Here is a 112,430-nt window from a genome sequence, read left to right as displayed (position 1 = left end):
TTGCAAGTTTCCCTTTTGAAAAGGAACAAAGTTTCTTTTGTAGAAATTTGTAGAAATTCCTTCCTTTCAATGTGATTGTGTCATTTTGGCAAATCCATCCTTTGGTCCTGAAGTGGCCTTAATATGTGAAACTTTCTCTAGAACTTAGAACTACTCATTTTTATTTCCTGTGACCATAGACTCTAAGTATTAAACTTTCTTAAAGATTGAGTTGTGCATTACAAATACTATTTATTCATAATTGATTAAAAAGACAAAAATAAAATTATATGTGTGTACATATATATGTGTGTGTGTGTGTGTATATATATATATATATATATATATATATATATTTTTTTTTTTTTTTAAACAGGATCTCACTCTGTCACCCAGGCTACAGTGCAATGGCGCCATCATAATTCACTACAACTTCAAACTCCTGGGCTCAAGCGATCCTCCTGCCTCAACCTCCCGAGTAGCTGGGACTACAGGTGTGTGTCATCATGCCCAGCTAATGTTTTTTAAATTTTTTTGTAGAGACTGGGTCTCACTGTGTTGCTCAGACTAGTCTTGAAACTCCTGGCCTCAAGTGATCCTCCCACCTCGGCCTCCCAAAACGCTAGGATGACAGGTGTGAGCCACTGCACCTGGCCTAAAATTATATATTTTGATGAAAATTAAACAGTAAAATTTACTTAAATGCATTTCTCAATGAGATTTATGGAGTTTAAAAAAATTCATTCATGGATGAATGTTACTTATAGCTACAATAAAATAGCCTTCTACAAAAATGCATATATAGAAGAAGAGAGAAACTGTGTTTACATAAATAAATAGAGATAGAAAGAATTTTGTTATAGCAAGGCTATTTGGTTATTTGAACTTTTTCTAAAGTCATATATTAAGAATTACATAGTGATCTATCACAAAAAAATGTTTTGCAAGGTCTAGCAGCTGACTACTTAATTATTTCCTGCTATTTTGTTAGAAACCATTCAAACTGCCAAAGGATTTGTTACCCAGTTATTCCAGTCATTCATTCTCTCAGTTTTGGGGAAGTATACTAAAGTCTTTACCAAAATGTATCAAATTATTATTAATGAAACCTGTTACTCCTTCACTCTAGAGGAAACTTCTTTCAGGTTCAGAAAGGACTGTGAAAATTAAAATATTGTTAGGTGTCAATAACTTTTCTAATAAAATATATTTTGATAAATATTTTTAAATCTTCTCATGTACTTAGCCCAAATAAGAAATTTGTCTTGCACTTTCCTTAAGAGGAGAAAATTTCCTGTAGTAATACAACTCCCAGAGTACCTTTCACCAAAGCAGTTCCCAAAGGGGTGTGTCTTGAGGTTCAAAACTGTTGAAAGTCCCGGAGTTGAATTACACAACCATACTCTGAGACAATGACGGGATTTTTCTTTCAAATTTCTACTTCCTGAAACTGAGGCTGTTTATGGGAAACAGTACATTTCAGAGAATTTATACTATAATTAACTTTTTTCAGAGTTAGATTTGCTGGTCTTACAGTGTTTTTCCTCTTCTTCGAGATAAAAGTGAGTATCAGTCTTTATATGACAGAACGCAGTAGATGGTCTAATGTAAGAGGAAGTGTTTTCTTTAATCGTAGATTGCAGATCCATGTTTGCCCTGTTCCCACCTCCTGATCTTGTCTATATTTAAATAATTTTAAAGCTCTAAGAAGAAATTCCCCAGTAAAGGGAGGGGGCGGGGGGGATGGGGTAGGCGGAGAGTGGGAGAGAGGAGGGAAGGGGCTACCTACAACTGCAAACCTCAGTTATTACGAAGAGGAGAAAATGAACAAGTTTTTTATAAGGTTTTAATAACAGAGTTCTTAAGTCACTGAGCTTCTGGTCTACTCACTGAATCGAGATGTTTGATTAAAGCATTAAAGGGTTGTTGGGATTATTTATTTGAAAAATAATATTCCTAGGGCTTTTGCCTAGAATATAAGGTATTCATAATAGAAACTAGCACTTTTATGGCAGTGATAGTAGAAACTAGCACTTTATGATGCCATCAGTAATTTTGCCAGGAAACAGGGCACTAGAATTACTCATCACAAGTGCGCAGAATTGACAGGAATTCTGGGCAAGGAGACAGAGACATTGTTTACAGAGGAAGCATCCAGAAAAATTAAATTCCTTTGTGTGTCTGTTTAGAAGAGTCCTTTCATTAAGAAAGTTTAGTGTTTGAAATTAGGGCTCTAGATTACCTTGGAAAGCCACAAATTAAAACCTTTAACATTGTTTGGGATTTGCAGATGGGTGAGGGTACAAACAGAGGCAGGCTCAGAAAAGGGGACTTTGTGCCACAATGTGATGGCATCTCTGTTCCTAATACTTGCTTCTGTCTCTCCCTAAGCCTTTTGTTTTGTTTTGACTTAGTGCTGCTAATACTCTTATAAGAGATCTCTGATGGTGAGGGTTCTCTTCTTTAAGGCAGAACTATTTCAAAAGTCTAAGGAGAAATTTGAAACCCTCTTCCCTCTTTAAGGCAGGGAGGAAACCAAAAGAAATTTGTCCCCAGAGAAGCACTTTGGACAGGATCTGGTCTCCCTTGATGTAACATTCCTCCTCCTTGTATAGCTAAAGTGATGGAGAGCAGTTATAACTTCTCCACTCCCATTTGGAGCTCAGGAGCACGGGCTTCCTGTTTATTCCCCTACCTGGACGTTTATGACATAATGCAAGAAATAAACAGTAGAGATTATTCCTTGTTCAGTTTACTCTCTAATTATAACAAATTTCTCTGTATTTAATGTCTTTTTCTTAACTAGAAAGTTCTTATAAATCAGGAATGGATTGAAATCTAACGAGCACAAACTTTGGGTAAGTTTTCTTTTGAAACTTTTGAATTATTTTTTCCTAATTACATAGCTATACATAGCCACTGTAAGAAATATGAAAAGAAGGAGAAAATAATGGAGAAGTGCCACTTAGAGGCAAACACTCATTGTTTTATTTTTCCTGATTATGCTTCATCAATTTTGCTAAATTATAATAAAGTACACATAACATCAAATAGGCCATCTTAACCATTTTTATGTGTACCTTTTAATGGTACTAAGTACGTTCACATTGCTGTGCTACCATCACCATATTTCATCCACAGAACTCTGTTTATCTCACATAATTGAATTTCTATACCTATTCCCTTTCCCCCCTCTCCTGACCCCTGGCAACCACCATTCTATTATCCTTGTTTATGAATTTGACTGCTTTGGGCACTTCATAGAGGTGTATCATATAGTATTTGTCCTTTTCTTCACTTAGTGTAATGTCCTTAGGCTCATCCATAGTATAGCATGTGCCATAATTTCCTTCTTTACTGGGCTGAATAATGTTCCATTGTATGTATATACCAATTTTGTTTATCTGTCCACCCATCAGTGGCCATCTGGGTTGCTTCTACCTTTTTGCTATTGCATATAATGTTGCTGTGAACATGGGTATACAAGTATTTCTTAGAGTCCCTGCTTTCAATTCTTTTGGGTATATACTAAGAAGTAGAATTGCTGGGTTATATGGTAATTCTATTTTTAATTTTTTGAGGGACTGCTCTACTGTTTTCCATTGCAGTGGCACCATTTATATTCCCACTAATAGTGCACTAGAATTCTAATTCTAATTTAGAACTGGAATTCTAAATTAGAACTAGAATTCTAGTTCTAATTTCCAGTTCTAATTTCTAATTCCAACTTGTTATTTTCTGTTGTTTGTGGGGTTTTTTTCGTGGTAGCCATCTTAATAGGTAGGAGGTAGTATCTCATTGTGGTTTTCATTTGCAATCCTGTAAGTGATGATAAGGACCTTTTCATGTGCTTATTGGCCATTGTGTATATTCTTTGGAGAAATGTCTATTCAAGTCCTTTGTCCTTTTTAAAAATCAACTTGTTTGGTTTTCTGTTGTTGAATAGTAGGTGTTTATATATTCTAGATATTAATTCCTCATCAGATATATGATTTGCAAATATTTTTTCTCATTCCATAGGCTTTCTTTTCACTCTGCTGATTGTGCTCTTGGATGCCCAGCTTTTCATTTTGATGTGATCCAATTTATCCATTCTTTCTTTTGTGACCTGTGCTTTTAGTGTCATATCCAAAAAGTCATTGCCAAATCCAATGTCATGAAGCTTTCTTCCTGTGTATTATTCTAATAGTTTTATAGTTTTATTCTTACATTTAGATTTTTGATCCATTTATTTTTATTTTTATTTTTAGAGACAGGGTCTCACTGTGTTGCCTAGGTTGGTCTCAAACTCCTGGCCTCTAGCAATATTCCTGCCTTGGCCTTCGGATCCCTTGGCTGGGATTACAGGTGTGAGCCACTGCACTTGGCCGCTTTGATTCATTTTGAGTTAAATTTTGTATAAAAGGTAAGGGTCCAGCTTCATTCTTTTGCATGTGGATATCCAGTTTTCCTAGTACCGTTTTCTGAAAAGACTGTCCTTTCCTCACTGGGTGATCTTGGCACTCTTGTTGAAAATCATTTGACCCATATATGATAGTTTATTTCTGTGCTCTTTATTCTATGCCATTGGTCTATGTGTCTGTCTTTATGACAGAACCACTGTTTTGATTATTATAACTATGTAGTAAGTGTTGAAATCAGGAACTGTAAGTCCTCCAACTTTCTTCTTTTTCAAGATTGTTTTAGCTATTTAGGGTCTCTTGAGATTCTATGTGAAACTTAGGACAGATTTTTCTATTTAAGTAAAAATATGTCAGTGGTTTTCAATGATTTTTTTAAAGAGTTACTATCATGCTGTATGAATAATTTTAATACTTTTCTTTTTCTTACTTAATATTATATATGTATACCATTGCAAAATAAAAATGACTTCTTATATTCAAACACTTCATAAATATTCTTTCAATGACTACATAAAGGAAACCTACAAATGGAAGTAGAATTGAAAGCTTTGAAAATATTATGTCTCAAACCACAAGTACTTAGATACTGTAGTCATAAAAATGAGAAGACTCTGATTCAAGAGATTTCAGAGTGTTAGGATGCAATATTTATGCTAAGTGCATACAGGAAAGGATAAAAACCCAATTGTATTAGTTTAAAATACTTTTTTAAAGTATAAAATTATATTACTTTTGACTAACTACAACTCTGGAATTCGTTTATTTACTCAACAAACATTTACTGAGTCTCTATGGTTTTTGAAATGCTAGGAACCTAGATATAAATTAAATAGGGTTTTTACTCCCAGGGGAAGAGAATAAATACTAAAATATAATGAAAGTCTAATAAGTGTCATGAACTTTTACCTCCTTATGTAATCTGTGCATCAGCCCTGTGAGGGAAGTAGTATTAGCCCCATTCAGAGATGAGGGAACCTAAACTCGTTTCAGAAAAGCTGCGCTACGTATTGAAGGCGACACAGAGAGTGAGTGTTGGGCTAGGTGACAAGCCCAGGGTTCTCTAAATGCCCTCAAAGCTCACACTCCTTTCACTCCCCAAGGTTGCTTTTGGCATTTATGACCTAACACAGGAGACAGGAGTGTATATAACTAACTGTAACGTCAACAAAATACTTCGATAGCAATGAATTCTGTTGGATTCAAGTCAAGAAAGGCTTTAGAGAAGTGGTATTATAACCTAAGAGTTGAAAACTGAGGGTGTCATTAGATGAAAATGGGGAAGAGCATTCATTCATTCATTCACTCGCGCACCTGCCTTGGGCTTCGGCAGTGTGCTAGTTACAGCATCGGACGCTGAGACACGAAAAAGCGTGAGTGAGACACTGGCCACCTGTGGGAGTCACAGTGTACTGAGACACTTAAGTAACTGGCCGATGACAGAGCGCGTGCCAGACTCTGCCAGGGATTGAAAACAGGGCACTGGGGACACTCTTCCAGCGTACTAAGGGCAAGTTCACAGTGGCAGAAGCTACACCGAGGGTAGGTAGTGCCGGGCATGGCAGATTGGACCCTCCCTGCCAAGCTCAGGAGTTTGGGTTTCACTCTGTAGGCTACAACAAGCCAGCTGGAGTTTCTAAATAGGAAAGTGACACAGTCAATTAAGCTTTTTAAGAAGCTCTCTGGCAGCTGGTGAATATAGAGTATGGAAACTGAGAAAGGGACAGGTGGCAGGAAGAGCAGTCTGGGGGCTAGGGGTCCAAGCTGAAGATGGAGGTAGCCTGCCAGAAGAAGCAGGAGGCTGTGTGTATGAGGTAAGGTTGGCACACTTTCTGGTCTATAGGATGGGTGCTGAAATTAAGGAAGGAGACAGGAGAACAACATGAACAAAGGCTTTGAACATGTGTGTGTTCAGAACCACTGCATTGTTTGCAAGTGAAAAATCCCAAGGAGCATTTAAGAAATAGGTAAGGCTCTTTTGAATTGTCAGTATTTCTCTTAAATATTTAGCCATTCTAAAATACTTTAAGAACTTGATCGCTATTTTTCCTTGCAGCTTAAAACATACCCTGCGATGCTGTTTAACACTTTTGTCTATTTTATGTTTAATTACTTTTTAAATTTAGAGAGATTCCCAGGTATAAATATAATTTGAACCCTAGCACTGATTAAATCTATGACGTTTTGTCGGTGCATTTTAGCAAATTCTAAATTTAATTTAGAGCCTATATATTATACAGGCACAAAAGCAAACTGGTACCATCTTTTCATTTTTATAATATAAACTTTTTAGTGCATATTTGTTATACATGTGCTATATATAATTACCATGTAATTTGCTGTAAATTTTTAGAATATAATTTTTGTGTTTCCAATGCTGAAAAATTCAAAAAAGATCATTGGTTGGGTTAATAATATGCATTGCTGTTTTAATGTTTCAAAAAAATTTCCCATTTCCCCAGGTCATTACTAAGTCTTGTAATTTATGCAGACCTTTTTTGTTCTGTAGAGTGTCATGTTTGTTGTCATCAATAAGTAAAGATAAAATCTAGTTAAAAGTGATATTGCTGGCCAGGCGTGGTGGCTCACACCTGTAATCCTAGCACTCTGGGAGGCCGAGGAGGGCAGATTGCTCGAGGTCGGGAGTTTGAAACAAGCCTGAGTTAGACCCCATCTCTACTAAAAATAGAAAGAAATTAATTGACCAACTAAAAATATATATACAGAAAATTAGCCGGGCATGGTGGTGCATGCCTGTAGTCCCAGCTACTCGAGAGGCTGAGGCAGGAGGATGGCTTGAGCCCAGGATTTTGAGGTTGCTGTGAGCTAGGCTGACGCCACAGCGCTCACTCTAGCCAGGGCAACAAAGTGAGACTCTGTCTCAAACAAACAAAAAAAAGTGATATTGCTTATAAACGTGCTACTAAGTGCCACCAGAAGAGGGCAGCAGTGAAGTGCTAGAAAGAAGAACTAATTTATAGGCTCTGAAATAGCAGAAAAGCATTAAGACTGAGAGTGATGTGAATGACAGAAACATTGGGTTTGCTGGCATCCTAATTAACATCCAGAATTGACTTATTTTCTGAACCAGAAACTATGACATAAACATTGTCACAGAACTTTCAGAAAACCTGATGACGAATGTACTTGTAATGCAATCAAGTATCAGTAATAGATTTGTGAAAATTTATGGTAAGATTGATGAAGATTGGCACACTAGGAGAAATTCTGAAAATTTTACATCAGTCTGAAGAAAAAAAGATTAGAAGATGAATTAAAATGAAGCATGTTGTTTCTTGCCACTTGAAGAGCGTAGACAGAGAATTTGATAGTTTGAAGACAATAAAAGGTATCTTATCTTTTTTGAACATTAGAAATGTTCAAAGCAGGCTGAAATGAAAATGATATTTGCAGCTTATCAACAGTAAGCAGTGCATAGAATTAAGCAAGTCAGAGAGGCTGCCCAAATTCAGCCTGTATCTGCTTTATCAACATTTAACAACAACAAATATTTTTTGAGCACCTAGTATGTGCTGGAAATTATTCAAGGTACTGAAGCTATAGAAGACAAACACATCCTCTGCCCTCTTGGAGTTTATATTATAGTGGGGAAGACAGATTTTAAACAAAAGTGCACAATTAATTTATTAATTATAATGAAGAAAAACAAAAAAATGGAAAACTATCTACCACAGGGTCCCAAATCAATTAGTTCGGGCTCAACTCAAAAATTGAAAAATTAAATAAAATTGAAAATAGGATTCAAAAACAACTTGTCTTAAGTCCTTAATACCCATTTATATTATTTATTTCCTTTAACAGTCAATAAAGTAGATAAGGTAAAATATACAGATTCATGACAATAACCTTGCTAAAGAGTATTCGAGTAGTTGCTGTGCAGCGATACAGCACTTGGCCGACTTAAAGTGCTGTCAAATGCCCCGCACCTCCCTGACCACCTGAACTTGCTTTAACTCTATGTCCATCAGCCCAGCCACAGCCACAGCTGAGAACCTGGACTTCCTGCCGCCCCAGTCATGTTCTGCAAGGTCCTTCTGCACCTTTGCTCTTGCTGTGTTTCCATCCCAGCCCATCTGTCTGGTGTCCTCTCTGACACCACCCTGCTCCCCAGACCCTGCCTCTTGCATTTCCACTTGCTCAAGACCTTCCCATCTTTCCGTGTCATATCTGATCTTCTAAACAAAGCCTTACATAACTAAACCTTCTTTTCCTGAACAGTTGGTCATTCTTCACCAAGTCTTTGCTTGGAATTCAACTCTATCTGATCACATTCCATCTTTTATTTGAGATATATTTGTATCTGTCACCTCGAGTAAACTCTGAGCCCTTAAGGTTCTGGAACTATGTCTTATTCATTCTGATATAACCCTATAGACGCTGGCCCAGGAAATTTGAGTTGATTTGCATTGTTGGGAGAAAATGGGAACAAATCTTAATTTTTAAGAATTTGTATTCAAATTTGTATATTTGAATTTTTAATAATTTGTATTCTTAAAAATTTAATTTTTAAGAATTTTCTATTATAAGAATTTGTATTTGTATAAGAGCATGGGATTATTATATGCAGGCTACAGAATTTAGAGAATGTAGAAAGTTAAAGGAACAAATTTATGTCAAATAAAATTGACACCTTTGCCTTTGCCCTATCTCAGTTAGGATGGATATTTAAGGAGTTACATAAAATCGTACTCTGTGAGGGGCTCATTTAGGGTTGATGAAATTCTTGGAAATCAAGATTAAGTTTGCCAGGGTCTGGAATTTGGTTTTACTCTCTTTACAAGATAATAAGCTAGACTGCTACTGTTTCATGGATTCTAGCGGAAGACACGAGACTCCTGGGTCAGAGACAAAGGACTTCACTACTCGTAGCACAGCAAGCAACATGAGCATCATGTCGACACCAGTTCCTCCTGTCCTCCTAGTCCCCCTGGAGTGCTAGTGAGTGGCCCACTGGATACTGTGCGTGCAGGGAGTGGGTCTGTGTTGCCGCTAAGGAACATGGAGCTTAGGAAATTCACTGCTTTCATTAAAGAGTCTGCTCTTTGTCCCAGAGGGAGACATTGCCTCATCCCTCAAGGCTGCTGCAAATACAATCCTAATGAACGGCCAGGGCAAGGAGAGGTTGGGTCTGGCATTGTGGACGTGTGCCTCAGGGTGTCACCTTCCAGGGACACCCGGGCTGGTGGGCAGATGGCCTCCCCCACGGTGCTCTGTGCCAGTAAGAGTTGTGGTTATCCTGCACATCAGGGCGACTCAAGAAATATTTGTTGAATCACATTGATTGATTAATGAGAAGGAGAACCACTGAAGAACCAAAAAAGGGCAAATAGAGTGAACCATTTGAGGGAAAAGTTCCAAATTTCAGACCCGATAAGGAGGGAAATTCAGAAGGGTGATGAAAGTTAAGATGCCGCAGGCAACATGACTTTACAACAAAACGTCTGAGACTCACCAAAAGCGAATCAAGGCCTCACTGCACAAAATAATCACTGATTAAGTTCAAATAACCCAAGGTAATGCCCATATCTCACTGAATTAATATTACAGTATTGCAGCCTTTGTCAGGCGCCAAATTTCACTGAAAGCTTTTAAAAACTTTGGACACTATGCCCATTTTAACAGCCATTATGTTTTCCCCCGAAATGGTAAGTTGACTTACAAATCAAAGTAAATCATGCTAATAAACCTAATAAACTTGGTCAGCATTAAACACTCCCTTAGGAATTTATAGCTAAACAAACCCACTATCATATCCTCTCAAGATTCCACTGAAGGGAAGGAATCAACCTAAAATAGTTTGTCAGAGGATTAGAAGTGGGGTACTCGCGACGTATTTAGGATATTCAAGGTACAAGTCCAGACTTGTGAGTAGAGTTCACTTTTACACTGATGATTATAAGTTCTGTTTCTCCAGAGCACGTTAGCCCCCTGACTGTAAAACTAAGGGTGCAGTCACACAAAATTGTATTGCATGGTTCTGCTTTTAGCATGCCCATGCCCCTTTGTTCTGGATGACTTCCAGTCTGTCTTCCATCTGCTGCTCTCAAAATTGGAGACCGATTCCCTCCAGGGCTCACAAATGTTTCAAGCCACCTTAAATAATTTGAGATTTTAAGCAACTATGAGTTTTTCAGGTGCTCCAAGGATTGTTTTTAAGATCTTCAATCCCCCTCCACTCCCCTGTCCTTTCTTCCCTCTCTCCGAGTGTCACCTGGGCTTCCCCAAGGCTGCAGGTGAGAAGTTTGAGCAAAGCCTTCACCCAGACTCAAGCCAGCATTTTCAGATGGGCCACAGGTCCCAGAACCCTTTCCTGCCTCAGGGTGAGTTCCTCCCCGCCTTCCTGAGACTCTTTCCCTTTCTTTCTGTTTATAGAAACCTTCATTATCCCTTTTTCTTTGCAAGTCTCTGCAGTAGAGATGATCCTCATCTCTTCCACCAGTTCCTCCTACCAGCCTCCCACTTTCACACAATTTATCCTTCCCTGACTGCTGAGATTGTCCCCTGCAAATCTGCCCTTTATCGGCCCATTTGTTGCTATGCCTGATTAAACTGGGGGTGCAAGCCATGTGTTGTGCTAAGATTTTATCTTTGAACTAAAGATGCCGCAACTGAGTTAGTTTCTGTTGAGGGCTTGAGTCCGGAGATCTGGTAAGGCCAGGACAAATGGGTCAGATAAAGATAGTCTGCAGAAAGGAAAAAGCAGACCTTGTCTTTTTTGTTTACCTCTGTGCTTTCACCACCTAGCATGGCAGCGGATCACATCTGCTTTGTGGAATGAAAGAAGCAGACTGGGGAGGGGGGAGGAGAGAGAGACAGAGAGGCTTCCAACAACAGCTTAACAGCTTCCCATTTCCTGGTTCTAATCCCACATGAAGACTACCTGCATTTCCTGTACTTATTCCCATGAGATAAACCTCTGTCCATTCCATAAATTCCTCTCTATGCCAAAACTAGTTTGGGTGTGTTCTGTTCCTTGCTACCAAGTTACAACTAAGAACATCTTAATTCATGGGTCCCCATCATCAGTCTTGAAAGTCTCCTAGTCCCCAGAGAGGTAGGGGTCCTCGTGTAAACCAGAAATCTTGGTGCCCTGTCCAGAAATGACTGAATTCCAGAAGTGGGCATGCTTCCACTTTGCCTAAGTGAACCTCACTTTTTTGGGACAGGGAAAAGAGTAGAAACCCAAATTCAACTGAAAATAAAGGAATGATCATCTCCAAAAGTAAAGCTTGATGATCTTCTTAAAAGGCAAACCCTAAAGAGAGATATGACAGAAATTCTAATAACTCGGGGACTCTTTGGCAGAGAGGGCCTTGTTAGCCCCTGAACACATAAACCCATGCATCGTTAATTGAACATGGATTCATGTAAGTCCATCAGGAAGATCAGGTCTGATCAGCAGGCACTGGCCAGCTTACGCTCCAGGAAGGGGAGGAGCAGGCCAGTTTCACCTGGACTTCTGGAATGCCATGGCCTAACTGGTGGTCAGGCTTCTTTGCAGTTTCTGTCTGTGCTCTCAGTTATTGTGCAGCAGACAGCGGAGAAGGGTCCTTCTTTCCTGCTCACTAAAGCAGTAGGGAGGCACCCCCTGCCCAGGGGGGCACATACAAACCTCAAAGTGACAGGAGGAGTGTAGTCGACAAAGCCACAGGTTGTCATTCTAGGATTGAAAAATAGGACGATAAAACATGTGGAGGCAGCATGTGGATCTGTGCAGAGCATAGATTTGAAGTGAGACGGATCTAGGTTCCAACGCCAACCACCCCACAACCTACTAGCTAGCTCCATGTCCTTGGACAAACTGCCTAACCTCTTGTAGCCTCAGCGTTCTCATCTGTGCAGTGAGGATAACAATACTTCATAAATTTGCTATAAGTACTAAATTAGATGATACCTGTTGATAATATCTTCATCCAATAATACCAAGTTAAGTACTCAGTAAATGGTATTATCAGGAGTGTTCGTGCTTTTGTACTAAAAACATTCATGATAGCATATGTCTATGTTCACCAGAAGAGGATGAATCCAAAAAAAAAAAAAAAAAATGGTACTGCTCACATGCCATCTTCTGAAGACCTTAAAAGCGATTTGTTGACCGTGTGACCTGTAGGTGGCGAACTTGGACAGGGAGAATTCGAAGTAATGCCCATCTAGAGAAGAGAGCTGTGGTTTTTGTTTTGTTGAAGAGAGGACTAAGTAAAATCAATACGTTCATAAACTCTATTCATGACACCAAGCCCAAAAGACTCTTTGCTGACACCCTGGCTTTCTTCTGAAGGGACTGTCCCTCTGTCCGCTGAAGTGAGTCCACCCCAGGCAGGCACGCGCACTGTCGGGGCGGGAAAGCATTGGCTTCTGGCAAAAACGTTTTGGCTGCCTGTTCACTCTGGCTGCTAGTCACTGATACAAGAGAAAGGAGTATCGAGTAGGAAACATAAATAGCTTTCTTGGAAGTCTCTAGAGAGGTACAGAAATGTTACTCTATCAGAATATGCATATGTAACACTATTTAATTATCTGAACGCGTGCTACATGTCCAAAGTATCCAATCCTCGTCTTTTGATCTGATAAATAATTATAACCTTCCTTGCTAGCTTGTTGCCTCTGTTGAGTGTTTGTTCTTCGCCCTCCCCAAGGCAATCCTTTAGGGACCAATTACCGTCTTTTATTGGCATCTTTCCGCTTGCTGATGGAGATTTCTAGCATGCCACACTGGACATTCAGGACTCCTAAGGGAGCTCTTTAGTACTTTTATAAAATCTGTATACCCTACTTGAGAAATATTGCTTTTTTCCTGAAAATTCTACTTTGGAGTACTAGTTTTTTTCGTCCCAACTACATATATGTTGGATGTGTGGGAAAACTAGTGTGATTTTCCAAAACTGTGCCTGCTCATGTAACGGCCTGAGAGGTTTTGTTGGTTCTTTCAGCTGTGAAAGAGCCCAGCAACTCACACATCGTGACAGATTGATGACCTTTTGCTGCATTATAAAGCAGGGTCACTGTCCCCAGAGAGCCTCTCAGTTTGTGGGTCAGGTGAAGGGACATCGCTAGGCTTCCACAGTGCCTCTGCACTGTCATTTATCACAAGGATGTAATTATTATCTACACATTGACATCACCACAAATGTGCGTGCTGGAGTCTAGAAACGGTGCTGCATTCATCTCTTTATCCGTGCCATTGTGTCTGGCATATAGTGGGTACTTACGAAAATGTCGATTGCATGAAAGGATAAATATATATGTGCTTGGGAAGAACAAGAAGGCAAGAAGAAGGAAAGAGCAATTTAGGAAACCAAAAGAGGTAGCTAAGCCAACCACTTACCGGGAATTGTACCTATTTTACACAAATATTACTCCTAAAGACTAGAAAAAGAGAAAAGATGAGTAGATCCTGTCCAGCCCAATCTATTTATTTTTTACCAATCAAACCCTCAAGAGGCTGTCTTATAACTAAAATGCTAGTTTACTGTTTCCAGTGAAGAACACATCTTTGCAGAGAGTACAAAGTTTATGTTCACATATTGCATTGCTCTTGCCCAAATCCATGCATCTCACATCTCATTTTAAAACAAAGAAAGTTCTTATCTCACAGCATGAGACAATTTTGGACTTCGGGCGGTTTCTAAAAGCCATGAGGTTGCAGTTGACCTAATATACAGTAAATATAAAAGTTTCCAGAAAATGATGAAACCATAAGAGAGTGGCTTGGATATTAAGACATCCATTAGTGAAAGGCAGACTTCAGGGGGTGGGAGTGAGGAACAGTCAGAAATTGACTCTGGAAGACAAATAAGAGAAGCAGCATCTTACCCCAAAGTGTCGCTCATGAGGAGGACAATGGGGCATCCGCCATAAAATAAAAGTTACGGTCAAGGACACGAGGACATGCACAGTACTGGGGGACAGGACTGTCATGTCGGTACACAGTAAGCACTCAATAAATACTGGCTGAATGAACAGGCCATTGTGTGGCCAAACTGCTATGCGCAGCCTTGAATTGCTTCCCTAAAGGCACGGTTTATGTATTTACTTATGTATTTACTTAAGTGCATATAAAAAGGAATCGAAGCAACATGCACTGTTCAAGTGAACATAAACCAGTGTAGAAAAAGTTAAAATGAGAAACCATTTAGAATACAAGCAGAAATTAAGGCAATCGCTACCAACAGAGCCTATATAAAGCAAATAGGTGACAAAAAGGGAAAAAAGAAATGGGTTAATGTACAAACATATGCATGACCCACAAGCAAGCAAATATAAATATTGGCAATAGTCCCTATTTTTGGAACTGGTTATGAGGCTAGATTTACAATCTACTAAATCTAGTTCTCTCAGTAAGGAGGGGGAGAGTAGTGTGAGTGATTCCACTCCTTCTTTCCTTTGATGCCTGGACTCACGTGACCTGTCCTTGGGTGAAACAACACCATGTATAGGTTATTGGCATGTACCGTTTTCTCTAGACCAGCACCTCCGCCTCATAAAACTTCCTCCAGCTGGCTCTAAAACCGAGTCTCCAATACACTATTGCACGGCTCTCTAAGGCCAGCTGCTCCTGGGGTGTGGTCCCAATGAATCCTGCGGGAAATGGCCCACAGCATCCTCGGCCAGAAGCAACGTGAATGACTGTGGGTGAATTAGGCTTCCATGAGCAGTCACAGAAGGTATTGCTAACAGCAGGAAAGCAGGGGAGTAAAATCTATATCCAGAACAAATATCCATTCTAGGAAGAAGAACTGCTGCAAGTCCACATGAAAGGAGTCAGTGCAGTCAGTCAACAGGAGGCCACCCATGCCACCCCAGTCCCGCAGGCTTAGAGCTTCGCGGGGACTAGCCATGGGTCTCTGCTGCTGCCATTGTAAACATGCCATGGTGGCAGCAGTCACATCTGCACTGGTAGGGTGAGTTCGTGTGGTTAGACCCATGCATGGCTGCCATCTGTGTCACCATGGCCACTTTGTTCTTGAGCTTATTGAGGAACAATGAGGGTGGGGAAATGAATCTGCACTATGAGTATCTTTCCTTCTAGGTGAAGCATACAATTAGATGCACTGCTCAAAGTTCTGCTTGCTGGGAAGATGTATCTTCCCACTTGTCCTTCTTGGCCAACGGTGAGGACAGCTCTATTGCTGCATCAGCTTACACACAGCGGTGGATTATGCATAATCATCAGTAAATCAGTCTTAAACATCTTCTTCCCTGGCCATAGAGAAATTCCCTTTAGGCTACATACGTGGGTCTAAGGAGAGGTGGCATTGTAGCAAGATTAGCAGGAGAGTTTGAGCCTCTTTCTTATGAAACTTTCTCGTGCCCTTAGAACTTGCTTAAGTCTAACCTTGTGCCACTTTAACTTGAGGAAGGAGAGTTGCTGTGCACAGCTCAATCTTAAAATAAGTCAATCAGATAGCATCTAATTCAGATGGGCGGCTCAGATCCATAAACGGTTCATTTCCCATGACCAGATATTCACTGTCTGCCAAGACCCCATAACAAACAGTAGGTGCTGTTTCTCAAGGAAAATAGCTACTTGCCAAAAAACATGGCTTTGCTCTCAATTCCTATGATTCTTTCATTCGGAAGTTCTACTGGCCCAGTAGAGTATCCTGATCTGCTGCAGATATGTGCATGTTCGATTTTTTGAGTCACAAGGTCTAAGTGGCAAGAGAGACTTATTTCTTAAATTGAACTAGCTAAAGAATATTCTTTTGTTTGGGGCCTTCCTCAGTCACATACGTGCCTTACTAAGGCGTCTTGTGTATTTGCTACTTTCTGCTCAGAAGATCCATTGACTTGTCCTATGAAATGGTGACATGAACAATGTCCCTGAATACAAAATTATGGCAGTTCTGGGGGAGGACAGGCAGGCAGAAACTACCTTTGTAGGTATGAATTTTAATGTTTAAAAAAATGCTTTAATCATAAGCAAGTTCCTCAATCTCTTTGAGTCATTTGCCTCTTTTGTACATAGGGACGACCAAAAATTAATGAATGAAACATAGCTGAATGTAATTTTTAACTCTTTCAGAGGTGTGATTTTTTTTTATTTTCTGTACATATATTTTATTAGAGATTCCAATATATGTTTTCAAAACAGAGGTATGCAAGAGGAAAATGGTCATCTAGGGAATGACAACCCTTTGAGCAAATAGCTGGCTGAAACTTCAGGATACTTTTTTTTTGTACATATATACCCATCTCCTTCTCCCCCCTCCCACCTGCCCCACACCCGACAAATGTTTGTTTTTCTTTTTTTCTTAACATTTTAGGTACATTTTATAAGAGGTGTAATTTATATACCATAAAATATACCCATTTTAAGTGTACGATTAAATGCTATTTGGTAAATTTACTGAGTTGTGCAACTATTGTCAAAATGCAGTTTTAGAACATTTTAATCACCCGAATAAAATCCCTCATGCTCATTTACACTTAATCTTTGTTCCCACTCCCAGCCGTCATACCCCCACAATCAATCTCCTTTCTGTCTCCATTGATTTGCCTTTTCCTTATTTATTTTATAAATGGAACCACAAAATATGTGCTTTTGTGTATCTGGCTTATGTCACTTAGCTTTTTTGGTTTTTTTTTTTTTTTTTTTTTTGAGACATAGTCTCCCTCTTGTTGCTCAGGCTAATGTGCAGTTGGTGTCACCATAGCTCACAGCAACCTCCAACTCCTGGGCTCAAGCAATCCTCCTGCCTCAGCCTCCCAAGTAGCTGGGACTACAGGTGTGCACCACCACATCTGGTTAATTTTTCTTATTTTTTGTAGAGATGGGGTCTTCCTAGGTGGCACAGGCTTGTCTCGAACTCCTGGCCTCAAGGGATTCTTTCACCTCTATCTCCCAAACTGCTGGGATTATAGGTGGATTATAGGCCACTTTACTGGCCTTTTTAAACAACTAGCTTTTTGATTTATTCACTTTGTTATCAATCATTTTTCAAAATTATGTTTATTCATTCCCCCTGACTTCCTAAAGCTTAGGTTTTCTCTACTTCTTTGAGATAAGAGTATGGTTGTACTTCTTCGTTTTTATTATTAAAGATTATAAACTTGTAAATTTTCATATGAATATCATTTTGATTGCATCCCTTAAGTTTGGAAAGTGACAATAAGATGATTTCTGAGTGCTACTGAAATTTCCAAGTTGCTTAGTTATAAAATTTTATTTTTTTATTAATAACTTAGAGCTTTTATGCATTGTGATCGAATAGTTTTTTTCTTTTTTTGAGGATTCGTAAAGTTTCTCTTAAGCCTGCTATATTATTAATTTTCATAAATGTTCAATAGTAATGTACATTTAAGTATATATTTATTTTGGATAAAAGCTGAAAGTTGCATTTTTAAAATCATTTTCATTAATAAACTATTGAATGTCATTTTTTTATTCTTATGTTCGAATCAGTGTTTTTTTCCTAGAAAAACTGTTTTTTGAGTAAAATATCTTAATTGATTGCCAAACTTTCTACTTCTTTTCCTACCTTGTTTAAATTAGAAGTCTGGGAAGAAGGCAATACTAAACAGACAATGAGGAAAAAGCATAAGGGAGAATAGGAAAAGAGAAAGCAGAAAGAGATGCTTTAATGACTGTCAAAGCAGTAGGCATAGGAGGAGGGCCACCCCTCGGAAAGATATTTGCTAGTGTCTGCATGGCTGCCAATAAAGTCCTTCAGAGTATGTTGTACCTTGGAAGTGAGTGTCATGTAAGAACAGGCAGAGAGTTAGTTACATTTATCATAAATGAGACTTCAGCTTGCATTGAGGTATTGCCAACATTCAAGGGGAGACAGCATGAAAACTCATAGCAAAGTTTCCATTAAATTTCTGAAAGTGCCCAAGTGGCCCAGAGGAACAGAAAGATGGCTCTAGCTGGCCACCTGCCTCATGGTCAGACATATATTGCCTGCCATGTAGCAGGCAAACCTATTTAGCCCCAACCTGCAAGTTCTTTCCACCACGCCATGAAGCCTGTCTAGCGTACGTGAGTGAAGGAAATGGCCAAATTAAACAAGGAGCACTACTGTGAAATGTACTTTAACCTGTACGCATCTTCAAAGATATTTGAAATTACCTACAATGAATGATGCAGATGTGTCTAGAACTACTAAACCAAGGATTCAAAAATATGGAGCAAGTAACGAAGGCTTGGGTTAGATAGTTTGCTCGAGATTATCTAAGTGAAGGACTCCCTTGGCACTGAGCACAAAATCTGGCTCTGAGTTTCCTAGGAGTAAAGGCAAAAAGGGATAATATGATGAGGGTTAGGTGTTCAAAATCAAATAAAAAGAAACATACTTGGTTGGCATAAAAATATAAGTGTCTCTTGCTTTGAAATCATAGGAGAATTTATGATGTGGGCCTTTAAGTAATCAGGCTTTAAGTAAAATAACAGTAAACAGTATAACGGATATCTTCAATAGCAATTTTTACATAATAATTATTTTCAAAATTACAAATGACTTATTAACCAATTATTTGTATATAAATTAGTTACCATAAAACCAGAAAAACAAAATCAGTCTTGTTGACAATAAAAATATAATTTTTTTTCCTTAAAATTTTTCCTTAAAAAAATAATTTAAGCATTATTAAGGGAATTTCATCAGTAAAATAGTGGACTTCACTAATTTTTCTTTGTTTTTAACTAAAAATCTATGTATATCTAAATTTCCTGCAATGTTGTGCCCTTTTTAGCTTGCTATTTTTGGTTGAAGCTGGATTGCTGCATTATCCACCTGCTGCTTAGTTGGATGTCCTCAGCTGAGTCACCTCTGTGGGAAAGTGACTGTCTAGGAATGGCGGCATCTAAATGTTCAATGCTGTCTTGTAAAACCGCCACATCCTGCGTCCCTGCCCTGAGTACCCAGGATGAGGTTACCTACACAGAAGCTGGGGTGAGCACTCGATCCTAATCAAAGGGCCCCAAATACTTGGATATAGTTCATTTTAATCTCGGTTGAAAAGGTTGTGGACAGACACTTAGGAAAAAGTGAAAGCAGCATAAGATCTCCTCTTCCCGTGCAGCCCAGCTTCCAGAATGGCAGCTTGGATTTCGGCCTCCTTGTAATTCTCCTTGATGAAAACAGAAGGGTCTCACAGCACAGAAAGCAGCGGTTTATGAGGCTGGGTACAGACAGACACACAAGAGAACTCTGTTCAGTCTTCAAAGTGAGGCAGAGATGGCACGACTGCTGCTGTGGCCACATGTAATATAGCCTGTAGCTCTTTAAAGAGGATTAGCTTTAGTGAGCTGGGAGCATTCAATGCTGGGTTTCACGTAGAGCAGAATATGCTAATGAAATGCAAATGTCTATGGCAAACATTGCGTAATATCGAAAACCCTCAAAACTGAGCTTTGTGTCTTGCACAGTGGGAAACCAAACTTTATCATATCAGAAGAAAAAGTAAAAAAAGAAGCAACCTCATACTTCTCATACTTCTCTGTCTTGCATATCTGCTTCTAAAAAAAAATGAAATTAAACACACATACATATTTATACTTAAACTAAATTAAGAAACACTGATTTCACTCATTCAAAAATATCTAACTAGATCTATACCCAGGAGTAGATGTGAAATAATTCATCTTTGTAAGAAAAAAATACATACATGTATTTTTTTAAAACAAATACTATTATTAGGAGTACAAAAGGCTTACAATGGGGTTTTCCTCCCATTTCACCTTAAAATTCCCTATTTGTGATTTTTCACAATGTCCTTCAGTTCAATGTTGGAAAATGCTGTGTCTTCATCCTAATTTTCCATATAGTATTTTTACTACTTCCTAGGAAGTTAATGCGAGATTGGATCAGTTTCTTAAAACTGCACATGGGCTTATCTAATATCAAAGCTATTTTCCTTTTTAGCATTAGAATTTCAAAATGTATTTGGCATCGGAAAGGTGAACTCTTTATAAGGTGTGTGATCTGCAATCCATGGAACAGTGTGTAGTATCTTCGGATCCCTGCACGCAGTTCCCAGAGACCGAAAGCTCCCGAAAGATTTTATCTCAATTGCTGGAAAAAGATCCCAGCAAACACATGGAACTGAGTGGCCCTGGCTTGGTTTCCAACTCGTGATCTTTCATTAGTTACTAGTATTGCACCACACCCAACCAAGTAGCTTAGGTTCTCTTGGTTTTTGTTGGTCGGTGGGGTGTGTGTGTTTTATATCTCAGTTTTGAAGGGTTTGTCTCTGTAGACACGGAGGGATGGCGATACATATTCATGAAAGAGGGCTCTTTCCAGCCCCTGTTAAGGCTGACAAAGCCTGAGCTGTTCACACAGCAAGCTGCCTGCGATTGTGTGTGGGGCTGCACGGCCAGATTAGTGCCAACAGCAAGCCCACTCCTCTGCTCCTCAGGCCTGGCCTTCCTGACAATTTCCCCAATTGTCGCCTGTGACAAGGCTGTCATTAGGTGATGGCTTCTTTTGGCCATTTTCAGATAAAGATAATTTCCTTAACTTCCATTTTATTTGACAACAAGCAGTGTGGGAGAGAAAGGAAGTGCCTCAGTCGTTTATGGATTAGGGTTTTGTCACTTCAAAGGCATCTTTGATCTAAAAATATGTGCTGTACCAAATTCATTATGTCTTTTTTTAAAGAGCTTTTAAATTTATTGATCTTCTCCTCAATTCTTCTCCTTTTACGTCTAATAATGATGTGTGAGATGGCAGTGTTGGGAAAAGCCTAAGGAGGAGTGTGGGTGAGACGCAGCCAACTGGCCACTTCTAAGGTCATTACAAGCACGGAACAACAGGTGCTTTTGTTCAGCGCCCATGCTGCTCTTCTGAGCCCTGTGCGAACAAAGGCCTCTCTGCTGAGTATGACTCAACACAGTGATAATGACATCGGTGCCGACAGAATAAGACAAAATCACATCTGCGATTGCAGCTCGATATAAAAAGAGCTTCCTAGTTTATACAGAAATCGTGCCTATAATTGTTTTCACCCTCACGTGGAGTCCGCAGGTTGTCAAGCCGGCGTGCGTACCGTGGAGAAAGCAAGGCACCTCTCTGTCGACCACCAGTTTGACTTTCTCTAGAAGCAATCCGACATCGTCCTGGGGCTCAGCTTGCTCCAGTGCTTATAACTGGGTTGTTTAAAATCATACAGAGCACAAGACAGAAAAAGAATCCATATGGGAAAATTCTCTTTTAAAAAGTAGCAAGTTGAGTATTTACGGCCTAAACAGCAGGTTCTCTTGCTGAGAAAGTCCACTTGCCCTTTTTGCCCTCCTTTTTTTTTTGTTGCTATCATAAACGATGGTTATGTGGAATTACTGCGTTTTAAACAACACCTAGGACAAAGGGGTAAATAGTTCACATCCAAACTATCTTGATTAACCATTGTCTTCCAAAACTTCATGTTTAATAACCAATTTGAGACAGAACAAGAGACCCCCTTCCATTCCTGCAATTAGGAAAAGGAGGTTAAGCAAACACCTTTATTTCATTTTTGGGGGGTCTAAATGTATTATTCTATTTGCTTCTGGACAGTCTAGTTTATGATTTAGAAATGTCTAGGTGCTTTCAATATTTAGTAAGCTCATTTTAGCAAATCATAATTGCAAAATCTTATATATATAAGGAAACATACATTTTTTTTTTTTTTTTTTTTTGAGACAGAGTCTCACTTTGTTGCCCAGGCTAGAGTGAGTGCCGTGGCATCAGCCTTGCTCACAGCAACCTCAAACTCCTGGGCTCAGCAATCCTACTGCCTCAGCCTCCCGAGTAGCTAGGACTATAGGCATGTGCCACCATGCCCGGCTAATTTTCTTTTTGTATATATATTTGTAATTGGTCAATTAATTTCTTTCTATTTTTGGTAGAGATGGGGTCTCGCTCAGGCTGGTTTCGAACTCCTGACCTTGAGCAATCCGCCCGCCTCAGCCTCCCAGAGTGCTAGGAAATATACAATTTTTAAAGCATGACCTTTTAGGCTCCTAAAACCAATGACAATTGCTTCTTTCGAAAAACTCGTTTTCTGAATTTTCAAAAACCGGTATAACATAATGCCTTTCATTTTGTAGGACTAGTTTAGAGATTTGGGACTCTATCCTTGGACCTTCAATACACAGTCAAGGCTGGGGGAGGTGGCCCACACCTGTAATCCTAGCACTCTGGGAGGCCGAGGTGGGTGGATCACTTGAGGTCAGGAGTTCGAAACCAGCCTGAGTAAGAGCAAGACCCTGTCTCTACTAAAAATAGAAAGAAATTAATTGGCCAACTAAAAATATGCATAAAAAAAAATTAGCCAGGCATGGTGGCACATGACTGTAGTCCCAGCTACTCAGGAGGCTGAGGCAGGAGGATCACTTGACCCTAGGAGTTTGAGGTTGCTGTGAGCTAGGCTGATGCCATGGCACTCTCGCCTGGGCAACAGAGTGAGACTCTGTCTCAAAAAACAAACAAACAAGAAAACACAGTCAAATCAGGATAAAAACAGCCCTCACAATGATGTCAGATGCATTTTCCATACGAGATGTAGTTCCATCTTTACTGAGCAGTGGATACTATTGTTAGCTCAACTTTACGTATGAGGAAAGTGAGGCACAAAGAATTTAAGTGACTTGCCCATGGTGTCATGTCCAGTGGTGGTAGAGCCAGCATTCAGACTCTGGTTCTTTTGACCCAATGCTTTGGCTCTTACTGCTGGGGCCTGGAGGACACAGGGCCTGGGGTGCCTGCCTAGGCCTGTCCTAGGTGCCGATCAGGTCAACAGCAGTTCTGTCTCTCCTCACATCCCTTCAGACTCCCAGTCCCGGTCCTTGCCCTGCACATTCCACACAAAGTGCAGAGAGCGCAGAGGAGGAGAGGTGCCAGGGAGAACCTTATCTTCTGCCTTGGTTTCTCCAGTTTTCCTTCTGCCTGCCCGTTGAACAAAGACAGGGGGACTGACATGCTGAAATCTGGTAAGTTCAGACAGTAGAGTTCGTGTCCTTTCTGGGAATCCTCTGTCACTTCATTAAAGACCCCTGATGTCATTTCTCTTGATTTTGTTTTAACCAGGAAACCCTGATTTCGATTTCCTTGTGAAATCAGTACATGCCACTTTGAAGGAGGAAAGAAGCAGATCTGGGGGAAGCATGTTTCGGGGAAAGATGTCTGTTTTGTCGTGGAGTTCACCTGCTCTGTGACATGTGACTGCGCCGCAGAAACTGGCAGACAGCAACACACCAGCCTTTCTTTAGCAGAGACAAAAGTAAACAGGCGTCTCAAGGAGACTGCGCTGAAATATGATATCAGCTGCAAGAGAGGGCCACCTCCTCCGGTCAAATGAGAAAAATCATATTATCCTCAGCGTGGTATACAAATAGCTTGTAAGCCACATTCTCCATTTGAATGATGACAATGAAGTGCTAACCTCGCCGCTGAGGGCCAGCCTGATCCCATCTCCAAACACAAACACTTCTGCCCGGCCTGGGCTGTGGCCTGCCAGCCCCCACCGCTCCCCCTGTTAATTGGCTGAGACCACCAGAATTTGGAGGACACAGATGTCACTGATAGTTTTCCTAGGGAGCACATTCAGGCCCATCTGTTGCAGCCTGCAAGGCTGTTCATATATCCACAAGGCCTTCATTTAATTCTTGTCAGAAAGTAATGTAAATCCAGTTTACCTCAGAGGTCGAAGGCGAGATTTATGCCAATGAACCCCCCGCAATTTACACACACTGTCGTTGTATAGGATGAAAAGAAAGCCTTTCATGTCGGTGCATATTAACAAGAAAGCCTGCCTTCCGAGAGAGGCTTTTTGATGGAGGTTTCTCCTGATTTTAATACAGCCCCTGCCAGTTGGTATACCCAGTGTTCGGAAAAAAAAAGGAAAAGAAATCTAATCTTCAAACCAAAGTTTCTTCTTTTAGAAGAGGTAAAAGAGAGAGGGAAATCCTAGCGAGTGGCACGGCCTCATCTTTAATTATCTGTTATGAGACCAAACTCCCCCGAGCTTGGAGAAGATAGAGTGTGACAGGAGAGCATGTTCCGACCTGAACTACTGCGGGCGGAAGTCCGGGGAGAACTCGATTGTGAGCGATTATCTTTCCAATGTGAAAACATTGGGGCTGGACCAGTTGAATTCACCTTCTTTTCCAGTTAGCTCTTTCTGGTATCATTAGAGGAAATTAATTAATTATTGATTAACTCTCTTTGGACCAGGCTAGGTAGAAATTGATGCATCAATAAAGTAGAAGAGTACTTATGAGACATATTCATACATTTTTATGGAATTATTTTATTGGAAGTGTAAGAGCATTTATAAGGACTTGCATTCATCCTGTCTTTCAATGTATGGATACATTTTGAAAGATTCAGGACTGTGTCAGTAGACTGGAAGGCAAGTGTTTTAAAAAACACCCTTGAGGTCAGAGTCTTCTTGAAATTCTGAATATACCCCTGATTAAGCACGTGACCCTGGGCAAGTTACTTAACCTCTTTGACCCTCAACTTTCTCATCTCTAAAGTGGGGATCATAAAGTCTACATCGTAAGATTTTATGTCTGAGTTGAGTAGCATAGCACCTAAAGTACAAAAAGTATTTAACCAGTGGCAATTTTCCTTCTCCACCCTCCCTGCCTTTTGGAGGTAGCTGTGTTGGCAAAGTGTACATTAAAAAAATATTAGTTAACTTAGTTCAGGAATGCTAAGCATTCAAACCATCAGATGATTTTTTCGTGTTTAAAACATTTTTAAAGACAGATGAAGTTGGAGATTTTCTTGCCCACAGTCTGGAATTTTTGTTTTCAGGTGGTTAACTGTTTAATTCTGTAGAAAGCAGGATAGAAGCGCGGTAGTTTTGGTAAAAGCAGGCATGGCTGCCTTGCTCGTTCACAATTATAGACAGTGTTCACAGGGGGCGTGCTGCCCGTGTCTTTATGGACAGTGCTCATTTCCCCGTGCTAATGGCTTTCGAGTATACGATATGCTTATTTTTGCACCACATTTAACTTTTCGTTTGTATTTTGCTTAAGATAATATTATAATTCAGTTGTGTTTTCTAAGCACATACTAACAGGACAAGGCAGCAGAGTAGGAGGTAAGTGCAATGAGGCCCTGATTAAAAATACAATGTGCTGTTGGTAACACATTAAGCAGATACTCCCAATGTGCACAGTCTGGTAATTACTTGGATTTGGAATTGGATGAAGCAGTAGCTTCATTTTGCAGAGTGGTGGTCACATTAAGGAGGTTAAAGCCCAACTTTGTTGTCTGTCTGAACTAGGGGCTACCAGATTTAAAATAACTTCAGAATGGTCAATTGCTGCTTCTCGGAGTTCAACAAGACCACTTTTTTCACCTGCAGTCCTCAAAACAGAATTCTTAAAAGCTTTTATTATTAAAATTTCATATATGCACAGAAGTAGAGGGGGCAGTATAAGAAGCTTTTTATTACTTTTATTTAGCCTCAACATTTAACAATCCATAACCAATCTTGCCGAATTTATACCCACACTTTCTCCTCATCTTCATGCCCCAAATCATTTTGAAACAAATCTCAGACTTCATATAATTTCACCTCTAAATATATCAGAATATATCCCTAAAAGATGTGAACTTTTTTTAAAAAACATAACCATAGTACTATTGTCTCACCTTAAAAGTTAACACCCACTTCTTAATATCACTTATTATATTATATGATATACATCATCAGTCAGGAAACAAGGGCCTTTTTTATTAAAAAAAAAAAGGGGGGGGGACTTGTTTGACTCTCATGTTACAAATTAGTTATTTTGCTTCCATGATACTATGGTTTCATGAAGACTCTTTAGCAATGACTTTTATAGTGAATTGCTATGGTTGGCATGTTTTATGATATGTGGTAATATCATTTAGAATGAGAATTTGTCATCTTATTGAAAACCAAAAATTACATAATTATTATGCTCCTATCCCACCTTCATTCATTCATTTGGATCAGTGTTTTCCAAACTTGTTGGCTTCAATGACATTTTATGTGGCTGGCCACCATGAAGGAAATGAAATGGCTCAGGGGCCATACTGCTTACTTTCTAAGCTTCCTACCAGTAAAAAGAATATCTGACTTAAAGTAATTAAAATGTTTATTATAATGGGAAAAATCCTCTGTGCTCATAAATAATGACCCCACTTCTCAGTGGACTATATTGGGGCCTCCTGGGATGAGATGTATTTGCTTCCTGCCACCATTAATCTGTAAATGCAGTCACCACTTAGACCTCATCAGTCCTCTCCTTCCCCTTCATTGATCCCTCTGGAATTAGATTGTAGCTTGAATAAGGTCAAAATTAGGATACTTTTCCCCCAGGAAAAATACAGCAGTTGTTATTTCAGTGCTTTAACATTTAAGAATCAAGCTTAAGAGTAGTTTCTTTAGATAGACTAGAACATACATTTCTATCATAGAATCCACAATCTACTAAAATAGTGCTTACTGTTTTTCAGTGTGGTTGTTAGTTTCTTCTGCACAAAAACCAGGACACAGAGTGGTCTCTTGTGAAACCACAGTAGATTGGATGTTTAAAAGCTTGCATCTAACTCCTGGCACATAATCCTAGTGAGTTGCTGTTAGAACGTGGATAAATCACTGAACTTTTAACTTTCTTTATTGTCAAATGGGGACCATATTCCTTACCACTTTCCTCACTGTCATCTTATAAAAGTAAGATAATAGACCCAGGGCTTCTATTTTGTTTATCAGGATCCATCCAATAATCATTGCCTTTTCTTCAAAATAGTGTCAGAAAGGATGGAATGAATTCTCCAACTTGTCTAAATTGAAGAAAACTCATCCTTTGAGTCAGTCAGAATGTTGCTTTGGGAGTTTTCACAAGTCCAATTACATACTTGTTTCCTTTCTCCAGTGAGGTTGTCTTTGAGGGTCGGAAATGTTTATTCTGTTTCTCTGATAACTTTCAGAAGTACCAAGTACAGTAGGCAAAGGACACTCAATAAATGCTTAACTACCATGCAGGGGTTTGCGAATGCTGAACATCTCATTTTATATTTTAAACTTCTACATTAGCTATTAAAGCCAAACGTTAAGGAAAAAGTAGGAAACAAACAGTTATTTTTTTGCCAGCAGCGGATTGTGTAAAAGCTAATGTGTTTTCACTTGCCTATTTTGATTTACTCATTTTAAAAAATTTTCTGTATCACTGTTAGTCCTATACTGGCAAATATGCCTTCATTAGCTAAAAGCAAAGAATAGAATGAACACCAAGTCTCACATCGCCATCCTCCTTATTAGAGAAAGGAGAAAATGAGAGTTCTTCCGCTTGAAGAGCTACCAAAGAAAGTAAGTGGAGTGGCTCAAAAACAATAGTTTTCCCCCAAATCAGGTGATTGACGCTGTGAGCACATTTGCTCCGTGACTGAGCAGTGGTTTACTAAGTAACAGAACTCTTACAGAAAGTGTAGAATCCTGCACTTCCAAAACTGTGCTCGATTTCCAGGTCAGCCTGATGAAATGAGGCCTAACCACGGCGGGCTGTGCAGGGAGCAGAAGTAGGCCTGGTTTTCTCATCTGAGGACTCGCTGTGTCGAGGACTCCAGGCCTTTGTACGCACTGAGGTGCTTTGGGACCGAGTCAAGAGGTGAGGGAACAAAAAATGAAACGTGTTCTCTTTTGTTTGTGGACACTTTTTTTTTTTTTTTTTTTTTTTGAGACAGAGTCTCACTTTGTTGCCCAGGCTAGAGTGCCGTGGCGTCAGCCTGGCTCACAGCAACCTCAAACTCCTGGGCTCAAGCAATCCTACTGCCTCAGCCTCCCGAGTAGCTGGGACTACAGGCATGCGCCACCATGCCCGGCTAATTTTTTTGTATATATATTTTTAGTTGGTCAATTAATTTATTTCTATTTTTGGTAGAGACGGGGTCTCGCTCAGGCTGGTTTCGAACTCCTGACCTTGAGCAATCCTCCCGCCTCGGCCTCCCAAAGTGCTAGGATTACAGGTGTGAGCCACCACGCCCGGCCTGTGGACACTTTTTGTTTGTTTGTTCTCCTTAAGATGGCGCAGGAGCGGTAAAACCCTGCTTCACGCCGCGTCCTACAGGGTCCCTTGCCGCTGGGCTGTCCTTGGTAGTCACTGTGGTGAAGTAGTGTGGTGTGTGAGTCTTTGCCCCGCCGACGACGCTAGCTTTCGCCTGGCCCTCAAGGTGCGCGGGCGGACACGCGAGCCTTCTCCCTCCCCGTCGCCTGGGGCTTCAGGTGCTGTTTGCTCGCCGGCCAGCAGGAGGCGCCCCGCCCAGCCCGGTCGGGCGCCGTGAGGCCCACACAGCCACAGGGGGACTTCTATGATGTCGCCCCAAGTGCGGCTGCCACCCCCAGGCCGGAGGCCCACCCCCGGGCCCGAGGCCCACCCCCAGCAGAGGCCCAGGCCCAGGCCCGAGGCCCACCCCCAGCAGAGGCCCAGGCCCAGGCCCGAGGCCCACCCCCAGGCCCGAGGCCCACCCCCAGCAGAGGCCCACCCCCAGGCCCGAGGCCCACCCCCAGCAGAGGCCCAGGCCCAGGCCCGAGGCCCACCCCCAGCAGAGGCCCACCCCCAGGCCCGAGGCCCACCCCCAGGCCCGAGGCCCACCCCCAGCAGAGGCCCACCCCCAGGCCCGAGGCCCACCCCCAGGCCCGAGGCCCACCCCCAGCAGAGGCCCACCCCCCAGGCCCGAGGCCCACCCCCCAGGCCCGAGGCCCACCCCCAGCTGAGGCCCACCCCCAGCAGAGGCCCAGGCCCAGGCCCGAGGCCCACCTTCCAGGCCCGAGGCCCACCCCCAGCAGAGGCCCAGGCCCAGGCCCGAGGCCCACCCCCCAGGCCCGAGGCCCACCCCCCAGGCCCGAGGCCCACCCCCCAGGCCCGAGGCCCACCCTCCAGGCCCGAGGCCCAGCCCCAGCAGAGGCCCAGGCCCAGGCGCCCTTGACATTTTAAGTATAAAATAAATAAAGAGCTTTGCGTGTCTCAGAGCGAAGGGGAAGCCGAGGTGCTTCTGTCTGATCTGTAATCCGGGGGCGCTTTCCTGGCCGTCCCCCACTTCAGGGCGCGCTTTGCTGACACTCAGACTCAGGCCAACAGCCGATTACACTGAGTCGCCGGGTTTAGGTTTGTTGGGGTTTATTTTTAAGCAAATAAAATTCACACATTTCTCCCTGAAAATGTCTAACTCTTCACAATATTTCAATTCCCTCACAGAATTTCTATCCCTTAATTGAATGTAGGTCTGGAGAATTCTTTAGGGGATAATCGCATCCTTTAGAGGGCTTTATGCTGCTGAAACACCAAGAACTCGGTAGACTTTGCATAGCCAAGCAATTTTCTTTCTCGAAAACATAAATGGTAACGAAGTCAACAAGAAAACCAAATCCAAACAGGGTCAACTCAGGAGAAATTGAATGACCCTTTAAAAAATAAAATTTCATTTCTTAAAAATGTTGTTGATAGCAATAATTGATAGCTCTGTGAAGCACTTATTGCATGCCGGGCAATGCTTTTTTGTATTTTACATGTATTAATTCAATTGGTCTTTATCCAGCTCTGTGAGATTCATCCTATTGCTACCTCTTTTTACAGATAAGGAAACTGAAACAGAATTTGCCTAAAGCTGCTCAGCTAGCAAGTAGCAGAGCGGAAATTTAAACCTAGGAAGCCTCATTGCAAAGTACATGTGCTTAACTTGGCTGCCTGTTGATGACTAAGACAGTGAAAATACAATTCTTCCTTTCAACAGCTTTATTGTCCTGCTCCTGTAATTCCAGCGCCCCCTGTTCCCTTCTCTCCAAGACAGACTGCTCCTTTGTGGGCACCCTAGCTTCAAAATCTACATAGTTCTATGCAAAATAAATTAGCTATCCTGGCTGTGGGAATTATATAGATTTAAAAATACTCCATTGCAAAATTAACCTTAATCTCCACCTTTACTGGCCTTGTAAGAACTATGCAATGCTTCACAGCCCTGGCACTTTGTTTTTGTTTTGTTTTTTTTTTTGTTTTTTGTTTTTGTTTTGAGACAGAGTCTCACTTTGTTGCTCAGGCTAGAGTGAGTGCCATGGTGTCAGCCTAGCTCACAGCAACCTCCAACTCCTGGGCTCAAGCAATCCTACTGCCTTAGCCTGCCGAGTAGCTGGGACTACAGGCATGCACCACCTGTAGTGGCATGCACCAACTAATATATATATGTATATATGTATATATATATATATATATATATTAGTTGACCAATTAATTTCTTTCTCTTTATAGTAGAGATGGGGTCTCACTCTTGCTCAGGCTGGTTTCGAACTCCTGACCTCGAGCAATCCACCCGCCTCGGCCTCCCTGAGTGCTAGGATTACAGGCGTGATCCACCACACCCGGCCTAGCCCTGGCACTTTGATATTACAGTATGCCTCATGCTATGTCCATATATCTATCACGCCACCATCTGACTTCTACTCCATCCCTGGAAACATGCAGTGTTGCCATTCTGACTTTGTTGCTATAAACAGAGCATTGCCGTTGCTTCCCCCATGGCAGTGCAGACTAAATAAATAGTCAAGGCTACTCCATTTCTTCTTTTTAAAGTGAACTGTTTCTCTTCCATCAAAATTACTCTTACTGGGTTTTTCTCCAGAACTCCAATCCCATTTAATGGCTGTGTGTTTTCAGGACAAGTCAAGATCCCGAACACTTGTCCTGATCTTCTTGGCTTGGTGGCTTTTGGAAGTCATCAACCTCCTCCCACCCCCTCTTCGCTTCTGTGGCTCCAATTCTTTGCCTAGAGTTTCAGTGAATAATACCTGCCTCCCAGTGAGGATGCCTCTAATTGAAGGCCCTTCAAAGTTTACAAAATCTTTTTTTCTGCTCTATGAATGCCTCCTAGCATCATGGTGGCTCTGGATTCAGGAACATACGGAGTTAGTATGTGAGTGCTCTTCTCTCATTTAGGGTGAGAAATGCAAAAAAAAAAAAAAAAGAAAAGAAAACGAAAAAAACCACAGCTCTCCTGGAAGTACCATTTTTGAAGCAATCAGCGCAGGAGCCTGGAGCCAGGACCAGATGGCAGGCTTGACTCACCTTGACCTGAGATGTCGCTCTTCCAGCCGTGGGGGCCAGGCTAATAGTTCATCAGATGTCACCGTGTCTGATGGAGTGGGTAACTGTAGCCGGAGAGTATGAGCAGCAGCCCCTGCCATGATGGCCTTTTCTTTCTCCTCTTCTTTCTTCCTGAGGCCGGCAGGTAACCCATTCATGACCCGGAACACTCTCATTGCACTTTCTTGCGAAGTCAAGTTTGGTAAACACATTCAGCTGCAGGGAACTAGAGAGGGCGAGACACAAGGGCAAGAGACACAGAAGGAAGAGACCGCTGGACAGTTTTGGCGTCCAATTTTCCATTTTAATACGGTGTGGTCCTCAGGCTGGAACTGTTGACACGAAAGAGACATAGCAAAGGACACCATTTTCACTTATGTCACCTCACATCCTTTTCAGAATTTGCTAAATCTATTTTGCTTTTTTAAAAATCAGAACACGTTTTTTCTTTCTTTTTCTATGTAAATTTAAAAAAAAAGATTAGTTGAATTTCTTGGCAATCCAGTGTTTGTCAAACTAATGCTTCAAACTCATCAATAGCCTGTGATTTCAGGAGCCTGTGCTTGCTCCTGGCCCCAACACAAATGAGAATCTCCATCCACGGGTCTCTGCTCATATGCTTCCCCCACTAGAATTCTTTTCCTCATTTCTCCCTCCAGCTACTCCAAATCCTACCCTCTCTAGAATTCCCAGTGCAAGGGCCCCTTCCTGCTCTGAAAGGCTATATCTCTTCTCATCTCTCAAAGGAGTCACTGATTCCAACTGTAAGGGCAGTAACTAATATTTATCATCTACCTAATGCTCTTAGGCTTGGGTTTCCAATTTACTCTTTTTAACCTTTTCATTAAATGTTGACTAGCTATCAAGAAACTATAAGATAGACATAATATACACAGAACACAATGTATTCCCATAAAGCAGTCGATCTTAATAAAAGAACACACCGCTCACTTTGAAATTTCTATGCTTTCTTCCTTCCCATCCTCCTCCCTCTCTCCTGAAAAAATCCATGACTCTGAATTTTCAATTCGTAATTCCCTTACTTTTCTTTGTAATTTTACCATATGCAGTCATTCCCTAGTATCCATGCAGAATCGATTCCAGGATCCCTCAGGATACCAAAATCTGAGGATGCTCAAGTCTCTGATACAAAATTGTGTAGCATTTGCATACAGCCTGTGCACATTCTCAGGTACACTTTAAATCATCTCTAGATGACTTGTAGTACCCAATACAGTGGAAATGCTGTGTAAATAGTTGTTATACTGGATTGGTTTTTTATTTGTATTGTTTTTATTATTCAATTGCTATTTTTATTTATTTAGTTTTAAATATTTGATCTGTGGCTGGTTGAATCCATAAACGTGGAAATACAGATATGGAGAGCAGACTGTGTATTTGTGTCCCGTAACAATATATTGTTTGGCTAGAATGTTTGTATATTTTATGCATGTATTCGTCTGGGACTGCTTTTTATATTTCTAAGATTTACCCATGTTATTACATGTGACTGTAATTCATTCATTTGATTGCTTATTCTACCCTAGTGTATAAATGTCCTTCAATTTTCTAATCCACTCTCCCCTTGATGGACATGTGGGTTGTTTCCTTTTGTTTGTTTGCTATTATGAACTGTGTCACTATGAACATTCTTATGCATAGCCCCTAGACACAGATCCAAGAATTTCTCTAAACTGGAATATTTACCTAAGGGTGGACACTGGGTCATAGTATGTGTACATCTTTGATTTTACTGGATAATGTCCAACTCTAGGTTCCAATAACTAGTGGACAGGAGCGACCAACAGTGATTATTCTGGACAAGTGTTATTATCCAATTAAATGATTTTTTCCAATCAAGAAGGTGTGAAGGGTTTTTCATTGTGATTTGAACTTGTATTTCCTGATTACTAATGAGGTTGGAAACTTTTCATGTTTATTAGCCATTCATGTTTCCTCTTGTGTAAAGTGTCTGTTCAAGTCTTTTGCTCATTCTTTTCATACTATGTGGTTGGTCCTTTTCTCATTGATTCAGAGAAATTCTTTATATATTCTGGATAGAAATCTTTCGTCAGTTACCAAAGTTACAGATACTTTCTCGGAGTTTTTGATTTGTGTTTTCTCTTTTTTTATGGTGTTACTTCACTAATCAGAAGTTTATCTTTTTAAATTAATTAAATATATGAATCCTTTCCCTTATGATTTACTTTTTTTCACAAACATTTAAAAAATTCTTGCCTAATCAAAGGTGATAAGAATATTTTCTTTTAGATATTCTTTTTTATAAGTTGCCTAGTTTTATCTTTCATATTTAGATCTTTAATCTAACTAGTATTGATATTTTAAAAAATTAGCTCAATGCTATATATTGAGCTCCATAATAAATCAAATTTTCATGTGAGTCTCTTCCTATTTTATTTATAGGGTCAGTTTTTCTAAGTGACAATAACTTGTGTACCATTCAATATAATTTTCTATTAATTATTGACATTTGGTTTAGCACTGTCCTCTATTTCCCTCTTATTTTTCATTGAGTGTCTTGATTATTCTTGAACTTTTTTCTTCCACACAAATTTTAGAATCTACTTGTTCTGTTACACACAAACACACACAGATGCAAACAGAGTTGTTGAGATTTTGATTAGAGTTGTATTAAATTTATAGATTAAGTAGGGGGAAATTGATATCTTAATAATACTGAGTTTTCCAGGCCACAAAGGAGATATGGAATATCTCCTCATGTATTTAGTTTATCTTAAATGTCTTTCAATTAAGTAAGTTTTATAATTTCCTCTCTGAAAGTCTTATACATTTTTATTAGAATTATTCTTAAGTACTTCATATATATTTTTTATTATACCTTGCAAATGTTATGTTATTATAAATGGTATACTTTTATTAAATTACATTTTCTAACCATCTGTTGCAAATTTAAAAGATATTTTGCCTAAGATTAGATGTATTGGTTTGTTGAATTGTTGATAAAATTTTGTTGGTAAAACTATGTATTCCTGGTGTTTTCTTTGTAGGAAGATTTTTCAACTGCTGATTACATTTCTTTAAGATTGTAGGACCACACACGATTTCTATTTCTTCATGATTTTCTTAAGCAAGTTATGTAGGAATTTCTCATTTTGTCAAAATTTTCACATTTATTGGCATACAGTGTTTCTAATATTCTCTCATTAGCTTTTTAAAATCTATAGTTTCTGTAATGTCCCCTCCCCAAATTTATATTCCCACTTCTATTTATTTGTCCTCTTTCCCTCAATCAAGTTTGCCAACAGTTTGTTAATTTCATTGGTCTTTTGAAGGAATCAATATTTTTGATCTACTTATTGAATGCCTTTTATTTCATTAATTCCTACTCTTTATTTCCTTTCTTCTACTTTCCTTTAAATTATTTTTTCTATTCATTTTCTTTGTTATGTGAGCTTGACTCATTAATTTTCCATCATTCTTTTTTACTATAAGTATTTAAGCTATAAATTTCCTTCTACATTCCACTTTGATTAAATTCCACAAGTGTTGATAGGTAGTATTTATCACTCCACTATAATAGTTTCTAAATTCCCTAATAATTACTTCTTTGACCCATGAGTTATTTAGAATTGTGTTTCTTAATTTTCATGTATATGGATTTTTTTTTTTTTTTTTTTTTTTTTGAGACAGAGTCTCGCTTTGTTGCCCAGGCTAGAGTGAGTGCCGTGGCGTCAGCCTAGCTCACAGCAACCTCAAACTCCTGGGCTCGAGTGATCCTTCTGCCTCAGCCTCCCGGGTAGCTGGGACTACAGGCATGCGCCACCATGCCCGGCTAATTTTTTATATATATATCAGTTGGCCAATTAATTTCTTTCTATTTATAGTAGAGACGGGGTCTCGCTCTTGCTCAGGCTGGTTTCGAACTCCTGACCTTGAGCAATCCGCCCGCCTCGGCCTCCCAAGAGCTAGGATTACAGGCGTGAGCCACAGCGCCCGGCCATGTATATGGATTTTTTCCTAGTCATCTTTTTGTTACTGATCACCAACTTTATTGCCTTATGTTACAATACCATCTGTTTATTAATCTTTTGAAATGTGTTGAGATTTGTTTATAGCACAGGAGGTGTTAAATTCTTGTAAATGTTCCAAGTAAGCTTTAAAATAATGTATATTCTTCAATTGTTGGGAATATTGTTTCATAAATATCTGTTAGGTCGAGTTTGTTAATTGTATTGATACAATCTATTATATCATTAATCATTCTTTTGGCCTACTTAGTATATTAGTTTCTGAGAGATATGTTATATCTTCCCACTATGAAAGTATTTGCATATTTTTCTTTATATTTCTTTCCATTTTTGCCTCATATATATTGAAGTTATATTACTAGATGTATACTATGTTATTATACAATTGCTGGTGACCTGAACCATGTATTATTTATTATGAAGTGATCTCTTTATCTCTAGTAATGTTTTTTACCTTAAAGTCTATTTTGTCTAATATTAATATAGCTACCCTAGCTTTCTTTTAGATAGTAATTTTCTAATATATCTTTTTCCATCTTTTCATATTCTTTCTGTATCCTTCTTATATTCTTATGCTTTAGTAAAATTCACATAGCTATTTAATCCAGTCTATCTTATCTTTTAATTGTAGCATTTAGTTTATTTATATTGATTGCAAATACTGATATATTTAAAGTTATTTCAACCATATTCTTTTGTGCTTTATATTTACCACATTTATCCTGACACTCCTTTGTTTATGTTTTCCTTTTTTTCCTGCTTTCTTTTGGGTTATTTTGTTTCTTTTCACTTTTTTTTCCTTCTGCAAGTTTTAAAGTTGTACCTTTTATTTCAACTATTTTAGAGATTATCTTAGAAACTTTATCCCAGTCTAAAGTTAATATCTCCCTTCCTCCTGATCAATGCAAAGATCTTAAAACACTGTAACTTTACTCTCCTCATCACTTATATGATGCTTTTATTTGTATGTGGATTTTTTTCTTTTTTGTGTGTGTGGGTTTTTTAGTTGACAAAATTGGACATAGTTATGGTGCACAATACGGTGTTTGAAATACACATACACTGTGGCACAATTGCAGGAAACAGGGAGTCACAGTGATCACTCTAAAGACAAAAGGTTTGATCCCAAAGAATTCAATGTAATGCAATGACTGTGAACAGTTTCGCTGAGTAGGATTAAGATATTGCAGGTGGAGTGATTCTCCAGGATGGCTCTTCAGTGCCCAAGGGGGGGGGCTGCTTGAGGGAGAGGAAGACTGAGTAGTGCCTGCAAGAGATGTCTTTGGCCTGCTTGCCAGACTTGAGGTTAAAGTCACACAGCCAGCTGGGGCCACCCTTTCCCACTCGGGGCCTGGGGACCACTCATCAATGCTCTACGAAGGCTTCTTCTGCTGCCCCATTGTTTGCTTTTGTTTCCTGTAGCTGCTTGTCCTGTCTCCCAGACCATTCTTCTACCTCCTTCATTGCTTTTTCTTTCCACTTTGCCTCTTGCCTCTGAGAAGTGGTCTCAAGGGCTTCCAAGGGTTTGCTCTTCTCTCCACTTAAGGATACTTTTAGGCTCCAATTGCAATTTTTAATTGACCTAATTAACAATATAATACCTTACTTATCATTTTTTGTGGTGAGAACACTTAAAATGTGCTAATTTAGCAATTTGCAAGCATATAATACATTGTTACTAGTATTAACTGTAATCACCACGTTGTACGCTAGATCTATTGAACTCATTTCTCCTGTCTAATTGAAACTTTGTATCCTGTGACCAGCATCTCCCCAATCCCCACCCTGTTACCCCTCGGCCCCTAGTAACCACCACTTTCCTCTCAGCTTCTATGAGTTCAACTTTTTAAGATTTCATAAGTGAAATCATATGGCATCGGTCCTCCAACTTCATCCACGTTGTTGCAAATGACAAGATTTCCTTCTTTTTTAAGACTAAATAGTATTCCATTGTGTATATACACGGCATTTTCTTTATCCATTCATCCGTTGATGGAAACCTAGGTTGACTCCCATCTTGGCTATTGTGGATGATGCTGCCATGACCATGGGAGTGCAGACATCTCTTCGATACCTTGTTACTGTTGTAGCTTTATAGAATACAATGTTTGTTTAGATTCAGCCAATCATCTACCATTCTTGTTCCTTATTATTTCTCCTTGAATCTCAAGACCTTCACCTGTGATCACTTTCCTTCTGTCTAAAGTGCATAATTTAGAAATTTGTTGAGTAAGGATCTATTGATGCTTATTTTAAAATATCTTTATTTTGAGGGATGTTTTCTCCAGCATAATGAAGATATCTTTTCACTGTCTTCTTGTTTCCATTGTTGCTTTTAGGTAACCAACTATAAATCCATTATTGTTTCTTTGAAGGTAAGCTGCCTTTTTTCTCTAGCTGCTTTAAAGATCTTCCGTGTCTTTGGTGTTCTCTAGTTTCACTATGATATTTCTAGATATGGATAATTATTGGTTTATTCATCTTGCCTGGGGATCATGGTAATTTGATTACAGTTGGCCCTCTGTATTCATAGGTTCCACATTCATGGATTCAACCAAGCTCAGATCGAAAATATTTGAAAAGGAAAAAAATAAAAATTAACTATACAACAATAAAAATAAGACAAATAAAAATATAGTATAACAACTATTTCCATAGCATTTACATCGTATTGATATTATAAATAATCTAGAAGTGATTTAAAGTGTACAAGAGAATATGTAAATACTACACCATTTTATATAAGGGACTTGAGCATCCTCAGATTTTGGTATTTGAACTGGATCCTGGAACCAGCCTCATGTGCCTATGGAGAAATGGCTGCATTTCTTTCTCTTATTCCAAAGGTTCTCAATCATTATCTCTCCAAACATTTCTTCTGTCTCTCTCTCTTCTCCCCATCTAAGACTCAGATTAGACATATGTTAGGCCACTTCCACCAATCATTTCTTGTTTTTTAACCTCTCTTTTTTTATCTTCTACCCCTAAGTCTTTTTCTGTTGAATTCTAGTGATATATTCTGATTTATAACCCAATTCAAAAATTCTGTCTCCAGCTAGAGCTAATATTTTAGCAAATCATTCATTGAATTTTTAAATTTTAATTATTATGTTTCTTATTTCTAGGAATTATATTTGAATTTTTACTCAATCTGCTTATACCTTCTCTATAGTTTGTTGCTGTTTACTTGTATCTTTTAACACACTCATTCAGCTCTTTAAACATATTAAACATATATATTTTATAGTATGTATCTGGTAATTCCATTATCTAAAATCTTTATGGATCTGATTTTACCCTCTGTTGTTTCTTCTTTCATTCATAATTTCTTTTCACCGTATATATTTTGTGAGATTTGACCAGGAGTTCATACTTATTGGTATTTTATAGGTAGAAATTCTTTGAAGCTTAGATTGAAGTCAGATTCCTTTAAAGAGGATTATGTTTAATTCTACCAGTTAACTGAGAACACTACTAACCTAAGGCCATTTTAAAATAATTTATTTCAAATTAATTATCAATTAGAGGTCTTATGGACCTTGTGGCTTCAAATTCTCAAGGGAAAAATTTTTATTCCCTTTCATGAAACAGCATGTCTTGCCACAGACAATTTTCCCAGGAGATAAGGGGAAAGGATGAGGATTTATTTTCAGCTCACACTTACACTAAAGGGGGCAAATTTTTAGGATCTCGGTTTTAGGAAGGGGGCAGTCTCCACTTAACTCCTGCCTTGCGTAGGCCTTTGGTTCTATTTTTTATCCTTCTGCCCTCCAAGATAATAAAAACCAAATCTGAGGTTCCCAGAGTTTGGCAAATATGCTCAAGGCCAAGGCTAGCTTTGTGCTGCCGTTAACTTTCCAGGTTCCAGCTTTTACTCGGTTTTTGTTTTCTGAGTAGTGCACCCTTTCTTGTCATTTCATTGATACATTTTAGAGATTTAAAACCGTTTTTCCAGCATTTTTAATTGTTTCGAGCGAGTGTGTTGGTCTCAGTTAGTCTTTTTTTTTTTTTTTTTTGTGAGACAGAGTCTCACTTTGTTGCCCAGGCTAGAGTGAGTGCCATGGCCTCAGCCTAGCTCACAGCAACCTCAAACTCCTGGGCTCAAGCGATCCTCCTGCCTCAGCCTCCCGAGTAGCTGGGACTACAGGCATGCGCCACCATGCCCGGCTCATTTTTTCTATATATATTAGTTGGCCAATTAATTTCTTTCTGTTTATAGTAAAGACGGGGTCTCGCTCTTGCTCAGGCTGGTTTTGAACTCCTGACCTTGAGCAATCCGCGCACCTTGGCCTCCCAGAGTGCTAGGATTACGGGCGTGAGCCACCGCGCCCGGCCTCCAGTTAGTCTTCAGTACTGCTAGAAATAGAAGTCTACTCTCTTAGGTTTTTGGATGACTTAGAAGTTGCCTCCTTTTTCTCCCTTTTTATGCAGTTTTAAAAGGCTAACAACTAACTATCTGTTACCCAAGAATATCTCTCTGAGCCTCACACTTGCCTTACTCTCCCATCAGATTTCTCTTTCTCCTTTTGCTTCCTATGTCTTCTGCCAATCAGTGCAAGAGCCAGTATGTGAGGGCTTGTCTCCGGGGTTGCTCGGAGGATGATGAAAAGGTAGGAAAGACTGGATTGTCATTGCTGGTGCCTGATTAGGGAAATATATTTTAGGTGTTGTACGTTGGAGACCAGAATACATTTTCCCATAGAAACAATGTGATAAACTATTTTGAATGTAAATTATAAAAAGTCTTTTTAGAATAATTATCCAAGTACATATGAATTAAATAGGCTCTGCGGGCTTGCTTATGACTCTAACCAATCATTAATTGGATTCAAACACAAATAATTTTAGTGGAGCTGTTGAAATACAATTGTGTGTGATATGCCTTGTATGGTTAATTAATTTTTTAATGTATTTGTGTCTCTTCCTTCTAGTTAGATTGTAAACTTTCTGACAGTATAGACTACCTCTTATACTTCTTTATGCCTCCCCACATCTTCTGACTTGGGGATTCTGGTAGTGGCCAATAGACTGTAGAATACATTTGGAGTCATTTATTTTCTCTGACTTGCTCACTAATAGAGGTACTAATTGTCCAGTGAAAAAGACTCCAATACAGATGCCAAAAGAAATGGGGGCTTTGAATAATTCAGTGGTTTTCTTATTTTTCATAATGGCTGATCTGTGGATTACCCTATAACTTAGCCACTCAACTAAATTCTTGGTTACCAACAGAACAGAAGGATTCACATGTTGAAATGAAACACAGAACCATGAACACATGACCATTTAGCTATGGGTGGACATGTGTGCCTTAGAGTGTATGATTCTAACTTTGTTAGGTATCTAATGTTATTCTAGAGTTATCTGTTTGTGTGTTTGATTGCTTTTCCTATGCCCTTTATTATTTTTTAAGAAAAAAATATATAAGGGGGATGTTCAAATAGAAGAAATAATCCATAGGTTACAAAACATATTGGGAAACTTCCATTATTCAACTGTAGAAACAATGCTCAGTTGCAGTTCACAGAATGCCACGGTTCAGAGGAGCAAAACTGATACGTGCTGAAATTGAAAAAGTTTCTTTTCTAAATGAAGTTTACCAAAATTTCCAGCAGAACTGTTGCCTGAAGGAAAGTTCCTGGACTCCAGCCTCTGTCACGCCTGACAATGCGCCACACGAGTCTGGGCAGATGGCTGGATTCCAAAGCCTGCCTCATGTTACAGTGTTTTCTTCCTGTTGTCTCCCCTGAATTCCACAGGGAAAAGGGAAAATGCCATGACTTTCAAAAAAGCATCTTCAGTACATTTTGTGGAGTCCCAAGTAGTCAACATTAATTATCTTGGAAATCTATTCTTCTTTTTAAGAAGTTTTTCTTGGTTAAAATACAATTTCTTATTGTGGGCAGTATGATTTATCTTCCTCACTATCTTCATAGCTAGAAATACAAAATAGGAGATGCATTTACATCTTTTCCTAGACTTTTGCTACGTTCTCTGTCTCAAAGTATGGTAACATTCAAGGGGTTTTTTTTGTTGTTTTTTTGTGTGTGTGTGTTTTTTTTTGAGACAGAGTCTCGCTTTGTTGCCCAGGCTAGAGTGAGTGCCATGGCATCAGCCTAGCTCACAGCAACCTCAAACTCCTGGGTTCAAGTGATCCTTCTGCCTCAGCCTCCCGAGTAGCTGGGACTACAGGCATGCGCCACCATGCCCGGCTAGTTTTTCCATGTATTTTCAGTTGGGCAATTAATTTCTTTCTATTTATAGTAGAGCTAGGGTCTCGTTCTTGCTCAGGTTGGTTTCAAACTCCTGAGCTCAAACGATCTGCCCACCTCAGCCTCCCAGAGAGCTAGGATTACAGGCGTGAGCCACCGCACCGGCCTCAGTTTTGAGCTATGGCGAGGCATAGCTGGGACTCATTCTTAACACCACTCACATCTATCCAATGCCAGTACCACTTAGCTCCTAAACAGCCCTCAAGTCTGTCCAGTTCTCTACATCTCTAATACTACCACTCGGGCTTAAAGTCTTGACATCTATCACCTGGATTATTGCAATAAGTACCTAACTGATCTACCTACAGTGACCTCCCCTCAGGCCCCCACCCCAATATGCACTACAGTCCAAACAGTGATTTTTTTTGAATGCAAATCTGGTCATGGTCCCACCAGTAGTTTCCTATGGCTCTTAGAGTCAAGATACAATCCCTTACCTGGCACACACCTGCACGATCCTGCTGACTGCTCCAGCCTTGTGTCATATCAACTTTCTCCTTTTACCTCTAGATCAGCCAACGTGTCACCCTTTCATTCCCTCCATGTTTCTGTCTATGTATGGCCGTTCCCCACCGTCTTGACTTCACTAACCCACACTCCTCTGTCAGAGCATAATTGAAGCATCGCGACCTCAGAGACGCCTCCCTTGACCTGCCTGGGCTGTACCCCAGTGAGTAGGTAAAGTCCTGCCATTTGCCCTCGTGGAAACACTCTCTCACCTCTCTGTCCCAGCACTCAGACGAAAGGGAGACACTTACGATCCTGTGCACCACGACTTGGGGTTTTGAGTGAGGAAACGTAAGCAAAGAAGTATATTTATTGTGCAATCAGCTTCTAAAATTCAAGCCAATATTTCTAAACCACACAAGAAATATACACAAAAATATTATACTTAAGGGTTGTCAAAAGAGCTAGGGAATTTCTTAATAAACAAGTATCAGATATTCTTCAGCAATAAACAACCCGGGCTATCTAGACTGCTGCTGAGTTTGTGATTTCAGAGCCAGCATCATCTCAACAATTGTTCCAACCAACCCCCTCAAAAATACAGATGAGCAAAGTAAATCTCAAAAGTGCATCTCATAGATCTCACAAATAGTTCATGTTAGAGTATGAAGTAGAATTCATACAAGGTGCCTGAGTTTCCAATTTTGGAGTTTCCAATTTCAAAATTTGGAAACTCCAAAATTTTGGAAGCTCCAAAATTATAATGAAAATAATTTTCATTATTTATTAATGAAAAATAATAATTTTTCATTATTACTACATGCTATCTCTGCTTATATCACTTACAGAAATAGAGCACTTAAAATTTTATTTTTCAATATAAAGACTATTTTCTTTTTTAATTTCATTTTTTAGATTGATAGATAAAAATTGTATGTGTTTATGATATACAACATGATGTTATGATATATGTGTACATTGTAGAATGGCTAAATCAAGCTAATTAACATATGCTTTAACTTATATACTTATCATTTTTTTGTGGTAAGAATACTTCAAATCTACTTTCTTAGCAATTTTGAAGTATACAATGTATTATTATTAACTGTCATAACCATGATGTACAATAGAACTCAGATACGTCCTTAATGCTTAGTTCTTGTCATAGCTAAGCGGGTTAATGGTCAGCTTGTAGCACAAAATAGTGTGACTTACAGACATGTGAGCTAAAAGGGACATTAGAAACCTTTTAGTCCAACAACCCAATGCATGCAGAAATACTTTCTGGAAGACCCTAAACAGAGGAGAAATGACATTTATACAGGCATACCTCAAAGATATTGCAAGTTTGGTTCCAGATCGCTGCAATAAAGCAACTATCACAGTGGTTGAGTTACACAAATTCTTTTGTTTTCCAGTGCATACAAAAGTTATGTTTACACTGTACTGTAGTCTATTAAATATGCAATAGCATTACATATTATAAAAAATGTTTTATTGCTACAAATGCTAATGATCATTTAAGGCTTCAGCAAGTCGTCATCTTTGCAGGCAAAGGGTCTTGTCTCAGTGTGGATGGCCGCTGGCTGGTCAGTGCAGTGTTGCTGAAGGGTGGGGTGGCCGTGGCAATTTCTTAACATAAGTCAACAATTAAGTTTGCCACACTGGTCGACTCCTCCTTTTCTGAAAGATTTTTCTGTAGCATGCGATGCTATTTGATAGCATTTTACCCACAGTAGGAACATCTTTCAAAATTGGAGTCAATCCCCCTCTCAAGCCCTGCTGGCTGCTTTTTCAACTGAGTTTATGTAATATTCTAAACCATCTGTTATTTCAACAATGGTCCCAGCATCTTCTCCAGCAGTAGAGTCCGTCTTAAGAAGCCATTTTCTTTGCTCATCCGTAAGAAGCAACTCCTCATCTGTTCAAGTTTTGTCATGACATAGCAGCAGTGCAGTGACACCTTCAAGCTCCACTCTTGATTCTAGTTCTCTTGCTATTTCTACCACATCTGCAGTTACTCCCAACACTGAAGTCTTAAACCCCTCAAAGCCATCTATAAGGGTTGAAATCCACTTCTTCCAAACTTCTGGTAATGTTGATATTTTGATCTCCTTCCATGAATCATGAATGTTCTTAATGGTATCTAGAATGATAAATCCTTTCCATAAGGTTTTCAATTTACTTTGCCCAAACCTATCAGAGGAATCACTGTCTATGGCAGCTATAGCCTGAAAAAGTCTTTCTTTCTTTCTTTCTTTCTTTCTTTCTTTCTTTCTTTCTTTCTTTCTTTCTTTCTTTCTTTCTTTCTTTCTTTCTTTCTTTCTTTCTTTCCTTCCTTCCTTCCTTCCTTCCTTCCTTCCTTCCTTCCTTCCTTCCTTCCTTCCTTTCTTTCTTTCTTTCCTCCCTCCCTCCCTCCCTCCCTTTCTTCCTTCCTTCCTCCCTCCCTCCCTCCCTCCCTCCCTCCCTTCCTTCCTTCCTTCCTTCCTTCCTTCCTTCCTTCCTTCCTTCCCTCCCTCCAGAAGGTCTTCCTCTGTCACCAACGCTACACAATGGTGTGACCATAGCTCACTGCAGCCTTGAACTCCTCAGCTCAAGTGATCCTCCCACCTCGGCCACTCTAATCACTGGAATTGCAGGCATGAGCCACCACACCCAACTTGAAATGTATTTCTTAAATAATAAGAGTTGAAAGTCAAAATAACTCCTTGATCCCTTGGCTGTAGAATGGATGTTGTGTTATCAGGCATGAAATCATTAACCTCCTTGTACATCTCCCTCAGAACTCTTAGGCGTCCAGGTGCATTGTCAGAATATTAAGAGAATATTTTGAAGAAATAGACCAGAATATTTTGAAACGAATCTTTTTTTCTGAGCATTAGTTCTTAACAGTGGGCTTAAAATATTCAGCAAACCATACTGTAAACAGCTGGGTTGTATCCAGGCTTCATTCTTTCACTTGTAGAGCACAGGCAGAATAAATTAAGTATAATTCTTAAGGGCCCTAGGATTTGGGGAATTAAGAGTGAGCATTGGCTTCAACTTAAAGTCACCAGCTGCTCTGGCCGATACCAAGAGAGTCACTTGTCCTTTCAAGCTTCGAAGCCAGGCGTTGACTTCCCTCTAGCTATAAAAGTCCTAGGTGGCAGCTTCTTCCAACACAAGGCTGTGGTTTCGTCTGCATTGCAAATCTGTCATTGAGTGTAGCCACCTTCATCAGTGATCTCAGCTAGGTCTGGATAACTCGCTGCAACTTCTACAACAGCACCCGCACTTTTATGGTATGGAGACAGCTTCTTCCCTTAACCCTCAGGAGCCACTCCCCATGTTCCTTCTGCAGCGTCCTCACCTCTCTCAGCCTCCACAGAATTGAGGAGAGTCAGGGCCTTGCTCTGGGTTAGGCTTTGGCTTGAGGGAATGTCATGGCTGGTTTGATGTTCCATCCAGACCACTAAAACTTTTGCACATCAGCAATAAGGCTGTTTTGCTTTCTTGTCATCCGTGTGTTCGCTGGGATAGCACTTCTAATTTCCTCTGTGAACTTGTTCTTTACATCCACGCCTTGGCTAACTGCTGGGCACAAGAGGCCCAGCTCATGGCCTCTCTCAGCTTCTGGCATGCCTTCCTCACGAAGCTTAATCACCTCCAGCTTTTCATTTAACACAAGAGAGGTGCAACTCCTCCTTTCCCCTGGGCACTTGGAGGGCTTTGCAGGGTCATCCATCGGCCTAACATCAACATTGTGGTGTCTCAGGGAAGAGGGAGGTCGAGGAAGGAAGGGAGACAGGGAGACAGGGAAACGGGCAGTCAGCGGGGCAGTGAGAACGCACACAGCGTCCACTGATTACATTTGCCGGCTTCTGCGGACGCGGTTCCTGGAACCACAAAACAACTACAGCAGCAACAACGAAAGATCACTGACCACAGCTCGCCATAGCAAGTATTATAATAAACAAGAAGGTTGAAATGTTACAAGAATTACCAAAATGTGACACAGAGCCAGGAAGTCACTACTGGCACCTGCCATTGGAAAAGTGGTACCGGGTCACTTCCAGTGACTAAGTCCTCACAACCCCCCTTGTGTGAATCCCCTTTCAGGTAACGGGAACTTTATCTTCAATAACTCTGTTTTTGTTCTTCACCAAGAAATAAATGTGAAACAAGGCAGTCATATCCTAAAGCTTGACTCCGGCAGTTCTAGCTGTGTACTGTGTGTGTGTGCGTGTGTGTGTTTTAAAACCAAAGCAGATAAAGTGTGTCTGCCGGGTTTAAATGAAAAATACAAAATTTAGATTATACAGTTAGTTCATCTTTCATTTTGTGTGTGTCCTTGCTAAGTCATAGGAGAGAGAGAGAGAGAGAGAGAGAGACTTTTTTGTTATTTCAAAGTCAAAAGTGGCCTGGCGCGGTGGCTCACACCTGTAATCCTAGCACTCTGGGAGGCCGAGATGGGCAGATCCTTTGAGCTCAGGAGTTCAAAACCAACCTGAGTAAGAGCGAGACCCTTTCTCTACTATAAATAGAAAGACATTAATTGGCCAACTAATATATATAGAAAAAATTAGCCAGGCATGGTGGCGCATGCCTGTAGTCCCAGCTACTCCAGAGGCTGAGGCAGGAGGATTGTTTAAGCCCAGGAGTTGGAGGTTGCTGTGAGCTAGGCTGGCACCATGGCACTCACTCTAGCCTGGGCAACAAAGTGAGACTCTGTCTCAAAAAACAAAACAAAAAACAAACACAAAAAAGTCAAAACCAATATTTTATTTTATTTTATTTTTTATTATTTTTTTTGAACATTTTTTTTTTTTTTTTTTTTGAGACAGAGTCTAGCTTTCTTGCCTAGGCTAGAGTGAGTGCCGTGGCGTCAGCCTAGCTCACAGCAACCTCAAACTCCTGGGCTCAAGCGATCCTCCTGTCTCAGCCTCCCGAGTAGCTGGGACTACAGGCACGAGCCACCATGCCCGGCTAATTTTTATATATATATATTAGTTGGCCAATTAGTTTCTTTCTATTTTTTTATAGTAGAGACGGGGTCTCGCTCAGGCTGGTTTTGAACTCCTGACCTTGAGCAATCCGCCCGCCTCGGCCTCCCAGAGTGCTAGGATTACAAGCGTGAGCCACCGCGCCCGGCCTGAACATTTTAAATTACTTCTAAAAACCAATATTTTAAAGTAAGACCATTGGATACCACGTTTATGCCCAACACCAACCAATAATTCACTGCTTTAATATTTTCAAGACCATTTCATTGCATAGATAAACTCAGAGACAGAGGAACTAGAGCCCGCTGCATATCTGTTACTTTCTTCTTTTTCAGACTCTTTTGCTTTGGTGATAAAATTCTGTGTGTCCTACAGGAGTGTCTAAACCAGACAGCAACTCCACTATCATTCAGGCAGAATTAGAAAGAGAATAACTTCCTTTCTTTTGTTTACAAAGTACTGCCTTAATAAAGAGAAGACAGACAAATGGATTTGTTAATCAAGTAACTTTTTTCTATTTATTTGCTAGGCATTTTTGCACTGTCAGTAAGTTATTTTGTTCTTGAAATTACCTTGATTGCAATAGCTCACTATATCATATTCGTTTATAGAAGGAATCTCTCAACTCTATGTTAAATGATAAAATAAGTAGATCCATCCATCCACATGATAGATCTATTCATATGATAGATCTAGGATATTGGGTCTTCTGAGATATCGCTTCTCTGTTTTAATGGGCAGGGAAGAGCTTTAAACTTGGCATCTGTCATTGCTCACGTGGGTCCAAATTCTGTCACGCTAAGTACCATGAAGATGCGTTACAGGGGAAGCCAGCAGTGGGTTATGAATGTGATCAACTTCATATTACCGTGTGCTTGTGCCAGAGTATTAGAACTGTTGCCAGACGCTTCCTGTAGACTTCCGGAGAGGAGGAGGGTGCGGTGCCACTGGGACTCAGAGGCACTGATGGGAAGATACATAAATCATGGGGCATTTTCATTTCATCCGGCCCCGTGTGGCTCCAGGGCCATCACTGTGCATAACTGGGTCCCCACCAGGCCCCTCTCCCCTCTGCACTCGGGTGCCTGCGAGGTGCTGCTGCGCCAGCCCGGCCCGCAGCGACTCACACCCTCCCTAATCACGTCCTCTGGGGCTGTCATGGATTTTCATGGGTTTGCCCTATTATCCCTCCCTGCTTGAGTCTTACAGATAATTGATGATGCTTCAGTTAATCATCTTCCCCCCTCTTTTGTTCCCCAGGTACCTCGGCCTTCAAGGGGCTCCTTTATTGAGGATCGATGTCTTCTCCTAGGTAATTGATCACCGCAGACCCGGGGACACCCAATTCATCGTTGGGGGAGGATAATCATCATGAATAATCAAAACGCAGTCGCGGCGCTACTGCAGGAGTGCAAGCAAGTGCTGGACCAGCTCCTGTTGGAGCCACCGGATGTGTCGGAGGAGGACAAGAGCGAGGACCAGCGGTGCAGAGGTGAGGTTCTGATGGGAGGGAGGCGCCGGGGGTGACCCAGCACGCTCACCCTCCTCTCCCCTGCCCGAACGACACATTCTCATCTCTGCCCTATTTTTCTTCTCTTGGCAGATGACCACCGAGAGATGAGTGGATTTCTAGGCCATGAATGGGACATGGGCTGCGGGCGGACGGGCAGGGGAGGAAGCCCACTTTGTTGCAGTGAATTGCTGTCAGTTCTAATTTTAGGCTTCAGTAAACATGAGGCTACAAGAAACAGTTTAGTTCAAGAAGAACAAAGGGTCCAAGTTGGCTGGTGCACGTAAATTTCAATTATTAAAAAATTGAAGCAACCTCTGAATGGTGGCACGTACTTTTTTTCAAACTAGGATTTTGTGCCTCATCAATTTCCATAGACTTCTGCGGGTTCCATAAATATGTCATCGCACCAGTCCAGTCTCTCTCTTTTTGGATCTCCAAGATATTCCTCACGCTGTATTCTCACGCCACTTGTAAAATAAATCCCCCCTTCCTGATGAACGCTGATTGCATCATTTCAGGGTTTAAGAATTTGGCTTTTTGCTCATTTCATAGTTTGTGCCATTCATAGTTTTTAGATAAGTCATCGTTTAAGAAATTTCAATCACAAAGTCTGGAAAGTTAAACAATTCTTATTTCTTCTTAAACTAGTTTAGAGGCAACCCTCTTTTTTTAGATTTCTTTTTAGTATTCAAATAAATTTGTCTCCATTTCTTTTACATGCTTTTAATATTTTTCTTTGTGTTTTTAGTGCTTTGTTCTTCCTTACAGAAATAAGGTTTCCAAATAAAAGGTGTGCATTTCTCACCTCTTTTGTTGTTGGTTAATATGTCATAAGAAAAGGTTCTAGAAGAGTCTTTTCCCCAGATTCTTGTACATAGGCATGTACATTTTTACAGAGGCACTTTTAGGTGCCTATGTAATTCTGAATCATTTGTAACCTGTCATTTGTGTGCCTTTCAAGATAACATCCCCTATGTCCAGTCATTGCACAACCTTAGTTGATGTGTTTCCTTTCTTTACTAGCCAGATACACCAACGTGTGGCTCTGCTTGCTAGCGGATGTCAACACGGCAAGAACTTGGCACCTACAGAATGTGCTCTATGGCCGGTCCTGGTTCTCCCCAGGGGCAGTGTGTCGTGTTCTGTCGTTTCCACCGAAGTTTTTCTCTTGTGCTTTTACTACATCACACCCTTTGTCTGCTCAGCCCCAATTCCTTTAAGCTTTGTGTTCTCCCCAGTGAAGGCCCTGAGCCCACAGTGGAACAGCATTTTCTTCTCTTTCTGTCCCCCAAGTGCCACCGAATAGGAGAAATAATCAGTTTAGTTCCAGATAAGGCCAATCAAGGCTGTAAAATCACTAAATTAGACACAGCCCTCCAGGTACGCTGCCCGGGAAGTCAGTGATCAGAGAGATGGGGGAGGCCACCGCGGGGGCTGTGGGCGTTGGCTGAGCCTTGTGAGCCCAAGCTAGGGGACCCTACGCAAAACCACCGGTGGTCACCGTGCTGACTCCCCTGGCAGGTGGCTCCAGAGCTGCCCCAGCGGGCGGGCCGTGCTGCCACTGATGCCGGCACTGTCACCGCATGTGCTCGAGAGAAAGGCGTTACTAGCACGGGGTCACTTAGGGCAGCAGGGCGAGCCGGCAGACTGGGGACACAAACACTGTGGTTTTTATTCTCTCCCCTCCCCTCTCGACCCCATCCTTTTCCCGCAGAAATGGTCCTTGTCAGCACGGGCGACCACCCTAGCAACTTCCCCAGAGATGGAGCAGGAGCCGAAAGCCAAACAGAGATACATTCTCACAAACGTGCTGTGGTGACATCTTTCTGTCAACATGCCCCACGCGGCACTCCTGCAGGACCGGTGGGGAAAGGAAGGTGGTGGGAAGGGGACAAAGACGAGTTGTGAAGACTAGACCTTCCCCATGATGATGAAGAAATGTGAAAGGAATAAAGCTATTCAGTTCAAATAGCATCAAATTCTGTGAACTCAGAAATCACATTTCTGTTGTCACTTAACTACTCATGTTCAGCCACAGATGGAGTGTCCAAATAATTTATCAAGCAGACTGGGACATTTCTGAAAGGGAAAAGGAGCACTATTCATAAGTTGAAATTAAGTCAGTGGCAGAAAGAGGGTGAGGCCTTCCAGCTGAATGTGACCTCCGAGGTCCCTACCCCACGGCTCTGCCCGCACTGGGCCATGCCATCACGCAGCAAGCGCCTGTGGCTCCCGACTGCTGAGTGGGGGCTGACAATTTCACTGTGACACTTGGACATCATCTTAGTGACTGATGCCGATTATTCACTGGTGTGGCCCAGGTGATGTCTCCTCAAAGCCATGCGGTTCATCCCCACCAGGAAACGCCCTTACAACTGCCCAGTCAGTGGCAAATTCATAAAAAGGCAGAGTTATATTTTCTTTCTTCTCTTTGTTTTTCATTTTCTCTGTCATCTCTCTTTCGCTCTGTGTACTATGTCTCGCCTAGACGTGAGACGGAGCATGTCTTCCAGCCGTGATGGTCTTGCGCCCAGCAGGGCGTGATTTAGGATATAAAAGTGCCGAGACAGGAAGCTTGTCCTCAGTGAGCTCTCGGTCTGGTGGGAGAGACAGGTGCAGCCACAGAGCAGTGGGAGATCACGCCTGTCATCCTAGCAGTCTGGGAGGCCGAGGCGGGAGGATGGCGCAAGGTCAGGAGATCGAGACCAGCCTGAGCAAGAGCGAGACCCTGTCTCTACTAAAAATAGAAAGAATTAATTGGCCAACTAAAAATATATAGAAAAAATTAGCCGGGCATGGTGGTGCATGCCTGTAGTCCCAGCTACTCGGGAGGCTGAGGCAGGAAGATCACTTGAGCCCAGGAGTTTGAGGTTGCTGTGAGCGAGACTGACGCCACGGCACTCACTCTAGCCTGGACAACAGAGTGAGACTGTCACAAAAAAAAAAAAGAGAGAGAGAGAGTGAGCAGCGGGAGGGAGGCTGACAGGAGCATGCTCTGTGGGTTTGTAAGCCCTCAGAAGGGGCAGCTCCATTCTGCTGTGAGCGCATGGCAGGTGACAGAGGGGACAGTGTTGTCACTGAATGCTGAATGACGTCAGTGGGCCTGGGTTTGATCACGAAGGCATTGGGGGAGGGCATTCCACACAGCCAGAACAGTATGTACAAAAACATTAAATAATTTTATACAGGGCAATGGCCTGGTCTAACTTGTGTTTAGAAAAAAAGAGGATCAACAATGTGGAAGATGAAGTGGATGGAACAAGACTGAAAGCAATAATTTAGGCCAAAATTACTGGAAAAGAAGAAGAGAAAATGGATTTTAGAAGCCACAGGATTTGATAACCAATTAGATTTGGGGAGGGAGAGAGAACAAAAAGCAGAACGACTCCTGGGTCTTGGATTTGGGTAACTAAGTGAAGAAGTTTCATCCATCAAACTATAAAATACAAGGGAAATCAGATATGAAAAAGGGAATGAGTTTGGTTTTGGATATGCTGAGGATGAGATGCCTACAAGACAAGTACCTAGAGACTTGTGGCTGGCAGTCGTACACACAGGTCCACAGTCCCTTCCTTATTCAGAACCCTGAATCCAGAACTTGACCCATGTTAGGAAAGTCTTGTGCTACAGCATGTTATTTATACTCATACTCCAGCAGAAGGTCAGGCAGCACCTAGAGCCAAACATCAACACTTTTAAACTTTTGGGTCATCTCAGCAAGTCCTTAAACAGTCCGTAAATAGCCTTTAGGCAATTCAAGTCTGGTTTGGGTGCCAAAATTTAAAAAAAAAAAAATTCCAGTTTCCAGAGCTTTGTGCATTTCTGAAGTTTGTGTAAGAGATTGTGGACCAGAATAAGTTGGTTTGGTGACCATTAAGAGATTTCCTATATCTACTAATGTGAAACAAGGCCACCGCACAATTAATTCACACCATTTCAAATCTTACATGTGTTTTTTATATTTATTGGCTAGATTCAATTGTATCCATAGTAAAAGGATGAGTTAAAGTGAGGTCTTAGAGAAGCAAAAAGAGGTTATACAAGTTGACGTTTTGCATTGACCAACTGCCACAAGCCCCAGGTGCCATTTCATTCCAGTCCCTTTCTCATTTTACAGGGAAAATAATATTTCCTTCATTCCTTTCTCTGACTCTTCATGCTGAGATAGTCACCGAAGTGCTTTACTTCCTGCTAAAAACCTTCTTTAACGCCTGACTACCCCAATTTACCTGTAGGGCAAAATAGACCAGGGCCACCCCTGACAGGTAGCACCTCACTGTTATTTGGAGTCAGAACCAACAACAACAGCTTAGACCAGCCAGGAAAAAGCAGGGAAAAGGTTTTTGGGGTTTTTTTTGTTGTTTTTGCCTGTGAGGTGCTTCATCACAACATGGGCAGCTCAACAGCCTTTTCTTGAACTGCAATTTTCTTACCTGAACTCTGGCCTTTTCAGCCTCACTCCCCAGCGAGTTAAGGACCCTGATCCAGGAGGCAGAGGAAATGAAGTGGCCCTTCGTGCCTGAGAAGTGGCAGTACAAACAAGCCGTGGGCCCAGAGGACAAAACAAACCTGCAGGACGTGATTGGCGCCGGGTTGCAGCAGTTGCTGGTAGGAAGAGCCGCGCCACCTGTTCTTGGCATTTCCAAGTGAGGCTTTTCAACTCTAAGTGGCCTAATAGATTAAATTTCTTTGAAGCACAAGACAGGCCCCTACCTTTGTGGTCAGCTCTGCCAGATTGACTAATGTGGGGAAATAGCTGTTCGAAAAGCTCTGCTCACCCTTAAGATCTTGTGTTGGAAAGCCAATCTAGTAAAAGTGCAGAAGGGTGGTCAGTGGTCTAACATGAAATCCGTCATCCTGGGAGATTTACGTATCCTTGGTGGCCCAGAGAAGTACTTTTGATTGCACCGTGACTCGTGGCATTTTTATTTTGAGATGCCAATTTCAAAAAGTTGGGGAGCTTAAAAGAAAAAATTCACCACTGTTTCACCAGGGTGACTTGCTGTCTAAGCTATTGAAGTCTGGCACGCCCCTTCCCAAGCCCCCTACCCCACCCCGGCGTCCTGCTCACTTCCTTTTCTCCTCAGGATTAAGGCTGTTTAGGAAGTAGCAAGTCAAAGTCAAGAACATGCTTATTCCCTAGCACATTGCACTGGAGATTCATCAAACCGGTACCTCCACCCCACGTAGGAGAGAACCTCGTGAGTAGCACAGGAACTCAGACGAGAGCTCAGGATTCAGGCTTAGGCTCCAGGGATGTTTTTACCTACATTCTCTCATAGCTACTTCATATCACTGTAGAGTTTACAAACTACTTGCACGTGTGTCATCTCATTTAATTCTCAAAATAGCCTTACAGTGATTCAGATGTTCCTCGACCCACAGTGAGATTGTGTCCCAATAAACCCATGGTAAATTGAAAATATCCTAAGTCACCCAGGCACGGTGGCTCACATCTGTAATCCTAGCACTCTAGGAGGCCAAGGCGGGGTGATCGTTTGAGCTCAGGAGTTCGAGACCAGCCTGAGCAAGAGCGAGACCTTGTCGCTACTAAAAAAAAATAGAAAGAAATTAGCTGGACAACTGAAAGTATATATATATGTAAAAATTAGCTGGGCAACATGGTGGCCCATGCCTGTAGTCCCAGCAACTAGGGAGGCTGAGGCAGGAGGATTGCTTGAGCCCAGGAGTTTGAGGTTGCTGTGAGCTAGGCTAATGCCACAGCACTCTAGCCCAGACAACAGAGCGAGACTCTGTCTCAAAAAAAAGAAAATATCCTAAGTCAAAAATGCATTTAATACACCTAAGCTACCAAACATCATTGCTTAGCCAACCTTAATTGAAATGTGCCCAGAACATTTACATTCGTGCACAGGTGGGCAAAATCCTCTAACACAAAGCCTATTTTATAATAAAGTGTTGAGTAGTTCATGTACTCTACTGAACACCATGTTGAAAGTGGAAAATAGAATGATTGTATTCTACTAAATATACGTCACTTTCACACCATCGTAAAGTCAAAAATTGTAAGTTGAACCATTGCGACTTGGGGGCCATTACCACCATCGTCCCTGCTTTATGAATGAAGAAATTAAGGCGCAGCGAGAGTGATTTGCCCTGAGGAACGGGCCAGTAAGTGGTGTAGCTGTGACTGTGACTTACACCGTCTCCTCCCTACGACTTCACTTCCCCATCAGGAAGCCCCAGTGGAAAACTCGAAAGCTCAGGTGATAGAAGCCCTGAGACTCACTCACCCTACCGCAGGCTGCAGGGTGACCGGCAGAGCTTTCTGCAGGGATGCAAATGTTCTCTGTCTGTCCTGTCCAATATGGCAGCCACACATGGCTCCAGAGCGCTTGAAACGTGATTAGTGTGACTGAAGAACTGAATGTTTAGTTTTATTATTTTTTTATTTATTTCTTTGTCCATGGCCACCTGTGGCTGGGGCTACCATTTTATTGGGCAGTGCAGCTCGAAAGCTGAGGTTATTAAAGTGAGACCTTATAACAACAGCATCGGAATCACCTGGAAACTGGTGGGAAATTCAAATTCTTGGGCCCAAATCAAAACCCCTGGGCAGGCTGGGCATGGTGGCTCACACCTGTAATCCTAGCACTTTGGTAGGCCGAGGCGGGCGGATTGCTCAAGGTCAGGAGTTGGAAACCAGCCTGAGCAAGAGCGAGACCCCATCTCCACTATAAATAGAAAGAAATTAATTGGCCAACTAATATATATAGAAAATTAGCCGGGCATGGTGGCACATGCCTGTAGTCCCAGCTACTCGGGAGGCTGAGGCAGCAGGATTGCTTGAGCCCAGGAGTTTGAGGTTGCTGTGAGCGAGGCTGACGCCACGGCACTCACTCTAGCCTGGGCAAAAAAGCAGGACTCTGTCTCCAAAAAAAAAAAAAAAAAACCCTGGGCAGGGTGGGAGTCCCGAAATCAGCATAAGAGAAGTTTTCCAGCTGACTCTGATATGTGCCGAAGTTTGGGAATGATGGTGCCAAAGAGCGTAGGGTGTTGAGCGAGGGGGAAAGACAGAGGCCTGGTGGGGGTGTCAGTGGGGGGCAGCAAGGTGGGGAGTACAGGAGAATCCAGTGCAAAGGTGGCCAGAGACCAGCCAGAAAATAAATCCCTTTCTCATCTACTCTGGGAACTGTTGTTTGGGGGGGGCCTGCCCTGGAGGAGCTCATGGTTGCTTCACCCTCTTGGAGATCCTTCGTGTGGTTAGATTGGCGGCACATGAGAACTTTGCAGGCCTTCCAACCTTCCAAGAGCAGCCTCACACAGGGCGTGACCCCCACGTTGGGCTTAGCAGGTTTCTCCTACCTTTGAACCTAGTCTGAGAGCCTGAGATGCATCGCATCACCATAGCTGGGCTGGCTTCTCTCCTCCCACCCTGCAGTCCCCAGATCCCTCTTCCTCTACCAGAGCCGGTACTGACAGCAGCTGAAGACGATATTTTTAAAAATCCAAGTCTCGCTGCATCGGGGGGTTAATGTGAGTTGGGAGACAAGCTGCTCATAGTTGTTAGATGCTTTAAGAGTCTACTCATTATTCTTCCCGTCATGCCTCTCTAATAGCGCACAGATCTCACAATTGGGGAAACAGAGGCATGGATAATTTAAGAAGTTTGTGTCCAGATCACGAGGTCACTCAGTGGCAGCTCTAAGAAGCAGTCCCTTAGGCCTTCTGGTAGTCCCTAATACATTAATTAATTAATTAATTAATTAATTACATTAATAAATTAATACATTTAATCAGGGAGCTTTCTGAACTCTGAGCATCGTTTTCTTTACTTTACCCAGCAAGCTATAAACTAAGCTGACCACACCTCGCAAAGACTTTTAGGATGTTCTCCTATTGTGCCAGACCCAAAACGCACAATTGGGAAACCACTCTGTTCTGTAAATGCAGAGAACTACAGCACCCTGTGAGCCAGGCTCTCCCCAGCTCTCTCATTACTTTGAATGTCTTGGTTTGTTAAAAGTAGCTCCAGTCAATTCCATGAGTCCCTTCTGTTCCATTATGCTATCAGTTTTCATGTTAGAGTTTACTGAAGCTGGACGGCTACATTTTCATAACCGATTCGTTGTGAGATTTTGTTCATACATAAGCAATAGTTAAGGGCTACTGAGTTTGTCTTTTCAGCTCTTATTATCTCTTTGTACAGTTTCTTCATAAATATAAGCTTTCCATGATATATTTTTTCACCTTGAAATGAATCCTTCCCATAAAAATTTTCCCCTCCATTGCAAAAATTAGCATCCCACTTAGAGCCTAATCACCGTGTCTTTAAATCCACAAGTAACAGATTAAAGTTGAACATAGAATGCTTAAGAAAAAGGCAAGTCATAAACAATTATTTCCCACCGTTCAGGAGTTGGTAAAATTAAGGGTCATTTATAATTTTACTGTCTGAGGCTGAAGTTCATCAAGAAAAATGATGTGTGTTCTGTGCTTTGCTTTTTTGGTCTCCACTGTGTCCCCTCTTCCTCCCTCCCCTCCCACCCTCCCAATCCCTTCTCCTTTGGTGTGTGGCCACAGACAGAAATTTATGACGGGGGCAAGCTCCTTTACATTCCACACAAAGCTTGCTGACTTGAGAGAGTGCGCCCGCCTCTCCCAGAAAAAACACCTGCAGCAGGCGCCCCGAGAAACCTGGGGCGATGGGAGATTAATGTGGCTGTAATAGCCGGGCAGTGTTTTGGGTATTATGCCCTCTCCCCAGGTAGGTGGGTCTTTTCCGAGATGATACCAATTATTTATTGCTGAAACATCTGTTGATAACTGCAGCTGCCCTTGTAAAACAAAGCCTATCACGGGGTCACAGGCTATGGAGACCTAAAATCCTACCTCATGCTAGCTTCAGTCTATTCAGCACCGCCCTCCAGCCCGTGGCTACCGTCATCTTTAATGTCTCATCGTGCCATAGAAAATACTTTGTAAACACCGCATTACCCCGCGCCACCGGCTTTGAAGTATTATTTCATCTTCGTTGGTAATTTATATTCCAGGGCCATTGTACTGTGGGAAAAAGAGGGGGACCCTTTTTTGTTTTCCCTTTAATTGTATATCGCCTGACACTTTGACCTGTATTATTAGTATTAGTCAGAAAAAGGATTTTCTCCCTCTCTTATTTAAAAATAAAATTTCAAGGGAAAGTAAGCGCTCCCTTCAGCTCTTTTCACTCAAAACAATGTTTACACTCGGAGAGGGGAAGATGAAAAGCACGAGCAACTTTTTTCAAGTGTCGGAGAAGGGCATTTTCAGTTTTTGAAAGAGAACAGTAAGGCCCTTATAAATATCATTCAGCCAAAGCTTTGATGGATTTTTCAGAAAGCATTGAAGGCGTTTAGCGCGCGCCTCCGTGGAGCCGGGCCGGGCCCTGGCCGGACATGCCGGGGCATGCCTCTCCCTGCGGATGCCACCTTCTGGAATGCTTTTCAGTAATGTGCACGCTTCTAAACAAAAAAGTTGTACACGATGAAAAGAAAATCTGAAAATACAGCGTTTGGGAAGGAGAGTCCAGGGCGTTGGGGTTTGCTCGTCTCTGCCGTCGGGCACAGATCTGGCTGCAAGGTAGACCCTGAGGCTGGGCGCTCCCTGCCCAGGTCTGGGGCTCGGGGAGTGGGTGGGGGACCCCTCTCCAGGGCCCTGAGTCTGTGGAGGGAGGGACCTGCTCTGGGTCAGCCCTGAATGTATTGCGGTGCCTCCCCAAGGTGACACAGGGTCATTTCTATAGGTTGACCCGGAAGTACAGTAGGAGGACAGGAAGCTGGTTGAGAATGAGGATTCTCCCCCATTTCCTTTCCAACTCTACAACCATGAAAATTGGTAATCAGATCATCTCTATACCATTAATGCTTTTGGAAAATATCTGTGCTTCCTTGGAGTGATTTAAAAAGAGAACAAAAATAAATAAATAGGTATTTAGTGGTTTTCTTACACTTATGCTATCTTGGGTGGAAAACCTTTGTGGATGAATAATGTTTGATAAGTTTAGCTTCCAGAATCGTTTTTTAAATATGTCTTTGCAAATAATCTTGGTGCCTTTAACTTGTTGATATTTTTATTTTTGAACTAATTTAGATATTAAAAGGGCAAGAATTAAAACATAAATAAACATAAATAAATGTAAGAGTTGCTCATTACAAGATTGCAGGAAATGCTTTAAAAAATACCTAGTGTAACTGACTTGAGAGTGCACAGTGGGGGAGAGTATTCATCAAAAGAAACCAAAGTATGAATTTATTAGGAAGTGAAATAGCAAGTTGAAGAAAGTTTTGTCGTGTGAGGATTAGGTAAGAGACTAAGACACGATCGATAGCTCTTCCCATATATTTGCCACCTACTACCACAGACTATGAGGGAGCTGGTCAATGTATACTCTTCGAACTCTCACAACAACCCTTAAAGCAAAGTGTTATTATTCATAGTTAAGAAAATTAATGCTCAGAGAAGTTAAATAACTTACTCGAGGTCACGATTTGCACTCCTGGTCTCTCTGAGGACCACACCTGTCCTCCATGTGCAGGGCTCCTTGTGCAAACTGCAAATCAAGTCCTGCTGCCCAGTAAAGACCAAGTTAAGACAAGGACATCCAATGTGACTACTGTCCTTATAAGAAGATGGTCACGTGAAGACACAGAGACACAGGAAGAGTGCCATGTGAGGATAGAGGCAGAGACCAGAACTGTGCAGACGCAGGCCAAGGAGCGCCAAGGACTGCTGTCAACATCAGAAGCCAAGAGAAACACACAGAGCAGATCCTCCCCTACAGCTTTAGAAAGAGCGTGGCCCACCGACACCTCACCTTGACTTCAGACTGCCAGCCCTCCAGAACTGTGAGACGATGCATCACTATTGTTTTAAGCCACCCAGTTTGTGGCCCTTTGTTATGGCCACCACAGGAAAGCAACACATCGAGTGCCTATGTAGAGTACAATAGAACTAGAAAGCTCTCAGATGACTTCGAAATTCCGAGCACGTGGCCCTATGGCTCTACTGGACAGAAGGCACCAAATCCCAATCCACAGTAAAGAACAGAATTTGTCCAACAGAACATTTCAACAAAAATAGTTTCTAGAAGGAAAAAGCACGTAGGCTCCAGTTTCTACCATTAACATATTATTGCATCCTTAACCACTTCTGTACCAGAGTCGACTATAGTCGACGGCCACAGATGAACACGCACAGCGACTGTAGCTGACAGCCATGATATGACTTTTCTACTTTCTCATTTATCAAAATAAAATTGTGAACATTTAAAAATAACGTAATGAAAACATATGTGTATATGTTACCTATTCTGATTTACATGACAAGTAAAGCTGCCTGTAAAGTAAAACAAGCTTTCCGTGCTTTCAAGCTTTCCTCATCACACAAGAGCAAAACGGGTTTGTCGTCAATGCACAGCACACACTACCGTGGGGACTATGAGTGCTGGCTGGGGGCAAGGTGTCGCGGCCGGTGAGCGCCGTACCAAGTGGTTAAACATGACTAGAGAAAATAGATTGGGAAAAACATATCACTCTTCCTACTCTGCTCAGTTTGGGGGCCATAGTGTAGTCAAGAGTCCCCTAAATCTCTCCATTTGGATGACCCACTTGTCGCAAGGCCAAGAGGTCCAAAACTGAACTCATCATCTCTCAGCGTCTTCTCCCTCCACCAGACAAATCGTATCCTCCTCCAGTGATCACCCGGTATCAGTAAAGAGCGCCACAAACCACCCACTCACCGGTACCAAGACCTAGGGATCGGCTCCCCAATCCTTACATCTCACTGGCTACAAAACTCTACTGATTTTCTTCTTCAACGTCTCTCACATATATCTTCCTTCCCCCAATCCTACTGCACCTACACAGGTTCAGGCCATATCATCCCTTTCCTAGATCCGCCCCTCCCCTACCTCAGTCGTGCTCTCTGCATGAGTAAGGGTCGTGAGGCCGTGCTGCAAGGCCAGTCAGGTGATGCTGCAGGGAAAAGCACCTCTAAATCCTAGGGGCTCGAAGCAAGGTGTATTCCTTCCTCCTGCTAGACGTCCACCTGAGGCCAGCGGAGGCTCTGTTCTATGTCATTCTTCCCCAGGGCCCCAGGTGGTGCAATACCCGCCACCCAGAATAACACTGGTTGCCATCGCAATGGGGAACAGAAATGAGGACGTGCACGTTGGATTTAAATGCTTCCAGCAGATGTGGCCATCGGTCAAGGAAGCCATGCGATCATAGCTCTCTTCAAGGAGCCAGAGAAACAGAATCCTGACAGGTGTCCAGAAGGTAAAGACCCAGAAACATATTGGCATGGTCTGATGACTTTCTTCCATAATGCAAACCAGAGTATCTTTCCAGACTAGCAAGCTGGCATTTTTTTCCTGCCTAAATTTGGAGGGTGGGGGAAATCTCAACTAACTAAAACCAAAAATACCATGTAGATCTTCCAAAGGTACCTAATACTCATCCTGAACAAGAAAATCTTCTGAATATTTTTGGATGAACATTTTCATTAAGGTGATGAGGTTACTAGTGACTTTTATTCTTCATACTTTGATTCTTCACACTACACATCTCTTGCCATCAAAATAAAGGAAGAGAACGAGGAAAGAAGAATGTTTGCTGAGCAGTTGCCCTGAAATCTAGACAAGGTCAAATATTCAAAAACATAAATTTCTCACCGCTTCTCTAAGAGCAAGCACAAATACTGACGTGCACACATCTTGACAATGGAAAAGCTAAAGTCAATAATTAAGTGACTTGGGCAATGCATCTTTTCACTGAATAAAATAAGGATTCGAAATGCGATATTCCTGCTTCTGAATCTTTTCTCTTCCCTTGTGGCACCCTCTTCTCTCTGCTGCCCCATGGCCCGCCCCTCTGCCCCTTGTTAATGTGACTTGACTTTTTGATTCGGAGCAGAATTAATTAAACCAGAAATTTTGTAATTTCCAATCATCAGCATTTAAGACTTTAATTTCTTCTACCGAACATTATTCCAGTTCTTGTTGAGAAAAGAAGCCAGATAAAAGGTTCAGATTCTTTAAAAATAAATTTCATTTAGTAAGTGAAAATGAAGCCCTGAGAGAATGAGGCCTTAAAAGGACGAATATTAGCCCCAAGGCCAATGTATTTTCAGACTTTAAGATCGAGTATGATTAAAATCGCCAAGGATTTAAACCTTGCTCTAAAACTCTGCCAAAAACTGCCCTTTTAATACGGTACTTTCAAGTTTCAATGGAAGATAAATTAAAATGGTGGCTTGTCCTTAAAATTCTACCAAGGAAACGTTGGTTGCCACAGAATCAGGCATGCGAGTTATCCCTTTGATGACGGCTCACCCCACGGCGCGAATTTCGCGTCTCCCCATAATGAGGCCCGAAGGCTGAGCCAAGTTCTGGAGGAATCAATTCGACCCAGACAAGTGGGCAGAGCAGCCCAGCTCAAAATGCGAGCAGAAGACAGGCAGGTGCACGTGCGGGGTGGACAAAGGGAAGTGATGACCTTCAGAAAACAAATCCTAGGGCTGGGTTCCTTCACTGTGTTCCTTCACTGCTACCGGCAAGTGACAGTAGCATCCCCGCCCACATTTTATGTATTAAGTAAACCAGGAGCTTAAGAAATAATGTTATCTCCGTATATCTGACACTGTAGGAGGTAGAACCGCATGAAAATGTCCTCTGTGTGTGTCAGCAAACTTCGAACACTGGCCGTTTCATCTGATGCAATCTGAAATGGTCTTCACAGCTTATGATCTTGATGACAACCCTGCGAAGAGGAATTTATTAGGCCCATTTTGCAGATGAGATGATTGGCTCAGAGAGCTTGTCCCCAAGCCATGCCACAAAGTACAAATCAGCCGGGATATGCCCACATCCCGCCTCTGTGGCCACCTCCCTCCGCCAGCCTTTATCCGGGTGATCACCTGCCTGTCCCACACACCAGGACCGCCCACTCACCAGGGCACAAGCCAGGCATGTTTAAGCTCAACAAATTCATAGAGTCTTGGAATTAGTACTTTCTTTTTTAAGATATGTTTGTGTCTTAACAGCCTGAGCAAGAGCAAGACCCTGTCTCTATAAAAAATAGAAAAATTAGCCAGGCGTGGTGGTGCACACCTGTAGTCCCAGCTACTCAGGAGGCTGAGGCAGGAGGATTGCTTGAGCCCAGGAGTTTGAGGTTGCTGTGAGCTAGGCTGATGCCACGGCACTCACTCTAGCCTGGGTGTCAAGACTAGGCCCTGTCTCAAAAAAAAAAAAAAAAAAAGAACAAGAACCCTTGGGACAATGGGGTCCAAACAGTTCTCTCCAAATTATATACCTGCCACTATTCTAGTATATGTTTTTGGTAACAACAACAACAATGACAATCTTGATAAATGTAAGGCAGTGGGTTGAGGTTAAGGAAGCTGACTTGGGAGCTAGGCTATTGGGGTTCAAATCACAGTGCATCCCCTTATTAGCGTCCCTGAGCCAAGTTGTCATTTTGGGCAAGTTATGTAAACTGATGGCTTTCATTTTCCCGCCTCTGTAATGTAGTGGTAATAATAGTATCTACTTTCTAGATTACTTGGAGGATTGAATGAGTAGATATAAAGAATGCATAGACCAGGCCTGGCACTCAGTACATTGCAGCTATTGTTATCATATGAGCTAATTATCAAAAGGACGTGGCTTAGGGCCAGATAGGATCATTTTAGAGTCATGAGGTAAGACAGACAGAAACTAAGATCAAATAGAATAATCAAGCCTCTAGTGAAATCTTGCTATTGGGACATCAAAAAATGACTGTGAGATATTTTCAGAATTATCAGTTAACACGTATAGACAACCTTTCAAAGAATGCAAGCAACTTAACATTCCAAATAGCATGTTTGTGAGTCTGACAGTTTGGACATTTGAGTCCCTCCCCTAATATCACCACTAATTAAAAAAAATAAAATGGAGGGAAGAGGTAATCAATAACTAGCAGTGGGAGAACCCCAGACTGCAGGATTCTGATTGCTGGACCGGCCACTTCCTCTGTGATACCTGATAGCTCCTGAGACAGAAGCAGCCTCAGGTGATGGTGACTGGTATTCTGGATTGTTCCCTGAGTGCCTTTGGGGCAAAGCCTAAGACTTCTTAGCCTTATCCTTTGATGGACCGGGCTAGTTGTTACAGGAATACTATTCCTGCAGGGTGGACTTAGTTTCCAAGAAACAAAGAGATCGTGATACCAGCATCAGGTACAATGGTCTTCAGATTCCATGTTGATGACAAGAATTGCTGCCTTTGGATCCGACCTGGTACTCTTTGGAAAGAGGGGCATTTCCCCAGGAGTCCAGGTGATTGAGACGTGGAGAAAAATGCATCCTCTTCCTCATCAGAAAACTATTCCTCTGGGGACCCATCTTTTGGACTTACTGCAAATAGGTTGACTCGGGTTAGAATTCTAAACTTGTAGTGTCAATATTAGACTTTTATCTTCAATGCTGACATTTATCTATTCTATTTAATATATTTTTATATGCTACCCAATCCATTATGGCAAGAATTTTCATCTTCAAAATGTTTACAGAGCAGATAACACCGTGTCTGTCTCAATTATGATTGCATCTCCAATGTCTGTTGGATGTATCTAGGAGATGCCAAATAAATATTTTGTTCAATGAATGAATTCCCACTAAATCATAAGAGCCAACTATCAATGGCTACATTGCAAAGTTTCAGGTGCAAAGTTTTGCCCCTGTTAATAGATTATGTTGCAATGGTGAGTTCCCGCTCACTTTTGAGATTAGAGTTCATGGCCCCCGACTCAGCTAGCTCTGCCACAGTGAAGTGTTACAGCAACTCAGACCTTTGATGTTGCTTTCCATTTTAGTTATTTCCAGTGGACAAGCCCTCTAAGAAAGTATAGATAGTTTTGGTATAAATTAATTTATAGGCTTTTTCACAGTTAGAAAAGAAGGAATAAGAACCCTAATTTCTAGGCTGCTCTAAAATTTCTTTTACTTAATTATTTTTATCATGTGCTAACATAAGATCAGTTATAACTCCTGCTTACAGCTCTTACACAAGTATGAAGCCAAACCAAACAGCATATAGGAATCACTAGCAAATGTATAAACCATAACATTTAAATTAACAATATTAACTTAGAGTAAAAGATGATGTTATTTTTCTAGAACTACTTTTTAAGCCTATGTATATTCTTTTTTTCACTAGGTTACCACAATCCAAGCCACTTTATTTTGGATGAAATGATTAAATATCTATCTGAAAACTCAAACACTGAGGTAGGACAATAGCCTTCCATTAAAAGGCAGGCTGGCCAGGCGGTCCAGCACTTCCGTTGAGATCAGCATCTAAATCAGGAGTCAGCAAAGCTTTTCCGCAAAGGACAGAAACCGACAGTAACTTTAAGTGCTGAGAGCCGTACAGTCTCTCACAACTACTCAACTCTGCCATCATTGTATTGTGAAATTGGCCATAGACAATACTTAAGTGAACGGGCTTGGCTGCGTTCAGTAAAACTTAACAAAAACAGGCGGGTGGTGGGATTTAGCCATAGGATGGTGTTTGCCCACTCTCCAACTAAATGAAAAGACACAGGGTTAAAAAAATCTTGGGGAATCTTTGCAGACCCCATTTAAAAAACAATCTATACCTCCAAATTTCTGGGAGATTTTGTATAGGGGCAGGTGTAAATGTGTGTATTTTAAATTAGGTATTCAAAAATTATGTAAGTAAAACATTGTTATTTTGACAAGTTAAACAACTTAGAGATACATAAAGAAATGTTATTAATCATTCCTTCACTCCCTTCATTCTCACCATCCTCAGATAAACAATATTAATAGCTTAATTCACAATTAACACCACTTTTCTTGATGGGTGGACATATCTATAAAAATATATAGGAAATATATAGATTGTTCCTCTACTCTACTCCTTTGGTGGATCTCTTGTATTTTCAGCATTTCTTTTTAAGCTAGACAGTGTATCATGTATCCATCCAGGTCAATAGACATAGATTATTTTTCCTTTGATTTTTATGAAATAACACTATAATGAATAACCTTGGTCTAGATTCAATCATCGTTAACATTTCTCTATGTTTGTGCTATGTTCCCTCCCCCATTTGTCAGGTTAAACCATGTAAAATCGCCAATATTCAGCTGTTTTTGACACACAAATGACAATTTGATACAGTGCAGTCTAATATTTATTTTCTGAATCACTTGAGGTAGAGTGAATTGGACATTAGGAAGCTTCGCCCATAAATAGTACAGCATGTGTTGCCTAAAAAATAAGGACCATTCCCACAGACCATTATTATTCCTGAGAAAATCAACAATTCCTTTGTATCTTATATCCAGTTTATATTCAAATTTCCCCCATTGTGCCTAAAAATCTCTTAATAGCTACTTTATTTAAGAATCAGAATCCAGGTCCAGGCATGGTGGCTCACACCTGCAATCCCAACACTTGGGAGGCCAAGGTGGGAGGATCACCAGGAGTTAGACACCAGAGACCCTGTCTCTACAAAACATAAAAAACAAAACAAAAATTACCTGGGCATGGCGGCATGCACCTGTAGTCCCAGCTACTTGGGAAGCTGAGGCAGGAGGATTCACTTGAGTCCAGGAAGGTCAGGCCAGCTCAGGGATCCCCAGCTCTGGCCGCTCATTGAAAACGCTCAGGGGTTGGTAAAAGGAACCAGTGCCTGGGCACACGCCCAGAGATTGTGACATGCTGGTCTGGGGTGCCGTCTGGGCCTCTAGATGTTTGGAAGTCCCACTAGGAGATTCTCATGTGAGAATCTCCTAGTGGCAACCTGGGGTCCAAAAGGAAGCCAGGCATACAGGTCACAGCTGCCAGGGCCCGAGAAAGTCACAGGATCCTGGGCCAACATTTCTCCCAACAAGAAACAAGTTTGGAATTTACCAGACGAATACGACAGAGAGAGAAAGAGGCAAAGCATTCAAGGAAGCTTTTTTAAAAGTCATTACAGGCCGGGCGCGGTGGCTCCTTCCTGTAATCCTAGCACTCTGGGAGGCCGAGGTGGGCGGATTGCTCGAGGTCAGGAGTTCAAAACCAGCCTGAGCAAGAGCGAGACCCCATCTCCACTATAAATAGAAAGAAATTAATTGGCCAACTAATATATAGAGAAAAAATTAGCCGGGCATGGTGGCACATGCCTGTAGTCCCAGCTACTTGGGAGGCTGAGGCAGGAGGATCGCTTGAGCCCAGGAGTTTGAGGTTGCTGTGAGCTAGGCTGACGCCACGGCACTCAATCTAGACTGGGCAACAAAGCGAGTCTCTGTCTCCCCCCCCAAAAAAAAGTCATTATATCGAGTGAGATGTGCACCATCTGGGGGATGGTCATGATGGAGACTCAGACTTTTGGGGGGAGGGGGGGGGAATGGGCATTTATTGAAACCTTAAAATCTGTACCCCCATAATATGCCAAAATAAAAAAAAAAAAGAAACAAACAAAAAAAAAGTCATTATATCGAAGCACCATGAATTTAATGAGGCAATTGAGGACACGAGAGGACTCCTGGGACAGTAAAAAGATAGATAGAGTCAGTGGATGGTGCAGACATCCCTAAATGGCTGCAGAATTGTTGGGGTTGGGCTATCACCGAAGGAAGCTGGAAGAACAGGCGAGAAAGCTCAGACAATTGGATGCCAGGGTGCCGTCAAAATGGCCAGTCCTACGGTACCACCGACCATGGGAGTAGGTGACTGAGGTTGAGTGCAGAGCAAGAGGGAAAGGGGTCACAGGCCAGAGAGACCCGTGTGCTGATGAATCCCCAACGTGGCTGTGAATTCACCAAGAATGATGACTGCAGTGGTGGTGGCCGCGTCAACCTGGGGTCCAGAAGGAAGCCAGGCATGCAGGTCACAGCTGCCAGGGCCCGAGAGTCACAGGATCCTGGCTAAGTGCTTTTCTATCTGGTGCTGCCTGCTTTTTCCTCTAACAGAGAGACAACGCCTTCTGTAGTAGATTTGAGAGAGGACGAGAAGGAAAGCAGGGAGACCTAACCTAAAATATTATCTTCAGGTATTGAGATAGAGTAAATACTTACAGTTATTTTTCAAAAGTGTTTGAATCTGCATTTTCCATTGGTAAAATGAAAGAAAGGCCAATGAATTGTTAACAGGCCCCGGGCATAAACCTTAAGCAAGTTCAGTTTTTTCTTCTCACCTCCTTGGCACATTTATTGGGTGGACAGATGTGGGGCGCCATGTTTGGTTTTCCATCAGCCTTGAGTGGGCCAGTTTGACGGGTTCCACTCTTACTCTGCTTCTGCTGCTGAGGCACAGCTATGCGGGCATCGATCACTTGTTTTTTTTACTCTGCCAATTCCTCACCTCAGGACATCCCCACCTCCCTTCCGTCTTGCCCTGCCTGTTTCCTTCTCCCAATTTGCTGTGCAGCAATGATTTCCCTTCGCACTGCTCCTGCCAATTGCAGAGCCAGATGGCTTCGGATCTGAAACCCCTCGCCCAGCCCCCCTTGAGAACAGCTGCCATTGTCATTGCTGTGAACACATCGTGGCTTTGAACCCGTGGCTGGGACCCCGACTTGATGCTCGGCGCAGAGCACGGAGCAATGAACACACACTCTTCTTTGCTGCTGTTGGGTGAAAGCCCTTAGAAAAGGCTCTTTAGCATTTTTTCAATCATCTCTGTATCGAAATCTCATTGTGGAGTTTAATTCCTTTACCACCTGACTCAGCTTCCTAGCCATGGCGTTCCCTTTGCGCCATAAACTCAATTAGAAACCTGAGTGTCCCATCCCGGAAGCAGATGTGGGAACACAACTGCGTGTGTGTGCGTGCAGCGTGAGCCTGTCTCTGGAAACCCAGCACGTCCTCTTATCCACGTCTACATATTTCTATTTAAACATGATCACTCACCACCAACAACAAAAATACAATTTAGTGGCTGTTGGGACAATCTTCCCCTTCACTCACCCTCCGAGGAAAGAAAGGAATAGAATTCCTGTTACTCATTTTTGCTGCTGAGTTAGCCTGTGCTCAGCCCAACACTAAAATCCTGTTACTGCGACACTACCTAAAAGGATAAGATTTTGGAGTCCTCTGTGATGGCAGGTCAGTTGTGGGCCTAAGAAAACCCAAACGCAAAGAATCCTGAATCCAATTCCGTGTAGACCAATATGCATTTCAAAGGCATGGCCATGTCGTCAGTGGGTTAGGGTTTTTGTGTTGTTTTCTTTTTCTTTCTTTTTTGGGGCGTGGGGGAGGGAGAGGGAGTCCCTTTCATGTTAATCTAATTGTGCATAACCCGGGCACATTTCGCCGTGTAGGGAAACTCTCCTCAGCGTCCCTTCCCTGCCACACACTCTGGCCTTCTTTCATTCCTCCCCGTCTGATGTCGCGGTGTCCCCCGGCGCACGTTTGGGAAGATTCCCAGGATGATGATGTATTCTGCTTTCCTGCTGAGGAATGTCCTAGCCCCTCACTTGGCAGCGAATGAAAGTGGGTATTAATTTCTCAGCGTGCTGGTAGGGACACGAGAGAGGGGACCGAAGAACGACAGCCACCTAAATCCCCATGTAGCGCACAGCACGCGGCCGGCTCAAAAGAGGGAGCGAAAAGAAAACGAAAAGAAAGGAAAGATTCTCCTGAGTTGACTTCTCTGAATTTTGCATCGTTAGGTTTGGGAGAGAGACGCGAGAGGCCTGGGCCCTGAACAGGGTTAAATTATGCAGCTGCGGGGCTGCCAGGCCCTCCAGAATAGGATGCTTCGTTTAGATTTTCCACAATGCTATTGAAGTGCTTATTTTCCTCCTGAAGAGACACAAACAGATGCAAACTTCTGTAAACACTTTAGAAATGAATTCAGTGAGTTTGGCCTCTCAGCAGTGCTCAATAGCTGACAGAAAAATGTCTAATTAGTGCAAGTGGAAATAATAGGGCCACTTGGATTCCTTCCATCCTCCTCCAAGTCTACTTTTCCAAGGAACTCAAAGGCCCTTTTGTCTGGCAGGTCACCCTCTCTCAGGCTTTTGTGCTCCAATCTATTAAGAGTAGAAGGGGGGAAAATAGATTAGGCAATGCTCTCCACTCCAATCTATGGTGTGTTCGTGCGGGATGCAGAATAGGGTGTTCTCGGCATCAGTTTACAGGTGCTTGGGAGCGATTCTTCCATGGGCACTGGCCAAGAGCAGCTCGCACGTGCGCGCTGAGAAGGCCCCTTCCAACCTGCTTCCTTCCCCAAGTGCCATGGAGCCTGTTCAGTGCCCTTTTCTTCCTCCTTCCAACACCATCAATCCTCAGGGTTGGTGAAGAGAAGAAAGGGATTGTAAGAAATTACAGGTCTGGCCATTTTCTGAGATAAGCCTTATCGATGTTATACGTGTGACCCATTCCTTCTGTTTTATTCGACTGAGAACTCCACTGAAACTGATTTTGGGAGCCTGTTGTTGACATTTTGTCCTATGAGTGGGAAGGAGTGACTGACTTCTTTTTTTCTGTTTTCTTCTTAGCGGTCCGAGTCGTTTATTAAAGCACTCACCATTTGCCAAGCTCTGTGCTGAGCATTCGACCCCCACTTCCTCTAATCCCAAAGCAGCATTGCAAATAGATATTATCCACATTTTACACACGAGGTCACTGAGACTAGAGAGGTGAAATAACTTTTCATGGCAAATAAATGGTGTGGCTAGGAAACGAACCCCAATACCTGTGGTTTCGTCTGAGACATTATATTTTTTAATCTCTAAAAGTTTGATTTAGATCATTTTTTATATCTTCCATGTCTCTACTTCACATACCTAATATTTACTCTACCTTCTTGACCATAAAAAATACAGTTTATAACTGTCATTTTGAGTCACTTTCTATTGATTTCTTTTTATGTGCAATATGGGTTTCTTTTATGCCTAGAAATTTTTAATGGGTGCTAGATATTATAAATCTCACCTTATTGGATGGCAAATACTTGGTGGGACATATTCTTGAATATTATTCTGGGACACAGTCAAATCAAGAAATAATTCGATCTTTTTGAAGCTTACTTCTAAACTTTCAAAGTTGGACAAGAACAGATTACTCTAAGGCTAATTTTTTTTATCTCTATGGAAGCAATACCCTCTGAATGCTCTATCCCATGCCCTATGAATGACAGGATTTTCTACTCTGGTTAATGAAAACATGAGATCTTTCCTCTGTTCTTTCAGGTGGTTCTTTCCCAGCTTTGGGTGGTTTCTTTCCATACAATAAGGTGATCAGTATTCTATCGCATTACCAGACTTTAAACTGTACTATAGTTTACTGTAACTATAACTATAGCAACCAAAACAGGATGCTATTGGTACAAAAAGAGAAACATGGACCAATGGAAAAGAACAGAGAACCCAGATATAAAACCATCTACCTATAACCAACTGATCTTTGACAAAGCAGACACAACATATGCTGGGGAAAAGAAGCCCTATCCAATAAATGGTGCTGGGAAAACTGGATAGCTAGGTGCAGAAGAATGAAACAGGATTCCTATCTCTCACCACTTACAAAAATTAACTCAAGGTAGTAAAAAGACTTAAATGTAAGACATGAAACCATAAGAATTCTAGAAGAAAATATAGGGAAAACTCTTTTAGACATCAGCCTAGGCAAAAAATGTATGACTAAGACCCCAAAGGCAATTATAACAACAATAAAAATCAATAAATGGGACTTGATTAAATTAAAAAGCTTCTGCACAGCAAAGGAAATAATCAACAGAGCAAATAGACAACCTACAGAATGGGAGAAAATATTCACAAACTATACATCCAATAAAGGGTTAATATCTAGAATTTACAAAGAACTCAAACAAATCAGCAAGAAAAAAATGAAACAACCTTACTAAAAAGGGGGCAAAAGACATGAACAGAAGCTTTTCAAAAGAAGATAGACAAGTGGCCAACAAACATATGAAAAAATGCTCAACATCACTAATCATCAGGGAAATGCAAATTAAAACCACAATGAGATATTACTTTACCCCTGTCAGAATGGCTATTATTAAAAAGTCCAAGAACAATAGATGTTGTCATGGATACAGAGAGAAAGGAATACTTATACACTGTTGGTGGGACTGCAAATTAGTACAAACTCTATGGAAAACAGTATGAAGATTCCTCAAAGATCTAAAAGTAGACCTACCATTCAATCCAGCAATCCCACTACAGGGTATCTATCCAAAGGAAAAGAAGGTTTTTTAAATTCAAAAGACACCTGCACTAAATTGTTTATTGAAGGACAATTCACAATTGCAAAGATGTGAAATTAACTTATGTACCCATCAATTCATGAGTGGAGTACTACTCAGCCATAAAAAGGATGAATTAATGCCTTTGCAAAAATCTGGATGGAACTGGAGACCATTCTCCTAAGTGAAGTATCTCAAGAATGGAAAAACAAACACCGCATGTACTCACTATTAAATTGAAACTAATCAATGGGCACACATGGGCACAGAGAGAAGTAAAAGTTATTGGAAATCAAGAAAGTGGGAAGGGAGAGGGGGTGAGGGGCAAAAACCTACCTAACAGGTTCAATGAACACTATTTGGGTAATGGCCACACTAATAGCCCTGACTTAAGCATTATGAAAGCTATCCATGTAACAAAAACATTTGTACCCTCTTAATAATTTGAAATAAAAGAAAAGATGATCAGTATTCTGCTGAAGACTCAAAGAAGACCCACTGCAGATGGCTGAACTTGCTTGTGCAGCTCTTTTCTTCTGGTTCTCTGCCCTGTGGACTCTGCTGACCACGGCCTCCCTAGACTCCAAGGAACTCTGTCTCCTCTACTCAGAGACCAACTCATGGCAGGTTCCACTGGACCTACAAAGTGCCCTTGCAGCTCAGTGTGAGAAGCGCCCAACCGCAGTAATCCCTAGCTAAACACCAACTCATCTTTTTCTCTCTTCATACCAACTTTTACTAGAGAATTTCAAAGCACTGAAATTAAAGGTCATCTCCTGAAAAAGTTTTCTTTCCTTTCTCTTGTTTTTAAATACATAACAAGAACATGCTTTTCATCTGGAATTTGTTTTTATTTGCCCTTGCATTTTTTTTTCGTAGAATTTTCTCATCATAATAAAGGCTATGAGGTCCCTTAAGCCACTGTTTGGATTCGACACTGCATCCAGCTCTAGCTTTAAAGACCTACCTTTCTGTGTCCAGATGAGACACTCCTCCAGATCAGACCACAGTGGGAAAGCAGAAGATGAAGTGACCCGTAAGAGACTTGTGGTCCTCAAGTGTCAGCAAAGATGTGGAGGAAATGGAACCCTGTGCACCACTGGTAAGATTGTAAAATGGTGCAAACTCTATGGAAAACAGTATGGGGGTTCCCTCCAAAATTAAAAATAGAACTCTCATATGATCACACAATCCCACTTCTGGGTATACCTCCAAAAAGAATTGAAAGCAGAGTCTTGAATAGATATCTGCACACCTATGTTCATGGCAGTACTATTCACAACATGCAAGAGGTTGAAGCAACCCAAATGTCCACTGATGGGTGAATGGATAAAAAAAAGGTGGTATATACATATACAATGGAAAATTATTCAGTCTGGAAAAGGAAGGAAATCCTGTCACATGCTACAATATGGATGAACTTTGAAGACATCATGCTAAATGAAGTAAGCCAGTCATAAAAAGACCAAGGCTATATGATTCTGTGAATATGAGGTATCTAAAGTAGTCAAATACATAGAGACAGAAAGTAGTGTTAGGGCTCAGAAAATGATACCCCCAAACATGGCACCTTAGTGACCGGAGGCCTTTGAACTACAAGAGATTGGAAGAGCTCAGAAGCAAGTTCTTTCTGACCGTCTCCTGCCCCTCCTTCTCCCCCAAAGCAAGTCATAGAAACCAGAATTCCTCTTCCCCAAGGCAGGTCATAGAAACTAGGACCCCCTCACCCAAAGCCAGCCATAAAACCTAAAAATATAATATGATTCTAACCTTCCCCTGCCTGGCTGTGTAGGAGTTGGCTGTAAGGAACTTCTCTGACCTAACTTGTCAGGACTCCCTTCCGGAAGGCTCCTACCCTACACCTGGGAGGAAGGAATGTGGCACAGAGAGGCCAGAAAGAATCTGGACAGACAGCCTTGCGGGCCCTGCCCTGAGTCTGTTACCATCGGATCACAGCCTTTTTGTCTGATCACATTTCTACATGCTGTCTGCTTGTCATCGAATCTAAGCGTAAATACGACGATTTTCCCTGGGTCTCTGGCTGTTTATTTCTGAAGTTTCCCATGTCATGTCAAACTTTGATTAAATATATTGGTTATGCTTTTCTCTTGTTAACCTGTCTTTTATTAGTGCCAGCCATGACCCTTACGATGGGTGGGAAAAGGTATCACACCTCCCAGCCCTACAGTGGAATGGTGGCTGCCAGGTTGGGGGGGGGGGAGTGGGGAAAGGGAACTTGTTGTATCAGTGTGGAGTTTCATATTTGCAAGATGAATGAGTTCCAGTGATCATGAATATACTTTAACATGAATATACTTTAAACCAGCAGTCCCCTAACCTTTTTGGCACCAGGGACCAGTTTCATGGAAGATAATTTTTCCATAGGGGGTAGAAGGGGTGGGAGGGGATGGTGAGTGACAGGGAGCGGCTGTAAATACAGAGGAAGTTCCCCCTCCACGCCCCACCCCCACCGCTCACCTCCTACTATGTGGCCCAGTTCCTAACAGGCCTCTGAACCAGTCCTCGTCCACGGCCCCAGGGCTTGGGGCCCACGGCTTTAAACTACTAAAATGTGCACTTAAAAATGATCAAGATAGTGAACTTTATATGACTTGGTTTTTTTTTTTCAGACAGAGTCTCATTTTATTGCCCAGGCTAGAGTGCCGTGGCGTCAGCCTAGCTCACAGCAACCTCAAACTCCTGGGCTCAAGCGATCCTCCTGCCTCAGCCTCCCAGCTAGCTGGGACTACAGGCATGTGCGACCATGCCCGGCTAATTTTTTGTATATATTTTTAGTTGTCCAGCTAATATCCTTCTATTTTAAGTAGAGACGGGGTCTCGCTCTTGCGCAGGCTGGTCTGGACTCCTGACCTTGAGCAATCCTCCGGCCTCGGCCTCCCAGAGTGCTAGGATTACAGGCGTGAGCCACCGCGCCCGGCCTGTGACATGTTTTTACCACAACGTGAGAGGGAGAGAGAGACTTGAATGCCTGCCTGGCTCTGACCCTTTTGCTTTTGTATGTTTGGAGTCACTTAACCTTTCAGCTTCAGTTTCCTTTTCTTATTTATGTTTTAGCAGTACTATGAAGTTTAAACGAGATCATGTGTGAACAGTTCTCACAATCTAGACGGTGCTAGGAAGGTGGAATCATTATTACCATTATTATCAGTGAGGATAATCACTGAGCACCGCCCGGAAACTGCAGGCCGGCGAGAAAGAAGGCAAAGCTAGGGACAGACACCGAGTGTGACACAAAAGGAGGACACTCACTGGCTCGCCCACAGACAACCCTCCAAGGTCCATAGCCATGAGCAGGGTGACTCGGATAAGGTTGTTATTTCTAAGTAAAAAAATAAGAGAGGCCAGCGGCGGCAGACACTGCAGGCTCTGCAGATAGCAGCTGAAGCTGCAAAACAAAGGATGATGTTCTTATGTCCCTAGCGTAGGGAGGACTCTTGCTGAGAGACTGGCCTTATTAGACAGAGCTGGCCATATGCAAAACTGTCAATTTACTTTCTCATCTTTGAGTTTACATGAAATGTCAAATGAATGAACTGTTCTTATTTTGAAACGTGTTGCTTTCAGATTGATGCTTAACTTGACAAACCTCTGTAGAAGTTGTGAGCATTTGGATTTTAGTTAGGCTTTTTTTTTTGGTTGGAAGGAACAGAAGAAGCTCATTCACGTGAACTCATCAAAGACGGGGTATGTTATTATGAAAATACACGTGGTACAACAAAGGAGACATGTAACTTCTAGAACAGCACTCATGAAAAGGTGGCTTTGGATTCAAAGCCATCATTCTTGGATTTTCCCTCTTGTTGCCCATAAATATGGCTAATCTATAGTCCACTTTCCACTTCTTTCTACCCTGCAACAACGGACAAATTCTTTATGTATTTCTTAGTTCAAGTTGATAAGTCCATTTTTTTTAAAGCCAGACTACAGGGTCATGGGGTGAGGTATCAAGTGGCTACTCTTGGTCAGGTGGCCTTGATCTGGTGGTGGGGAGGGGAGAAGGATGTCAAGGCTGAGGAGCAAACACGTGGCCACTCCAAAGACAGCAGCTGTGGGCAGAGCAGTTTCCCTTACAAAGGGCTATGGTGTGGCTTAGAAAGTCAGTGGTTAATGACAGGGTCTTTGGGAGGATCCAATAGATAATATCTTTCTTCCTCTCCTGGATTCTGAGCATATTGAGAAATAAAACAAAAGAGGCAGACAAGAGATAAAATATTACCTTTAATTCTGCTAAAGGCTGAACTGGAAGCTATGGCTTTGTCTTAGAGCATAGGGGATCTCCTAGCTGAACCCCGGGATTACATAGATTTCCCACAGGGTATACTGAGCCAAGCAGAACACCCCCACATAGGGTGGCTTACTAGATAAGACTTAGCAGACAGAGAAGGAGAGAAGGGTCCCTGTTTCCTTTACCCAGCTCATTTCCAAGGGCAAAAAGGGCGGTGTGAAGCCATACGTGCCCAGTTGATTCCTCTGAAGTTTGCTGACCAGCCACTCCACCTTCTGCAGAGCTGAGTGGCAAAGGGACAGAGAGGCTGAGATCGCTACAGTCACTGGGCTCCCTTCACACGGAAGGAAACATCAGGAGAAGAGATGTCCCCCCAACAGTTGGCATCTCTGTCACAATAAAAACAATGCTTGGCTTAGAACAAAAGACAAATACAGTGAAATTTTTTCATACTTAATAAACACGCCGATAGTTTAAAAGTACTAACAAGCTAAGAAAGCATCAGTTTGAAAAGAGAAAGGTTATTGTGCTGGTTGTTGATGGCGTTACCTGATTGATAAATGCCTATAAATATAAATACTCTGTTCTGTATACAGTGCTGTAGATCATCAAACCAAAAAAAAAAGGAAAAAATATAAACAAATTTCATATGAGTAAATACCATAGATAGAATCCTGCAATGGGCCAGATGTAAAATTTTATGGTAATTTTACTCAGCCATAAGCAAGTGTCTAAAAGAGCTGTTGCAGGCATATTCTGAAAAGCAGAGACTCCTCTACTTAGATGAATGTATTTGTTCTTCCTTTCAGTTTGTTCAGTTAAACCATGCTAAGACCAGCAACTGCAACAATGTTGATTGCATAGAAGGTATTTATGAACACAACTATGAGTATCAGATAATTGATACCCAAATCCTCCAGCTTTCCTGGTACAGAGGTGTAGAGAGCATGTGAGCGTGGGGGATCCGGACCTGTACGTCTTGTGTTCCGATCCTCGCTCTTAGTCACACAGGTCGTATGACCTTGGCATGTTCCTTAACTTCTGCATCTGGGGTTTCCCGTCTGCACAGTAGGAATCATAACAGAACCTGGCTCTTAACATCTTCGTGAGGACTGAGAGAATCGGGGCATAGAAAGCACTGAGCAGTGCGCCCGGCACCTGGTTTTCCCCAGGAAGTGTTCCCACCTGAGAGGACGTGAAGAAAGCAGAGCTCAGCGCGGCCACATTGCAGGAGGAAAGTGGGCAATGCTCGCCGTGCTTTCCAGGCTTCCTGCGTGAACAAACAGGCCCAGCCAACACTCAGCTTGCTTGAGACGAAGATAATAGCACTGGGTGACGAAGTCATTTGTGCTACTAGCTGCATAACCACTAAATCAAAGGTCTTGGGTACGACACCCTAACAAGCAGATGATGTCTGTCCGCAAAAACTTGCCTCCTTTATCTCTGCTGCTCACGCTTTAGGTTACACTTCCATTAAGGCCCGTTTTCTTCTTTTTCTTACTTTATTGATTCATTCAACATGATGATAGAAATCCAAGGTAAAATGTTACCTAAAATTCTATATTTCTCCTCAATTAAAATGTAGGCAACAAATGAAGCAGCGTGTCATGATCTGACGTGGAAAGTCCTCCCACATGGAAGGACGACGGAGGGAAGAAAGCAGCCCAACAACACATCTAGTGTGATCCCATTTCTGAAGGAAAGACGCAGACGGAGGGGAGAGCAAGGGGGGCAGGAAGCAAAGCGCAAAGCCAGACAAGGAATCAGTCCATGCCTAGGTATACATAAAAGGGCAGGAGTTCTGGAAGATTCTCTCCCAAACCGTTATCAGAGAGTGAGGCGAAGGCTGGGCGGGGAGGAGGGAAAGAAACAGCATAAGGGAAACTGAGGGCACTTTTAATTTCCACCTATATATTTTTGTTTGAATTTTTAACCACAGGAAGTGCGCAGTGATCTCTTGCATCGCTTTAGAGACCGGATGGGAGAAACAGAACGAAGGAAATTCCCCCTAATTGGACTTTTCTTTCCTTTGGTTCAATCGCCCAACAAACTGCTTCCCCTCCACGCTGAGGGTTTCGCTGCTGTTGTAACGAGCGTCCCAAAAGGCTAAGCCCGGCCCTGAACCTGCCTTCTCTCCCCCGCGGCCCTCGGCCGCGCTGCAGGCGACCCTGCGGGCCTCCATCCGCGCCCGGGACTGCGTGGCCGCGGCCGCCGTCGTGTTCCTGCTGGACCGGTGTCTCTACGGGCTCGACGTCTCCGCGGCGCTGCTGCAGGTGGCCAAGGGGCTCCACGAGCTGCAGCCCGCGACGCCCATCGCCCCGCAGGTGGTCATCCGCCAGGCGCGCGTCGCCGCCAACTCAGGTGGGCCCTCCCCGCCACCAGCTCAGGTGGGCCCCTCCCCGGCCGCCAGCTCAGGTGGGCTCCTCCCCGCCACCAGCTCAGGTGGGCCCTCCCCGGCCGCCAGCTCAGGTGGGTCCCTCCCCGCCGCCAGCTCAGGTGGGCCCTCCCCGCCGCCAGCTCAGGTGGGCTCCTCCCCGCCACCAGCTCAGGTGGGCCCTCCCCGGCCGCAAGCTCAGGTGGGCCCTCCCCGCCGCCAGCTCAGGTGGGCCCTCCCCGCCGCCAGCTCAGGTGGGTCCCTCCCCGCCGCCAGCTCAGGTGGGCCCTCCCCGGCCGCCAGCTCAGGTGGGCCCCTCCCCGGCCGCCAGCTCAGGTGGGCCCTCCCCGCCGCCAGCTCAGGTGGGTCCCTCCCCGCCACCAGCTCAGGTGGGCCCTCCCCGCCGCCAGCTCAGGTGGGCCCTCCCCGCCACCAGCTCAGGTGGGCCCTCCCCGGCCGCCAGCTCAGGTGGGCCCTCCCCGGCCGCCAGCTCAGGTGGGCCCCTCCCCGGCCGCCAGCTCAGGTGGGCTCCTCCCCGTCGCCAGCTCAGGTGGGCCCTCCCCGCCGCCAGCTCAGGTGGGCCCTCCCTGGCCGCCAGCTCAGGTGGGTCCTCCCCGGCGCCCCTTCCCCAGCCAGCCCTCCCCAGGCGCCCCTCCCTGGCCGCCAACTCAGGTAGGCCCCTCCCCCGACCCCCCTTCCCGGCCGGCAACTCAGGTAGGCCCCTCCTCGGCGAACCTCCCCGGCCGCCCCTTCTCCGGCCCCCCTCCCTGACCGCCCCTACCCCAGCGCCCCTCCCCGGCCGCCCGGGCAGCGCGACCCCCGCGGGCACCGCGGTGCCACCTCCCCCGCCAGCCTGTCCACCGCCGCTGCCGCACAAAGGCCTGGCATAAAGGGTTTCAGAGCCAAAGCAGTAGGGAAAATTGTGAAAGGGTGTGGAAAATACTAATTGGAGCTTTTGTCTTCTAACAAATCTGCCCTGCTGCTTTCAAACAGGGGTATCTGAATCGCTATACTTCTGACCAAGAGCCTTTAAAAAGCAGATTAGAACTCGACTATTTTCTCTTAGGTCTCCTGTCTCCTTTCTGTAGGGCCACTTGACTAAGCCAACAATAGAGCTGACAAACCCACTGAAGTAATTTGAGGGGTTTTTTTCCATCATTCAGAACACCGGTACAGTACCTGATTAGGTCTTAAAGTATCTTTCTTTCTTCCTCCCTCACTGTGAATGCAGTGACAACGAGGCTGACATTCTAACTGAAGACGCGACGCGGAGGGGGTCAGAGGGGCGCGGGGGCCTGAGCACTGCAGCGAAGTCCACTTCCATAGAATTCTCGAATTATTTAAATTGCCAATAAGCGTCGCATTTGGAACGTGCAGCCTGCTATTCTCATTTCCAAGAAGTGAAAAACTAGAGGGTGGAAAGAGAAAGCAAGTTCCCCTCCCAGAAACAGGACTGGCTTGTTTTTTGTTTTTTTTTTGATTGGTTTTAGCAATTGCTATTATTTTAATAACTCTGATCTTTAAGAGGTTAAAACCTTTTTACTTCAAGTTCATTCACTTTCAGATTCTTGCAACTGTGTGTAAATTGTGGCCATCTCTTCTTATTTACTTTTCTAGAGTAATTGCAGGGACAGAGTTGAACTTAGGAAAAATTTCTTCTTTCAAATGTTGCCGGTAGTATTTACAATGTTTGGGATGGGGGGAACCTCACAGCCAGTGTTCCTTCTGACTGTGTCAGATGCCGTGTGAGGACCGCACTGGGTGGTGGGGGGGACAGAAGGGAGAAGGCTGGAGCGAGTGAGGCAGGCTCCTACTGTTGGTTCTCATCAAGAAGAACTCAGAACAGAGTTAATGTAGCCGATTTTGCGAAATGCAGAATTGCTGCAGTGTGGCAGGGAAACTGAGGTCAGATGGTAAGCAGGTACGTTGACAGGTTTGCTTTTGCACCACCAAACTGATCTTTTTAGTTTCCTTTTTTAGTTTTTTGTTTTGTTATTGCTCTCATGTCACTAACCAAAGTGGCATAGCTACTAACAGGTAAGCCCTGGCGTGATCATGCAGAGGATGCTCCTCTGTTACACTGTCACATGTCCTGGATCTTGCTCCCCAACAGCTGGATTGTCCTTTCCTCAGGGACAGGATCAGAAGTGCCCTCAGAAGACAAACTCAAGGCCGGGTGCGGTGGCTCACGCCTGTCATCCTAGCACTCTGGGAGGCAGAGGTGGGCGGATCGCTCGAGGTCAGGAGTTCGAAACCAACCTGACCAAGAGCGAAACCCTGTCTCTACTAAAATAGAAAGAAATTAATTGGCCAACTAATATATATAGAAAAAATGAGCCGGGCATGGTGGCGCATGCCTGTAGTCCCAGCTACTTGGGAGGCTGAGGCAGGAGGATCGCTTGAGCCCAGGAGATTGAGGTTGCTGTGAGCTAGGCTGATACCATGGCATTCACTCTAGCCCGAGCAACAAAGGGAGACTTTGTCTCAAATTACAAAAAAAAAAGAAGACAAACTCAGCCTCAGCGTTAAGTCTTCTATGTATAAACCGCTGCCCCAAAACACCTCATGAGGCTTCACCTACATGGGGCGTCTCAGAGAGAGAGAGGGACAGGGGTGGTTGGGGAGAGGGAGGAAGGCACAGTGAAAGTGGCTTTCAGTCCCAGCACTGGGCATCTGCGGGTGGAGAAATGAGAGGGTTGTATTCTATCACGTGGGGTAGGGAAGAAGAACAAAGGTGATATGAGTGGATACTGTCACCCACTTTCATCCGGGCCTTCCTGGTATCCACTGGAAACACATTCAGAAGGGCCAAGCATGTCGCGTAGTGGGATGTCAGAGGCAAGAGAAGATTCTCTGGGCCTGTCCAGCTCACTCTTTCCTAAATTAGGAAACAAAACCTTTCAAAGCACAATTAGAGATAGATGCTCAGACTTCCAATTCCATCAACATGGAGGATGGAGCAAGTGCAGAATCTTCGCCCGTTACAAGCACACAAATATGCTGAATTAAAGATTTTTAAGTGTCTGAAACATGGGAGATGTTTAAAGTCAGAGTAGTAAGTTACTGCTCGCAACACTTACAGCCAAAGGGGTTTACTCTTAGAGATAGCCCTAAAGGATATATAGTCTCAATCCCTGTGTGAGACAAGAGACAGTTGCTTTGGGGCCCATGTGAGGAGTGAAATATTTGCATAAAGCTGGAATTCTTAAAGGTTTGCACAGGCTATGAAAGGGGACAGAACATTTCCACCAGCCTGCCCAGAGAAGTTGCAAAGAAGCTTGCTCTCTGCCTGAGCTCTAGGGTAGAGGCAAAAAACCAAACGAGCAAATAATAATAACCACATGCCTGGCTGTCCGCCTGGGACAAGTGACTGGTAACAACCTTAAAATTAGGATAAGTTTCCCAGAGCGACTTTCTCAGGTGTTCTAACCCCCTTAATGACTTAACTGAAAAGTATTCCTGCAATAGGTCTGACAGCGGTGGAGAAAATTATGGAACTGGAAATTGTATTTAAAGAAAATGTTGAGGGCCGGGCGCTGTGGCTCACGCCTGTAATCCTAGCTCTTGGGAGGCCGAGGCGGGTGGATTGCTCAAGGTCAGGAGTTCAAAACCAGCCTGAGCAAGAGCGAGACCCCGTCTCTACTATAAATAGAAAGAAATTAATTGGCCAACTGATATATATATAAAAAAATTAGCCGGGCATGGTGGCGCATGCCTGTAGTCCCAGCTACCCGGGAGGCTGAGGCAGAAGGATCACTCGAGCCCAGGAGTTTGAGGTTGCTGTGAGCTAGGCTGACGCCACGGCACTCACTCTAGCCTGGGCAACAAAGTGAGACTCTGTCTCAAAAAAAAAAAAAAAAAAGAAAATGTTGAGAATGAAGCACAGAGAGTTGTCAGCACATGAACATATAAAAGAGAAATTTTAAAAACTCAAATAGAATGGAAAAAGCATGGAAGCATAGTAGGACTTCCGGGAGGACTGACTAGATACAGAATTGGAGAAAAATATGTCTTGAGGTGTAGCTTTCACAGAGAGGAGACATAGCCTTTTACGGAAGTTTGGCTCTACTAGTCATGCCCTGGTCTATGTGAATGAATTGCTCATGTGCACACTCACACATACACACGTATGAATTTAATTCCCACTTCAGATACTATACAACTCCCCACCTTACCAACTCCTGAACACTTCATCTTTCTTTTTGAGTTTTATATATGATATATTTATTGATTTTAAGTTTTAAAATAGAATGTTGTCAAGAGTGGTTATGGTTGCTGTTACAGTATATCAACCTTAGAGCATAAACAACTCAAAGTACTTGTTCAGAACAAATAGGTGACATTTGGTCTCTTCTTTTCAGGGAAACTCTTAAAAGCAGAGTATATTCTGAGCAGTCTGATAAGCAACAATGGAGCAACAGGTAGGCACTTTCATATCTCACAATGAGCTTTACCCTCATTCCTTACCAGAGTTCTAATTTAGTAACAACTTAATGACTTAACACTATGCGTTGAATGTTCTGTGGCTCTGCCACTGGTGAATGAAGTGACTTTAATCAAGCAGCTCACTTGTCTGTCTCTGTTTTCTCTAATTTAAAAAACAAAACAAAAACAAGGTGTCTAATATTTGCCTGCTTGGTTATGGAGTATGTTCTCTAAGGGACAACAGCTGTCAAGGTGGGTGGCTCTGTGGGCCTCAGAAAGGCTCAGTAGCGGCCCTTAGAAAGACTGTGATTGGAAAGGGATGAGACGATGTTGAAGATGAACAGTCCACGTCAGCCTGTCCATGTCAACTTATGAGGAAAACATCTTGCTCCTTTCCTAATCGAAGAAGACCAGTGATTAACAGCACATAAAATAGCCAACACATGGACATCTCAGTTGGTTCAGCTTACACGATTCTGACTGAAAAATTAAAGTTGGGCAAACTTTCCACTCTGGATGCCAAAACCACTGAACCCAGATCAGCTGCAGACCGGGGCAGAGCTTTCCATGGAAGTTTTAAACAAATTGGATCAAGATTTTGAGGCATATCCTTAAAGAATTGTAACAGAAAATGAAATATGGCTTTACCAGTACGATCCTGAAGACAAGACACAGTGAAAGTACCGGCCACCAAGAAATGAACGTGTCAGGTCATAGAAGACATGGACAGGTCAAAATAAACAGTCACGGCAGCGGTTTGGGAGGATGCTCAAGGCGTTGTGTTTGTTGACTTCCTGAAGGGCCAAAGAACGATGACCTCTGCATGTCATGAGAGTGTTTTGAGAAAGTTAGCCAAAGCTTTGGCAAAAACGTGCCTGGGAAAGCTTCATCAGAGAGTCCTCCTCCAGCTTAGCTCCCACTCGCTCCCCTCATCAAACAGGGCAGTTTTGTGAGCTAATCATTAGGCATCCACCTTATAGTCCTGATTTGGCTCCTATGGCTTCTTTTTGTTTCCTAATCTTAAAAATATCTTGCAAACTATTCATCAGAAAGGGACTCAGATACAGAATATACAAGGAACTGAAACAACTCAACAGCAAAAAAAAAAAAAAACCAACCTAAATAATCCCATTAAAAAGTAAGTAAAGAACCTGAATAGACATTTCTCAAAAGAAGACATACAGATTGCTAATGGGTATATGAAAAAAAGTCTCAATATCACTAATCATCAGGGAAATGCAAATCAAAACCACAAGGAAATATCATCCTACCCCTGTACTACCAAAAAGACAAAAAATAACAGATGATGGTGAGGCTGAAGAGAAAAGAGAACTCCTATGCACTGTTGGTAGGATTATAAATTAGTAACACCATATTTCTCAAAAAACTCAAAATAGAATTGCCATACGATCCAGCAGTTTTACTACTGGGAATTTATGCAAAAGAAAGGAAATCAGTGTATTAGAGGGATAACTGAGTCCCCATGTTTATTGCAGCGCTATTTGTAATAGCAAAGATATGGAATCAACCTAAGTGTCCATCGATGAATGAATGAATGAAGAAAATGTGGTGTACATATAGGAATGGCATCGTATTTGGCTTAAAAAGAAAGATATCCTATCATTTGCAGCAACAGAGGTAGAACTGGAGGTCATTATGTTAAGTGAAATAAACCAGGCACAAATATCTCAGGTTCTCACTCATGTAGGAGCTGAACAAGTTGATCTTGTGGGGGCAGAGAGTAGAATGGTAGTTACCGAGGCTGGAAGGATGTGAGGTGGAGGGTAAAGAGAAGTTGGCTAATGGGTACAAACACATAGTTAGATAGAAGGAATAAGTTCTCATGTCAAATGGTGGAGTAGGTGGCTATACTTAACAATGTATTATATAACTCAAAATAGCTAGAAGAGAGAACTTGAAATGTTCCCAACTTACAAAAATAGTGAATACTCAAGTTGATGAATATTCTAAATAACCTGACTCGATCATTATTCATTCTAGGCGTGTAACAAAATATCACATGTGCCCATAAATATACACAAGTATTATGTATTAATGAAAATATTTTTTAACATTGGAATATAATATTTGTATATATAAAATATTGAATATTTTATACTTAATATAAAATATTAAAAATATTTAAATGAAAATATTTTTTGATATTCATGATTGGAAATAAAAACCTAAGTTCACAAGAGAATGTTTATGGCTTTGTGTATTTAAATTGTTTGGAAAATAAATTTGATTTTACAATGTAAGAACTTTAACAAAAATTTATTTTGAAATGGATTTCCTTTCAACATTTAGTCATATATGAAAGGAAGCAAGTCCTAATGGTTGGGTAACAAATCATTTAAGCCTTTGGTATCTTGTCTGAATTTCTGGGCGTTCACATCAACAAGTTTCCTGATAAGTTGAGCACAATTTCTGTTGGACTTTTAAGCTCAGGATGCTTGGATATGAGGTCCCAAGCTCCTTGAAGCATGGGGACATTTCCAGTGGGGAGACAGTTGGAATACAAATATTAATCACACACCCCTCCTTTGTGGCCACCATCACTAAACTGTGATAGGCACCCTTCCATCTTCTATGCTACACACACACACACACACACACACACACACACACACATACACACACAGGGACTGAAAGCTGGGAAGAAAATAAAAGGGTGACATGACAAAGGATAATGAGGGGGTGTGATAAGGAGGCTGACTCTGTTTTTGATGTTTGACCACCAGCAGTGTTCAGGCCTGGCCTCTCCTTCCCCTCCCCCCCCAACACTGGACAGACTGATTTAAAAAGAAAAAAGAAAAGGAATAAAAAGTCCATTCATCCACAAACCCAAGCCCAGCTTACGAGAAATGTTACCCCATCGCCACATTCTACTCACAATGAAAACCGAAGCCACCCTCCACCCAGTACGTTGAAGTCAAAAGGACCAACTTGGGTGCCAGCCCTGTTCTCCCTAGAAAGTCTCATTAGGTGAGCAATAAATCTTTTCATATCCTCTGGATGCATGAATGGAGTAAATCTGTTTTGACGCCCAAACCAATGTGGGGCAGATGGGATTGATCCATCCCATTCTTCTTGAGGCTATCACAAGACAGTGGGCATAATACTACAGATAAACTAGTCTGGGAGGCTGGGTGCGGGGGTTCACGCCTGTAATCCTAGCACTTTGGGAGGCTGAGGCAGGAGGATGGCTTGAGACCAAGAGTTCAAGACCAGCCTGAGCAAGAGCGAGACCCCATCACTACTAAAAATAAAAAAATTAGCTGGGCGTGGTGGTGCATGCCTGTAGTCTCAGCTACTGGGTAGGCCAAGGCAGGATGATTGTTTGAACCCAGGATTTTGAGGTTGCTGTGAGCTATGATGATGCCACTGCAATCTAGCCTGGGCAACAGAGCGAGACTCTTATCTCAAAAATAAGTAAATAAAGTGAAATAATCTGGGATGGCCTTTGAGGGAATAGCACTGAGGCTGAGACCTGAAGAAGGAAAGGGAGATGACCTTTTAAGGAGCCAGAGGAAAGAGGATCCCAGGCAGGGGGACCAGTATGTGCAGATGCCATGAAGCAAGAGACCACTGCTGTTATAAGGACCACACATGATGCCAGCGTGGACTGAGCACAGCTGGTAATGGGGAGAGTTGGAGACCAGACAGGAGTCAGTTCCGGCAGAGCTGGACTTGGACTTGGACTTGGACCTTATTCTAAATCAAGAGATGAGATTGTCTCACAAATCGATATCATGTGTGCTCATGAACGCTTTTATATAATTTTACTGTACCAGGCTATTTCTTTAATACTTTAAGGCCATTTTCCTCTCTTTTATTGTAGGTAGCTGGCTTTACAGAAATGAAAGTGACAAGGTCCTGGTGCAGTCAGTCTGCATACAGATCAGAGGGCAGATTCTGCAAAAGCTAGGTACCGTCATCTAACGTTTGTTCCTCTCAGGGTCATTTACAAAGTCTGGCTACGAGATTTTACTATGGAATTTTCTGATGGCATCTGGCTAAAATTGTTAATCCCCAATTGCCTTGGTGTCTTCATCAAAAAGAGAATGACAATTAAGATTCTAGGAGTGTTATGAATATTAAGAAAACAATATATTTTTTCCATTGAGTTTTGCTGGAGAAATTCACAGTTATATACTATAGCTTTGAACCATAGGGCTCTCAATATTATTTCTAGCACCTGACCCAGTTCAGCAGGACTCCATGTGGTACAGTGACATCTTATTCTAAACCTACCATGATGCATTACTCATTCATTCCTTGGGGTATTCATGAATTTTTCAAGTTTATAGAACCTTAATAATACTTTAAAGTGAAAACTAAAGGTTTTGAAAAATTTTAACAGAAGGTGGCAATTATCATTCTTATAAATAAATAATGGAAATAACTGTTATGTATAATATACATTAATATAAATTACACATAAAAATATAATAATTCATACTGTTTTCCAGTGAAACAGAAAAGCTATCTGTATGAAAACAATTGGGAAAACAGATTGCTGGGTGTCAATCTAATGTGGGCCTGAGTTTTTCTAACAGAATCCAATGAATCTTCATTCTGTATTAGTTTCCAAAGGTATTTTCTAACACAACGGTGTAGATACTAGCTGTTCTCCCCTGTGTCTCTCTCTCTCCCCCTTTTTTTTTCCAGGGATGTGGTATGAAGCCGCAGAGTTAATCTGGGCTTCCATCGTGGGATATTTGACCCTTCCCCAGCCAGATAAAAAGGTTGTTTGTCTAGTGCTTCTTTTTCTCCTTTCCTATATTTGTCTTTGGGTGACTATGTTCCTATGACACAATCAGTTTATCATTTATTTCATCTACTCTAGTTTTATTTATTCTACATGAGCATAGGACCAGAAACGTTTAGTAACTTCCTTCTGTGTCTTGCTTCATCCCTGCTCACAGCTAGATCCTTGGCATATTTATAGTGTTTCTATAATCATTTGTAATTACCTATGTATATGTTTCTGTCTATTAGTCCATTCATCTATTTATTTTATTATATATTTTAATATTTAGCCTATACCTGATTTCGTAGCAAAGTTGAGATGGCCAAGTTGCTTTTATGTAAAATCATTTTTCTTGGGTTGAGTGGGCAAGGACTTCAGTGAATTGTTTATATAGCCTCTTTATTCAAGAAACCAAGAAGCATCATTTGCTTTCCTACCAGATATACTTATTATCTGTCATTCTTTGGGAATATTCTCATTATCTAAAGCATCGGGTTATTACATTTTCCTGAGGTATGTCAGCAGAGTTGCTGCTATGATCCTTTTACAGCGAGGATACAATGTGAGTGCCAATTACTCAGGCCTAGGAGTGTGGACAAGTTAGTGTTGATGATCAGTGAAACCCAACTAAGAAACAGCTGTGTTTACATTAGGTTCATGTACCCTAGGACGTGATGATCTTTCAAGCCCTGTGACATTCAGTTTAAAAGTACCCCCAAATCAGGGTATTAATCATTACATAATGTATCTATGTATCAAAACATCACATTGTACCCCATAAATATGGACAATTATTGCGTGTCAATTTTTTTAAAGTATCTCCAGTGTCATAGTAATAAAAATTATAATAGGCAAATAGTTCATGTGGAGGGCTAATCATTGCCTTTAGGCCATAAGACAAGAGCAGTAATTGACCGTGAATTCTCGACCCGTGATTTGTTTGTGTTTTCCTTACAGGGCATATCCACCTCACTAGGTATACTGGCCGACATCTTTGTCTCCATGAGCAAGAACGATTATGGAAAGTTTAAAGACAATCCACAAATTAGTTTGGTAATTATCATTTGTCAAAAACATGGTGCTGAGTGACATCACCTAGAAAACTGTTGACATTATTCTTGGTGGTTAGTCAATCTTTCTCAGGAGATTGGACCTTGGGCAGCACCGTGTCTCCCTCCTAGATTAATGCAAAGGATCCTGGGATGGCTTCTATGGATCATCCTCTCTGGCTTTCTTATCCCAGCAGCTACCACAGTACCAAACACACAGGGGTCCTTGGAAGTTACTGGTGAATGAATGAATGAATGAATGAATGAATGAATGAATACCACCAATGTGATTTTGAGCCCCACTTAGTTCCTTTCAAATTACCACAAAATTCAGTTTTTAAACATGGGCCATCCATCTCTGCAAATCAGACCATTTGATTTCCTTGCTAATAATAGTTACTAATATTCATATATGACTTTACAACTCAAAAAAGTGTTTGTAGCCACATAAAACTCTATGAAATAGGGCAAACTGTATAATTTCCGTTCTAGAGAAAAATAAAATGTAGTGCAGAGAAACTAAGTAACCTCTGCAGTTTACACAAGCAGTAAGAGGGAGGTCTAGGACTAGAGCCCAGGTCTCTGACTGGCCCAGAGAAGTGGCAAAGATGTTCAAGTGCTCTCCACACTGCACTGAAATTGAGATTTTTATTATTATTATCTATAGTGTCATTTTTATGAAATACCCCAAGTGGCAACGGTATGCATGCTCCACACTAAGGAGTGTAGGAAAAGAACATGTACAGCTTGCTATTAGTAATCTGCATCTAAGATGAAAGTCATGTCCCTTGTTCATCAAAGTTGTCACTGTTTAAAATTGCAAATTTCCTTGCCAACCTGGACCTCTCTAACTCCTTCTCCACTTAATTTTGCTCCGGAACACTTATCATCATCTCAAATACTATACATTTTACTTATTTTGTATACTGACTGATCCATCCCTCCCCTCAACAGAAAGAAAGCTCATTTCACCCTCACTGTCTGCTATCTCCCCTGTGTCTAGGACAAACCTGGCACATGGAGGTACTGGATACATATTTCTAGAATGAGTTGGTGAATCCTAATTGCTGTGAAATCATAAATGAAAGGACTCTTTGCCAAGAGCAATGCAGAAATTATCAATCTGGCTGCAAAATGTGCAGACATCCTGTGAACTGCCACCATCCTCCAAAGCAGCTCGTGTGAATTATTCTGCACAGGCAGGCATGATGAAGATTTGCTCATATTAGCCGTCTCTGGGGTGTGGGTGGAGGATGGAAGGAGTGTGTGCTGGGACGAAGGACAGTCAGCACCTGGGGTTTCCAGACCTGCTTACTCTTTCTTGTCACTGTTCTGGATGGGTTGGGATGAGGAGCAAGGGGTCCCCTGGAATCTTAAAAGAAAAGCAAAGGAATTTCATAGCCTGGTTTTTGCTACTGGATAATTAATCATCACCCTCCCACTGTGCCTCCTGTTTTGTCACAGGGCCTGCTGAAGGAGTTTGACCACCAGTTGCTGTCGGCCGCAGAAGCCTGCAAGCTGGCAGCTGCCTTCAGCGCCTACACACCCCTCTTTGTGCTCACAGCTGTGGTAAACAGAGTCAGCCCTTCCTACTACCTCTCCCCGCAGTGCTCTGATGTAACCAGGGGGAGAAGGTCTAACCCTAAAGTAGGATTTGTGCCTCAGTGTTGGCAAAGGTGATGAGACTCCCCTTATGGAAAAGTTTTATCAGCCAGAATGGCAACGTCCTGGTGGGAGCTAAGTTAATTCAGCCCAAAAACAGAATGTCACCTATTCTAGAGCAATGGTTCCCAAGCCTGGTGCACAGCAGAATCACCCAAGGAGCCTTTTCCAATGCCTATTTCTGTGCACTACTCTAGATCCGCTAAATGCAAATCTTGGGGACTGGTACCCAGAAATCTTTAATTTTGGAACATTGCTCAGTTGATTCAAATGCACAGGTGGATTTGAAAACACTACTCAATTGTTTTGACATTAAATAAATGATGTGTTCATATATAGCAACCTTATTTGCATATTGAAACTTACTGTGTCCATTCCCAGGTATAGACTTTGCTAAAACTGATAATAGCAACAATCACAGATCTACCATCTTTAATCAGAAAGTATCAGGGCTACAGTAGGATGGTAGCTGAAACTAATTTCTCATCCCTTCATGCCAACCAATCGCTTTCATCCCAGCCCCTCCTTCTGATTCACCAAAAAGACCTCAGGTCCTTAACTCAGTGTTTGCTTGTGTGTTTTCCTTAGAATATTGGTGGCATGTGTCCACTTTCCTGCAATATTTCAAGTGACTGTCCTCCAGGAATGAAAAGTTTGCCCTGGTTCACTTCCAGTTTCCAATTCCATAACTGATTTTGTATTTGGTATTTTCCCCAGAATATCCGAGGCACATGCTTGTTGTCATACAGTAGTTCTAATGACTGTCCTCCAGGAATGAAAAACTTGTACCTGGCCGAAGCCAAAGAGGCCTTTGAAATGGGCCTCCTCACCAGGAGGAGAGACGGGCCTGTTACCGGAACACAGGAGCTCCACAGTTTTGTCAAAGCTGCTTTCGGTCTCACCACAGTGCACAGAAGACTGCATGGGGACACGGGGACAGTCTGTGCGGCCGGTCAGCTTTGTAGGGAAGCGATGGAGAAGCTGTACACTTTCAGTACTTCCTCCAAAAGTCAGGACAGAGAAGCTTTGTCTCAAGAAATCATGTCTATGATTGCCCAGGTGAAGGACCATTTACAAGTTCAAAGCTTCTCAAATTTAGATGACAGATCTTATGTTCCAGAGAGTTTCAAGTACAGGTTGGATGAACCCATCTTGCATGGGCAAGCGGATTTCCAAAATATCCTTGAAACCTATTCACAGCACCATACTTCAGTGTGTGAGGTATTTGAAAGCACTTGTAGAGACAGCAAAAATAAGCAGAAAGAAACGAAAACAGGAGTCTGTATCACTGCTCTAAAAACAGAAACAAGAAACGTCGATACTGTGAGTACTACCCAAGACAGACCATGCTCTCAGAAAGGTATGGGAATAGCTTCCTCCCAAATGGCTAAAAATAGTCAGGAGAAACTCAGAAGGGCAGGAAGGAGAAACTGGATTCATTCTGATGCATTTCGAGTGTCCCTGGACCAGGACATGGAGGCTGAGACAGAGCCACCAGGCCACAGCAACGGTGAGGGAGGTGGTTTGAACAAGTCTCTGAGTGACAGCCAGAGCTCAAGTTCGTGGAGCAAGTTATCAGGGTTTAGTTCCTCCACAAGCTGGGAGGAAGTGAATTATCACGTTGACGGGAGGTCACCAAGGAAAGAACAGAGCAAAGAAGAACACCTTGTGGACACACAGTGTTCTACTGCCTTGTCGGAGGAACCGGGGAATGACAAGAAGGGTAGCACTGTGCGTTCATCGTGTTCAGAGCTTTGTGGTCTCACTCTCCAGGAGGACAATTCAGAGTCTTCTCAAAGCCAACTGCACAAACACATGCCTTTGACAACCTTCCCTCCTCGTAACACAGCGGGCACATTCTTGGCCTCTGGTGCAGGCCTGTTCGAAGGAGCTCCAGAAGGTACCCAGGAAGTCAGAAATATTGGACCCAGAACTACTTCTGCTCACTCCAGACCCCCATGTGGTTCCGATTCTTGGTCTTCTGATTCTGGTGGGCTCAAGGATATGGCCACAAATCCTTCAGTTCCAGAAGAAACGTTTGAAATAATTGATGAGTTTCCAGAAACTGACTGTGATGCCAAAGACAGGCATAGGGAAGAGAAGGAAGGAGAACTCAGTGAAAGAAGCATAGGCCCTACGTGGAAAGATCGGCCCTCCTGGGTTGACCCAGAAGGAGAAACAGCAGAAGGCACAGAAGATGCCCCCTTCGACTTTCAGATAGTCATGGACAATGCTCTGGGCAACAGTTCCGTCATGGCAGCATGTAGCTCTTTCACTCCTCCTTGGCCAGTTCAAAATCCGGACTCAGGACAGAGGGGTGATTCAGTTACAGAGCAGGGCGTTGACCCCGATGCCGCCACCATAGATGAGAAGGGCGTTGACCCCGATGCCTCTACCATGGACGAAAAGGGCGTTGACCCTGATGCCTCCATCGTGGACGAGAAGGGCCAAGTGCTTGGCAGCACAGATGTTCAGTCCACGGGCAGATGCGGCTCTCATAGACCGTGTGCTCTGAGACAGCCACCTGGGCACAGCGCCGAGACCCCCAGTTCCCTTGTGAGCAGTAACATTCTCTTCCCCGTCCTCAACGAAGACTGCACTACCACCGAGGAAGGAAACGAACCTGGAAACATGCTCAACTGTAGTCAGAACTCCAGCTCGTCCTCGGCGTGGTGGTTGAGATCACCTGCATTTTCCAGTGGCTCTTCCGAGGGGGAAAGCCCGTGGTCCTATCTGAATTCCAGTGGGAGTTCTTTTGTTTCCCTGCCGGGAAAGACAAGGCAAGAGATCCTTGAGGCTCGCACCTTGCAGCCTGCTGACTTTGAGAAACTCTTGGCAGGAGTGAGTCACGACTGGCTGTTTCAGAGGCTGGAGAACACGGGAGTCTTTAAGCCCAGCCAACTCCACCGAGCACACAGTAAGTACAACCTTTCCCAGAAGGACACCCCCAGGAAGCATCTGTGTTCCAAGAGCTTGTTCTGTAGACCACTTAAAGCTCCTGAAAGACACAAAGCCCTTGTGTGCTTTGTGAGCTCACAGAGGAATTATACTTCTGCACGTACTTAGAGGTTTGCTCTAAAGATCCATGGGGCGGAGAGGGAGACAGGATCTTGGAGGACTCGGGTACAGCCATCATTCAGGGTTTGAGACAGCTGCTGCCATCTTACCCACTCAGCATCTGTCCTCTCCATCGGTTCTCATGACCAACCAGCTGGTTTTGAGAGTTTGGACGCCATATTGCCCACTCCACATCTATTGTCTCCTTGGATTCTCTTTCCCAACCAGCTGATTTCTCTCTATTTTTTCCCCTATTCACATTCTAGGGGGACAAAGTTTGATCTAGTTAAATATCACCCTTCCAAGAAGGCAGAGATTTTTCATACCCACCCACCTAGTTGGTTTCTTACCAGCCAGTGTATCAGTCAGGGGCCCCCTTATTGCCTTAGTCCATTCATGCTGCTAAAATGAAGTACCATCAACTCGGTAGCATGTGAAAAACAGAAATTCTTTAAAATTCTGGAGGCTATAAGTCCAAGATCAAGGTACCGGCAGATTTGGTGTCTGGTGGGGGCCCACTTTCTCGTACACTGAATGTACCTTTTCTCTGTGTCTTCACATGGTAGAAAAGGTAAGGGGTCTCTCTGGGGTCTCTTTTATAAGGTCACTAATCTCATTCATGAAGGCTCCACCTCCATGACCTAACCACCCCCCAAACCTTCCACCCCCTATCACCATTACCTTGTGGGGTTGGGCTATCAACATGAATTTGGGGCAGGGGGGACACAAATATTCAGACCCCTACTGTTGCCATCAGCAGCTACTTCTTACGTAAGGAACAGCCTGAGATCACTGCCCATGGCTGAGCTGGGGCCACGGAGCAGTCAGTGCATCTAACACAGCTTAGAAATGGCAGAGAAGCTGGAAGGAAGGCAGGAGATTCTTGTCTTAGCCCAGAGAGTCATATCATAACACCCTCCCAATATACAAAAGAATTGAATGGGAAAAATTAGCAATTGCATCTCAGAAGAAGTGGACCACATGGATTACTATGCAGTGCACACTAAATAGTAGCTTTCAGCTCTGTCATCAGGAACATCCCCTGGGGAGCTTTTGAAAGCTTCCGATGCTCCCCCCAGAAATTTCCATCTAATGGGTCAGGGGTGTGGATCCAAGCATGGGTATTTCTTATGAGATCTACAGTGATTCTGTTTAAAGCCCATGTTGAGAACTTCTGCTTCAGAGTATTCCAGTGTTTTGCCTGCCACCTTGAAGTCAGATTAAAATACAGATCAGGTTGGGCTCGGTACTGTGTGCCTACAGTCCCAGCTCCTAGGGAGGCTGAGGCAGGAGGATTGCTTGAGCCCAGGAGTTTGAGGGTTTGAGGCCAGCCTGGGCAACAACAACAAAAACCAAAACAACAATAACAACAACAACAACAACAAAAACCTTGTTTTTAAAAGCAAAATTTTCTAGTAATGTGATTTCTTCACTTGCTATGAGATTCTGTAATTTTGAAATCCTATTTCTTAGAGTTAGGGAATTGCTCTATTGTTATTTATCGTTATTATGGGCCAATTTGTGGATGAAAAACCACACTGAAAGAAGTGAGGCCAAAAGTTGCAGAAATAGAACCATTATACCCTTCCTCCTTTCTTCTCTCAATTCATCACCCTTCTTGAGTGCATGCAAGCAGCTCACCTCCGTCTTCCTCCCAGCCTCTCTGACTGTGTCACCCAACCCTGGTCACCATCTTTCCCAGCCCACAGTCATCCCTTCCCAGTTTTGTGGGTTCGTCTGACTGTAAGTGTTTCCTCTCCTGCGTGTCCTCTCGGTTTGTCCATTGTCACCACCTAGACACAGGGGGTCTTTGTCTACTTCATTTTAACTTTAACCAAAATGTTGCATTCCTTCCTTAGAGTTCATGTTGGTCTTTTCTCTCAAAGAGACGCTGTCTTGCTTAGCACTGTTCTTCCATTCTATAAGGTGGAGACTGTCCTTGTACTTTCTTCTTATCTTTTCCTTTTTCAGTTGAGTTTGCCTCTTTGTACAGTAACTACATTTTCTCAAGTAGTTTCTGAACTGTCCCAACTTAAAACAATTGAGATAAAATTAGGATGTCATTCGATTACAATCTAGGATCCCTGGAGCTGCCAGGATCTATCAAGTCAAGTAAAATTATTTAGTTTATTTCTATCTCTATGATCTGGCAGAGGTCTTAGTCTCTATTATTTGGGATCCCCAGATAATAATATTTAATAAGAACTTGCAAGTTTATATGACCTGTCCCAAGGTGGACGGGGGGCGGGTTCTTTGGGGGGGGGGGTTCTGGTTTAAAAATTCCTTTGTTTTCTACTACTTTTATAAAGACACTCTGGTTTTAGTTTATCCTTTGCCTTCACAAATAAGAAATTTTATGAATCAAAGGCTATTCTATATTATAATTTGTAAAACATCACATTTTTATCCCATCACTCACATTTTAATACCATAGTAGTCACAGAAGAGAAAATGTATACATTTGAGAAAATGTATAAAGAAGCCGCAGGTTTCAGATGAGCTGGCTTAGGACTCGTGTCACTTCAACTCTATTCATGAATCATAACATCCTTTTGAAAATAAGATCCATTCTCATCTTATCTTTCTCCAGATGCTCTTTTGTTAAAATATTCCAAAAATTCTGGACTCTGGACAGCACAGGAAACTGCTGTGTACCTGGGGGACTACCTGGCTGTGAAGAAGAAAGGCAGACAAAGAAATGCTTTCTGGGTTCATCATCTTCATCAAGAAGAAATTCTGGGGAGGTATCACTTAAAAACACATGCATGACTAATGTAGAATGAACTGAACTTGTCCTTCTGTTAAGTAGTTACGAGATTTTCAAATGACTGAAAAGTCGAGCAAAATATATGTTTTCAGATTTCTTCTCTTCCTCTTCATCATCCATTAATTACTAACAGTTACCATGTTTTGGGGGCCTACATTATATCAGCTATTCTGCTGAATGTTTTAGACACGTGATCTCAAATTCTTTAGGAAACAATATTAACCACATTGTACAGATAAGAAAAATAAAATTCCTGGACATAGGACAGACCAGGGAGCCTTAAATACTCTCATGAAAAATGCTGGCAAACAGGTTAAAAACTATGAAAGGCACAGTTTTAAGTAAATGGGTGAGCCTGGGACAAAAAGGGGGAAAAATCCTCTGAGACCAAGGATAAAGCATGTCGGGGATATATGTGATGACTGAAGCCTCCAGAGGTCCTCTGTAGAAGTCTGAGGTGGGGCAGAGTGAGGAAGCAACCAGCGACAAAAGCTACATATGGAAGGAAGTGAGTTCAGAGGCTGCACATACAAAGCAGGACTCGGGAATGGCTATATCCTCAAGGTGAAGGTTACCTTTAAAAATCCCACCCCACTGGAGCACATGCCTAAAAAGTTTTCAGTTTGGCCTTCATTCTGAATGAAAACTTTAAACAAAAACTCACCTGAAAAATTAATGACCCAGGTAGTCCTCATTGAGTTTGAGGCCTAAATTTACACCATCGTCTATTTTAAAAGGCTGTCAAAGGCCGGGCGCGGTGGCTCACGCCTGTAATCCTAGCACTCTGGGAGGCCAAGGTAGGCGGATTGCTCAAGGTCAGGAGTTCAAAACCAGCCTGAGCAAGACCCCATCTCTACTAAAAATACAAATAAATTAATTGATCAACTAAAAATATATAGAAAAAATTAGCCGGGCATGGTGGTGCATGCTTGGAGTCCCAGCTACTCGGGAGGCTGAGACAAAAGGATCGCTTAAGCCTGGGAGTTTGAGGTTGCTGTGAGCTAGGCTGACGCCATGGCACTCACTCTAGCCTGGGCAATAAAGTGAGACTCTGTCTAGAAAAAAAAAAGATTTAAAGAAAAAAAAAGGCTGTTAAGCCAAATGTTTTAATTTAAAATTGACCTTGTTCTCTACCCAAATCCAAATAGTGTAGGCAATAAATAGGAAGAGAAAGAGACAGAGAGAGACAAATTGGGGAACTCTTTAAACAGTAAAAATTACATTTCTTGAAAAGTGTATTGATAATAATATTAGTAAACATGAAAATGTACTTACTACATGCCAGACCCTGTTTTAAATAATTTACATGCTAATTCAATTAATCTTCACAAAATCCTATGAAATAGGTACTATTATTATCCTCATTCTATAGATGAGGGAACTGAATCATAGAGATGTTAAGGAACTGCCCAAAGTAACACATCTAAGCAGTGCAGCCAGGTGTTATAGGTTGAATTGTGTCTGCCAAACATCTATATGGTGAAGTTCCTTGTACCTCAGAGCGTGGCCTTATTTGGAAATAGAGTCATTGCAGATGTAATTAGTTAAGTTAAGATGAACTTGTGCTGGAGTAGTGTGGGCCCATCCTTCAGTATGACCATTATTTTTATAAAAAGAGGAAATTTGTAGATAGACACAGACACAGTGATAATGCCATGTGAAAATTGGAATTATGCTGCAACAAGTCAAAGAACTACCCAAATCCAGGAGAGAAGCCTAGAACAGATCCTTCCTCAGTGCCTTCACAAGGAGCATGGCCCTTCTGGCATTTTCATCTTGTATTTCTAGATGTCAGAACTATGGCAGGGTCAATTTTTGTTATTTAAGCCACCAAGTTTGTGGCACTTTGTTACAGCAGCCCTAGGAAACTAATATACCAGAATATATCGTAAGAGGATTTGAGATGAGAAATAAATTGAGAATAAGAGACATGGAGAATGGAATGGGAGGGTTCAACATACATCTGATCAGAAGAAAATAACAAAGCAAATAGAAAAGAAGCAATAGTCTAATAGATAATTTCTGGTAATTTTCCAGAATTGCCAAAATACATTGATCTTTACATATAGTGGTCACATTAAATCCCAAGGAGGATAGCTTGGGAGGGGGAAAGAACTAAAAGGAAGGAGGAGGCCGGGCGCGTTGGCTCACGCCTGTAATCCTAGCACTCTGGGAGGCCGAGGCGGGCGGATTGCTCAAGGTCAGGAGTTCAAAACCAGCCTGAGCGAGACCCCGTCTCTACCATAAAAATAGAAAGAAATTAATTGGCCAACTAATATATATAATATCAAAATCAGCCGGGCATGGTGGCTCGTGCCTGTAGTCCCAGCTACTCGGGAGGCTGAGGCAGGAGGATCGCTTGAGCCCAGGAGTTTGAGGTTGCTGTGAGCTAGGCTGACACCACGGCACTCACTCTAGCCTAGGCAAGAAAGCAAGACTCTGTCTCAAAAAAAAAAAAAAAAAAGGAAGGAGGAAAGGAAAGAAGGCAATCATAAATCCACTACTAGTTACTTAGTAGTCAAACTTCAGAGCACCAAGGAACAAGAAATAGTCTTAAAAAGCAGTCAAAAAAGATTACATACAAAGAAATGTCAATTAGATATACAGCTGATTTCTCAGTCGCAACAATGGAAGTCAGAGACAATGGAAGTAATATACTTAGTGAAACCAGCTTTCAAGGAGGAAGGCAAAATAAAGGCATCTGCAGATTGAAAGAAAAAAATGACGGTGACAGTTCTCCATTAACAAATCCTTACTAAATAAAAATGGTCCCATAAAAATGGTATAAGACGAGAGAAGGAATGGGCCTCTATTCCCAGATTGATGATCCTATACCCAGGGCCAGAGGTCCTCTGGCAGAATGTTCAGAAAATGCTCCAGTACCAGAACCCATAGGGTTTGCTCTTTTGTTCACAACTCTGGCCTCAGTCCACAAAGTTCTGAATTAGTTCAAATGTTCTGCAGGTCTTGGGTTCTCTCCATAGCAGAACTGCCTGAAGCACTTGTAGAATATCCCTGTTATGACAACTGCATCTCTTCAGGCTGCTTTCCCATGCTATATTGGCTCCTCTTCTACAGTCTCCACTGTCAAATTTCCTTTCTGATCCTCAGGAGTCAGAATGACCAAAATCATAGCTGTCTTGGATTCCATTATCACATTGGATTCAGAAATTTCTGGAGAGAGATTTTTCTGGTTGAGGTCTGTGTCTCAGACAGCTCCCTTTAATTCTCAGAGGTCACTCTGAGCACAGGTGAAATTACTCATAAATTCACACCAGCTTATAGCAAGTTTAAACTACAGTAAAGTATAGTACTACTGTTTCACTCCTTTCAACACTGAATCATTTACTGCCTGTGTCTTCCCTCTCCAACTGTGCTGTACACCCTTGAAATATACAAATCGTGTCTCACACCTTCTTCAAGACACTCAGGACTATCACAGTGTTAGGCACGTAAGAGTTGTTGATGGAAAATAAGTTTTCGTAGAGATGAAGTGATCATAAAAGGAAGGGATATAGAAGGCTTAAGACTGGTCCATTGACCTGTATAAAGCCACACTGCAGGGAGTGAAAGATCTGGCTCCAGAGTCCATGCACATGCCAGTACCCCATGCTGACCTCCTTGTCTCTCCAGAGGTCTGGAGAACATCTATGCTCAATAAGTGGACATTTTCCCTTTCTAATCAATATCATTCTGAGCCAACTAGCACGAGCTCTGTTCCATTGTTCAGTGAGCTTTTACAAAATTATTGAAATCATAAGTCAAAATAATCAATATTGACTGCCTAAGGCAGAGAAAATGTAACATCTTTAAAGCATTTTTTGCATGTCTCCTTTTAGTTCTTCCCTCTTACTCAGTGGTAAGTAAGATCACTTTTGCACTTAGTTGTGTGGATTTCCTCTGTTCGTAGATATGTTGGGAAAGAATATAAGGAGCAGAAGGGGCTGTGGCACCACTTCACGGATGTGGAGCGGCAGATGACCGCACAGTACTATGTGACAGAGTTTAACAAGAGGCTCTATGAACAGAACATTCCAACACAGATCTTCTACATCCCATCCACAATATTACTGGTAAGATTAAAGAAATCAAGGATTGGTTCAACAGGTTGTATATGTATATTAGATTAGATTTCTGTTACCTACCTGTGTACTTCTACCATCATTCTGGTAAAATCCAATAAACTCCATGACCAGAATCCTTCATCTACTTCATTGGTTTCATTGGCTTCATTTGCTTCCATCTGCTTAGATTTGTAATAGTATGACCCTGAATGCATCATTTGGATCCTCCCAGTCACACCTGAATATCCATTGATCTAAACACCTTTAGTAAGAAAAATTAATTATTACCATTTTACTTTCAAATAATTCTAGTTGTTAGGAAGTTCCTATATTTGGCCCAAATCTATCTTCCTTTAACTTCTATCCATGGATTACAGCCCTGCCTTCTGGGACCACTGAGACCAGTCTCTCTCCACAAAGATACCCCTTTAAATAGATCAAGACCAATATCCCCATTGAGTTTTCTATTCTTTGGATCAAGAAAGCCCTGCTCCCCCAAATATATTTAGATCCTTAGTGCATTCATGCTTACAGTAATTTTTTCACTGGCCAGAGATATTTTTATTTTTTATCACTCATAATAATAACTATTAATATCATCCATTTTGTACCTTCTTTTTATTTTTAAATATTATGGGTACATAATAGTTGTATATCTTTGTAGGGTACATGTGACATTTTGATACAGGCATTTAATGTGTATTAATCAAATCAGGGTAATTGAGGCATCCATCACCTCAAGCATTTATCATTTCTTTGTATTAGGAACATTCCAGTTCCACTTTTTTATTTATTTTAAAGTATACCCTAACTCATTGTTGATTATAGTCACTTTTTTCTGCCATCAAATAGTTTATTCTATCTTTTTTTGTACCTATTAACCATCCCCATTTTATTCTCCCTGCCACCCTTCCCAGGCTTCAGTGACCATCATTCTATTCTGTGTCTCCATGAGGTCAATTGTTTTAATATTTAGCTCCCACATATGAGTGAGAACATGTGAAATTTGTTTTTCTGTACTTGGCTTATTTCACTCAACATAATGTTCTACAGTTCCATACATATTGCTGCAAATTGCTTTTTATGGCTCTATAATACTCCATTGTGTACATGTAACACAATTTCTTTATCCATTCATCCATTGATGGATACTTAGGTTGATTTTAAATCTTGGCTCTTGTGAATAGTGCTGCAATAAACATAGGAGTGCAGAAATCATTTTAATATACTGATTTCCTTTCTTTTAGATATATACCTAGCAGTGGGATTGCTGGGTCATAGAGTAGCTCTATTTTCATAGTTTCAGTTTTTTGAGGAACATCCATACTGTTCTCCATAATAATTGCACTAATTCACATTCCCACCAACAGTGTACAGGGGTTCCCCTTTCTTCATGTCCTCACCAGCATTCGTTGTTGCCTTTTTGATATAAGCCATTTTAACTGGGGTGAGATGATCTCATTGTGTTAAATAGTTTTGATTTGCATTTCTCCGATGACTAATAATGTTGAGCATTTTTTCATATACCTGTTGGCCATTTGTATGTCTTCTTTTGAGAAATGTCTTATTCAGATCTTTTGCCCTCATTTTTGTTTTATTTTGTTTTGTTTGAGACAGGATCTTGCTCTGTTGCCAGGACTAGAGTGCAGTGACATCATCATAGTTCACTGCAGCCTCAAATTCCTGGGCTCAAGTGATCCTCCTGCCTCAGCCTCCAGAAGTGCTAAGATTACACATGTGAGCCACTGTACCTGGCCTTTTGCCCGCTTTTTAATTGGATTATTTGATTTTTTTTCTATTAAGTTGTTGGAGCTCCTTATATATTCTAGTTATTAATCCTTTGTAAGATGGGTAGTTTGCAAATACTTTCTCCCATTCTTTTCACTTTGTGGAGATTTCCTTTGCTGTTCAGAAGCTTTTTAGCTTGATATCATCCCATTCATACAATTTTACTATGGTTGCCTGTGCTTTGGGGGTTTCATTTGAGAAGTCTTTGCCCAGACCAATGTCCTGAAGTGTTTCCTCAACATTTTCTTTTAGTAGTTTCATAATATGGGGCCTTAGATTTAAGTCTTCAACCCATTTTTATTTGATTTTGGTATATGGTGAGAGATAAGGGTCTGGTTTCATTCTTCCGCATGTGGATATCCAGTTTTCCCAGCACCATTTATTAAAGAGACCTTTCCCCAATGTATGTTGTTGGCAACTTTGTTGAAAATAAGTTCACTATAGATGTGTAAATTTATTTCTGTATCCTGTTTCCTGGTTCTATGTGTCTGTTTTTATGCCAATGCCATGCTGTTTTGGTTACTACAGTTCTATAGTATAATTATTTGTACCCTCTTTATGTCACTTGCTGTGCTAGGCATTTTATAAACATTAACCTTTGAAACAACTTCACAAAATAGGTCACATTGTACAGAAATTCTTGAGCTGATATTCCAACCCAGAGTCCCAGTGCATGATCTAACTACATGTCCTGGAAAGTTAGCCTCAAGGATAGGTCACTTCAAGGCATAATTTTTAAGTGATCAGTATATGCTTAATAATATGTATGCTGAATAATAACTTTAGGTTCAATTACATGCCACATACAATGTTAAGCACTTTACACAACTTTTTAATATAATCCTTTTAACAAACCTAAAAGGTTATTATGATTATACCACTTTTAAGGAAATTGAAGTCTGGAGAAGTGAAGTAACAAAGCTCTCAGGTGGCAGAGACTTGATTTAAACCAAGACCCACCCAAGTCCAAAGTCAATGGCCTTTACCATTATGCTATCCTGTTTTCCATCTCTATTTTTCAGATTTTAGAGGACAAGACAATAAAAGGATGTGTCAGTGTGGAACCTTACATACTGGGAGAATTTGTAAAATTATCAAATAACACAAAAGTGGTGAAAACAGAATACAAAGCCACAGAATATGGCTTGGCTTATGGTCACTTTTCTTATGAGTTTTCTAACCATAGAGATATTGTGGTTGATTTACAAGGTATGTGAAACTGGAAATTAATTTTTATTTTTAATACTACTTATATGTAAATGTGATATTTCATAACTAGCTTCATAATCATTTGATAGATTGTTCAGTATATAGACTACTATTTAGAATTAAATTAATTGATTCAGGAACTTTGGCCTCCTAGGTTCTTAAGTGCAGCCATTTGATTGAATCCAAATTTAATTTTACAGAACAAATCCTTTTATTAAAAGGGGTGCAGCAGAGAAAGATGAAGCTTTTCTTGCCTTCTTTGGTGCTTAAAAAAGAACAATCTTGAAATCAGAAGGCTGCAGGTTCCCCACCCCTGCCCCGCAAGGTGTCTCATAGTTAGGGAGGATCTGGCTCCTATTCTGTTGGGCTTAATCTCAGAGGAAATCCATGAGAGCTTTTTTATTTTACTCAGGTAGACTTGAGTGATACAGATTCAACACTGTTGCATTCATCTTCTTTTCACTTTTCCCTTTTTTTTTTTTTTCTTTTTTGAGACAGAGGTCTTGCTTAGTGACCAGACTAGAGTGCAGTGGAGTGATCATAGCTCACTGCAAACTCAACCTCCTGGACTCAAGCCGTCCTCCTGCCTCAGCCTCCCAAGTGGCTGGGACTACAGGAGCACATCACGACTCCTGGCTAATTTTTCTGTGTTTTGTAGGGTGGGGTCTTGCTCTTACTCAGGCTGGTGTTGAACTCCTGGGCTTCAAGCGATCCTCCCACCTCAGCCTCCCAGAGTGCTAGGATTACAGGCATGCGCTACCACGCCTGGCCCACTTTTCCTTTTCTCCACCCCTTACCCTTATTAAAAATATGATGTTGGGTTTTATAATTGGAAACATTATGGAATATAAAGCTGTGTATGCTTGCATCTGACTTCTTTTAACATATACATTAATATTTTAATTTTGTTTTAGTTTGTCTGGTATTTTATTCATCAGAATTCTTACTGACAAATACCGTGCACTTCATGTAAATGACAAATGAGATTTATTATAATTATTTCTAGCAATGATTCCATGATTACCCCAAGACATTCCCTATTTCCCCTCCATAGCATTTATCACTCTGTCATATGTTTTACCTATTTGTCGTTTTTGATCTGTTCCCCTTCACAAGAATTTAGCTTCATGAATACAAATATTTTTGACTAGCTTGTTCACTTCTATATCCCAGTACCCAAAACGGTTCGCACAGTGTCTGCACTCAATAAATATTTGTTGAGTAAACACATGAATATATGAGTTAATGAATAAGGCATTAAAGAAAATTCTGAATAATCATGAAAGAAATATTCAAAATTCTGATTTTAATAATCATTCTGTACATTGTTTTGCTTTCTAATTCCTTGAAAATTGGTCATCTGGGTATCATATTTGACAACTATAATTACCCAATATTTCATTCTTCTTCTTAAACCAATCATTGGAATATGCAGCCCAAATTCCTTAGTGGAAATTACTGTATATAAACCACAGGATGACCAAGTTTTTAAAGCATCTCGTTAAGTACGTGTGCGTGTGTGTGTGTGTGTGTGTCTTTGAAAAAAAAACACCTGCCTGACATTTATAGAAGATTTGATACTCAGGTGTGTTCATCTCTCTTGTAGGTTGGGTGACTGGTAACGGAAAAGGGCTCATCTACCTCACAGACCCCCAGATTCACTCTGTTGATCAGAAAGATGTCACTACCAATTTTGGAAAGAGAGGAATTTTTTACTTCTTTAATAACCAGCATGTGGAGTGCAATGAAATATGTCATCGTCTTTCTCTGACTAGACCTTCCTTCAAGAAGCCAAACACGTCATAGACTACCTGGATTGGAAATGCAACAGACCTTAGTGACACTCACCAATATCGAACTCTCCTCTCCTTTCAGGCCCACAAAATATGGCACAGCCTGGTCCTTTTGGGGTTGGGTGAGGCTGTGGCACTGGTTCTGGCCAATGACTTGTGAGGGGAATTGACGAGTGTCACTTTCAGGCCTGCATTTCATTGCCAGGATAAGATCCTGCAAACGCTCTTCCCTGTGCCTCAGTTACCAAGGGGGGGGGGCGGGTAGCTGCTTCTGAGCTTAAGTCCCACAGTGAAGGGACCGTGGAAAGAGCCCCAGCTGATCCCTGATGGAGACAAAGCACTGCTGGGGGGAAAAACACCCAACCTTTTGTTGTTTACGCCATTGCAATTTGGGAGCTTTTTGTCACTATCTAGCAAGACTGATACTATTGGTGCTTTTCCTGTGGATTTAGGAGTTCTTCATATATTAAAAATCCCAGACCTTTGTGACATGAGTTCCAATGTTTTATATAGTTGAATCCACCAATCCTTTATTTGATGGCTTCTTGGTTACATATGGTATTGAGATCTTCCCTGTACTCTGAGTTTCTTTCTTTTTGATTCCCCCATATTTTCTTCCAGTGTGTCGACTCTGCACCGCACGATGGCAGAAGGGCGTGTCTTCACGGCCACCACAGCCCGCCCGCGCCCCACGCAGAGCTGCTGCTTCACGCAGGTGGGGCAGCTCCTTGTCTCGCTGGAAGAACCGCATGGAAGGGAGACCGGTGACATGAGCCAGCTCCTTTCTGCGGTTGCTCTTTGGGGCTGCACCTGGTGCTCTCCCCGCCCCGCCCCCACTTTCCTTCTGAAGGTCTTACCTGGTGGGGGGACTCACACTCGCCTAGGGGAAGAGTCTGGACACTAGATGGTCACCCCTTTCTCAGTTTGGGGGTGCTGCCCAGGCCTCCTCCTGATCGCAACTGGGGCGAAGCAGGCCCATTCCAGTCTTGCGCCATGGGGAGCAGCGTTGGCTGACACCCCAGGCTTCCACCCCTGGGTCCATGGCTGTGTTTCTGCGGAGCCAGGTTCCTCCCGGGGCGCTCGGCCGGTGACAGAGCGCGGCAAGGGCACCCAGCTCAGGACATTTCTAACAACTGACTGTGGCGCGAAGTCTTCCCATTGGCCTGACCAACACTTGTGTAAAACCGGGCCGTAGTCTAGGACTCTGCCTGCCCAGTCCTGCCCCTTTGCCATCTCCTTTCATAGGTGTCAGCCCCGCATCCTGGCCCCCTGTCACTCATATTCCCTCCCGTTGCTCCTTTACAGTGATTTCCCCCATGTCTAATCCTTTCCCCGTATCTGGTTTTTAGAGAACACAAGTTTATTAAAGAAATGGGGGAAAATGTAATCTATCCTATTAACAAAATAAAGGGAGAAAATCATATAATCACAAATGATGCAGAAAATCATTTAATAAAATTCAAAATCAATTCATGGTTTTAAAAAAAGCTCTTCAAACACTCAAACACTAGGCATAAAGGAAAACTTTCTACATTTAATAAGGGGTTTCTTAAGCTTCTTTTGAAAACATCAATACAATAATTAATAGTGGAACAGTTAAAACTTTTAATTCGAGAAGGGGAGCAAGACAAATTTGCCTATTATCCCCATTAACTCTATTCAACATTATAGAAGAGTTCCAAGTAATAAACATAGAAGGAAAAATAGAACTAGAAAATCACGATTTTGCAGCCCTTCATGAAATAATAAATCTGGACAAAAAAAGCATTGATGGCTGCTGAAACTTAGGATACAAGTTGATGGGGAACTTTATCAAGCAGGAGTCAGGCTGATGCTACTAACAGCTCAATCCGTCTTAGCACTAAAAGTGGGACAATAAATTAGTGGTAAAATAACACTTTCGAGGCACTTAGGGATTTCAACTATGGACTAAGCATTAGACAAAATGATGAAGTGATATGTTAGAGATACTCTAGAGAAAAAACAAAAGCAGGTGCAGAAGTGAAAGAAGCTTGGCCCCTGTGCCCTGAAGTTGAAGCAGGGAGGGAAGTACATGGGGATTCATTGTAGCAGTCTTTCTAGTTTTCCATATGTTTTTAAATCTCCACAAAAATTTTTCTTAAATGCAAAAAAGTCATAGAAAGGAAGGAATACCAAAGAAAGTCTGGAGAATGATTAAATAGAGATGACGAAAACTGAGACTTGTATCAAACAAACTAATTAGGGAAGAAGAAAAGGAGGAGTGGTCAATGTGTAAAACCCTGCAGAAAAATCAAGAAAACATAGAATATTGATTGAATGAGAGACTAAGGACATAGACAGAAGATTGCTGACAGCAAAAGAGGCCAGTATTTGACTGAGTAACCTTTTAGATGTTGCTGAACAGGGATCGGGAATCTATGGTCCATGGGTCAAACCCACTGTCACCTGTTTTTCAAATAAAGTTTTATTGAAACACAATCACCCATTCAGTGATGAATTATCTATGGCTGCTTTTACGTTACAATAGCAGAGTTGAGCACTTGTGACATAGACAATATGCAGCAGAGTTACTATAAAAATATTCACCCTGTGGACATTTACAGAAAAAGTCTGTAAAGCTGGGAAAACCTAAGGGAGAGAGAAGCAGAAGCCACAACATGTTTTATAACCTAGTCTCAGAAATAACACACCATCACGTTGATGTTCTGTTGGCCACGCAGACCAACCCACTCGCAATGTGGGAGTAGACCAAAGGGACATGAATACCAGCCAATGGGGATCAAGGGAGGTCACCTTGGAGGTGACACTGTCCTACCAGCCTGAACTGGCCTTGTGCCTCTTCCTACTCCCTAGCCTTTGCTTGTTATACAGTGTGCGTAACAGCTGGTACTTAGGTGTCTAAATAAGTAATTGAATAAGTGAAAGAAACACCAATAATAATTTTTTGTATTTTAGATGACCAATAAGTGCTTCTTAGCTCGCTAACTCTTGCTGCTTACGCTAAGAGGCAATAAGGAAAGAATGTCTGAATTCCCCAGACTTCAGAAAACCATTCTGCAACAAGGTGAGATGTGGGTGGAAAAGTGGATGGACAGAAGGATGGAAATTTGGAAGAAAAAAAAAAAAACAGAATGTCCTCAGTCCCACCCCTAACTTATAAAGAGACTGATTTTGCTTTCTTGTGCTTAAACTTTTTAAATGTTCTCCCTCTATGTTTTAATGTTTATTTCTCATTACAAAATGGATATTGAAAAATTTTGAAGTAATCCTTAGGAAAACTGCATTATCATGTTTCTAAAGTGAATTAAATAATTGGTTTTTATCTCTTGCTCATGGAGTGAGTAGAGTCATGAAATGACAATAATAAAGCTACGTTTCAGGAGTGGAGTTTGATTTAAGGAGACTTTATCTTTGTTCCTTCCGATATCGAAAATGCCAGACTTTTGTTACTGTCTTTTCGCAGTGCTATTGTTTTGAAGGTGATGTTTGTTCTGTGCAGTTTGGATATACAGATGTCCTCTGCCTGAGCCGTTCTGTAGAAATTAGGTGTAAATTGTAAGAAGCAGGAGAGAGTGAGAGAAAAAAAAAATAAATCTCTTTATTATGGTGCATAAACCTTCAGTGTGAGGGAGCTTTGCAGCTGCACAAGGGAAAAAATGCATTCAAAAATATAATGCAAGTGTGAATAATCCTTTCTCGAATGCTGCTTGCAGACTGCCCCAGCTTTGTCAGGTGAACTTGAACCGGGCCATCAGATTTGCCCCTTTTCCCATTGCACACTCTGTCTATCACCCCAGGGCATTCACCATCTTGACTGTTGTTTAAAGAGAACAAGCAATCCATCATTGAGCCAGGGAGTCACTTTCTCATAGAAAAGTAAAATCAGCATGTGACACTACTCAGCCCTCGTGTTTTGCAGATTAAAATGATACATGGCGACTCACGTGTTACTAGGAAGATTAAGTCGGTTATCTTGTTCCGCTGCCCAGACAAAAGAATCCCCCTCCAGCAGTAAGTGGGAGCTTTACCGAAGCTGAAAACATTGGGCTCAACTCTACGGTGGTAAGACAGAGAATATAACAAGAGAACAGAAGAAGAATGTTCTTTTACAGCTAAGTACATTTTTTATTCTCTGCAGGAGATGGTACAAAGAAGAATCCCATCCCAAAAAGAGGGAGCTGTGAAATCTTTGTACAAGTCTCTGCTGTTTCAGATGCCAATTTTATTAGCTGAGATGGACACACAATTTATGGTCTGACTGCCCCACAATTGATTTAAATATGGCGAAATAAATGAGCAGCCGTCCGCCCTGGGGCAGTCAGCTTCCTAAGAGTAAGTTGCAGATCTTGCAGCTACAGTATCAAGTTATTACACCATTATTCTATTGTGTGCTCTACACAGTAATAAAATTTTAAATGAATCTCGTATAGAAATGAGCTCACAATGAAATGCTGGGATACAGCCTTTAATTTATGAGGCCTAGGCAAATAGTTAGCATATTACAGTAAATATTATTTTTTATATAATTGAATTGATAACAGTCTTCCATTTGTTTTTAAAAGTAATTTTCAAAAGGAAGACAACAAAAATAAGTATGAAAGTGTTTAATTTTAGGTTAAATAAGTGCATTCGTTAAAATTAACATAAAAATCCATTTCTCTCTAAAAAAAGCTATTTAGTTTTCAAAACTAAAAAGAATTTTAAAGTTTAGTTTGTGTTTGCCAATTTTAAAGTTTAGTTTGTGTTTTACCTGACAATGGAAGTGACACGGGTTTTCTTTTTAGGGTCCCATGCATTGTAGGCAAAACCGTTGTTAGAAATTTCTTTATTATTCACACTTTGCCCATACTTTGCCATCCCATGCTTTTTCTTAATGTAACATTTTAATGTAACATTTTCTTAATGTTTTTCTAGTCTAAGGGATTTCAAAATCAAAGAATACCCTATTTTGTTACTTTTAACCAAGTTTTCAAACATTACTTCTGTCAACCAGCTATATGTTCTGCAAGAATATGTACTTTTTCTCTGCTAAGGACAGGCACCAGATTTAACCTTTTTCTACACAAACCACGAAAAGGAGAGGGACTGTCGAAGCACTTTTGTTAGACATTTGACATGGTCTTTTCTGAATAACAGAAGGACCCACAGCGACTGGCTTTGAAGGGCCTTGTTCCCAACGTGATTTCAATAGGGAACATTCTCTCTGGACTGAGCACCTGGATCGTGCCCAGTGTTCCCCTGGGCCAGGCAGCAGTCGCTGGGCCACCTGCAGCAGGGAGGATGGAGGGCGAGAGACGCTGCCTCTGGCCAGCTATGTCCTTCCCCAGCCTCCAGGCACCTTCTCGCAGAGGAGCCAGGCCAGGCCAGCTGAGTGACACCCGTCTGAGTGACAGGCCCTTTTGCCCCATTACAGACAAGTTAGCGAGATCCTTCAATGGACATAGATAAAGTTGCAGAGCACTGGAGCCTAGGAGTCTTTGAAACATGTCACGTGCAAAGACTCAAAGCTACAAATTGTTCTGACAAAGGCGATTGCAACTCTCAAAATCCTAGGACTTTCTCGGACAAGTGCCAAGGGAGATGACCTGAGACTGAGCAGGATGTTAGAGACAGCTCTATAATTCGGCATGACCTCAACAACCTGCCACAAAAGAGCCCTGACTTTATCCCTCCTGCCTCACCTCCCCCCTCCCCCCTGCAGCACAGCCCCTGCACTAAGCTGAGCTGGAACACACACTCAACACACAAAGTTATTCCTAAACATCTTTAGACAACATCTAAAGATGAATTCAACTTGGCATTTCTAAAACTCTGCATTGCCAAGTATCAGCTTTCATTACATTCAACTCGTGGTTACCAGAGAGAAGGGGGAAAAATGCAAATGATCAAAAAGACTATTGTTTACGATCCATCCTATTGAGGCCAATTTTTTATTGTTGTTTAGTGGCTGCATAGTAGCTGGTGATCGGGAGACAGACAGCTCCAAATTACCCTAGATGTGAAGGGAAGGCCAGACTTTGTCACCCAATAATTTTAAAATTAGATTAAAATACAGCCCAAGATGAACGAAGTGTATTGATCGTTTAGTATATGTCAACTGCTTTACTTTAGGTTACTTCAAAACTGTTTTTTGAAGATGTCCCCAAAATGCCACACTGAGAATGAACCAGTTTGTATCTCAAATGCTAAAAAGATGAACTGAAAAATATACTTGAAGAAAGTTAATATTTTGTAAATTTTCACAATCATCCCAGTTACCAAGAAAATATTATTTTCAGGAAGCATTTTATAGTTTGGTACAATTGACTCATGCAATTACTAGAAGGGAGAAGAAGAGACCTGCTAAGTGATTTGCATATTTACTGTTATGTTTTCCATTGGAAAGTTTAATTATGTATTCCACTCTGCTGAAAATTGCTTCCCTTTTGCTCCTGCAGAATAATCCTAGAGTTTAATTTCTTTTTCAGACCCTAACAAAATCACATTTCTTATGAAAAGAAGACTGAGAGAGCTGCAGTTACCTACATCTAAATTTAAATTTTGATCTTTAAAGAAATATACCCGCTTTTTTTTTTTCTGCTTTGGAGAAAACTGTTTAAAAATCCAGACTATGAATGGCTTCTTCTCAGCCAGAAAGGTCACTCTGAGTGCACTGTCCACAGCATTAACTAGAAATGACCCTTCTCGTTACTCTCAGCATGTGGGACAGAAGAAACAAATGAAAGGACACACCCAAAAGATGGTTTCTCCAATCGGCCACCTGGATAATGGGAGAGATGCTGTGCTCGGGGTCACGTGGGCCTCCCGGGGCATTGTCCCCGCTGTGGACTGTGGTGGCTGGGTGGCTTCCAGAGTGCAAAACCCTGGGAAACTGTGGGGTCTCCACTGGACCACTGTCCCAAAGTGATGACAATGTGGCCTAATGTCAAAGTTTAGGAACAGTCTCCTTGGTAATTTGTTTCAAATATTAATATTGCCTTTTCTTGATCGCATATTCCTTCCCATGCACATCTTTTAGGGGAATATATTAAGGAAAATGTTTGCATCCTATGATGTCCACACAGTCTCTGCACCCTGCTACATAACTGTTGCTGAGACGTATTTCACTGAGCAGAACGAGCTTTGTTCTTGCCACAGTAAACAAAGAGTTAATCCAGGAGCCAGCTGATGCCCTGCCTGGGGGTGGGGAGGAAGGTGCCCTGCTTTCACTTTTCTCCAAACTGCTTGTTTTCCCCTCCCCCATCTTCCACGCCCTCTCCTCTTTCTCCCTTCCTAAGGCCATAAAAATTGAAAATATAAAACCAAGACATCTGACCCTCTGAATTAATTCATGGGGCTGCCTCCACTGTCTGGCCCTTCCCTTTGAGGGCAATAGCTTTTAGATTTCAGCCGGTGGC

The 112,430-nt window shown here is 42.0% G+C and overlaps 1 protein-coding gene across 6 annotated transcripts; it reads left to right on the top strand.

The window, feature by feature from the left end:
• The first annotated feature begins 1,280 nt into the window (after positions 1–1,280).
• ALPK1 (alpha kinase 1) lies at positions 1,281–109,078 on the top strand. Of its 6 annotated transcripts, none has more exons than XM_075998245.1 (16): positions 1,281–1,541; positions 2,786–2,837; positions 37,787–37,822; positions 48,461–48,640; positions 53,115–53,269; positions 78,270–78,468; positions 82,843–82,902; positions 86,751–86,837; positions 87,581–87,657; positions 88,620–88,715; positions 90,176–90,280; positions 91,091–93,290; positions 96,021–96,174; positions 100,108–100,270; positions 103,072–103,258; positions 104,865–109,078. In XM_075998245.1, the coding sequence occupies exons 4-16, from the start codon at positions 48,520–48,522 to the stop codon at positions 105,062–105,064; spliced, it is 3,804 nt and encodes a 1,267-aa protein (XP_075854360.1). In that variant the 5' UTR covers positions 1,281–1,541; positions 2,786–2,837; positions 37,787–37,822; positions 48,461–48,519; the 3' UTR covers positions 105,065–109,078. The 6 variants fall into 6 exon arrangements, with proteins under 6 accessions (XP_075854360.1, XP_075854363.1, XP_012621628.3 ...); XM_075998244.1 differs by lacking the exon at positions 37,787–37,822 and adding an exon at positions 9,219–9,338 and having other exon boundaries at positions 1,282–1,541; positions 48,409–48,640; XM_075998248.1 differs by lacking the exon at positions 37,787–37,822 and having other exon boundaries at positions 2,790–2,837.
• The last annotated feature ends 3,352 nt before the right edge of the window (positions 109,079–112,430 follow it).

This window comes from Microcebus murinus, chromosome 27, assembly GCF_040939455.1.
Source record: "Microcebus murinus isolate Inina chromosome 27, M.murinus_Inina_mat1.0, whole genome shotgun sequence".
Classification (NCBI taxonomy): domain Eukaryota; kingdom Metazoa; phylum Chordata; class Mammalia; order Primates; family Cheirogaleidae; genus Microcebus; species Microcebus murinus.
The sequence above is the reverse complement of the archived record's forward strand: the minus strand, read 5'-3'. Positions and strand labels throughout refer to the sequence as shown.

Coding starts and splice junctions, on each gene's coding strand:
- ALPK1 (XM_075998248.1), top strand. CDS start 48,520: ATGAATAATCAAAACGCAGTCGCGGCGCTACTGCAGGAGTGCAAGCAA. Junction 86,838..87,580: donor GCAGATTCTGCAAAAGCTAG/GTACCGTCATCT, acceptor TTTTTTTTCCAG/GGATGTGGTATGAAGCCGCA. Junction 100,271..103,071: donor TCCCATCCACAATATTACTG/GTAAGATTAAAG, acceptor TCTATTTTTCAG/ATTTTAGAGGACAAGACAAT.